The sequence below is a fragment of the Miniopterus natalensis genome, chromosome 2, assembly GCF_054644295.1.
Source record: "Miniopterus natalensis isolate mMinNat1 chromosome 2, mMinNat1.hap1, whole genome shotgun sequence".
Taxonomy (NCBI): domain Eukaryota; kingdom Metazoa; phylum Chordata; class Mammalia; order Chiroptera; family Miniopteridae; genus Miniopterus; species Miniopterus natalensis.
This window is the reverse complement of record NC_142082.1, coordinates 144702613-144846791: the sequence shown is the minus strand read 5'-3', so window position 1 is coordinate 144846791 and position 144179 is coordinate 144702613. Positions and strand designations below refer to the sequence as shown.

At 39.0% G+C, this 144179-nt stretch overlaps 1 protein-coding gene across 7 annotated transcripts; it reads right to left on the bottom strand.

The window, feature by feature from the left end:
• Positions 1-67702: 67702 nt before the first annotated feature.
• Positions 67703-134299, bottom strand: SLC38A4 (solute carrier family 38 member 4). Of its 7 annotated transcripts, none has more exons than XM_016201180.2 (17): positions 134206-134298; positions 106481-106537; positions 95773-96003; positions 91701-91791; positions 91072-91187; positions 88273-88346; positions 87732-87824; positions 83196-83277; positions 83023-83105; positions 82865-82923; positions 81698-81970; positions 81487-81566; positions 80107-80207; positions 78282-78406; positions 72771-72915; positions 71640-71737; positions 67703-69947 (listed from the first exon to the last, which is right to left on the bottom strand). In XM_016201180.2, exons 3-17 carry the CDS (start codon positions 95889-95891, stop codon positions 69846-69848), a joined length of 1641 nt encoding a protein of 546 aa, XP_016056666.2. In that variant the 5' UTR covers positions 95892-96003; positions 106481-106537; positions 134206-134298; the 3' UTR covers positions 67703-69845. The 7 variants fall into 7 exon arrangements, with proteins under 7 accessions (XP_016056666.2, XP_016056665.2, XP_016056667.2 ...); XM_016201179.2 differs by lacking the exon at positions 134206-134298 and adding an exon at positions 131973-132079; XM_016201181.2 differs by lacking the exon at positions 134206-134298 and adding an exon at positions 131973-132078 and having other exon boundaries at positions 95954-96003.
• Between the last annotated feature and the right edge of the window lie 9880 nt (positions 134300-144179).

Sequence of the window (144179 nt, the reverse complement as noted above, 5' to 3'; positions counted from 1 at the left end):
AGTTGAACCTGGTGAGACACATAACCAGAACAAATAAAGACCAGGGTAAAAGAGCACAGCACGCGCTGGTCCCTGTGGCTATGGAACCACAAACAAGGCAGTTGCAATGGGCTAAAGTCAGGGAAGGTCTCATGTAGAAAGTGAGAATTGAAGTGGGTGGTAGGGTTGACTTTTACCATCTGGATAAGGTGGGGTTATTTTTAAAAAAGTGTTAAGGTAAAGCCAAAGAAAGACATTTATTTGTGGGTTTATTTGTTTGTTTTTGAGAGAGCATCAGGGTAGAACTTTTAAAAATATCACAGAAATTATAGGATATGAATTATGATGCCTAAATAAAACAAACTTTTAAAATCTCTGCTGTAAGCACTTAGAGCTCTGTTCTGTTGATTGTCTTAACCATCTTTGGAAATTTAAGTCATATTCATAAGTTGAAAACATTAATGAAAATATCTTTATGGCATTTTAATATCATTTGGTGTTTTTTTAATATGTTTTTTAATTGATTTTTTTAGAGAGAGAGAGGAAGGGAGAGGGAGGGAGAGAAACATGGATGAGAGAGAAACATCCACTGGCTGCCTCCTGCATGCCCCCTACTGGGGATGTGCCCTGACTGGAAATTGAACCAGTGACCTCTTGATGCATGGAATGACACTCAACCAACTGAGCCACACCGGCCAGGGCCCTTTGGTGGTTTTTAGAGAGCATTTATGTGCATGAGAATAATCACTATGACAATAATGATACACAGGTAAGGCAGACTTATTTTTTTTTAATTTAAAGATGCACAGACTAAAACTCAGGATCATTAAATGGCTTGCCCACATTGAAAAGTAAATTGGTTTATTTAACAAAACTAAATTCAGGTATCTGGACTTCTAGTCTAAAATTTTATCTGCTAAGAAAATCCAAAAAAATTCATGTGTCAAAAAGCAACTTTGGAAAAAATTGTATATTGTGGTAATAGCCTCTATTTTTGTTTGATTGGATATGTTTCCATTTTTATCTCAAAGCTAATTTACCCCTGAGCATAAAGGAATTCTGCCAGTTCTGGATTGTCTAAAATGATGGTTATGAGGTAAATCCACTGGGTTACTGAGTGCTAACTGACTTGGGAGCTCCAGGCTGGAGAGATGTCAAAGAACTGGATCTTATGGGGAGTCTAGAGGCTCACTGAGCCTGACATTTCCTCCTGGAGTATGTTGATGTAGGTGGCGAAAGGTGTGTTTTTTTTAAGCCAGAAAAATTCCACATCTAGAATTCTCCTCAAGGGAGAACAACGACAATTCTGATCTGTCAAGAGGTAAAGAAAGTTATTTTCTGCTTGCTAGCCAAAGAAGAGAATTTGAAGAGGAATCTGAAACTTGGAATCTCCAATCCATAGGTAGTGCCAGAAATTGCTCCTCTAGTTTTTTTTTCTTGTCTTAAAAAATATCTTCCTTTCTTCACCCATTCCTTCCTGTCTCCCTTCTTCCTTTCCTCTCTCTCTTCATTCCCTTTTCCCTCCCTTTCTCTTTCAGTAATAAGATTATCCTCAGCTGGAAACTATATCCGGTTGTGAAAGTTTGCCAGTCCCGCTCTCATTTTACTTGCCTTCAGCAGCACTTAACACTGTGGGCCACCTGAAACACTCTTCTGGCTTCCACTCTCTCCTGGTTTCCAATGAATCTTCTCTTCCTTAATTCCCTTTTAGGCTCATGCTCCTCTACGTGGCTATTAAATGCTAGAATTCCTAAAGTCAGTCCTGGGCCTGTTTGTCGTTTGTCGTCTTCTTGCCCTATCATTTTTTTCTCAGTCAAACTCCATGACCAACCTTGAATTCCCCTCCGCGTAGCTGTGACTTGAAAATTTCTCTCTCTAGCCCAGGTCTTTCCTTTGAATGTCAAGGCATGTGACGTTCTTATATATCCCCTTTGGTAGTCTCAAAAACACCTTAAATTCAACATGTATATGACAAATTAAGACCAATGAATGCTGTTCCCCACCAATCCTGTCACCTGCTGTTCCCAAATCTCAGGGAACACAGTAGCATCTGCAGCTGCAGTGACTTGGGCACTATTCTCTCTCTCACACTCTGTATCCAGTCTGTCAGCAACTGTGATATTCCTCACATCCATCACTTCCCTCCATTTCCACTCCCACCACCGGTCCTCACTTAAGTTGCCTTTCGCCTGGATGATAGCAGAAGCCTCCTACCAGGTCTGCCTGCATCCTTTCGGCTTTCATAAATGATTAAAGGTAAACAGTGAAATTCAAATTGTGATGATGTTGACATAAAGAGCCTTCAATGTAGTCAAGTCCGAGCACCTAATAGGCACATAGTACAACTTGTTGGCTGTTGTATCCCCCTTATAATATGGGAAGCCTGCAGCCTTAGCTATGTAATAGGGCGAGACTGTCAGGCTCTCATCACCTCTAACTTCAGTCTCTATCTTCTCCTTCGTCAACTTCAAAACAAAGGCCAAGGAAATTACGTTTTTGCAACAATACCAGAAACAAAATACGCTGACAGCAGGTTGAAATAATCAGTGATATATAGTTTCACTCTTAGATCAAAAGATGGAGGGAGAAGTAGAAATGCAATAATAGTAGTTTTTATCTAAAGTTACATACAAATACAGATAAACACATATACAGTTATAGGTATACTTATGCACACCAAGGATACGCATACACACACACACACCCTGTACCAGTGCCTAATTCAGGCCTGGTATATAATAAATATTTCTTGAATGAATGAATGAAACAAAGCCAGATTATCATCAGGTTTGGATAAAATATCAGCTGCTTGTATCACTCATTTGTAGATCACTAGAAAATGACATTGAAACAAAAAAAATTTACTATAGTTAAGATGCATTCTTTAAAAAAACTTTTTTTTATTGTTGAGGATATTACTGACGTCCCTCATTTCCTCCTCTTTGCCCCCTTTGCCCCCTCCACCAGCTCCCGCCCCTCCTCAGGACTTCACTGCACTATTGTCTGTGTCCCTGGGCTATACATATATGCAGAGCTCTTTGAGTAATCTCTCCCCACCCGCTCCCCCACCCTCGCCTTCCCTCTGAGATCTGTTGGTCTGTTCCATGCTTCTATGTCTCTGGACCTATTTTGTTCATCAGTTTATTTTGTTCATTAGATTCCACATATAAGTGAGATCATGTGATATTTGTCTTTCTCTGACTGGCTTATTTTGCTTAGCATAATAATGCATTCTTAAAGAATTCTTTTCAAAATTATTCTAGGAAAACATTTATTGCCCCCAAATTCTTAGAGTCAAATAGGACTATACTTCTTCAATTCTGCTCCCTTACTCTTTTTCTCTTGAGCTTCATTTGCCATCCTCAGAGGTAAGTATCCTGCTTTCCTGCTTTATGGACTAGGAAACTGACACACATCCAAGTTGGGGAGTTGAGACTTGAATCTAAACTTTGTAAAACTAAATTAATAAAAAGGCAAGTAATTGCATAATAGGAAATTTCCTTTAAGTCTCATGTTCTATACTACTAGTATACCCCCAAACTCAATGATATTATTAAAAGTATACAGCCAAGGCTCAATATTTTAAGGAGTTCAAGTCTCCCTAAATTGATCCACAGATTCAGTGCATTCCTAATCAAAACCTCAGCAGCCTATTTTGGTAGAAATTGAGAACTGATTCTTAGATAGATACAAAAAATCATAAACTATTTAAGAAAAAACGATAAATTGCCTATCAAAATTAAAAACATTTGTTCTTCAAATGACACCTTTAGAGACATGAAAGGCAAACCGTAGAATGGGAGATAATTTTTATAGTGCATACATATTAGTTATGTATTGCTGCATAACAAATTACCCCAAGGTTAGCAACTTAGAACAACAAATATTTACTCTCTCCCCTTCTCCTGGGGCCAACAATCTGGGAGGTTGCAGTTAAGCTGTTGGCTGGGGTTGGAGTCATCTCAAGGCTCGACTGGGGGAAGATAAACTTCCAAGCCCACTTATGTGGCTGTTTTTCAGAAGATCCACCAGCAACCTCTTAGTTTCTAGTCACATGAGACTCTCCATAGGCTGCCTGTCTGTCCTCATGACATGGCAGCTGGCTTTTCCTAGAGTGAGTAGCTCGAGAGAGAGCTACTGAAAAAAACAGCTGCAGTCTTTTCATGATCAGCTTTCCTAAGTTATATACCATAACTGTTGTGTTCTAGTCACTACACACGAGTCCCTTAATCTAGCCCACACTCAAGAGGAATTGAACTAAGCTCTACCTCATGAGGGGAGGGGTATCCAAGAATTTGTGGACGTAACTTTAAAACCATACAACATATATCTTACAAAGGACTTGTGGATAGCACATACAGAGAGCATTTAAACGCTATAATAAGCAAACAACTCTATAAAAAATGAGTAAAAAATTTTTGAACATTTTACAAAAGAAGATATTATAATGTCTAATAAGCACATGAAAGGATGGTCAACATCATTGTTAATCAGAGGAATGCACATGACAACTATATATATCTACCTGAATGGCTAACATGGAAAAGACTGAACAGTTTGACTAAATGTGGGCATGAATGTGGAGCAACTAGAGCATAAGCTTGCTGATGGGAATGTGAAATAGCGCAACCACTTTGGAAGACTGTCAGTTCCTTAAAAAGTTTCATCGGCATCTAATGTACAGGGTGGGGCAAATAAGGTTTACCGTTGTATGTGAAACACAGAGTTTATTCTTGTATTATTTATTAATTATTATTTTTCATACAAACAATTTGTAAACCTTCTTTTGCCCATCCTGTCCTATTTTGCCTTCCCACTGTGAGGTATTTACCCAATAAAAATAAAAACAAATGACAGCATAAAGGTTTGTACACATATGTTCACAGTAACTTTATTTACAATAGATAAAAGAAGTGGAAATAACCCAAATGTCCATCAACAGGTAATAGAGAAACAAAAAGTGGTACATTCATACAATGGAGCACTACTCAGCAGTATAAAGGAATAAATGATTACTACACAAAACAACGTGGATGAATCTCAAAATAATTATGCTAAGGGAAAGCATTCTAACGCAAAAGAGTGCATCCTATGTGAATGCAATTATATAAAATTCCAGAAGATGGAATAGTGACCAATAGTAACCAATAGTGACCAAAGCAGATCAGTTTTTGCCTTGGGCTATGGGTACAGGAAAGAACAGAGTACAGAGGAACATGAGGAATCCTTTGGGGCAGGTGGAAATGTTCTGTATCTTCGTTTGGGGGGTGTTTCAAGGGGGTATACATCGGTCAACACTCATTGACTTGTATACCTTAAATGGATGAAGTTTTCTGAATTTAAGTGCCTATCAATGAAGTTGACTTAAAAATTTTGCATCTTTAAAAGTGTTAAATATCACTTTGTATAAGTACATTGCCCATTTCCATGACTTGTGGCTTGGCAAAGCATTTAAATTATCTGATTTCCAGCGTTCTTGTCTGAAATGTGTGTATCTGGCAGAGTTGTAAGCAAATGGGAGAAGGAGGGAGGTTTTGACATGTTGAGTTAGGTGATCTCTGAGACTCCTCTAGTTCTTACATAATCCTACTTGTCCCTTCGTGGGCGAGAGCCCTGGAATTCAACAGACCTGGATTCGATTCTGGCTCTGCTATTTCTAGCAGTGTGACCATGGGCCAGTTACTAAATTTCATTTTCCTGAGAGGTAAAATAAGGATAATATACCTACAATGAAATGAGTTGACATGTAAAACACAAAGCTGACATCCAACCCACGAAGGAGGCACAGAGAAGCTGTTCCATAAATATTCATTTTCTCCCTTCCCTTTCCAGAAAAGTCTTAACACTATCCATTTTGCAATTATGAGTCCTGAGAAAATTAAGACAATTTCCAAGAGCATTAAAATGCCAGCAAAATCTGTATTATCTGACTGTGTAGACAAAGTATAAATGGCAAACTGATTACTAAACATATGTCTAAAGGATTCCTCCTTTAAAATAAGGGTTAACTCTTTCCTTTATTTGTTTTAAATTAGTAATGTACTTCAGGTTCCAAAGAGACATAGTCACCTCTTCAAAATAGGAAAATGCACTCTAAATAATATATATATCACCATATTATTAACAAGCCTAATTTGGCAAATGGAATCAGTGGGCTAGTTGATGAGCACTGCCCTCACCCATAAAACTATACAAGGGAACCTTGTTGCTAGGCTCAAAATAAAACAGAAATTCAATAACAGTATTAGACTGTCTATTTTATCTCCATTGATGTTTTGAGGGTTGTTTCTTTGTTTTTGTTGTTTCTTTGTTTTTGTCAAATTTGTGAATATTTTCAATGCTTTTTTTGGTCTATAATCAATCTGATCTGTGTAATGTTCATATTGGAAAAGCAAGTATTAGACACAGAGTGAAAAATAGTTTAAAAAATAGAAAGTTATTATCTCTCTGCCTGATTTAAAAGAGGTGTTGAAAATGGAAGTAATTTGCTTGTAGGTACTTGAATTGTTTTCATTGTTTTTATTACAGTTTGCTGAATATTTCACTCAAGAATTTCAAATGTTAATTAGAAATGTTTTTTTTTCATGTCATCAACCAGAGCATGCAGCCAGAAGTTTGTTTTTGCTAGCTGGTGGAATAGCTTATTGTCGGATATATTAAGGCTCATTTAAACCAACTAAATGGGAGTAAATGTTCCTTAAAAACAAATCAAGCTTTCAACAAATTATTCAATTCAACAAGTAGATACTGAATGCCTACTTTGTGTGGTTTGCAGTTGACTGGATGTCTCCCTGTTTCTAAATGCTCCACAACTTCTATGTCATTTCCCTTTGTTCCACTTTCTTTTTTTATATTACATGCTCTCTTTTGGGGAGCAGGTTGGGACTTATATTGTCAATGTACACTCGCACCCGTGCCTGCTCTATACACAAGGGCATTCAGTGTGCAGTGGCAGCAAGCTGGAAGTCCAGCTCCCTTCCATGTAGAATATTCAGTGTATGTCATGTCTCATGTCTTCTATATGTTTTCTTCACATCTAGATGGGTGAGAGATGTTGGAAATGGATGCAGGTGGAGTTTAGGACCCTGACTAGGGCACAGAAACAGATCATGAACACATATCACCCAAGGCTTCAGGTGTTTAGAATTTTCTCTGCTGGTGAGCACAACCATAGTGGTGAGTGCCAACGAACCAGAGGCCCCTTGTAGGCCCCTTTCAGGGAGCTGCTTCTCAGACTTTATAACAGAAAAAATTCATTTTCACACTAAACCACCCTCTCCTTTCCAGTTTTTCTACTAGAGTGAATGGAAATTATATCCAGGCCCAATCATCTAAAACACTGAGAGAGAATTCAGTCCCTCAGCTCTGCAAAGATGTAAATATCCCCTGCTGAGGTTGAAAATGGAGCGACCAGGCTGTAAGTTTGAGCTCTGTGATGTTTGTCTCAGCCTCTAAGAAACATGCAATGACCCTTGTGTAAATAGAAAGCTGATTAGCTTATTTTGTCTGGGATGACTTACTCACAAGGTTGCCTAGAAATGAGGAAAGTAGACCAGATGACCCTTCAATTTCTCCCAGGAGCCATTTATTTATGAGTCCTTGGCAGGACATTACAGGTTCTCCCCAATTGTCTCCAAACTGTCTGCCCAAATTCATAAACCTGATTCCCTCATGTAACATTTTTATTTCTATTTGATATTTTAAGAATAGCCCATTCATCAAAACTTTTCTCCTCCATACAACTTATTTATTCAACAAGCATTTACTGAGTGCTTACTTTGTGCCAGGCCCTGGGCTAGGTGCTGGGAATCCAGTAGTAAACAAAACAAACAAAATTTCCTGCTTTGTGGAGTTATGTTCTAGTGGAAGAAACAAAGAGCAAGATAAAGAATTAAAATATAAAGTAGGTTAGATAGTGGTAAGTACTGAAGAGAAAAATCTAAAGCAGGGAAAGGTAATGAAACTTTAGAGGTGGCAGGGGTTGAGATTTTAGATAAGGTAGCCAGGGAGGGCCACACTGAGAAGGTGGGGTTTGGGTCAAGAGCTGACAACAGTGAGGGGTGAGCCACTTTCGTATCTAAGGGAAGCCTTTCAAATAGAGGGAACAGCATGTGCAAAGTGTCTGAGGTGGGAGCCCACAGCTTGCCTCTGTGCCTCTGCCCTCCATGTTTTCTTTTCCTGCCAGCCTTTCTCATTTCCGAAATGTACTTCCTTCAAGACTTCTCTCTCTGCTTCTTCCATAGAGTCTTCTCCATTCAGCATCTGATCTCTTCCTGCTCCGGATCCTTGAAGCAATTTTTGCTTTGTGCCAGTTCTGTAACATGTAGGATAGGCTGCCTTCTAAATTTAACTGCATGTCCATATGTATGTATATATGTATATGTATGTCTAACCAAGCAAAGTGTAAGCTCGTGAAGGGCTGGGGCCATTTGTCCTGAGAAGCACTACAGAGGGCAGGAGCTTAACACGTTTCTTGATTCCATTGCTGCTTTCAAACTATAGGATATGGAGTTTCACCTACATTTAGAATTATCATTGGGCTACAGTTTAATAATTAACCTCTTTTAGAGTTTGCATCAATGTGTTCAAAGGTCCTAGGTCATTTCATTGGGAATCTTTTCTCCATTATCATCTGGAAAACTTTAAATAATGATTGGAAGCTGAAATCTGGAGAATTTCACTCCAGAAACAGTCTTGAGCTGGCTATTACTTTTCAAACAGCCACATTTTCAAAGATTGAGGAAGCTTTTTAGTATGGAAGGTTTTTATGAAAGGAATGTGCCATTAGGGTTTGTTTTTCTAATGTAAGTGCCATTTTACTCGTCCCTAATGGCATACATGCCCATATATAGCTTAATGTATATTATTTGTGTGTTTACATTGTATGTTTTGACATTGTGATTATAATGACAAATTACTTTGGAATTTATAAATGTTAGTGGCATATTGGTACATAAAATCAGTGACAAGCAGGTTGAACTCAAGTAACCACCAAGAAAGCATTGTTAGAAGCAGCATTAAACTATGTAAGCCACTATAGTAAAACTTTAGAAATATTTTTTGGAAGTTTTATTCTTAACAAAAGAATAAAATGTAGGTTTATGAAAAAGTCTTTTTTTAGTTTTTAGACACAGGTGGTCGATGGTTGAAGCCTTAAGTCTGAGCTTTTCATGCCTTCAGATCAGTTTCAGATCTTTTCTTTCCCTTTAGCCATTGCTCCCACGTTTTCCTCCATGTGGCCTTTGAGAATGGTCATCCTCAACATGGCTCCTCTCATCCATGCATCTGTGAGCTAAAGCTCCACCAGGAGAATTCCTTTCAAGAGCCACGAGGAGAGTGGCCTGTTGGAATTTTCAAAAATTCGTGCCATAGTACCAAAAAATCTTTGGATAACAAACACATTTTTCACTAAACAATGCCCAGAACTGGATGTTCAGTTGAAGATATCTCCATGGCGTCATGTCAGGAAACGATGCATATCTGGTTCAGCCCTGTGATTGGTATTGCTACACTGTTTATGCATTGGATTCCTGGAGCATTATGTCACACCAACTATTATGACTTTATTGTTACTTCAGTTCCCTCTCTACTTATTTTTGAACTTTGTATCTCCCCTTTCCTGGAGTGAAGGGCTCTCCTGGCCCCTATTCTCTTCATCCATTTATTTAACTACAGTAATATTTATTTGCACTTGTGATGTGCACTGGGACTACAGCAAAGATGAAACAAGTTTCTTCTCTCAAAAATTCATAGGCTCTGTTGGTTAGAGCATCATCCTGTACACCAAAAGATTGTGGGTTTGAAACCTGGCCAGGGCACATACCTAGGTTGTGGGTTCAATCACCAGTTGGGGCACATACAGGAGGTAACCAACTGATGTCTCTCCTCCTTCCTCTCTCTCTGAAAATATCAATAAAAATATATCCTTGGGTGAGGATTTAAAAAAAAAAAAAAAAGATACCTTAAACTTATGTAGGAGGGACCCAAGGAAGACTTCCTTAAAGGAAGCAGTGGTTTAGCCAAAACTACAAGTAAGGTAGGACTTTTCCAAGTGAGATAAGGATTGGATGGTAGGGAATTCCAGTCAAGGAAGTACAGGCTTAATCACAGAACAGTGAGCTGTTTTGGGATGGCTGTGGCTCAGTGCACTAGGAAAGGACAGTAGAGGTTGAAGTAGGCTGAGTAAGTGAAAACTTCTTTGTGAATGGCATAGTATGCTTAGATTTCATCTTACAGGAAAGGGAAAATGAGAGAATTTTAAGGAGGATGCTGACAAAAAATATATTTGCATATGAAAGAGAATTATTTTAGGATGGATTATTAGGAAATGAGATTGGAGACCAGTTAATAGATGGTTACTACTAGTAAGTGGCTGAGCTGGATTCGAATACAGATGACCTGGCTCCAGAGTGAGTGCTCTTAACCACTACCCAGGCTGCCACTCTTGCAGAGTTCAGGAGTGGAGGTTCAGGAGGCCCTCTACTTGGGCTGAAAACCCTTCTCTGACCCTTAGGAATGGTGAGATTATTGGCAGATCACTTAATCTCTCTTTGCCTCAGTTTTCTCATTTGTAGAATGAGAAGATACAAATATAGTAATACCAACCTTATGACTTGTGTGTGTGGTTGAAGATTAAGAGGATACATATTTATAATTTCTAATAACAGGGCCAGATACATGGTAAGCACAACATAGATGTTGGCAATGATGATGAAGAAGCTGATGGTGATGGTGAAGATGCGGGCGAGTGTGTTTCACAGCAGTTCCCATCAGAGGCTGCTCAGCTGGAGTTGACACTTTGCATCATCACATCAATTTCCAGTACATAATGGATTTCTGGAAATTGTTGGAATTGATCTGTTACTCTGGATAGGAAAGCGGAGTCATTTCTCAAATTCTCCTGAGTATGACCTTGACAGTGTGTTGGCAGTGAGGTTTCCAGTGTGTTTCCAGAACACTAGGGATACCCATATCCAGAAGCCAGTTGAACTTTTCCAAAAGTCAATACAAATGGTCACCTGGTTATCCTCTGTTGTAAGGTTCTCAATTATCGGCGTGCATCAGAATCACCTAGAGAATTTGTTAAAACAGATTGCCAGGTCCCACTTCCAGAATTTGTGGTTCAATAGCTCTGAGGTGGGGTCCACGAGTTTGCTTTTCTGACAAGTTCAAGGGTGATGCTGCTGCTGCTGCTCCTGCTCCGGGGTCTAGACTTGAGAAACCACTGCCCTGTTAGGTGCTCTGCTGCCTTGCACTGGAGACAGTAAGGCAGACTCAGTCTTCCTGGTTTCCTGCCGCCTCCCAGGCCCTCCTGTTGGGCAACTCAGTTCCCTCACTGTGTCAGATGCTCTGGCTCTGCTGCTCCCAGGCTGTGTGCACTGCTTGGATCTTTTCTTCATCTGCATAACTGAGAGATGAGACCAAATCCCCAGACCTACAGAATCAGAATTCAGAATTTCTGTGGGTGGGGGCTGGGAACTTGCATTTCAACAAGTGCTCAGGGAATTCTGATCCTTATTAGAGTCTGAGAGTCACAGAACTAGATATTCCCAATGCCCCTCCCAGCTCTAACCCTGTGGGATTCCAGGCTCCCTCCATGGGCAGCACCCATGCAACTTCTGAGGCCAGGGACCAGCAAGGATGGCAATGGCTGAGAAACCAGCCACTTAGTAGCCATCTATCTTGCTTATGCTGTGTGCCAGGTGAGTTCTAGGCACTGGGACACAGTAGTAAAGACACATACGGCACTTTCAAGAAACTTACATTCAAGTGGGACAGAAATCAGAAAAGAAATAAGTAAACACCCAATAAAATGAGGATTTCAAGTAGTGCTCACCAGGAGGTAACCTGTGAGTCCTGCTCTGAAAATGGCTTCTCATTTTCGTACTCGGTGAGCCCGTGAAAGTGGTGTCATTTTCCTTGTTTTACAGACAAGGGACCTCAACTGAAACTCAGAGGTTACATGACGTATTGAGGGAATACATACACACTGCAACATATACAGTCCCCACAAACAGGGAACTGCAAAGCATGTGGTTAGGCGCATATAGCAGATTACCGAATAGTGTTTACAAAGTGATTTGACATATACATGGTGTCCTCCAAAAAGGTGAACGCTCTTCGAATGATTATAAAGTCAGTGTTTAGTAACATACAGTTCATTGTCAAAGCTTAAAAGAATCTACAGACATGAATAATTTATTTTGTCAATGCCTGTTTTCAAACTGATGGCCATTCTGGTCCAGGCACTGCTTATAACGTGAAGCAGTGGAATCACAAACAGCAAGAATCATTTCGTTCGGTATTTGTGTGCCTCAATGCATTGACGGTTGCAGTTTTGTACCATAAACTTTATCTTTTATGTATCCCCATAAAAAAAAAAAAAAAAAAGTCTAGTGGCACTTTAGGATACATTTTCTTTGTTCAAAGCTTAGTCTGGCTTCATCTATTATTTCAAATCAGTTAAACCTGAAAAGGAGTGAAAATTGGGTTATCAGCTGTTAAAGTGTGTATATATTTTTTTGGACACACACACACACACACACACAGACACACACTGAAAAGATCTGAATGGACATTCACCAAAAGTTCCATTAGGGTCCTGGCTGATGTGGCTCTGCTGGTTGGAGAGTCAGACTGTACAATGAAAGATTACAAGTTCGATTCTGGCCAAGGAACATACCTAGGTTGCAGGTTCCATCCCTGGTTGGGGTGCATATGGGAGGCAACAGATTCATGTTTCTCTCTCACATCAATATTTCTCTCTCTCTCTCTTTCTCTCTAAATATCAATGAACATGTCCTCAAGTTAGGCTCAAGAACTATTTTTTTGAAGTTCCACTGGGAATATCTCTGAAGAGGAGAGTGGGATTGGTGGAAATCAAGGAGGACTAACCCTTTCCCTTATATCATTCTGTATTGTTTGAGTTGCTTAAAATGAGCCTGTATTCCTGTATTACTTAAGAAAATCAATAAGAAATTTAGAAAACATTCTTCTTGTCAACATCCTTATACAGTCAGTGTTCTGAGGAGGGATTTGAATGTAAACCTTGTGTATACTTTTAACCACGCCACATGCCATTTCCAGGCAGACCATGGAGGCACCATCACACTCAGTCTTGGACAGAGGAAGTGTGGGAGGGACAGTCCAGCAGCAGAAGTGAGGACATCAGAAGCCCATGCACATGATTCTGCCATTCATTTCTCTATCACTCTCTCTGGAATCACTTGCTGGTGAAGTGCCCTATGGCTCTTTGGTTTTGAAGAAACAGGTAGCTTTTTCTGACATTTTTAATTTGTGATTCCCTACTTCACTAAAGGAGCACAAGCCAAAGTTTGTCAACATCACTAGTTAATCTGGGTAATAAATGTGAAACGAACTATTTGGCAACTCAACGATTGTGATAACTGAGAATGGCCTGGGAATGGCAGGTTTGTGTGTCAATCTGTAACTCGAATTTCTGGGATCTGGTTCCTGCCAGCTGGCATGCTTGCTGGCTGCACCTGTCTGCAATGCTGGACTACAGGATGAGTCCCTGGAATGAAGTCCTGATGAAAATGACTGGGCAATTCTTAGGATGAGATAGAAGGAGAAACTTAAGCCTCTGTGAACCCCCTCTGCACACTAAACACTTAATAGTTGAGGTGGGGCCAGTGGGATTTCAGAGGCATGTTACCTAACCACCCTCCAAGGGGACAGAATGTACGTGTCGGTGGCAGGAAAAGAAACTCATTCTGTTCTACCATAGTTAGTTGTTATTAATAATTTAAATGTTGCCTTATCACATTACATACTTCTGCTTACATCCAGTGACCTACTTAAGGAAATCCTAAGTGCTAGATTTGGACCGAATCATCTTTTCTTTAAAAACAAACAAACCCTCCCCCACACAGAAGCTCATACAATATACAGATGATATATTATAGAACTGTCCACTTGAAACCTATGTAATTTTATTAACCAATGTCACCCCAATGAATTAAGTAAAACTTTTTAAAAGAAATGAAAAACACACATATAAAAGCTCAAATTGAACCCCAACTCAAACACTTTTTTCACTAAGATCTATTAGGATATCTCTTTTTGAGGCTTTCAGGTATTTTAGAATACTAGACAGAAACGTTAATCTTAACATACCGGTGATTGGTGACAGACCAAGCATACTGTCTCCACTCAGTGCAGCAAATACCTACTGAGTTCCTGCTAGATTGGGGCACAGCCCTAGGTGCTATGGATGTTTTAAAAAAATGCTCTTGCCTTTTTACCATTTAATAGGGAAATTTAACAATTACACACTTGTAACGTAAATTGAATATTTAAAATACCATAAGCAGCACAAACTGCAATGGAGGGTGAGCAGAGGGAGATTTCCACGTGGCTGTGGGGTGTGGAGGGGTGTTACAAGGGGGAGGGGGAGGGTAGACTTTTGACAGGTGTGGCTGAGGGAAGGGACATCTGTGCTGGAGTCCGGGAAGTTGACGCTTTGACTCCCTGCAAAGCCGCTGCAGGGCAGCTGCGAGGAGGTTCTCACAGCCTCGCTCCCATCAGAGCGCCCTCGCCGACGCCCACACACGTCCTGTCTTAGGGGAAAGGGTCAGGCCCCGGGACTGTCTGTCCATGAAGTGCTGGAGAGGTCATCACAAAGGCCAAGCTTTAAGAGGGTTTCATTCCCTTCAGTCCCTTTTTCCCTCCTCAAACCATTCCAAAGCTGGAGTTTGGGGAGGAATGGACATGTCAATTGGTAGCTTATAGAAACCAGCTTTGGCTCGTTCAACCCACCGGTGCTGCACATCTGCTGGGGTTAAAATAAGCCTAGAGAAGCTGGGCTTCTGCCATCTCTTAAAGTGAGAGCCGGATGAGGTGCCAGGTGTGCCTGGGAAAGTTTGTACTGAGGGAGAGAAAGGCATTGGTCACTCATGTATAATAGTAGTGAAGGGAAGGGGAAGTCAGGGTCATCCAGGGTGGAACTGGAATGTCATTGAAATGTCATTGGCAGTTCTCCAGAGAGTGAGTAAGCATTCATAGGGGACAGCATGCAAAGTGAAGTTTAGGAGAAGGCTTGCCTCTCTGGTCTGTAAGGACACCACAGAAATAACTCAGGAAGTCCTGTTTCCCATAAGAATGCTCAACAAGATTGTTTCTGCCCGTTACCCAAGTTGGTGCTAGGCAGTTTGTGTGAGAAATGGTTCACAGGACAGGAGTCCATCCCCTACGAGCTTGCCCTTTCATCCGTCTCACCAAGAAGACACCACCAAACAGGACATTTCTGCCTTTGAGCGAATTCCCAGGGGAGCTAGGAGGTTAGATAGCACCAGGTTGTTGGCCACCATGTCAAGAAAGGTGGTTAAACTTTCACTCTGTGGTTGAGATGGGAGCAGGAGATAAGTTTGTATTCTGCAGAAAAGAACCCAGGGGCCATCTGGAAGGAGAGAAATTATGGGTCATACTTTATGACCTCAGGTCATGGATGTTTCTCATATTTATGGAATAAAGTATCTATATCTATATTGGCTTCTTTGTTTTTCAAAACAAACAAGGATTAAAAATGTATTATAATTAGTCTCATCTTAGCTATGAAAACGTACTGTAAGTGTCCTCCATGGACAGGGATGATTAAGAAACAAGGAGAGGTCCCAGAGACCAGTGTCTTCCATTAGCTCCTCCTGTATTTCACGTTAAAGCCTAACCATATTCTTTAAACTTTTATTTTATTTCTTTTCTTTTCCTGTGCAAATATCTATTGTTGGTCTTTTAAAAAAAATTACCTATATTGATTTATTTTTACTAATACTGTTAGTGACTTTAGAAATTATTTTGTATTATACTAAAATGCTGGGTTTTAAAAGTAAATTAAAAATTTTTTTAAATTGAAAATTAAGCTTTTCCTTCCAAAGATAGGTAATTTTATGCAAAGGTCCTTGACGAAAATATGTAACTCTCTCTGATATTTTTCAGTTACGATTTTGATTTCCACTCCACAGTGCACTAATTTAAAGGATCACAAACCAAAGTTAGTCAACATCACTAGTTAATCTGGATAATGGATGCAAGACTATTTTGACAACTGAGTGATTTAGATGACTGTGTAACTCCAAAAAGCATGTTGGTCAGTGGGCAGGAGAAAACCAATATGGCCAGTTTGGTGAAGTGAAAATGTTAAATTATTTTTTACCACTAAAGTTGTTCTTTCATTAACTAGCACTTGCCCTGACAGCAACCCTTTTTTTTTATATCTTCAAGATCATAATATCTGGGTTCTGCAGTTTCTTCCAGGGAAATAATCTAACTTCTCTTTCTTATGTCAAATAAGAATGTCATCAGTTACCTTTATTTACCAGAATTTAACAGGCATGTGAAATTTAACCCCATGAACTGCTCACACAACCTTGTGACATTTATTATCTTGCTCAAAGGTGAGTAGAAAAGCAGCTTTGCTGTTGTCCCCATGATTTTAGGGATTATCTCTAGTGGACAACTGGCTTAGGCCCTAATACTCTTTTAGGTGGTTGTGTTTGTCTAGACAGGACCAGGCAGAGATAGCATCATTCCCACTGTGCCGATTGGTCTTGGCCTTGGATGCTATCACAGACAGGGCTGGGACCTTTCACAGTAGATTACATCACTTTAACTATTGTTTTGAGATTTTATCTTTTCGTTTGAATAGCTTAGGTCCAGAGATAACATTTATAGACCTATGCTCCTTCTAAACAGATATTTCTGTCATTTGGACCTATTCTGATGTCTCTCCCATAGATAATGGATTTTACTGAGTCATCCTTGATCTGGTGTTTCCTGATCCTCAATGGGTTATTTGTGATAGAGCCGGGGCCACCAGTGAAATCTCTGATTCTTGGCTGCTGATTTTATCTTTGCAGAGAAAACCAGAATAGACAGGAATGGAGCTGTTTACAGAACCTCTTCAGCACCATGCTGGGAGCACAGGCTTAGACTGCATTAGGATGGTTAGTGTACAGGGCAAGGGGATTTTGTTGGATCCTGATTACATGGTTAGTTTCAATATGATTTGAGTAGGATAAAATCTCCAAAGTAACGTCTGTGGAAGTAAGTAGCTGGTGGGTAAAACAGTTTTGGTTGGTCCAACCAGATCTCTGAAAAAATTCCAGGGGTAGAGGCTAGGTTAGGGCATGCTACTTGTGTTCCTGATGAAAGGGTGCCAACTTTTCATTCTTGAGATTGTGTCCATTCCCCACTTTTTCTTTGGCAGCAGAGAATAACTCCCTTGGGTCAAGAGAGCCAGACCAGTTTGGAAGGTCAAAATTTAATATATTTGGAGCAAGAAGAGCCAATTTAGACAATTTAAGCAAAAGATTATTATCTTTGAGTATAGACTGTCTGTCCAAGAAGACTCAAATTCTGTGCATGGCTATGCTATTTTGTTTTGGCTGGCTGGCTTATAGGTTTTGTTTTCCCCCCTCCCTCCAAAGTACAAATATTGACACATGTGAATTCAATGAAATGATTAGGGAAAAGGGTTGAGTGGAATGATAGCAAGCAGATTCTGAGATTCTGTAAAGAACCTGGTGCTTTGGAAGAACCTGGGCATGATTTGATGTCTTTTGATGGGAGAGTGAAACATCCTGGGCGGCCAGTAGACTCTCTGCTTCTATTCTCTCTGCTACTCCTCTCCTCCAGGAGCTGAGGGCTCTGCCAATGCCACCTCAGCACAAAGTGTCACACATGTGCCCACATCCTGGCCAGCAGTGCGTTTCGCTTCTCACAAGGACTTCTCTTCTCTGTGATGCCTCCTCTCCCAAAGCTAGGAGGGACTAATGTGTATACTCCACCCCTCTGGACCCAGAAGACATGCCAGGATGTCCTCGCCCCCATTCAGCACAACTCATTTTTCAATAAAAACCAGAGCTTAAAAGAGGGGCAGCCCTCTGTGAACCAGCAGACTATACACTTGATATAGGAATTAAGAAACTTGCATTCTCTCTCTAAACCTGTTCTGGATTTTGGCTCTGCTTTCAGAGTGCTGATTAATTATTTGTTAAATTGTGTGGCTTATTATAAAGCTATCCTTTATTACTCCAACCCTCCAGCCTAACTAACTGAAGAACATTAGTTGTAGGTACTGAGGTTAGAGGAGGCAGTTGGAACCTACTTGGCCTGGGCTTCCTATTTCCCTGCGAAAAGACTTCCGTTAGTCACTTTTCCTGAGCTCTCCTCTTGATTATGTTGAGATGGGTGGGGAGCTGGTGAGCCAGGCGTGGATCTGTCCTCCACTCCCACCTCCCCCACTCATTCTGACCTGCTCCTCCAGGCACTAGAGTGCAAGCCTGTGATTTTCTTGGCACTGGCTGTGACTGGGAGGGTCAGTGTGACTAATTCTGGGGTTTGGCATGAGGAAGCCTATGGTTCCTACACACTGAGCCACCTCCTCTAGCCTGGTCTTTCTCAACCATGAAGCTGATATTTTTATCTATAGCTGCCTTACTCTTTTGCCTTACCTTTAATTTGGTTTAGAACCCAGGCGGGAGAAAGCGGAGGTATACTTTATTGGATCCCTACCACTGTGCTTGATAGGCAAAAACGATTAAAATATAGTCCTACTCTCAGGATACTCACAGAGCAGTGGGAGAGGTGGGATAATGGAAATAGAAGCAAAAAGTTGTGAACTAGTGTAACTGGGGGGAAGGTAGAGTAAAATTCAAGAGCTCCAGTTCTGGACTCATTCAACCTTGCCTGCATTCCCAGATGTGCCACTTACCAGATGAGTGACCCTGAGGGAGTCACTTTACTTCAATATCTCAGTTTTCCCATCTGGAAAATGGAAATAATAACAACTATCTTACAGGGTTGTGGTCAAGTTCCCATGAAATGGTACATGTAAATTAATTAGCACAGTGCCAAAAACATAGAAAATAACCATACTCTTGGGCCACAGTTATCATTAGAAGTATGATGTATATGCTGTGGAATTGCAGTAAGGCTCCTGACTCTTCATGTGAGGACTGTTATCCACAAAGAGGTAGAAAATGTGGAGTGATGATAGGCAAAGCAACCTCACACTGTACCTATATATTTTTGCATCACTTTCTAAGTTCTAATTTGCTTTCATTAGTAATAGTTTGTATTAACTGAGTGGTAGTTATTGTTCAGACTGGTGTCGGGCAACGGACAGAGAGAAGGGCAATCACTGAGGACGTATGACACAAATCTGTATTTGTTTACTAAAGCAACTACTTTCCAAGTGCCAGAGGAGAAGAGGTGAGAAGAGGAAAGAAGAGAACAGAAGGGAAAAGTATGATTCAGTTCCTTCCCCACAATAGGGCTGTGTAATATTTATACTAATATAATCAGAGTCATGAAATTAACTTATGGACTCACAGTATAATCATTCAAAACTGATATATGGAAGTCACATTTCAGATTGGGAAAGACAGTATACAAGTGGAAATGGGTATGCATAAGAGAGAAATAAAAACCGTCATTAAAAAAAAATCGGAAGGGTCTGGCCGGGCTCAGCGGTTCAGCGTTGACCTAGGATCCAGGGGATCAGGGTTCGATTCCCGTTCAGGGCACATGCCCACGTCGTGGGCTCGATCAATGACTCTCTCATCATTGATGTTTCTGTCTCTTTCTCCCGCTCCTTTCCTTTCTCTGAAATCAATAAAGATATATTAAAAAAAAAAAAATCAGAAGGGAATAGAGAACTCTACCACCATTTCCTTTATTTGTCCACTTCTAAGATATACATCAACTTACACTCTCATCATAGAATTATAAAGTTCACAGATATGCTTTTTCATGGTCCATGTCACCTCTAGGAGAGACTCAGTCTATGAGGTGACTTTTTTCATATTCAGGCCTTGCTCTTATTTCAATGTTCTGGTACATCCATGACTTGTGGGAAGAAGCAGACCCTGCTATTAATCCCTTTATTGATCTTGGCACCCAGTCATCTGCCCGGGACCCCACCCTCCCCTGGCTGCTCTATTCCAGCCTCCTTGCTCTTCAGCCACGACAAGCACACCGGTCCCTCCATGTGGGAGGTTCCCTCTGCCCAGAATGTTCACCCCCAGCCTTCCACACTTCTCACACCTTCACGTCCTTTAGGTCTGTGCCAGTGTCGCCTTACTGGAGAAGCTTTCCTTAGCCACTTTATCTAAAATGGGACTCTCTTCTCTCCCAGTGCACCCCTCCCTCTTTCTCTCGATGTACTATTCTCCAAAACAGTAATCACTGCCCGACACAGTACACACTCACACCTCTGCTTGCCTGTTGTCTCCCCTGTGTAAGGTTGGGGTCCCTAGAAGCAGAAGCCGAGAAGATTCAAATGCATTTTGAGGGGATGCTCTTCAGGGAAAACCTTTAAGGGAGGGAGCGAAGCAGAATATCATGGGGGGAGCAGGTAAAGATGTGGTTTCAGGGAAAAGCTAGCCTTGGGAAAGAATTCTCTGGTCCGTCGATTGCACCTGGAGACAAATCTGGCCCTTTGCACCCTATCCGTCGGTCATTGGCTGTAGACTGGGAAGAGGCATTGTGACTTCCTGACTGAGGCAGTGCCCCTCAGCCGAGGATGGTTCTCTTGGGAACAGCAGCAGCTGGGAACTGGGAGCCAGTACAACATAGAAACTGGGAGAGGATGCGCTGGTAGGATAAAGGGAATCTTAGACAGGCAGCTGAATGACATCTTGCACACTTCCATTACAATATAACCTCTGTGAGATCTGGGACTTGGTCTTTTCTGTTCCTTGCTGTATCGTTAGCACACAGAAGAGGGCCTGGTACATGGTAGGTTCTCAATAAATATTTATTGAATGAATAAATGAACTTATGGAACTGTCACAGGCTACTACGTCCAGGGACACATTAGTGAATGAGTTAATTTCCTGCCCTTATAGAGCTTATGGTCTAATCGGAATTCAGGTACAGGCAATTAAAACACAATTTGATAAGTGCTATCATAGGAAAGGCAGAAGGGGCCAAGAGCACTCAGTAGGGACCACTTAAAACCCAGAGTTTAGGAGGGAGGTATTATAAACCTTGTAGTATAGTCAAGGGCTGTGATTTCCAGGGTAATTATTCACAGTCAATGGAGTGCTCATTGATAAAGCTGGGGAAATACCTGCAAGATTGTAGCATTACATAGAAGATTCCAATCCAGTGGTGTTTCACCTTAACTTGTGTTTCAAATATAATGACTTGAAGGGAGAACCACCTGAGCCTGGACCTCTCCCTTCTCTCCCTGGGACTGTTTTCTCACTTACAAACTGAGAGGGTTGAACTGTGAGTTTCCTTTGGGAAATGACCTTCCTCAAGCCTGTTAAGGGTCATGGGCACTGGATTCTGTCCATTCTATGATAGGAAGCAGGCACTGCCGGGCAGTCTTTTAATGCCACCAACCAACAGTATGCCCTGGGATTAAGGGAGTCCCTTGGATATTTGGTAATTGCCTTTTTTCTCTCTCTAACGGCATGAGTGTGGTATTTAGGTTTAATGCTCATTAGGTAGACCGTTTTTTAAAGAGAGCTCATGTGCCCTGAAGAAGACAGCTATTGCAGTGATATGTTGGCCCCTGTTGGTACTCTGTAAACCCCGGTGATTGGCCTGATCTGCCTGATGTATTCTACACTGGATGAACACAAACTGCCTTCCCCAGTCTCCTTCCTATTTGTTTCTTTTGTTGTGTGTAAGGTTCCACATATTTGAGGGAATGGTGTGTGTGTGCACATGTCTATAGGTGTATGAGTTTTCTTGTAGTTGAGGAAAAGGTGGTAGAAGTTGGCTTTGGTATGGTCTTCAGTTATATGACTTTCAATGTTTGAGTCATGAGCCATAAGATGCTTTTATAATTTACCTTGGAAAATGGGAAAAAATAGGTTTTGGTGAAATATGAAAAGGCCACTGAAATGTCACAAAGTAGTTATGTAACTGTGGATTATATAATGCCTGAGGGTCGACACTGGAGAAGACAACAGTGTTCTTGGGCATTATCGTATTTGTTGCTAACTTTTGGCAGAGCTATGTTGAGTGTTGTTGGCCCTCCCCATGCTGCTCAGTGAATCTGAGCACAGGGTTTGGTCTCTGGCTTTGAATATCTCACCTCTAACCCATGCTGCCTGATTTTACACCCCCCAAATGGGCACCCCTGATTGGCTGTTCTCTTACCCACCCCTTAGAACAATAGCCTTAAGGCCAGAAGTGTTTAATGGGGCCCACCTGCTAATTAACTTTTCCGGCTTTGTGCTTGAATTTCTTCTAGATTTAGAGCTTTGATTGAAGGGATATATGTCAGAAAACTAGGTGGTTTCATTTACCAAATACTAATTTTTTGCAAGATGATAGTTCCCTGAATGCTAGTTGGTTAGTAGATATGTTTTACATAAGTTCATTGAATGTTAAAATATTTGTGAAAATAAAGGATAGGTGCATATTGCCATGGTTCATTAATTGAATGCCACCCTAAATTATGACAATATGGTGTAGTGTGGGAAGTCCTGGCCCAGGATGCAGGAGAGCTTGGTTATTGGTACTGTTTGATTGTGACCTTTCGCAAGTTGCTCGACCTCTCCTGGCCTCAGTTTCTCCATAGGAGTGGATAAACTTTAAGGATTCTTTTAACACTGTGGAGAGTAGTCCCAGGTCAGTGTAGCTGGAAAGTTTACAAAATCAGCAAGGAAGTGTGTTTTCTTCAAGTCTCTTAATCTCCTCAAACTTTGGGTCAGATTTGGACTTGTGAAGAATGAAACCAAGCAGCGAAGGCTCCAGCCTATCGGACATCCTAACTTAATTTTGATCAAATGTGTTTTTTTAATGAAATAGATGACTACAATAATAATATGCTTGAGTAAAGGGTGTTGGCTCCAGACAAAGGGATTGTTTTTATAGTAATATCTCTCCCTGTTCTTGTAAGGGAAAGCTGATCTTTTCATCAGAACTGGGATATATTCTCCTTTGGGAAAGACTATGTTGTAGAAGCCAACACATATATTGTCCCAGGGCTTAAAGGGAAATTTATACTGGAGACAATCAGAAATGTTTACATATTTCTTTTTTTTTATAAGAACACAGAGGGCTTCACCAACAAATTTGTAATGTTGTCATATTTGTATTGTTGTCTTTCAGGAGGAGAGAGGTATATGATACTGGATAGGGGCAGGAAGACTTTTCCAGGAAGTATTTGGGTGTTTTTTGGGTAAGGAAGAACCCACTATTGAGGCACAACTGTCATGAAATGTCATTTATATTATGACCCATATGTAGAAACTCTGTCCTGTTGCCCATAGGCAGGCCTGTTAAGTGATGGCCAGTTACACTTAATGTCTCATTATAGCCAGAGAACCCGTAGGGCCATTAGCTATTACTTACACTAAGCAGAATAAAATAAACAGGAAACTGGCAGATAGCGGTCAAATAGGATTGTCAATTTTTGCCTTTCAGAGTCATTGAAGGAAAGTCCTAGAGGGGCTCGCTGGTTAGAGCGTGTTGGTCGGTTGGGTTGTTCCACCAGTGCTAGATCAGCCTCTGTGCCCTTCCAATGTGCCACACACTCCACCACACTCCAGGTGGCAGGGGCAGCACTAGGCTGATCTACATACAGGTAGGGACACTCCCACCAATCAAATGGGCATTTCCAGATAAGGGCTTAAACTAGACACAAAGACATTACATTCAATTTCAGGTGTTACCAAGAAAGGAAGTAATAAATATGATAAAAATTACATTAACTTTAAATGTTGTAGTTAATTTCATGGCATAAGGTGAGCCTAACCTCCTGTCTAGCCCTTGTTTTGGACATGCTTACTGCAAGATGAGATGATATTGGCCACCGAGGGTTAAAGCACTACCAGCGAGGGAGCAATAGTCCTCTCACCTCCTATGGAGGAAAAGACTTAGTCATGGCTTTTTACTTCCCTCCCTGACTGTTTAGATATCACCGGAAATTTAACTTGGTGCGTCCTTTGTATCAGGTCACTGAATGAGGGTATTTCACTTTGAGGAAATCCTATACACTTAAAAAGGGAATTTAGCAATTAGGAGGGTAAAATTCACACCACTGGCAAAAGTTTCATTACTTCACAAAAGACTCTTTTAGTGAGCCAGCCCCAGGGTTTAAACAGAACATGCTAAGTGAGGAACATAAGCCTGTTTCCTGAGTAATGAGTTTAGGTAAATCGACACAAACAAGGCCAAATGTTCTTTATGCCCAGCAGGACCCAGGAGAAATCAGTTAATTTATAATTATAATGCCTTGGCATCAAACCTCCTACAATTTTGGATGCAAAATTGTATTTTAGTGCTCAGAAAAGGTTTTTTTTTTTCCTTGACCACCTCTAAACAAGAGGCTTTTATGGGTAACACCTTTTTTATTTATGAGAAAAACATTTGCAAATCTTTTATATTTTTGTTTAACTTTGTTTTCACCAGAAAATAAGGGGGCCGTGTATGGTGTATTCACGGAGACCAAATTGACTAATAGGGTTTAACTGTGGGTTGAGTGTTCTAAGTAAGTGTTTGGGAACTGAACTTACAAACAGAAGTCCAGTGTTCAGAGTCCCTGGAGGAATAACGACAGGTCCTGCTCACTGAACATTTTGTACTTCGGGCAAGCTGAATGTGGTAGGAGAGGGGAGCTCAGAGACCAAGTGTGCATACAAGTTAGACTGATGTTTTGACCAATCCGATTGTTAGGTATTTTTTTTAAACAATGATATGTACAAGTTGTTATTTGAACAACTGATGAAATCATATAATAAATATATTTGTGGATGAGTGATGTTTGCAGTTAAAGAGGAATCAAGGCTGTTTTTAAAACTGCCTTGCAGACTGCTTGACTCCTTCTGAATGCTGGTTGCAGGCTGCTCACACACAGCTCCCACCTAATTGAAGCTCTTTTTATCTCTGAGCTAGTGACCTCGGAGCATTTTTTTTAAAGTTATTGTTGTGTTAGCACCTCCTATTTTGAACAAATGGTCAAGTGAGAACAAAAGTAGAAATGTCTCTAGCTCAAAAGAGAGAAGACATAGCTTAGAAAACCTTAAAATCCTTAATTTTTTAAGTATAGGAAGCGTTTATTTTTACTTTTTACTTTTCTGTTACACATCTGTATCACCTCCCACCTGAAGCGATCAGGGAGGAGTTTAAACAAGACGATTTTTTATAATAGACGATTTTTTATAATAAACATTCTAGTTTCTGTGTACTGTGTGCTCAGGAAGCAGAGAGGGCACCACATGGCCCTGGTGTTTTGTCTTCTCTGCCCTGTTTGCCCCATTACTTCCTTTCTACGTCTTCATTTAGTCATTAGAATGTCAATATGTGATATTTAAGTGCGCTCATAATGTCCTTTCCTTTCAGTGGGATATTCCAGTAAATATACCGACCATATTGTTCACAGGAAATTACCCAACTGGTGGTGAGCACTTACTTGACTTCATACACATCTGTAACCAGGGGCATCTGCTTCTTGTCTCCAGCAGCCAGATCTACCTGTTCAACAGACCATCTCCATCTCTATTTCTATATTCATATTAAACAAGCAAAGGCAGCATTTCCCTTTCTAGGGGACATTAATTGAGTAATTGGTATGTCATGTTCATTCTTCCAAAAAATAGGTTATAAGTGTTGTTTAGAATAGGAAACTAGTAAAAACATTTCTTTTGGAAATAACTAACAGAATAATTTTTGAAGCAGTTACAGAGAGAAGATAAGCATAGTTGTAGAGAGTTTGCCTGGTATGATAGGGTAGGTTAGAGGGGGAAGCCTCTGGAAGAAATGTAGCCACTATAGAGAGATCCTACTTAAACAAGGGCTCTCAGGACTAATAGGTGAGGGAGGAGGGGGCGAAGGGAAGGAAGAAGGGAAGGAGAGAGAGAGAGAAAGAGAGAGAGAGAGAAAGAGACTGCACCTATCTCCAAAGAGGCAGATACCAGCTTGCCCTGGGAATCAGGGCAGTCTTGTTTACATAGAATAAACACAAATAACTTCTACATAAAGAAATTTTCTAAGGAAACTTTTTTCAGGTTAAATGTTTTAGTTGGGTAGTTTCTAAATAAAAGCACGAAGTGATCATAAACTCATCGGTTTATGCCTGTTGTCTGTCATAATTATTAACACTCCCATTAATTATAAAAAATGTCTGTTTGTGTAATAAATTATGTGGTCACACTAATGCTACCAGGATCAGCCTTTGGAAATGGAGCCTTTATTGAATTAAGTGTTAGATCATAGAATCCCATCTTTGTTGTTGAAGATTTTGCAATCTAAAACAGGAAATTCTAGAGATGGTATTTCAGTTAGAGGAAGAGTGAGTACTTCTGTCTGTTTCAAGGAGGTACACAGTGGGTGACCTCAAGTTCTCATTTCTGACTTCCTTTCCGGGTAACGCCTGGCCAGTATCTCTAAGAGATTTCATCTTCCGTTGTACAAGGGCCAGGAAAGAAACAGGGGATAAGCCTTTATATGACATATATGATATTTATATACATAAATATCTTTTATATGAACAATACAAATAAAACTTACTTTCACTTTCCTGCTAAATGTATACAACGAGGCTGCCAGAAGTTTCCATGTCAGGATATTATTGAAAACTCTTGAGAGAGATCTCTGATCATTGTGATTAAAACCTAGAATCCAGTATCATTAGAAAATTTAGGAGATTGTTATTTTCTGTGGCTGTTGCTAGGATTATGAGACACACTCATAAATACTGATGCTGGCACCCAACCACAGCACTAAAATAGAATTATTTCCTTGGACTGCTTCGTAATCCTCAGGAGACGTCTATTCTCTCAAAGGCTCCCTCACCGAAGAGAGCATTACGACAATTACAGTTCAACAGTCCATCCAGTAGGGAGAAGTCACTAGCTCAAATGCTGGTATCTTAGTCTCCTTCAGTCTAGCTCTAAGTTTCCTGCTAGCTCAGTGTCCTCTAGTGGTATCATTAATGAACAAGCCTGCACAGCAAGTCGACTGTGAGGTCCATGAAGAGTATGCTTTTTTCATTGGTGTTTATAATGAATACAAAATCTGAGGGCCTACAAAGTGTCAGGTAGGATGTCCTCTCAGTAACTCTCTGATAAGAGAACAGCAACTCTGTTATACAGATTTTTAAAAAAAATTATCTTTATTGTTGAAAGTATTACAGATGTCCCCCCTTTTTTCTCCTATTGACCCTCTCCCCTCAGCTCTCTCCCGCTCCCCAGGCTTTTACTGCAGTATTGTCTGTGTCCATGGGTTATGCATATATGCCTATAAGTTCTTTGGTTACTCTCTTTCCGCACCCCACCCCCAATATATGTCAATCTGTTGCATGTTTCAATGTCTCTGGGTCTATTTTGTCTGTTATATAGATTTAAGAAACTGAGGTTCAGAGAGCCCAGGTGGCATGCTGTAAAAGCAAGAGGCACAGTTTGAAACTAGAACTCCTGAGCATTTGTCCTGAAGTTTTGTTTTGTGTTTTAACTGTACACTACCATTTCACAATTCTAAGAAGACAGACATATTCTAGCTACAAATGACACACAGAGGCAGTCGGGTAAGGAGCCTTCAGAAGATTGGTGTATTCTTCTCACTTCAGTTGCCTCTGACCTTCCTGACTATGTGAGTGCTGGGAAGCCACAGGGTAAAGTGAAAAAGAACTGGCTTTGACCCAGATGCACCTGGGTTTAAATCCTAGCTCCACCATTCTACCATCGACTCACTAAATATTTGAGTGCCTAGTATATTCTAGGTCCTAGAGATACAGTTTTGTACAAAAGAAAAAATATTCCTGGTTAGGTAGTTTCTTCTTGCTGATTCTCAGTTTTGTCATCTCTAAAATAGTGGTGGGTGTACCCGTAAACATTTGTGGAAGGCAAATGTTTAAAGTTATTCAACATATTAGGGAAAGAAGGTAACATGGTAATTGAGTACAAAATGGTGACATTGGTGACTCAGTGCAAAGCAGGTTTTACAGGCCGAGGACGATCTAATTGGCCCACCATTTTTAGAACACTCTTTTGGGCTGTCTGCAGATTTAAGGGCATGCAGCATCACATACTTCAGTTAGCCAAGTCCTGAATTCTTTTTGTGATATTAAAGACTGAGTTGTCTCTTCCTTTACTTTATACAGACTGAACATGTGTGTCCCCCAAATGCATGTTGAAATTGGATCCCCTAGTGTTATGGTATTAGGAGGTGGGGCCTTTAGGAAGTAAATAGATTCCAAAGGTGAATGAGATTAATGCCCTTCTGAAAGGGACCCCAGAGAGCTCCCTTACCCTTCCCTTAATGTGAGGACACAATGGGAGGATGGCCACCTATGAGCCAGGAAGTAGATCCTCACCAGACACCAAATCTGCTAGTGCCTTCCTCTTGGACTTCCGTCTCCAGAACTGTGCAAAGTAAATTTCTGTTGTTTATAAGCAGCCCAATCTATGGTATTTTTGTTAATGCAGCCTGGAGAGGCTAAGATACACTCCAAACTCTGGAATCTCATCAGAGTCTCCAAAATAAAGATGGTTTGTGATTTGATATCTTGGCTATTGTAAATAATGCTGCAATGAACATAGAGGTGCATATGTCTTTTCAATATAATGCTTTGTATTTCTTTAGATAATACAAAGGCTCATATGGTAGTTCTGTTTTTAAGTTATTGAGGAACCTCCATACTGTTTTCCATATAATATTGTATGTCCAATATTATTGAAACTTTTTTTTAAACAATGGTTTGTAATTGTAGAATTGGGTGTCAAAGGGTTGCCACCAAGGCAGTGGAAAATTCTGCCTCTTTTCCAGAAAAGGGTTGGTATCTAGATATCTGATATCTTTTGATGGGTATATTTAAAAGACTAAATGGGAACAGATTTTTTTTCTATAAGCAACACTTTTAGTTCTAGTGATGATAATGTCATACTTACTTAGAATTTTTTGTCTCTCAGAAGCACATTATTCCTTAAAGAATCTTTTCTTTTCTTCTTCTAATATAATGATTGAGGACACTAGCTTAGGAAACTAAAGAATTCTAGAATGTTAGAGCATGAAGAGATAATAAGGATTTTCTAATCCAACCTCCTCATTTTACAGATTGGAACACAAGTGGGATTATGTGTCTTGTTCAAGGTCATTCTTCAATTCATTCAACAAATATTTATTGCATGTCTATCATGTGCTAAGTATTGTTCTTCAAGTTGGGGTGACAGCAGTGAGCAATGCAGACGTGGTCACTGCTTTCATGGATTTATTTTCTAAAGGAAAGGGGGATATCAAATAAAAAATATATATTAACGTGCATGTTCAGAAAACAATTAAGCAAGGTAAGGGATGAAGGGTAGTAAACGAGAGTGCTCTTTTATGTAGAATGTTCAGTGAAGGTGACTTGAGCAGAGTCCTGAGTGAGGTGAGAGAGTGAACCAAATGGATGGATATCCAGGAAAAGAGCATTCCAGGCAGAGAGAACAGCAAGTATGAAGGCCCTAAACTTACACTTCAAGTTCAAAGTGGCCAGAATGCATAGATGGGGGGAAGAGTGGCAGGGAATGTGGTCCAGGAGAAGCGAAAGCACCCTAGTCTGGCTTCACTGCAGGCTAGCTTTCAGTCCATGCCACGTGATGCAGTGATCAATTGAGAATTTCCATTATTAGAGTGATTTAATGGAGTTAAGATATCAAGTGTGCTCTCATATTCAGCTGCTTTTAAGTATTTGTTTTAAACTAAAGGAATCACAGAATTCAGGTTGGGAGTGACTTTATAGGTCATTTAGTCTAAACTCCCTTTGTCAGGTGCTCGGCAGGGCCTTGCTCAGTGGTTGAGCATCAACCTAGGATCCAGGAGATCACAGTTCGATTCCTGGTCAGGGCACATGCCCGGGTTGCGGGCTTGATCTCCACTCAGGGGTGTGCAGGAGGCAGCCAATCAATGATGACTCTCTCATCATTGATGTTTCTCTCTCTCTCTCTCTCCCTTCCTCTCTCTGAAATCAATAAAGATATACTTAAAAAACAAAAACCCCCCCAAAACTTTGTCAGGTGATATCCCTGTCTCCAAGCTCCCAACTGTTCTGGTCCTCCTCTAGTGATATGACACTCTTAGGGCAACATTGCCATCATTGGGCTATTTCGGATATTATGAAGCTCTTCCTTACACTGAGTCAATATCAGTCTCTCAGCCTTTGAAGCATGTAGCACAGAGCCTGCTATGTCTTGGGAGACAGTATTCATGTTCCCATTTGGACTTCTATACTAGATTTCTTGTTTACTTGATGTTTTCTCTCATATGATATAGTTTGAGGTCAGATTTCTTGCTTAATTTCTTCTGCACACATTTGAGTTGATCTTTCTCCCTTTTGACAAGGGACATCCAGGGCCTAAGACAGTTTGTTTGGTGGGATCAGACCACATGTCTCCAGTGAGCGTAAGGTCATGTTGCTGTTGACCCATGCTCATAATTATCAGGATATTTTGAATTCTAATTTCAAGACAAAAAACCTTACTTATAAGAAAATCACTTTGCTTCACAAATCTTTATTTTTATTTTTTTGCTTGATGTCATTTATTTTCTTTATATAAATGATGTTTTGGAGCACAGATGAAAATTTGTGTGTGCATTATTTTTAAAGTTGTGGGAAATGCTGGACCATCTTCACAGTGAGTAGACGACACACAGGAGTCTAGTAGATGCCTTCTGTCTCCTGGCAGACCAGGCTGCAGCAATTTGTCACCTTGATTTTGACTTGCAGCAAAATGTTGAGTGTAGAAAAACTTGGCATCTCAAAGGAGAGGGGAAGTTCTTAAAAGCCTTGCCAATGTCCCATCCCACAGTGAGTTTTTCTAATTTTTCAACTATTTGGGACAAGGGTGGAAATGAGGCTTTGCCAGTCTGCAACACAAAATGATGAAGTTTTCTAGTAGATTAATTGTGACTTTATAATGAGAGAGAAATCCTTAAAAGGTAGATAACAGGTAACACGCATTACCTATAGCTGAGGTTTAACCATTGACAAATGTAGCAATTACCAAGGCCACAGGGTAGGCTAATAGTCATGACCTTAGGTCCAATCGATTTTTCCAGAATGGGGACAGGCATTCATAACACCTTTATTTCTTGCTAGGAAAGGAAATCTATCACCAAACAAATCTTGTATAGGGTGACATTTTCTTTTCTGTATTATTTACTATTACCAGCAACATGTTAGATAAACAAGTCTAGAATGGAAGTGCCACAGAAGTTTACCATTTTGCTATCTAGATATCAGCTCAAATATTTTCTGAAAATATTACAAAATTGAAAATTTCTCAGGATAAAGAATACAAAGCAAATGTGGTAAGTGATAGCAGTACTTGAGTTAAGCTAAAGAGAGAAAAACTGGAGGTTGAAGGAACTAACAACTTCTAGTCAGTAACTTAGGTCTACAAAGCAAAATATTTTTGGCAAAAATCAAAATAAAAGCTCTCCTCAAGTTTATCCATTACATTTGTAATGGATTTTGAATGTTCCCCACGTGACTCTATTAAGAGCTACAAAGGAACATATCTTTCTATCACTTTATTTCTACATTATTACCATTGTTTTTATTATTATAGCTTTGTAGTATATATTTCAGTTAACTAATATATGACAATAGTAGTTCCTCCATTATTATTTCCTTATAAAGATCTAGTTATCTACTCTTTTTAAAAAATATATGTTTTATTGATTTTAGAGAGGAAAGGGGAGGGAGAGAGAGAGAGAGAAACATCAATGATGAGAGAGAATCATGATCAGCTGCCCCCTACTGGGGATCGAGCCCGAGACCTGGGCATGTGCCCTGACCAGGAATCTAACCATGATCTCCTGGTTCATGGGTGGATGCTCGACACTGAGCCACTCCAGCTGGGCTACTCTTGTTTTTTTTCCAGATGAAATTTATAATTACTTTTGCCAAATTTCTAAAACAAATCCTTTTTGGGAAATTGAATAGAATATCATTAAGCATATACATTTTAATAATTTTAATCTAAAAGAAATGACAACTCTACAATATAATATCTTCCCATCAAGTTAAATTGGATTTACTTACAATTATTTTTAGTTTATGTTCTTTGGTAAAAATTTCAAGTTTGCTTAAAAATTTTAACTTCTGTTAAGCTAATTGCTATGTAAGATCTTCAATTATGAAATCCATCTTTTCCATTATGCATTCTGAGTTTTATTGGTATATAAAAAAGCACTTTATTTCTTTAATAAGTGATCACCTTTGTAAATTCCTATATAATTCTCTGTTTTGTTTTGTCTAATCTAATGGTAATCATAATTTGGTCTCTCCTTCAATCATAGTTCACAATCTCTTATCTGAAATTCAGTTTGAAAATGGAAAGTTCATAAGTTTGGCACTAAAATCTGACTTGAATGGATGTGATGCTGTTTATATCGGTATGTTTTTACTTTGTGTTAATACTCATACGTTTTAATGTAGAAATATTGTTGGTTACAGAAATCTGCATCAGTTTCTGTTATTATATGATACATAGTAAATTAACATTTCTAAAATATGAAAACTTCTAAATTCTGGAGTACATTCAACTCGAGTCAAAAAAGGAATGTGGACTGTATTATATCTCCTTTTCTTTTCCTTTTTTAAAAAAAATTGAGTTGGCTAGAATTTTCAGAATTAAGTGATAACTTATATTTTATATATTTTTTAATTTAATGAAAATGTAATGATCTAGTGTCTTAGAATTGAGTATGACAATGGCTCAAGATAATGTCAAGATAGACATTCTTTATCATTATGGGAAAAAGTATCTTTATTAGTTTGCTAAAAGAGATGGATTTTTCCCCTTCAAATGTGTATTTTGCATTTATAGAGGTGATTATATTATTTTTCTCTTTTAACTTTGTGGTAGTTCACATCAATTCTTCACCCCTCACATGACTTTATAGTTCCTCCCACTAAAAGAAAACAGTATTAATTCCCCACCCCTTGACTTTGGCTTCAGTGATGTAACTTGTTTTGGTTAATGGAACGGGACAAAAATGACAGTGGGCCAGTCCTGAATGTGTGCCTTAAGAGGCATTAGATGCTCCCATTTGCTCTCTTGTACCCCTGCCACCATTGTGAGAAGAATATGCCTTTGTAGTCAGCTGGTCCAAAGAAGGTTGAGAGACATGTGACTATGAAGTAATAGGAGCTAATTCCAATAAGCCACCTAGGAAGATTAATCTTATTGATTTACTGATATATCATATAACCTAATCTTTTTAAAAAGTCTTTTGGAAATAAAGATACCATACACACAACAACTAGTCAAAGATGGGACATGTGGCGGTGATTTGAGAGGGGATAGAGGAGGCATATTTTTTAACGGCGCCCTGCTGGATGTGCTGGCCTAAGGAGCAATATGGTGTTTCCGTTTCAGAGTCTGCATGTCCTGCAGCCTTGTGCTTATACCCGGACTCATCTGAAGTAAAGGAGGCTGGCTTTGTGCTGCACTCGGTTAAGAAAATGCTGAAAGTGCCATAAAATTGGAGTTAGTTGGCTGATTAAGCTCCAAGTCAGTCCTTACCTGTATATTTAAGGGCTGTTGTTCAACTAATTTAGGTGACAGTTTGGTGACACCAAAGGAAGTCTTTGTTAAAAAGTTCTGAAGAGATTTCTTTCCAGGGACTCCATCAAGTCCAAAGGGAGAGGCAAGTTTCATGATATCGCCAAATGCATTTCTGGGACTTGTCTCCAAGCCCAGCCTCCAGAGGATGAATACCCATATACTATTGTGAAAAGGGGACAGAGTGAAGATTGAAAAGGCTATTTCTCTAAATTCTGAGACATTAGTGAACTGGCAGTTTGACCTGAATAGTTCTTTAACACAAGATGACCCCACAGGAGACAGAGAGATGATGGGCGTCCTTTCCAAGTGAGCACTCTGAAACATAGGTGTCCCTTCTCCGAGAGGAGAGAGCAGTTCCCACTGTGAAACTCATAGACAGATGCCTCATTTCAAATGGAGTCAGGAGGCGAGAACTCGCATGCATAAGTCACCCAGTCTGCACTACTGACCCCAAGAGGAAATCACTATACTGTGAACTTTCACTTTCCTCCAAAGGACTCTTCCTTTACCGTAGCTCCTCCCAAGTCCATAAGAGAGTGTTTCTTTTCTTTGTTTCTGGACTTGCATGTGGTTTGCCTTTGGACCCCAGGTCCTGAATTGCAGTTCTCTGCCTGCGGGGAAACAGAAGACCGGCAGGAGCAGTCAGGACTGGATTTGTTACTAAGCAGAGGTGAGCCCCCTACTGGAGGCGCCCAGAAATACTTGCGCAATGACAGGGATTTGGCAAGAGACGAAGTCCTGTATTAGCAGCTGAAGCAAAGAGTCTATAAAATATGAACTGAAACTACACCTTCACCACAGCTATACCTATAAACTGGGAAGACAGATTTCAGCTCGGTAGTACAGGAAAGTAATGCTGATACTTAGGATCAATAAAGGTGAATTAAAATCAGGAGCTGTTAATGTTCCTCTTGAGATCTTTGGCAAAAACTGCTTGAATCATACTTAGTTGAATTCAGAGGTTGCAATGCAGAATTATTTTCTCAGGGGATATTTTTTGACTGACTCTTGCTCGCAAGGTGCTACAGAAGATGCTAAGCAAATATGACTATCCCCACCCTTAAGGGCTTATAGTCTAATAGGGGACATAACACAGGGGCATTAAAAAATGCAGGAAAAAGTAAAGGTGGGAGTTAGAGAAATATACAGATACTTGGTTGATTCTCATAACAAGTACTTGCAGTTGGCCCAGATTGGTGGACCTGAGGTGAGCCATTCCCCTAGACTAACTTGAAATGAAAAAACAAAGCAGATATTCAGCTTTCATTCAACCCATCTTTAAACTTCTTTTCTCTTTGCTTGGATTTTATGCTTAACTGTCACTTTGCTTAATCACCGTACAAGTGGAAGCTTGCTGGGCTTACACTATCTATGCCTAACATTGACTCAGTTTTACACATACATTTCCACTGCTTAGGTATTTCTTTATGTTTGTGCCAACTCCATGATTTCATTGCATTTAAGCCCTTTTGATCAGATAAATTAAATTAATAGTCACTTTTATAATATATTTCATCTAATTTAGGAAGCCATTGATTATAAATGCACCATTATTTTATAGACCAATGAGGGAAAGAATGGCTAATTAAACTATACTACTGTGCTTTCTTATCATTTACAATTTTAAATTGATATTTATTAAAATAACCCTTTAAGCATTATTTACAGAGAGAATTTTATTATATATCCTTCTTGTGCTTATATAATAAGGAATATATAAGCAGTATAAATTGCTTAAGATATTCCTAAAACTTCATATTTTAGAATTCACCTCTTCTAAATCACTTTTTTAAAAATTTGAGGTTTTTTTTTTTTTTTTTTTTAAATGGTAGGGGTGAGAATCTATTTTTATTTTTTTCTTTGATGATCAGTTGTTCCGATAGCATTTAAAAATAATCCATACTTTCCCTATAGGTCTGCAATGAATGCGTCTGATTATGGGATCCCTATTCTTTTCCGTCGGTCTATTTTTCTATCCCCATGCTTAAATATTAAATCACATAATGACTAAGTCTTGTTATTTGCTAGAGCAAGTCCTCCAGCCTAGTTATTCTTTAGCCTGCCTTGGTTTTTCTTTCTCAGCCGTTTGCTTTTCCATGTATGTTTTAGAATAAACTCATCAAGGTCCTTGAAAAATCCTATTGATTTTGATTACAATCTTATTGAATATGTAGCTCAATTATTGGATCATTAACATGTTTACAATAGTGAGTCTTCCTATCCATGCATATGTGTTGCCTCTCGATTTACTTATATCTTCTTTAAGTTATTTTAATAAAGTTTTATACTTTTCTTCTTACCCATTCCCCCCACTCCTATCCCCTCTGGAAGCCATTCTTTTTTATTGCTGAGTAATATTCCATATTCTTTATCCATTCATCTACTAATGGACACCTAAGTTGTTTCATATACTGTCTATTTTATCTTTTAAAATAGACCATATATTTTATCTTATTTAGAGCACTTAAGCCTCATCTCACTCTCCGAGTATTCATTATTATTTTATTCATCCAATAAATATTTATGCTGAGCACCTACTATTAAACCAAGGGGCTAGCTCAATATTTTCACCTTCTTTAAAATATTTTAATGAGGCAAGATGGCTGTTTTTCTTGTTCCTCTTTGTCCTCTGAGTTCTCTTTCTAATCAGTGTTTAGTGACAAATGACCTTGAAATCTGGATGCTTTGAGTTCATGTACTATTTTTATCCCTGCTCACTTAGTTTCATCTCTCTTCGGCATTAATTATAAAACAATGAAAACTAGATCAATAAGTTTAGTCTCTAGGCAACAACAACAAGAAAAAAACACCAATCAATTTCCCCTGAGGCAGGGCCTTTTGTAAACCTGATCTTCAAAACCACTGGACTTCTTGAAAAAAAAATTGATAAATGTAACAAGTTTTAAAACATTTGTTTTGTTTGATACTGTTTTATACTGTAGTTATGAGATCTTAGGAGTATAAAGCCCTTAATAAACAAGTTGAATCATCAATGTCAAACATTTATTGAAGAGAAATAAACATTTTCATCTCTTTTGTGTCTGCAAAAAAGACGACTAAAAATGTAAATGTCATGAAAGACAGACATAGGCTCAGGGTTCATTCCACTTTTAAAAAGGCTAAGAAGATATGACAGCTAAACGTAGAGTGGATCCTGAAGTAGGTCTTGGGCCAGGGGGAAAAATCCTTTGAAGGGCATTATTGGGAATTTGAATAAAGACTAAATAGAAAATAGTATTGTATTATGATAAATTTCCTAATATTCTCAGAAAATATACTCTGAAGTGTTTAGGGGCAAAGAGAAACAGAGAATGACAAAACAAGACAGTTACACTTAAACGGCAAAATTGGGTGATGGGTGTCAAAGAGTTCTTTGTAATAGTTCTGTGAAATTTTCTGTAAATTTTTAAGTATTTTAAAATTAAGTAAAAACAAGCCAAGTTATAAAGATGCTACCAGAAAGAATTCCCTTGGTGGAAATCAGAATTCAACCGTTACATGAAATTTGTGTTTCATTTATCTATGCTTCTTATTGTGAATCAATATGTTATATTATCCTGGACTCAATGTAGCATAAAAACTTATTTGGCTCTTTTATAGCTAATGGTGATTGTAAGTTATAGAAGTTTGAATTTAATTGAAGTAACATGTAAAAGAGCCTTACAAGTCTTAGGATTGCAGGAAATCCTAGCAGCCCTTCTTCCTTTCCTCTCTTCATTTTGCAACAATTCTTAACTGGATGTTGGGCACATAAATATGATGCTCTCAGTTGTGATGTCTGGTGAGCGACGGCAGAGAGTTATGCATCATGCTTAAACCCAACTCAGAAGCACTTACATCAGTCTCTATGCTCATGAAAGTGTCTTGTATATGAATCTGAGTTGAGATGAGGAAAAGCTTGAGAACAGCTTCCTCACAATATTGATAAGCGTTTAGTCATATGCCATTTTATGGAATAATTTCTTATAAATTCCACATCTTAGAGCTAAGCGTGAAGGAAAGGAAATTGTTTTTGGTGATTTTTAGGTGTTTTTCTTTTATATTCTGTTATGATTTCCTTTATTTTATTTACATATTTTCAAACCATTTCTGTAATATGTTAAAAATGAACAAAAGCAGAATCAATGTTTTCTTTCAAGGAGAAAAATAGGTTACCTGAAAAAAAGTGGGTGATTGTTTTCTAAATAGAGGAACAAGAGATGTGACCTAACAACACATGGTTTAAGACACAGTCTAGGAGATTTAGTCAAGCTTTAAAATGCTGGGAGCCCGGCCGGGCGTGGCTCAGCGGTTGAGCGTTGACATAGGATCCAGGCGATCGGGGTTCGATTCCTGGTCAGGGCACATGCCCGGGTTTCGGGCTAGATCAATGACTCTCTCATCATTGATGTTTCTATCTCTCTCTCTCCCCTCTTGTCCTCTCTCTGAAATCAATAAAGATATATTTAACAACAACAACAAAAAATAAAAATAAAATGCTGGGAGCTTCAGGACATTTCAAAGGTACAGGGAGACAGTGGGAAGAATATTTGAGATTAGGATTTGTCTAGAGAATTTGGGCTTGTTTACTTCATTCAACAAGTGTGACCCAAACAGAATTCAACTTTCTTTTACTTCTCTATTCATTGTAAAGACAATGGTGACATATTCACTTTTCATTTGTGAAGGAACACTTTATGGATTTATTTAAAACTTTGTAAGGTCTATATAAATATTTCTTTAAATGTTATGATGTTATATTTTAGCCAAGAATATTGTTCATCCAATCTGTGTTAATGACAAACTTAAATCACATTCTATAGGCTTTATGCATTTAATAAGTCATTTGGGACAAATTAGAAATAACTCCAGGTCCCTTAAGGACAATATTTAAGAGAAGGAAAACGTAGTGCTCTTATTAGAAATGGCCACCTGCTGGATTTGTTGGTGGCCCATGTAGAGGTGAGCTCCTCCTTATTCAGCAGGTCTGAGAGGGTGGGGACACAGAGGAGACCCCATTAGCCTTATCTAACTACGGCATGGTCACCAGTTTTAAAATACTCCCCAGAAGATTCTCACTATCAGTTAAGTTTGGGTAACATGGGTGTACACTGTAGACCTTCATATCTTTTAAAATATTTTTGTTGCTATATTTATTGAAGACACTATGTTAAACCTGATATCTGGGGAAAATTTTATGAATTTAGTTCAATAAACATTAAATATCTATACTGCTAGGAAGTTTAATATAAGATGTCATGATATTCAATATAATGGTGTTCACTAAAAAAAAAACTAGTCTACATGGATTTAAATAGATTAACTTATTCAATCTATTGAATAATTTTTGACCACAGTACAATAAAATTAAAAATAACAGAAAGAAATTTAGGAAACTCACAAATATGTGTAAATTAAACAACATGTGGCTAAACAACTGAGTCAAAGAAGACATCACAGGAAAAATTAGAACACTTTGAGGTGAATGAAAATGAAAACACAACATGCCCAAACTTAGAGGATGCAGCCTAAGCAGTGAGTGGAGGGAACAGTATAACTGTAGATACCTATATTATATAAGAAGAAAGATAAACCAATATCTTAAACTACGATCTTAAGAGACTAGAGAGAGAAAACTAAACTGAAAATAAGCAGAATTAAGGAAATAATAAAGATTAGAGTAGAAATAAATGAAATTGAAAACAGACAAAATCAACAAAACTGAAAGTTAGTCCTTTGAAAAGATAAACAAAATTCACAAACCTTTGGCTAGACTTACCAAGATAAAAAGAAATATGACTCAAATTAATAAAATTAGTAGCAAAAAGAGGACATACTGACCTTATGTAAATCAAAACAATTATAGGGAAATAATTATATGCCTATGAGTTAGTTAACAGATGAAACTGACAAATTCCTAGAACATAAACAAGCACAAGAGAAATAGAAAATCTGACTAGACCTTATTAATTAAAGAGATTGAATTGGTAATCGAAAACCTTCCAAAAGAAATGTCTAGGCACAGCTGACTTATCAGTGAATTCTACCAAATGTTCAAAGAAAATTAAGAGCAAAGTTCCACAAACTTTTCGAAAAACTAGAAGAGGAGGAAAACTTTCCAACTCACTGTATGAAGCCAGTATTACCCTCATATCAAAACCCAAAAAGGTATCTCAATAAAAGAAAACAATAGATCAATATCTATTTTGAATATAGACATGAAAATTCTCAACAAAATACTAACAGACCAAACTTAACAATGTATAAAAAGGATTATACACAATGCCCAAGTGAAATGGATCCCGGTGATGGGGGATTGGTTCAGTATGTAAAAATCAGTAAATGTAATACACCATATTAATAGATACAAGGACAAAAACATAATCATCTTAATAAATTCAGGAAAAGCATTCAACAAAATCAAGTATTCGTTCATGATAAAAACAGTCAACAAACTAGGAATGGAAAGGAACTTTCTTAATGTGATAAAGAGCGTGTACAAAAACCCCACAGCTAATACAACACTTGAAGATGAAAGACTGAAAGCCTTTCCCCCAAGATCAAGAAATGACACAGTGTCTGTTCTTAACACTTCTGTTCAACATTGAACTGAAAGTTCTAGCCAGGGCATAAAAATTATAAAAGAAGACATAAAGCTATTTCTACTTACAGATGACATTATCTTGTACATAGAAAGTGCTAATAAACCCACAAAAAAACTATTAAAGCTAATAAGCAAGTTCAATAAGGCTGCAATCACTATACAAGAGCTAATTGTATTTTTATACAGTAACAATGATTAATCTGAAAATCAAATTGAGAAAATAATTCCACTTATAATAGCATCAAAAGAATAAAATATTTTGAATAAATTTAATAAAAAAGTGCAAGACTTCCACTGAAACTACAAAGCAGTGTTGAAAGCAACTAAAGAAGACCTAAATAAATGAAAAGACATTCCACTTTCATGGATTGAAATACTTAATATTATTAAGATGGCAATACTCCCAAACTGACTTACAGGTTCAGCATAATCTCTATCAAACTTTTTTTTTGAAATTGACACTGTTTGTAAAATTCATATGGAATTGCAAAGGATCAAGAGTAATCAAAACATTCTTTAAAAAAAAGAACAAAGTTTTGAAAGCTCACAATTTCAAACCTTATTGCAAGTCCAGTCAAGGCAGTGTGGTATTTGCATAAGGATAGACATATAGATCAATGGAATAGAATTGAGAGTCCATAAATAATAAACTTTAAATGAAAACTTGGAAGTAAATTTTCATGCTTTGATTAGGCAATGACTTCTTACAACAGCCAAAGCAGGAGCAATGAGAGAAAAATTGATAAATTGTACTTCATCAAAATGACAAACATTTGTGTTTCAAAGAATATCATCAACAAAGTAAAAACACAAGTCACAAAATGGGATAAATATTTCCAATATCTGATAAGGGAATTGTATCCAGAATATATAAAGAACTCTTACAATTTAACAATAAAAAGATGACCCAATTTTAAAACATAAGCAAAGGATTTGAATAGACATTTTCCCAAAGAAGATATGCAAATGGTAATAAGCACATAAAAAGATGTTCAACATCGTTAGTCATCAGGAAAATGCATATTGAAGTCCTTTGAGATACCAGTTTACACCCACTGGGGTGGCCATAATAAAATAATAAAGGAAAACGTAAAATGACAGGTGTTGATGAGGATATGGAGAAATTGGAACTCTCATGCTTTTCGGGTGGGATTACAAAATGATGCAGCTGCTTTGTTAAATAGTTGGACAGTTCCTCAGAATGGTAAACATTGAATTACCCTATATCCTTGGAATTCCAATCCCAGTTATATTCCCAAGAAAACTGAAAAGGTATGCTGATACAAAATGTGTACATGAATGTTCATATCAGCATTATTCATATTAGCTAAAAAGTGGAGACAACCTAAATGCCCATGAACTAATGGATGAATAAACAAAATGTGGTAAATCCATGTGATGGATTATTTGGCCATAAGTGGAGTGAAGTATTGACACATGCTGCAGCATAGATGAGCCTTCAAAACATTATGCTAAGTGAAGAAACCAGTCACAAACGTCCACATAACATATGATTTCATTTATATGGAATGTTCAAATTAGGTGAAATCATAGAGCAGAAAGTGGTTGGGGGGAAGGGGAAAGAGGAACATCTGCTGGGGAGTATGGGGTTTTTGAGGGGTGATGAGTATGTTCTGCAGTTAGATAGTGGTGCTTTCACCACTTTGCGAATATTCTCAAGACCACTGAATTGTACACGTTAAAAGAATGAATGTTATGGTATTTGAATTATATCTCAATTTTTTTTTTTTTAAAAAAGGTACTTAGATTTTTCTTTGTGTCCTGAGCACCTTGCCTAGGTTGGATACCCTCTGAGTGAATCATTTAACTTTTGCTCAGAGAAAAGAATTAGAATAACAGGATAAACGTTTCAAGAAGAAATATTTCATGTCAGTATCACTTAATCATTCAAAAAATACTTAGTGATGGATTCTCTTTTTCTACACACTAGGGATGTAGTTTGAGCAAGATAAAAATGCACCCCGCTTTTAAGTAGTATAGAGTCGAGTCAGAGAACTTTGTACAGTTATTTAGAGTTGTCCAATAATAATGTGACCTTCCTCCAGAGGTGTTAAAACGCTCTCCAATTGCTGAGGTGTTTAAGTGGAGGCTGGATGACCAGCTGTTGGGGTGTTGTAGGTGGAATTTGAGTCCTGGTTAATTGTCCAAAGCTCTAAGGCTCCATTAGAACTGAACTTCTGATCCTCTGGCAAACCTCATCAGTGTGCCAGTGTTTACTAGTTTGGTTTATAATATAAAGAAAGTTAAAAAGTACTTCTGGATTTTGGTCCTAAATTTCAAAATACTTATTGCATAATTGAAGGCATTGAAAAGAGAAAGCATATGGTCTCTGCTGCCATTATACCTAGCTACTCCTCATACATTCTCTGTTTGTTCCCAGCCTGCTTAATTTCTGTCTAGGTTTTATTGCTTTGTTTCTCTCTGTATGATTTGCTTGGTCTTTAAAGTTCTTTGCAGTAGCCTTTGCATGAGAGAAAGAGTGGTCAGGCTTCATGGATCCTTTCCTAAAGAAATGGGCCCCTTAAGATGTTACTTTTGAAGGGTTTTTGAGTCAGATAGACTTGAGTTTAAATCATGGCTCTTCATTATAACAAGTGGATGATCTTCCTCAAGTTATTTTATTTATCTGAGTCTTACTGTCTTAACCTGTAAAAACATTTGGCTGACAAGTTTGTTAAAAGCTTTAAAAGTTATTTATAATCTTGGTACACAAGAACAGCAGCTATTATCATCAAAATTATTTTGATAGCCTAAAGATGAATTAATTAATGATCTAAGAATGGTCTTTTATGTTTTACAAGATTTTTATTCAAAATGTGCCTCTAATTTTTAATATAAAGACCAAATTATTTTTCTTGGAGTAGAGAAGAAGCACTTAAGTACAGAGAAGCCATGGGGGATATTGGAAAGGATGTTGTATCTGGATTTGGAGATTTGAGTTCCATCTGTAACTCTAGCGTAAGTAATCATGTGATCTTAAATAAATATTTTATATTTTTGAACATCAATTCTCTCATCTCCATAATGTGGGGACCACCCTAGGTCAATATTTTCCGATAGGGTTCCTTGATTAAGTTAATTTGAGAAACTAAGTTGAACAAAATTAACCTTAAAAAAACCAAAACACTGCAATACTTCTCAGAGACTACTTATAATAATATATAGCCCTGGTTGGTTTTTCTCAGTGGTTAGATCATGGGCCCTCAGACTGAAGGGGTGTGGGCTTGTTCTTCAGCCTGGGGCGCCTGCAGGATGCGACCATTCGATGTGTCTCTCACATTAATGTTTCCTTCTCTGTCTCTCTCTCTCTCCCTTCCACTCTCTCTGAAAAGCAATGGAAAAAATATCCTCAGGTGAGGATTAAAATATAAAAATAAGTAAAAATAAAAATATAATAATATATATTGTTAATTCTCAAGTGGGAAATATAATAGGCAGTGTTACTTAAATTTATTGGGGCACTGAGCCACTTTAAAAAAAAAAGTCTTTATTGCTTTCAGAGAGAGGAAGGGAGAGGGAGAGAGAGAGAGAGAGAAAAAAACATCAATAATGAGAGAGTCATTGATCTGCCTCCTGCCTGCCCCCTATTGGGAATTGGACCACGGTCTCCTGGATCATAGGTTGATGCTCAACCGCCGAGCCACTCCGGCCAGGCTGAGCCACTTTTTTTAAAAAAAATATATCTTTATTGATTTCAGAGAGAGGAAGGGAGAGGGAGAGAGAGAGATAGAAACATCAATGATGAGAGAATCATTGATGGAGCCCGCAACCCGGGCATGTGCCCTGACCGGGAATCGAACCCCGATCTCCTGGATCCTAGGTCGATGCTCAACCGACGCTCAACGAGCCACACTTGGCCGGGCTGAACCACTTTTTATAGAGCACCTCACAAGTCCAGTGTGACACAGAACACGTGCTGCCCTACACAATATCTAAGGAAGGCCCTTCCAGTTCTAATGTTCTGAGATGAGCTGCCTCCTGCACCTTAGAGTGGTTCAAGCTCAAGGGTATAATAACCTCCCTGAGTTTCAGTTTTATGTCTATAAAATGGCGCCAATTGCTATTTGCTTAGCTCACAACTTGGTGGGAGGATTAAAGAATGTGTTTGAAAGTGCCTGTAGCTATAAGACACTCCACAAATGCAAGGAACTCTTCATATCATTATAATACTTTTTAAAACATGAATGTTTGCTGAGAATATTCAAGAAAATACAAACTACAGATATATGCACATGTTTATACCAAATTCAAAACAGAAAAGTGTGCAAATTCTCTTTCTCCCACACCCAGGGAATTTCCTGCTTATTGTTTGGGCTTGGGTTTAATTAATATGATGCATTTTAAAAGTATTTGTGATTTTTCATATGCTCAAAATGCCTACTGGTATAATTACTTAACAAGTAATTAAACTGTGAAGGCCCACTGGGCTCTGTAATTGCTGAGGGACAGAGAACACTCAGAGATTGTGTTTCTCATATCTGTTCTCATAGAATAGATTCAGTGCCTCTTGTATGTGGGGAATAGAATGGCTATGGGAGGTTGATGGGTAAAGATATAGATATGTGTTGAAATGGAAAGAATGTGTTTGGAGCCAGAAGAACTGAGTGTGGTTTTGATTATTCCATTCACTGGCTGAGTGATTCTGGGCAAGCCATACCCCTCTGGCAACGAGATCTTTCTACTATAAAAATTTTTTTAACTTTTTTTTTTTTTTTTAATAAAACATTGTATGGCTGTTGTGAAGAAACCTGAGAAAATCCTTTGTAATACCAATTTGCTATAGAAATACTATCTTTATGGCTTTGATTAGCTATTTGAAGTATATCAATTTTCAATGCAATGATGAGTAATATACATATGGAAAAGCCATTGTGTTAGAGTGGAAGCTGGCATGGTCAAATGGATATGGTTAATATGGTTTGTTAAGAACTAGTATGAGCAGCTGATTGTATAAGAGTCAAGAAAACGAAACAGATAAACAAGGCTCTAAAACACGTGAAAGCCTCAATGACGACTTGAGAGAATAGGTGACTCAGTTTGTACTTTACCATGGGCCTATGCATCTGGATCCCTGGGCAGAGTTCCTTGGGCAATTACAATATCACTAAAGTTATGCAATCATCTAGGGGAAAAACCCAAATATATTGATAGATTAGATGAATATACTAAAGGCTGATGTACTAGAATCCTTTCCATAATCTTAGGCTTTAAATGTGGAGGTGACACATATTCTTATATTTGAATTGAGTAAATTTGCCATGTATTTCTGAAATGAGGATGACTGCAATGCAGTGAAATCTCTAAAGTTTATTCATGGGAGAAAGATGTTCCAAATCCCTTTGGGAGATGGGTGTCTTGATGTTCAGGCCAAATTTACATTTTTGATTTCAGAATCATGTTTGTATATGCTTTCTTATTTTTGCAAATACTATATATATAGACACTTATAGGAATTCCACTTATTGTTTCTTACCCAAATGATATATTTTTGCTCATCCAATCTTCCTCTTTAAAGCAGCCATCTAATTCTTTAACTTTCTCTTTGATGAACTCTTTTCAGTTTATTTATAAATGCTTAATAATGCCTGGGCTGTTCACCTCTTCTTTGGGGAAATAGAAGAAAAAAAGGAAAGGCCATTGATTATTATTTTTGTCATGTTTTTAATTAAAATGACCACAAATTCTTCCCCTTGTAATATGTGACATTATAGGTCCTCCCTTTAAGGCACTAGTCTATACACTCACCCTTTGAGTATGGTTTATCCATGTGACTTTCCTTGGCTAATGGGATATTAGCAAACCTAATGCAAACAGAGGCTTGAAAAATACTTTCATACTGGGGATTGCCTTCTTGCTGGGCTTAGAACCTTGAGACAGACCACCAGGTGAACAACCAGAGCTAACCTGATAGAAGTTGGAAGAGAAATGGGGATATCTAGCCAATGGCCTGCCAACCATTAGATGTGAGTGAGGGCATCCAACATCATGCATTCACCGTTGAATGCACCAACTTACCACAGATGCATGACAAAGCCCAGGAAAGATTAGATGAACTTGCCCAGTACCAAACAACTGTCTAGTTGACTCACAGACCATAAGCTAAATAATGAGTAAATAAAATTCCCATACTGTATAGCTTTTCTATTGCTGTGTAATAAACCATCCTCAAATTTAACAGCTTAAAAGAACAAATATCTATTATCTCACAGTTTCTGTCGCCCAGGAGTCCCGGCACAGCTTAACTGGTGCCTCTGACTGGGCCCCTCACAAGACTTGGGTCAAGGTGTCAGCTGAGACTGCAGTCATTTCAAAACTTGACTAGAAAAGGATCTATTCACTCAAATGTCTGTTAACAAACCTCAGATCTTCACTGGTTGTTGGCATCAGATATCAGTTTCTTGTTGCAAGGGCCTCTCATCAGAGCTGCTCAAAACATGACAGCTTACTTCCTCCAGAGTGAGAGATCCAAATGAAAGCAAGTGAAGGAAGACCCCCAAGGCAGAAACCACAGTCTTTTTATAACCTAATATTGGAGTTAACATCTCATTACTTCTGCCACATTATGTTTGTTAACAGCAAGTCATTAAATCCAGCGCACATTCCAGATAGGGAATTAACAAGAGCATAATAGTAGGAGGCAGGGACCATTGGAAGTCATTTTAAGATTTCCTACTTCACATACTCTTATAAAAAGATAAATTTTTCTGTAGCCATGGAAAAGAATAGTCACCATACCATTTTTTAAAACCCATTTAATAGATCAACTACAATTTGCCTCATTAAACATGCTTTTGTAAGCCCAACCAATGGGTATTAACTTCTCACTTTTATAAATCAATGTTAGGAATGCATTCACTCAAATAAGCACACCTCTGAGTATGCTAACCAAGCAATAAAAGTCTCACCCAAGATACTATGATTCAGCAGATAATGTTAACTCACGTATGGCCCTGAAAATCCACCGAACTTTGAACTCCATGAATCCCCCAACCGCTCCATCAGATTAGCAGTCTGCTCTGCTTGGAGAGACTATGCCTGATTGGCATAGTTTTCCCTATTATGTCAACAATAAATTCAAGCTTTGTGTTTTGTTTGTTTGTTTGAGATATTGAGTGATGGGTTATCACCCTCTGACAATCTAATAGATGTCATTTCAAGCCACTAAGTTTGGGTAGTAAGTAGCTAGGCAGCAAAGGTTAACTCATTCATTCTGGCAAATAACAGACCCATCACAAGTTATTCTGTTTTTCATCCTCAAAAGAGTAGGACCCTGGCTCATTTGACATGGAAGTTGGAGAGTATAGATTGTCAGTTATTAAAGGAAATTATGGCTCATGAAAGCTGTTAAGAGTCAAAGGTATCATTGTCATGAATTCTGACTAATATATGATTCAATACATTTTATTTTGTCATTCCTATTAAAGTCTAGAATTTCAAATGTTTTAAATGTTTCTGGAGGAGTTTTCAACTTGGCTTTTAAATGCATTCAGGGGCTTGATCTTTTCTCTTACAATAATAAGGATGCTGGTGTTGATCTTGTGAGGGCACATACTCTCTCCTAAGTGCAAAATGATTTATGAAAAGCTGTTATCTAGAAGGCACATTGTAAAAGCTCTGATTTATTTTTATGGTGAAAGAAAGAGGAATTATTAGGAAATTCTTGGAAATGGGCTATAACTAGGTTTTTCCCCTCCCACATATACAGGCTCTCATGTGAAGTTCCCTTAGTACAACATTGGTCAAAACATGCTGCATGGTATCCTGAGTAAGTTTTCCTGAAGAACAGCACATTTTTTGAAATTCTGAGGTTTGTCACATGCTGGTCAACAACCAGATGATCAGCAAACCCTACAAAGGAGGAATATGGCATGACTATTTAACTTGAGTCTAAAGTATTTCAACTGTTTTCTGAGGGTGCGGTTTTGGTACCTTCTTTGTCTTGAATATCCAGAGCACAATGGGTGAGTTTATGTGAATGTCTGAATGCTGCTGAATGCAGGCTCTTCCTTCCTCAGCCTACCCTTTACTGCTGCTGGGGTGAGCACGCAGCTCAGACTCTAACTCCCTGATCAAAACCTGTGGTTTTCAGGGGTGAGGCTTGTGGAATCACCCAGGAGTTTTCTGTGGATTGTTAATAAGCTGGCTGGGACTGAAGGTCCCACTTTCCCAGTGGGAGGGGTTGTACATGAACCCAAATTGCCGGGATTGGTGGCCTCTTCCTCACAGCAGGAAGGGCTGCTAATTCCCATAGGCCCTCAAGGTCTCTGGGTCCTAGGCAGCTAGTGTTTGTCCGTATTACCCTAATCAGCAGGCATTTAAGTTCAGTTGGCTCAGCACCTGAGTGAAAAAGTGATCGTCTCCTCCACTAAAAAGCCCACTGTCCAGATTATACCATAAGGAAAGCAGGGGTCTTTAAACGCCCTCAGACTAATTGTTTCCCCAATAAATCTTGCACCTGCTGCCTATCCTGAAGTTGTAGAATTCACCTTCACCCACTTCATGGCAGAGTTACACACACACACAACACACACACTCACACACACACACACGGTTCCCCTCCTAATTTCTCCCCTTTGCTGTGGGATTAGGCCTAAGTTTTAGCATTGGATGTAAATTCTCTTCTTCAAGCCATGTGGATTTAATTTTTCACTTAATGGGTTTTCTGAAAGCAGAAGTATAAATTCCTACCTTATTCAAGAGGTGATGATACATGTTCTTAACCCAAAGGACGCAATGTTATCCCTAAGTGTGCCTGCCAGCTGAAGATAAGGTCTGGGGAAAGGAGGTCAGGGGCCTCCCAGGGCCTCTAGAACCACCCTCTTTGGGAGGCTCTTCCATCCATCAGCCTTTGGAGCACAGCCAAGCAGGGATCTGGGGCTGGGGCTTGTCTAGGCAGATTTTAATCTGTGAACCTAAGGGCTCTGGTAGTTTCTTTGTGAAGATGAGACTTTTAGTTCCCAAGAACCTGAGCTATTGTTACTCAAGTTGGTCTCTGGCCACTTAGTCATCCTTCTATCCACCGCTATACAATTGCTCCTCTAATCGCCAGCAAGCAGGAAGGGGTGATGTCTGCTCCTGGCCTGAGGTTTCAGGGTGGCAGCTGGCAGTCTCCCTACTTGGGCAGAGCTAGGGAACCTCATGGAGATGTAGGTCATCCAAAGTGTAGGAGGCCGAAGGAAATAGTTCACACGTTCTTTATTATTTGCTAAGGAAAGTCCATATTATCTAAATCAGGTAATGAGGCAGAGCCCTTCCTCAGATCAGAACCCTCATCTACGTTTGTGAAGGCAGATCGAGTTTCCTCTGAAGGGTAGGCATTTGAGCAAGCCTTCTGGCTATGACACTTCATGATGAATATGTCAGACAGAACTAAGTGTTTATTGGATTTTTGCTATGTGTAGGCATAGTTCTAATTGCTTTACAAATTTTGACCCCTATACTCCATAGAACAGAACTACTGTATGGCAAAGGCACTTATACTAACTCTGCTTTATAGATGAAGGAACAGAAGCACCAGGAGTTAGTATCCTGCTCTGGGGCACACCGTGAATAGATATGGCGGAACCATTTGACTCCAAAGCCAGGCCTAACCACTGTATCACCCTGCCTTCCTAGATCTTGCCACCCCTTCAGAGTGGCCCCAATTTACCTTTCCAAGTGTACCTCTTTACTTTCCTGTGGCAAAACTGGAGCACTCGCTTTTTTCTGGAAAAAAAAAAATCCATTCTCTGTGTCCCTTTATGATTTTTTCTCTGCCTAAAATGCCCATCTCTACGCTCCATTTCTGTCTATAAATCTCACACCTGTTTTTAGGGAGTGTTCATCTCAAGGGTACCATCAAAGCAAAAGCAATTAACATTTGCTATCTTCCTAAGATCTTTTGAGTGCTCAACTAAGGACACTAAAATAAAATCTTTTAATTAATCCTCAACCTAATGCTTTGGCATAGGATAAATAAGAGATGTCTCTGAGAGGAGTTCCATGCCCAGCTAGTAAAGGGCAGAGCTGCCTGAGCACAGCGGCACTGTGGGCACTAGTTGCATTCTCTCTTTCCCTTGTTGCTTTCACATAATGCTTGTGCATCTCTCAGGAAACTTGGCCATACCTTATGGTGTAGGTATTTGTGCAATACCCCTGCAATAAGACTTCCGATAGGACAAATTGTATCACATTCCTTTTCCTTCTTGGGTGCCCAGCCTAGTCCATTGTACCTAAGTCAATTAATAAATATTTGTGTAATTGAATGATACTGAATCGAGGATCAGGGAGGCAGCCTTCGTGGGGAGGACAGGCTCATGCTTGCCAACTCCAACACTTCTTCCAAGTTTCAAAATAATGAGCTGTCAGTTCCCTTGAGTTGCTAAGCCTTTTGGGAAGAAGAAGTGAGCTGAAACAAGCAAGTACGTGCCTCAATCCACCAGGAGAGGAAGCTCCTTCTTTCAGACATGACGAGTTTCCAAAATATGTGGTGTTAATTCCAATAGTGTGCATCTAGTACAACTTGCAACTATACAGGCGTGTGTGAACCAGCTCAGGAACAAAGAGACGCCCTCACGCAAATGTGCCAAAATACATTAAAACACCACAAAAGCAGTTTAACTTGAATATTACATGGCCCCTGTAAAAGAAAATAATTTGTTTGGTAAGTCTCTTTTATCACATGACATGTTTTCACTTAAATGTGTCTAATTAGCCTGTTTGTTGTGTGCCAGGTGTGTAAGTAATTAGATAAGGAGCCCAAGGCACCATGTCTATTCCACTGTTGCTGGATCCTGAGTTTCAGAAAATGGAAAAAAAAAAAGCCTAAGACCAAAAACTGAAAAAAATTCTTTCTTCTTCATTAATGCTGTAGCCTATATATTGCAGGGAGAATAAACTGATGCTGAACATTAGATCTAATTTCATTTAAATATTATGCATAAAAAGAACCCAGTCACCTTAGATGCTCAATTTTGCATTTTTTTCACACTCAGTTTCACATTTACTTGTACTTCTGCTTGATGAGATTAGATACTGATTTTCTACAAAAATTCAGGAATAATTGAAAGGGAACTGTACACCTATTTATCACATACATGTATGTATTTGGGACAATTTTAATTATAACGTAAGTGTGGGGTTTTTGCTTTGTTTTGTCTTTTTAATCCTCACCAAGGATACTTTTTCCATTGCTTTTCAGAGAGAGTGAAAGGGAGAGGGAGAGAGAGACAGACAGAAACATCAGTGTGAGAGAGACACATCGATTGGTTGCCTGCTGCATGCACCCCAACTGGGCTGGGGATGGAGCCTGCAACTGAGGTATGTGCCCTTAGCTGGAATCAAACCTGGGACCCTTCAGTCTGCAGGCCAACACTCTGAGCCCAAATGGCCAGGGTTGGATTTTTTATTTTATTTTAAAGGACCTTAAAGACAGTAAGAGAGTAGAGGTATATTGACAGAATAAACACTTCCAAGTCAGAGAGGATGTACTGGAACATACATTTGGGGCCCCCATCCTGGGAAGCCCATAACAGGAAAAGCCTCACCTGTAAAGATGTTGTTTAAGACTTGCAGGATGTGGAGACAAGGACTGTGAGTGGGAAACCCTGACTCCGGCTCACCTGGGCCCTTATAGCTCTTAGCTGCTTTGTTTTCCTGCACTTCAAGCACAGTTGGTTTAATAAGTTTGTTTGATAGTCTTTTCACCTACACATGCTTCCTTGTTTTCCTGACCTATGACCAGCCCATATGGATATTATGTGCAGAGCTCTCGGCCACCGAGATAGCAATTTACCTCTTAAGTCCCTTCAAAGGAGCATTTTACAACCTCTGCCTCTCAGCTTTTGAGTGTGAGGAAATGATCATTTTAAACAAGGGTTGCAATAGACCTCAAATTTGTCACCTTCTTTGTTAGATTTAACCATTTTAGGAGTAAACAGGATGGGAGCTCTCATCAAGAAAGGCCATTAACAGAGTTTAATTCAAGAACTAACAGATACTGATATTTGCAAACCATCCTTTACATGGAAGCACATAACTTTGTAATGTAAATTCTTCAGCAATGCTGATGAAAACCCATAAATGACTTATGGCTAAGCAAGGATCCAGCTGTTTCCTCCAACCTGACAGGGCTCTATCCAGCATAGTGAGTATGACTGATGGATGACTACCTTACAAGGTAGGATGACCATATATCCCCATTTTCTAGGACAGCCCTGGTTTAGGCATATTGTTCCTGCATCAGTCCAGTTAATAGCCCACTCACTCTCATGCATGTCCAGATTTGGATAACAAACTTAATGGACAACTTATTTATAAACAAACAAGAGATCAAGAAAAAGTTTCATCAGGATATGTAGCATCTGCTCTTGTTCTATAGGGTTTCTGGAGTTCTGATAAATCGTGATTTCTGCTAATGGAATTTGGAACTTAATGGAAACTTCAGGTACAATGGGGAGGGAATTCTTCCCATCAATCTGTACCCTCTGAGCACTGTACCCTCCCTCCAGCCTTCCCTTAAATCACCCTTTTACTTTGAATCTACCTTTGTCTTTGCAGCTTAGATGTGTCTCCTGAAGGCAGCATGTGGTTGGGTTTTGTTTTTTGATCCAGTCTGCTACTCTGTGCCTCTTTATTGGTGAATTCAGTCCATTTACATTTAGGGTAATTAGTGATGTATGAGGATTTCCTATAGACATTTTATCTTTTGTTTTCTGGGAGCTCTGTACCTTCATTGATTCTTTTCCTTTGTGTTTCCATCTGTTGTTTTTGTGTGATGGTATTCCATACTTCTTTCTTCTGTTTCCTCTTTTTTTAAGCTTCGTGTCTCAGTTTTGTTTGTGTGTGTGTGTGTGGGGGGGGGGGGGTGTTACCATTAGGTTTATAAAAAAGAAAGTTTCATATAAACAGTAGGTTTTTTAAAAATACATCTGATCTCCATCCTCCTTTGCAAATTCAGACCTTTACCCCTTCCCCTTTTATGCTTTTGTTATCACAAATTATCCCTGTTTATACTGTAAGTTTGTTGGTGATCTTACTCATAGTGTTGTAACCTTTTGTTCTTTGTTTCAGGTAGAATACCCCCCTTATTTCCTGCAATGGAGGTCTTCTGGTCATAAATTCCCTCAGCTTTTGTATGTCTGGAAAAACCTTTTTGCCTTTATATTTAAAGGATAACTTTGCTGGATATATTATCCTTGGCTGGTAATTTCTCTCTTTCAGTAATTTGAATATTTGGTTCCATTGTCTTCTGGCTTGTAGAGTTTCTGCTGAGGAGTCTGGCAATAACCTAATGGACTTTCCTTTATAACTTACTTTCTTCTTTTCCTTGGCTGCCTTGAGAATTCTTTTTTTTTTTTTTTGGTCATTAATTTTTGACCGTTTTAATATAATGTGCCTTGGAGAAGGTCTCTTTGGATTGAGGTAACTAGGTGTTCAGTTTGCTTCTTGGGTACGAGGATCTAGCTCTTTCCATAGATTTGGGAAGTTCTCATTCACTATTTGTTTGAATAGGTTCTCTGTTCCCCTTTTCCCCCTCTTCTTCTTCTGGTGTGCCTATTATTCTTATATTGCTTTAAGACTTTGCAGATAGTTCTCGTAGAGTTCTTTTTCTCTCTTTTATTATGTTCACGCCTCTCTTTTCCTCCCTCTGCATCATTTCTAGATTTCTATTTGATACTACTAATTCTTTCCTCCATCTGGCTGGTTCTATTTCCTATGCTTACTAGTTCATTCTTGTCTCTTTTGTTGAATTCTTCATCTTCAGAATTTCTGTTTTGTTCTTTTTTAAAGTTTCAGTTTCTTTGGTAAAGTACTCATTTTGTTCATTAGTTTGTTTTCTGAGTGCATTAAATCACCTGTCTATATTTTCTCACATCTCATTGAGTATTTTCAGAACTACAATCTTGAATCCTCTGTCATTTAGATCACATATTTCCATGTGTTCAAGTTTACTTTCTGGAGATTTTTCATTTTTTTTCCAAGCTGCCTCACTATCTAAATTTATTGTATTTAATGGGTTCCTTTTCTGTCTAGGCATCTATGTATGAGTAGCACAACTCTAGCAGATTGCTGCAAAAGGTCTTTCTATTCTTTTCCAATAGCTGGCACTGAGTCACAATTTTTTAGCTCTGTAAATCCCAAAGCTATTCCCCCACCCCCTGCCGTCAGTGTAGCAAGTGTTGCTTGGGGGTAGGGTTGTCTAGGGGAACCTGGATGCCTTCTTTGTTTTGTCCTCTTAGTAATGGCAACCTTGGACGCCTGCAGGGTCTCCTCCATGTGCCCAACCAGGGGTGAGTCACAGAGTGCACCCTTTGCTCAGGGGAAATAGTGATTCTATAGTAACAGTTCTTGAGTTTGCAGATAATGCTCTACAACCTGACACCACGGGTGACAGAAGGTGAGTTTGGGGAGTCTCTATAGTGGCAGGGCTTTGTGGCTTTCTTTCTTTCTCTGGAATGCCAACCACCTGACAACTGTGGCAGAACCCCTGTGCTGTGTCCTTGCCCAGGTTTCTCAGTTCAGCTGAATCTCGGACTGCTCACCCCTGCAGGAGTGCCCACCGAGTGTCTCTGCTCCTCCTGGCTGAAGGAAGCACCAGCCACAACCAGCTTCCTCCCCTCTCTGGGCTGAGCCCCGCCATGAGCTCCCAGCTATAGGGCTGTGTCCGTGGCTAGTTCGAGCCCTCCTCCCTTCTTGCCTCATCTGTTTGTTCCTGCTTGCTCACCTTTAGATGCTTCAATTCAGGGATCTCTCAGGTGTGTCTGTATGTTAAGCAGGTAATCCTTTGTTCAGTTATAGCTATTAAGATTGCTGAAATCTCACGGGAAGAGACCAAAGGGATTTCTCATACCACCATTCCCCTAACATAGTTTTTGGATTTTTTTAAATTGCATTTTCTATTTTAGGAATCTTGGCTCAACAATTGAAATATATATTACAGCTTCATGATAAAAATTATGTCTTAATTATATGCTTTACTGGTTACTTGCTCTATTTCTTCTACTTTTGTTCTATTTCTTGTATCCCAGATCATTCCATTTCTTGGCTTACATTTTTATTTTGATTAATATTTTCAGAAGGTTATGTGTGTGGCAAAATTTTTAAATTGCTTACATGTTTGAAATTATCTTCATTTTTCCTTCATAGTTGAATGGTAATTTGGCTAGGAAAAGTTTCCAAATGCTTTTAGTTCAGAATTTTGACTATTTTGCAATGGCTTTCTTGCTTCTCTGCTTTCCAATCAGAAGTCTAGTGCCAGATTCATTCTAACTCCTAATTTTTCTTTTCTTCCACCCTCTCTGAAAGCTTGTGTCATTTTCTCTTTATCCTTAGAAGTCATAAAAATCACCAAAATGCATTATTTCTTAATACTTGCATAAAGCATATTATGAGCCCGTTTTATCTGAACACATATTCCTTTCTTCAGCATATGGAAATTTCTTCCATTTTTTTCTTTGATTTTATTTTTCCTTCATGCTATTTGTTCTCTCATTTTATTGGGTAAATATTAGATCTCTGGCTATAGCTCCAAGTTTATTAACTTTTCTGTGATAGTTTTCAGCTTTCTTTTTTTTTTCTGTGTTCTTGGAAGAGTCCTTATCTTAAGCTTCCAGGTTGCTAAGTATGCCTCTAGTCGTCTCCATTCTTTTATTCAATCCTTCTACTGAATTTTCATTTTAGTGAACAGATTTTTAACTTTCAAGAACTATTGAGTGCTGTCATGCTTGAATTTTGTACTGTTTTCTTATCATTTAATAGATATGAATTCTCAGAAGAAATTTCTGTAAATAATGTTTTAGGATTTATTTAGTTTCTTGCATTAATTTTGCTTCCCTTGAAAATAATTCCTCTATTTATTCCATTCATTGGCTTTCTTTTTTCTCAAATATTGGGACCTGGCTCTATAGTGTGTGGATTTGTGTGATGGGTGGGTTTCTTTTGAAGGCCAGAGAAATTTATCGTCTGAATATGGGGTCCATATCCACAGTGAAGCCAGGAGTGACCTGGAATATTACCTTACTTCTATCTCTAGCCCTAGGGCTCATGCTGGCATTCCCTACAAGTAAACTCTATTATTTGGAGAAGTATTCTTAGGATTTTTGACTGGGGACAAATACTATAGACAACTGCCTGGAACGCAGATTCCCACAGTCTGTTAGGTTTTGCCAACATCCAAGTTCAGTCCATCTGCTCTGTATCATACAGAAATTCCTCGTGGACACAGACAACAGTGTAGTGATTGCTTTGGAGGGAAGCGGAAGAGGGTTTAAGGGAGAAAAATGGTGGTGGATGGAGCCTTGACTTGGAGTAGTGAACACACCATACAGTGTACAGCTGATGTGTTGTGGAATTGTGCACTTGAAACTTGTATAATTTTGTTAACCATTTTAACCCCAATAATTTCAATAAAAAGGGAAAAAAGAAATTCTTAACATTTTGATCTGCTAATGTCATCTCTTTGGTTGTCTGGTGCTTCTAAAGATTTGGGTTTGTTTTTTCTTTAATGACATTTAGGAGAAAGCAATAAATATCCCACCCCTTTTACCTGGAGAATATTATGTTAAGTGAAATAAGCCAGGCAGTGAAAAACAAACATCACATGATCTCGCCTATATGTGGAATCTAAAGAACTTAATAAACTGATGAACAGAATAGATTCAATGACATGGAAGCATAGATGAGACTGACGAATGTCAGAGGGATGGAGGAGGGCGGGTGGGTGGAGGGGGAGAGAGTAACCAAAGAATTTATGTGCATATATGCACAACCCAAGGACACTGACAATGGTGGGGAGAGGGACTAGGGAGGGGGATGGGACGGGGTGGAATGGGTCATTGGGGAGAAAAAGGCACATCTGTAATATTTTAAATGAAAAAGATAAAAATAAAAGCAATGAATAAATAAATAAAAAGGACACAGAACAATTTTAAATTTTTCTTATGATATAAAAATATAAACAAAGGTCTGGAAGGATACACAGAGAATGTGAAAGTAGAAGCTTCCAGGTCTCTTAAGTTCCCAGAACTGGCATTGGGTCATTTCAGCTACATTCTGTTGGTCAAAGAAAGTCTCAAGGCCAGCCCAGGTACAAGGGGATGTCACCTCTTAATGGGAGAAGTGGCAAGCACATGGGCAGTGGTGGTGATGGTGGAATTGATGACAACCATCTTTGGAGAAGATCTACTATATTTTCCTTTATCTATTTTAAGCAGTTAACATCTTCCAGCTCTTGGCTCCTTTACTCTCTGCTGTATCTCCATCAAAGCTAACTTTTAAGAAGATTTTATAGGATTCTTTTACTTTAATTGTGAACTTGAAACAAGATAAGTCATTCTAATGGAATATTTACATTTTATATCTCTATTTGTGACAAGAAATTATTTATCTCTCTTATGGCAAGTTCAGGCATTAACAAGAGGGGAAAGTGCTTTTCAGAGTTTTGCTTTTGAATCATACTTCATAGTTTTCTAAGTGCTTCACCTCCTGCACCTTCGTAAAAGCTGGCTGGGGGTAAAAAGATAATATCATCCTGGAGGGACTGAGTTCTCCATTCACGGATGCTGCCCAGAGTTTGGCTCTGATTTTCTTGTTGCCTGAAACAATTGTTCTGTAACCACTTTCCCATGGCTCTCTGGGCCATGGTTAGTTAGATATCAAATAGGAGGAGAGGGACAACAAGAAGTCATCAAGTCATCTACTCAGAAAATATTTGTTGAGGTCAATGTAGCTGGATACTATACAAGGTACTGGGTGCACCAGAAGTGGACAAGACAGGCAGGGTCTCCCCTCACAGAGCTTATATTCTCATGAGATATACAGACAAGGAAACAAGAGTATTAGGCATTCGTTACAAATAAAGGGAAATTGTAAGGTGCTATGAGAAGACCACAGAGGGATCTAAACAATGGTGTGCTGGTAAGTGTTTAACAACCGGCTCTACCAAAAAGACAAAACAAAATAAGTGCCCTCCCCCCACCGCATTTGTAGTGTTTGTCCATTTCCGTGGTCTAAAGACTCCAGCCAAATTCAAGCTACTAACATGATGTCACTGATGGAGTTATAAAGAGGTGCAGACCTTGAAAGCCAGTACAAGACAAATGCAGTACTCCACTGGATCTAAACAAGTTAGGGTGGGGGAGAGGGATGCCAGATGTCAGAAAGGCTTCCTGGAAGTAGAGCCATCTACGGTGAGAAGTGAAGGATGAGGGATAGTGAGCCAGATGAAGAGAGTGACAGAGACATGTTCCATATGGAGGGGGCAGCGTGTCAAGGCCTGAAAGGTGAGAGAGGGCACGGCACATTCAAATACAGAGGACCAGTGTGGATCAGAGGCATAGTACTGAGTGGTATGTATGTGTGGGTCAGGGAGGGAAGGGGCATGTGTGCATGTGTTGTGTGCAGTGTGGTATGTATATGTATGTATCTGTATGCATGTGTATGTGTGCATGTGTACATGTGGGTGCTGTGTGGCAAGTATATGTGTAAATGGTACAGGAAGGTAGGTGTGTGTGTGTGTGTGTGTGTGTGCATGTGTGTGTGCACGCCTTGGTTCTAGCCACCATAACAAAATACCACTGACTAGGTGGCTTACACAGTAGACATTTATTTCTCACAGTTCTGGAAGTTGGGAAGTCCAGGATCAATGTGCCTGCTAATTTGGTATCTGGTGAGGGCACTGTTCCTGGCTTGCAGAAGGCTGCCTTCTTGCTGGGCCCTCACGTGTGTGAGAGAGAAAGAGCCTTGTTCTCTAACTCCTCTTATAATATAAGGGCACTAATTTTGTTATGGTGTAATGAGGTCATTCTCATTATCTCACTTACCATAAGCCCTGACAGTTGTTTTTTGTTTGTTTGTTTGTTTGTTTGTTTGCTTTGTAATGCAAGTGGCTGACTTAAAACTGTGATTCCTGAGGCATCTATTACAAAGAGGTACCCACCTCTAAGACAGCTATCTCAAATAAACACAAGCCAGGCACACAAAAAGAGCCAGGCCACCTCCCTGTGCTGAGGATTTTTTGTTTTAGAGATCTTGGCCAAGTTCAATAACTTACCATGTAGAGTACTTGTTATTTTTCTCTTCTCACACTTTAAATTCTCACTCTTATGTTTTAAATTCACCAGTAGAGAGTGACCTCACAAAACCATAGTTCTCCACCCTTGACCCTAATAAAAGCAGAACCCTAGGCCCATGTTCTTTCTATCATCTATCTATCTATCTATCTATCTATCTATCTATCTATCTATCTATCTATCTATCTATCTATCTATCTATCATCTATCTATCTATCTATCTATCTATCTATCTATCTATCTATCATCTATCTATCTATCATCTATCATCTATCTATCTATCATCTATCTATCTATCTATCTATCTATCTATCTATCTATCTATCTATCTATCTATCTATCTATCATCTATCTATCTATCTATATCTATCTATCTATCATCTATCTATATCTATCTATCTATCTATCTATCATCTATCTATCTATCTATATCTATCTATCTATCATCTATCTATATCTATCTATCTATCTATCTATCTATCTATCTATCTATCTATCTATCATCTATCTATCATCTATATCTATCTATCTATCTATCTATCATCTATCATCTATCTATCTATCATCTATCATCTATCTATCTATCTATCTATCTATCTATCTATCTATCTATCTATCTATCTATCATCTATCTATCTATCTATCTATCTATCTATCTATCTATCTATCTATCATCTATTATCTATCTATCTATCTATCTATCTATCTATCTATCTATCTATCTATCTATCTATCTATCTATCATCTATCATCATCTATCTATCATCTATCTATCATCATCTATCATCTATCTATCATTTATCTATCTATCATCTATCTACATCATCTCTATCACTCTCCCTCCTCCCCACCACCTCACTGTGTGGCCCCAGGTGTGTTGTGTGATTTCCAGGTCCTGTGAATAATAAACCTTTATTTTTTTCAAAGTTCCCTAACGGTTATTGCTGAAGGGCACCTTGAAATCATAATAAGCATCACAAGGGCTGGTCTGGTCACTACTTTGGTTATTGATAGGCTGAGACCAATACAAAACACCTCATCTAAACCTAATTACCCCCCAGAGGTCTTACCTCCAAATGCCATCAAATTGGAAGTTAGCGTTTCCACATGTGAATTTGGCAGGGATGCATTCATTCCACCCCAGTGTGTGTGTGTGTGTGTGTTACTGATGAGAGAAGCATGGCACTGGGATGTGAAGAGTTGTATAAACCAGGAAGTTATATCCTGGACCCCAACTTTAACACATGATTCTGCCCAAACTGTGGGACAATCTGTCTTTCAGGGAGATTTTGATATCACAAGAACCCAGCAATTTTACAACTTTCATTTGGTAAATTTTCCTCTAGCTGAACGCTCCTTTATAGACTCAGAGGGTCCCTAGGGAGGATCCAGTTCAGTTCATTTGTGTTTTTTGTGGGTAGGGCTATGGTGCAGGGTCACCTGGCAGGGAGGGCTAACTATAGCTCAGGCCTTCAAATTCTCATTCTCAAATTTGCAACTCTCCCATCAGAGTTGGCATTGGAAGTAAAATAATTTAGTTAACTCATGTTAAATAAATAGCCAAAATCCTTACGTATAGCTCTACTAAACAGTACTTCATTTCATAACATTGTTAAATAGAATACGATCCATGGGATAAAACATCCTTCATAGGTAAATAATGATTTGGTGATGTTTTCTGTCCTGTCCATTCTTTCCTGCAAGGCAAGGTGAGGACTACTGTCATCTTAGAAGCTGTACCCTTTCAGCAACCTATCAGTGACTGCCCAAGATTTGTACTTTTAGAAAAAGAGATAAATGCAAAATGGCAACTATTTTGGCCCTCTTTAAATGGCTGAGTTAGCATAGGCTGAAATAAATGCTGATTATACATGTGGGGACAGAGGTTTGGGCTCAGACCAGGTTTAGACAACCTCTTGGTGAGGTTGGTGAGTTTCCAAAATTTTAAGTTAAAAAGCTGACAGTAATGGGAGAAATATGCTCATCACTTTATGGAGAATGGTCAAGTTTTCCTCTGAGATGATAACGCCAGGAACTTGACTATAAAGTAATCAATCTCAAGTGATTTGTTCACAAATAATACTGATAAAATGCTTCATGATCCTGAGCCAGGGAAGCTGAGTTAGGCTCAATAAAAAAGAATTGGGTTTCTGTTTTTTCCCCCTGCAGGACTGTTGGAAAAACTCCAGTTTGGTGACAAACTTATTGTCAAACTGAGGCAGGATAGTAAGAAGCTAGGGAAATTCCTTGACTGGTGGAATAAGGGAAACTGAGACAAAATAAACAAGGCCAAACAATTTGAGCAATTTACAGCCTTTTGACCACAGAAGGCTAATAAGTTTTGTTATTTGTTTATTTATTTATTTATTTATTTATTTATTTATTTATTTATTTATTTATTTATTAACAAAAAGCACATTTTATTGAATTTGAGATTTTTTATTGTAAGATGTACCATTATTTTATATACCACTAGAAGAGGAAAACTGCTGCCAATTAAAATGGGAAACAATGCTGTCCTTTCTCTTTTTACTTTTGTCAGTCTTGCTAGGGGTTTATCAATTTTATTGTTTTCCAAAGAAAGCTTTTGCTTCATTGATTTCCTCTGTTGTTTCCCTATGTTCTGTTTCATCAATACGTACTCTTATCTTTATTAATTTTTCTTCTGCCTGCTTTGGGTTTATCTTGTGCTTCCTTTTCTAGTTTCTTAATGTAGGAATTTAAATTAAGGATCTGAGACCTTTCCTCTTTTCTAATGTAAGCCTTTAGTGCTATAAAGTTTCCCTCTCAACACTGCATTAAATGCATCCTACCTATTCTGATAATGTTGTTTCTTTCATTTTCATTCAGGTCTATGTATTTACATTTTTCCTTTGATAGTTTTTTTAATTCTTTTTCATTTACCCATGGATTATATAGAAGTATGTTGTTTAAATTCCATGCCTTTCTGGTGTTGATTTCTAGTTGATTCCATTATAGTCAGAAAACATAGTCTGTATGATTTCAGTTCTCTTAAATTTGTTGAGGTTTGTTTTATGGCCCAGGGTATGGTCTATCTTGGTGAATGTTCCACAGGTGCTTGAAAAAACTGTGTGTTCTACTGGTGGTGGTAGAGTGTTCCGTATATGTCAACTAGAATCTGTTGATTATGTTATTCAGATATTCCATATCTTTGTTGATTTTCTGTCTAGTAGTTCTATCAGTTTCTGAGAGATTAGTGCATAAGTCTGCAACTATAATTGTGGATCATCTTTGCCCTTCAACTCTGTCAGTTTTTGCTTCATGTATTTGAGGCTGTGCTCTTTGGTGTGTGCACACTTAAGATTGATATGCATTCCTGCTGGATTGATTCTTTTGTTATGTATATAAGAGGGACACCTCTTTGTCTCTAATAATTTTTTCTCTGAAGTCTACTTTGTCAGATATTAATACAGACACTCCTGTTTTTCTATTATTATAATTTTTTGCATGTATAGCTTTTCCACCCTTTTTCTTTCATCTACCTATACCATTGAATTTGAAGTAAGTTTCTTATAATCAGCCTATAGTTACTCATTTTCCAATCTCTGTTTTTTGATTGATGTACTTACACATTTACATTAACGTAATTATTGATATGTTATTGTTTAAGTCTGCCATTCTATTATTTTTTTTCCTCTTTGTTTTTTCTAGTTCTCATTCCTCAGCTTCCAGTGGGTTACTTAAACATGTTGAGAAATTCGCCTTGGTTTACATATTGTGCTTTTGAGTGTATCTCTGTACATAGTTTTTGTAGTGGTTGCTGTGAGCATTATAGCATACATATGTGATTTAGTCTCTTGGTATCAACATTTTACCACCTTGAGCAAATTGTGAAAAACCTTACTTCTATTTAGGTCCCTTTTACCTTCCCACTTAAAAAAAAATCATTGCCTTGAGTATCAAATGGCATTCCTTTTTTTTTTTTTTCAATCAGGAAATGTGTGGATAAAACTCATGAAGAAAATGATAGTCTATTGTATGTACCCATATTTCTGGACTTTGTTTCTTCTTTCCAATATTTGTTCTTTTATCATTTACTTCCTGTTCAAAGATTGTTCTTTAGTCAATCTTTAGGGGTAGGTCTGCAACAATTCTTTTAGTTTTCCTTTTTCTAGAAATGTTATTTCCCCTTTATTCCTAAAGAATGGTTTTGCTGGATGTAAATTTTCAGTTGACAATTCTTTTCTCTTAGCACTTTAAAAATGTGCCACTTCTTTCTCATCTCCACATGTTTTGATACAAAATCCTCTGATATTCAAATTAGTGTCCCCCTATAAGTAATGAGTTGTTTCTCTTGTTTCTCTCAGGATGCTTTCAATATTTTTCCTTGTCTTTAGTGTTCAGAAGTTTGATTATTACTTGGTGTGGATTTCTATGGATTTATTTTATTTAGGATTCACTAAGTTCTTCAAATATGTAGGTTGGTGATTTTCACCAAGTTTGGAAAGTTTTCAGCCATTATTTCTTCAAATTGTCTTTTAGTTCTAATCTCTCTTTCTTTTCCTTCTGGAACTCTGACTTTTTTACTTTTTGTCCCACAGGTCTACAGCCCAGATCGATCGATCGATCGATCTATCTATCTATCTATCTATCTATCTATCTATCTATCTATCTATCTATCTATCTATCATCTATCTATCTATCATCTATCTATCTATCTATCTATCTATCTATCTATCTATCTATCTATCTATCTATCTATCATCTATCTATCTATCATCTATCTATCATCTATCTATCTATCTATCTATCTATCTATCTATCTATCATCTATCTATCTATCTATCATCTATCTATCTATCTATCTATCTATCTATCTATCTATCATCTATCTATCTATCTATCTATCTATCTATCTATCTATCATCTCTCTCTCTCTCTCTCTCTCTCTCTCTCTCTCTCTCTCTCTCTCTCTCTTTCTCTCTCTCTCTCTCTCTCTCTTCTTGCTTTTTCTTTTTTTCCCCTAGTATCTCTCCTCTTTGTTGTTCAGAATTGGTGAATTTTACTGATATTTATTCAAATTCACTGATTCTATCCTCTGTCATCTTCAGACTATTACTGAGGACATCCAATGGAGTTTTCTTTAAATTTCGGTTATTTTATTTTTCAGTTTGTAATTTCCAGTTGGTTTGTTTCTAAAACCTTAGGTATTTTGCTTACATGGTCTATTTTTTCATTTGTTTAAAGAGAATTTGTAATTGATCATTGAAGCATTTTTACAAGCTGCTTTAAAATCTTTATCATAATATTTGAATATCTGATTTGTTTCAGTGTTAGCATTAGTTGATTACCTTTTCTCATTCAAGTTGTAATTTTCTTGGTTCTTGGTATGATGGGTGATTTTCAGTTGTGTGCCAGACATTCTATTTAAATTTTTTACTGTAGCAAGCAGTCACTCTGTTTAGGTTTGGCACACAGGTCCTGGCTTACTTTGTGGCTGTAGTGCTAATCAGCTTAATGTTGAGAAAACTAGTATCACTCATTATTTTCCTATCTACAAGTATCTCATCCCTCCCCAGCTTTATTGGGGAATAATTGACCTACATCACTATATAAGTGCAAGGTGTATAGCATGATGAGTTGATTGACATATATTGTGAAATGATTACATTAGGTTCATCTAACATCCATCATCTAAAATAGATATAATAAAAAGAAAAGACTAACATCTACTTTTAATATTTTAGGTCTATTTCCTTTTTCCTTATTGGCAGAATTTGTTTCCTTCTCAGTTTCCATATGGTCTCCTCCATCCTTGAAGCAGTACTGGCAGGTTGAGTCCCTCTTATGCTTTGAATTGTTCTAAATTCAGCTGACGAAAAAGTCCTCAGATTTTAAAGGCCTGGATGATTAGATTATTCTGGATAATCTCCTTATTTTAAGATCTGTATTTCAATTATGTCTGTGAAGTCTCATTTGCTAGGTAAAGTAACATATTCTCAGGTTCTAGGGGTTCTGGTGTGAACATCTTTGCGGGGGGCCATTCTGCCTGTTACAGACATTTCTAGGGATCTCTGTAAATATCGCCAGAATGCTGTCTAAGCTGAGCCCAGATTTTGGCCACCAGCATTGAATGAGAGTGCTCAATCCCCCCACTCACTAGCATGGAATGTCATCTTTTCTTTATTTTCATAATATGACAGATAAAAACAACTGTCTTTGCATTTTTACTTGTATGTCTTTAACTCCTCGTGAGGTCAAATTATTTGAAAATACTCACTAGCCAACCATTTTTCTTCCATGATTTCATGTCCATTACCTATTCTTCTATTAGGTTCTTAATATTTCCCTATTATCTCTTCATACATTCGAGATAGGTTGGCCTTATTTTATAAGAGCCAGTTTAAAAATTATTTGTTCTTAAATGTACTAGATTAGTTTTTACTGCTGTGAGGCTGTGTGTGTTCATCACTCCTTTTGTGGTTTCTTCCATTGTGTTTTACTTTCACAGGCAGCTATCAAATAGTCCTTCGTGAAATGTCTAGTGGTTATGTTTTGGCTTTCATACTGAACTCTTTCATTTTGGTGTGCGATGGGAAGAAAGTCTCTAAACATTTCTCTTCCCAATCAGTTTCTTCAATACTGCCCATTGAATAATTAGTGCAAAAATTTTATTGGGAAAAGACAGTCACAAGGGTGCATGCTACAGAAGCAAAGGCTATACACCCTGCTTCTGCACATGACGCAAAATGCAGTCAAGAGAGAATGGCAGAGCTTCCAATCTGATAAATGAGAACCAAATGAAGTAACTTCTGTTTCATTTACATATGTTTGCAACAAAGGCTGAGAAAACTAATAAAGTTGATGACAAGTAGCCAGTGAGGGTTTTTGATATGCTGGACCTATCTATGTAGTACTGAGTCTCAAATAAGATTCAAAGTGATTTAGAAAAAGTTACTTTTAATGAAATGTCTATATAAAACAAGAGCTAAATTAGCATACATTAATAAAGGAAAAAAACCCCAAGAAAAAAAGACTCTTACCTTTCAAATTTGAAAATCTAAGCATTAATTACGACAATACCATTCCAATTAATCTTATCCTAGTAAGACAGGAATTACAGAACTTCAAGCTATAAACACCTGGCCCCAGAAAGATGTAATTAAGACACCTTTAGGAAAATGAATAGGCATACTGAGAAAATATATTTTCAGTCTAACAAAGGACATCTATCCAGAATACATAAAGAACTTGACAAATCAACAATAAAAAGAAAAGCAACCTAATTTTAAAAATAAACAAAATATTTGAACACTTTACAAAAGGAGATATGAACAGGTATGAAACACATGGAAGTTTCCAACACTAGTCATCAGGGAAATGCAAATGAAAATCACAACGAGATTCAAACTTTGAATGATTATAAAGTCAGTGTTTATTAACATACAATTCATTTTCAAAATTTAAAAGAATCTACAGAAATGAATAATCTTTTTTGTCAATGCCTGTTTTCAAACTGATGACCATTCTGGTCCAGGCACTGCTGATAAGATAACAGGAAGCAGTGGAATTACAAACATCAAGAATCATTTCGTTTGGTATTTGTGCACCTTCAGTTCATCAATTGCTTCCAGTTTTGTACTGTAAACTTTATCTTTATGTATCCCCATTAAAAAGTTTGGTGGGTAATTTTCTTTTCTCAAAGTTTAGTCTGGCTTCACCTATTATTTCAAATCAGTTAAACCTGATAAGGAGTGAAAATTGAGTTATCAGCTATTAAAGTGTATATATATATATTTTTTTGGACACCCTCTGTCCCTGAAAATTGTGTACACATTTTGAATAATTATAAGGGCAGTGTTCATACTTCAAACTGCATTTTCAAACTTCCAGTAGCATTTTAGGATGAACTTCCTTTGTCCAAAGCTTAGTCTGGCTGAAAAGAAAGAAATATCAATTGAGCTATCAGCTGTTAAAGTGTGCGTATGTGTTTTTGGGACACCCTGTGTTTCATACTTACTTGAAAGGCTATGAAGTACAAAATAGAATGTCAAATGTTGTCAGGGATGTGGAGCAACTGGAACTTGTATATATAACTGGGGAAAATGAAAATGGTAGAACCACTTTGGAGAACTATTTGGAAGTTTCTTAGAAAGTTAAGCAAACAGTTTACCATGACCCATCATTTCCACTAATGGTCCATTTCTACCCAATCCTCAATGCTCACATGTTGCTTTCATTTCTTCCAAATCTTCCATGTCTTTATTTTACTATTCTCATGTTTCTTCTCATCCCTCTTTTTCCATCTCAAATGATTTCTCCCTAATTCACCATAAAGAGACTCGTTTCTTCCACATTTATTCTAGGGGGTATATATGTGATTACATAAAATAAAGATGATTTAGGATTAGCTGTGTATTTTGCCTCAACAAGATGGTAACTATTTTTGACAGCTATAGGTGTTAGTTATATGTCAAGAGTAACAGTGAAAATAGGACAAAGAAAGACAATATTTAGATTAAAATTTTTTCTTGTACAAATAATTCAGTCTTCAAAAATAGAAAATCACATCACAGTCAGTTTGAAAAGTTCATTTATTATATACGAATATACACTTTCTGTAATAAAAAAAAAGCCTCCCAGTACATTGAACCATCTTATAAATGAAATAAGAAAATAAAATTTCATCTGTTTATAAACGGGGTTAAATTAACCAGTACTAGATACCATATATATGTCTGCCCTGCAGTCTATGTGAATTCATCCTTAAAATGGCCATGAGAAAGAAATGGTATTTCATTATTGGGCACTGTAGTATTGCTCTTGAATATTTATATAATTACACATGTTGATATTTTCAAGTTAGCCACTTCAAATGTAAAACATTCAAAATATATACAGATTTTACAGTTTTCCATTTTTTGGATTAATCATTGATATTTACATTTAAAAACATTCAGATTAAAAATTTTTTAACACTCAGAAAGTACCTTTTCCACTTGCTATCTCTTTACATGAATGAAAATACATCTTAAAGATGCTGTTTGGAAATTTTTTTCCAATAATAGTAACTTAATTATGATGGTTTCCAGTAATGTTCAATTTCCATAACAAGGTGCACCATTTTACAGTATTGTGCCTCTAGAAAATAATACATAAAACAAACACATATTTTCTTAAAGTACATTCCAGAAAAACAATTGAAATATGATTCAATATCATACTTATATGATACTTGTATTTCATACTTGACTTTACTAAAATATAAAATATAGAACAAATGTCCTTGCTACTGATTTGGGGGGGGGGGGGGGGAGTAGCAAACTCCAGAAATCCCAGGTGGTAAGTACTAATTTTTAAATTCATTTCATATATGTTGTAGAAGTAAGCAAGGATAATAGTTTGCTTCTCTTTGTAGTGTTAGCACTTTTATTTTTACGGAGAACCACTCAACATTGTATTAAATGGCAAATAAATGTCTGCAAACACCTGTGTAAGATAAAATGAACTAAATGCTATTTTAGGTATGCTAAATTTAATGAACGTTATTACTAATAATTATCTGCAAATAAGAACTTATTTTCTTGTAGGTGATTATGATATTATTGTAAACATTGAAGAACATTACTGAACTATATATAACTTAAGTTTCAAATTTAAAATATCCCCAAAAGACAGATACATACAAATGGATTTTTGAACCCATCTGCTTAATTCCCTGCCCCCACCCCAAATAATATAAATGTCTTCACTGTAATGAGAGAAAAACTACACATGTAAAAAATAAAAATCAGATGTACCATACATTAAAATTCTGATGACTACAGAATAAGTTTACATAAACATATAGCGATCACAGTTTCCTGCACTGAATGTTTATCAAATAAAAATGTATCAAACAATACTGGGTAGTGTACCTCCACATGAACCGTGCCCTTCTAAAAATTCTGAATGAGAATGGAAGACGAGAGGGAGAGCATTGTTCAGTGATAAACTATGATAAGAGGACTAGTAATAATAGGAAAAGGAAATGCTTCCAGAACAGGCAGTTTAGCTATAAGCATTATTTTTGTTGTTGCTCTATAATTTAAATAAAACCCCTCTCTTAGCATTTACAAAGAAATCTAAATGAAGAAGTCACTAATTCAACGTCACAAACAGGATGGGCAAAATATTCTTTTACTGTTGACGAGAAGATATTCTAGCCTGGTGTCTGATCATGAATGTACCTTATGGGGACGGTTCATAAGGTGTGCCTTTTGCCTCTGTTATTAAATAGACCCAGAGTATTTGGTGCAAGATTAGGGGAAGGCATTAAGTGGTGATAGCTTTGCCACCAGGGCATTTTGTTTGGTGTTCTGAGAATATAAGTATTTGGTACTATGGGAAAGGGGAAGGGATTATCTGGTGACCATTATACTCAGCTACCCTTATTCTGCTTGTACAGCAGCAAAAAATACATCATCTTATACTCCTCTGGCAAAATCTGGGTAGGAATGTGCACCACAGATTTTAAACACATAAACGGCCATTCTTGACAAAAATGATGATTTTTCTCTTCTGAAGGTGCCTGGTGATGTTACTAGTGAACGTCTTTGGAATCTTCTTGTTATTTCATATGAATAACATTCCAGTCACTGGGGGTAAAAGAACTCACATGTCCTTTGGAGCATAATTTGCAACCACTTCCAGTAGAAAAAGAAAGTATTTTTCTTTGGGTTAGTGATGCTTGGAATTTGGGGGATTGTAAATCCAGTCAGTTATAATGAGCGCCATGCTTCCACTCATGAAGATGATACCGACCACAAGGAAAATTAAAGCCTGCAATCAGAGAGAACTTGTTAGGGACACAGAAACCACACTTAGTTAGCAAAGCTTGTGCTAAGTAAGTAAGCATTAAATTGTTTACCTAAGCCAGCAATCTGATTTGCATATTGAATTATATTACTCTTATAACTCAGAAACCCATGCCTAGCAATTCAGTCAATTTAGAACCCTAGTTCGGGAAAGAGGGTGAATACATTGGAGAGAATTTAACCCAAATGTTCAAAATACAGTAATGGTTCATTGATTTGGTACATCAAAATGATGGAATACCTTGTGATTATTAAAAAATCAAGCAGCAGAAAACAATTTAATGGTCTAGGGAGAGCTCGAAATCTTTTAGGTGAAAAAAGGCAGGTCATAAGAGAGTAGTATGTGTGATGAAAATTTATAAAGCAAACAAATAAAAATAAAATCCTAATATATGTTGCATATTCCTTGGGGGAAAAAACCAAAGTGTGTGTGTGTGTGTGTGTGTGTGTGTGTGTGTGTATACAATGTTTTGGAGTACTAACACTAGAAACAGCCTTATATAGTACCACACAGATCAACCTCCTAATTCTATATATGAGAAAGCAGCTGCCACAATTTTTTTTCACTAGAAAGAATCTAGGATACAATTTTACTCATTTTTACATCTGATAAAACTGAAAATGGGTCACAAAAAAGACAAGTAACTTGCCAAGGTCACACTGCTATAAAAGTCCAAGCAACACAGACTACATAAAGGAGAAATTTGGGGGTGAGACGATGGGAGGAACTTTTGATACCAAACTGTTCTAAAAACGCCCGAACAACCCCAAGAGGTGAATGACTCCCAGGCAAAATTCAGGGTAATTCAGAAAGAGGCATTATTTTCAAGCCTTAATACAAGACTTTATTAAGCAGTCACTGATAATATTTAATTATTGCAAAAACAGTTATTTCTAGTATATTTTCTGTAGTTCTATTATGAAAAAGAAATGCATGCTTTCTCGTTGGATAAAACCATAGTTTATCTCTAAAGAGCTTAACTGGAAAATGAATGCTTCCGTTCCGGCTCTCAGTCCACACCAGAGGACAGCAAGGTGCGGAGGGGAAAACAAAAGCAGCATCTTTTCTTTTGGCCTTACAAACCTACCACCTGTGGCCACAATGCTGAAATTATTTCACAGCACTGCTAGGGAGTGGTGGAAAGGGGTGCACACGTGTGCCTGGGGGGAGGCTCGGTCAGCCTGACAGGTGGAAGGCGCAGGAAGGGCATCTGACCCGCCCTGCAGGAGGAATCGAGGCCCTCACTCCATCAGAGGACCCAGCTCCCCTCTGACCCCTCCTTCTTGTTCATTGATTCATTTTTTTTTTTTTTAAACCACATGCAGGTTTACTTCTTTTTTTTTTTTTTTTTTAATATGTCTTTATTGATTTCAGAGAGAAGAAGGGAGAGAGAGAGAGAGAGAGAGAGAGAGAGAAAGAGAGAGAAAGAGACAGAGAAACATCAATGATGAGAGAGTCATTGATCGGCTGCCTCCTGCACGCCCCCGACTGGGGATCGAGCTGCAACCCAGGCATGTGCCCTGACCGGGAATCGAACCAGGATCGTCTGTGTCCTAGGTCGACGCTCAACCGCTGAGCCACGCCCGGCTGGGCATGGTTTATTTCTAAGTAGTCAAAGAACAACTTACAATGGGGAAAATTGTGAGCCTTACTTACCCCAACTTTTTGGGGCGACCGAAGAGGTTCTTTCTTGACAAGTTTAAGGTAAAAGGATGCCGGGAGAATGAAAATCAGCATAGTGGCCGAAGAAGCCCCTGAGGAGAGAAAACCAGACAGGTCAATGTCTCACAGCGGGCCTGACTCCAGAAGGCAGCGATGAGGGGCGCCCGTGAAGGACACCAGATCGAAGGCGACCCTCAGCTTAGCATTAAACCACTATAGGATCTTCTGGGTCACTTAGTCAAGGAAGATATGCGTATAAAGAAATGAAAACATGCCTAACATCATAGCTGCGTACTAAGTATACATCTAAGTTTTAGAAGTTTTATACAGCATTGTATTTAAAACTGGAGTAATCCTTCAAATCAGCAGAATAAAATAATTAAATATATTAACAGGCCACACAGTAAAGGGAAATAATATACTTTACAAAATCAGTCTCCTCCTCCTCCCAAGATACCCTTGATGCTCAGCTAGTCACAGGCCTGAGAGAGCATCCCGGAGGGAAAGTCTTCCTTCCTTAGTTTTTGATCCTGGAGTTAAGATCTAAGTGTAAACCCTGAGTCCACCGCATGGTATGCAGCTCGACCTCCATGGGGCTTGCTCCGTTTCCTGGCCTGTCAGAAAAGGCAGCTGGACCAGATGACCTATCAGGTAGCTTTTGGCACTAACATTTTCTTATCATGTGCGTAACCTCCAGTGTCACCTGGGAGGGAAGGAAGGTGGCAGCCGGAGCCCCACTGGACTGACAGGAATCCTGTGAGCCTGAGCCAGATGGGGGCTCCTTGACCTCCAGGCAGAGGCTCCCTGTCTGCCATTTAAGGCGCTATCAGCTTGAGTCGACAAAATAAGGAGGTGAAGGGATTGAGAAGTACAAATTGGTGGTTACGAAATAGTCACAGGGCTGTCAAGTACAGCACAGGGAATATAGTCAGTGATACTGTGATAACTACGTATGGTTTCGGATGGGCACTGGAAGTTTCAGGGGGAACACTTCATAAATACACGGTTGTTCAACCACTGCGCTGTACACCAGAAACTAATACAAAATAATACAGGATGTAAACTGTAATTGAAAAAAAATCCTCAAAAAAGTAGATGGGGGAAAAAAGGCTTTCTGAAACTTACCTATGAATCCAAAGATGTATTTTATAGTTGGCACAAGGATGACCAAAACATTATTAAGTGCAATAAGCATGGCTGCAATCACTACGTGCCTTATCCAGCTGAAGGGTCTTCTGGGAAAGAGCAGCGTGATCACTGATGTACGAATCTGCAACAAGGAAGTTCAAAGGCAAGGTCACTGCTTTGTTTTTCACTTTATCTATTATTTCACATATTCTCATTGCTCTGGAGCATTTTCTTCATTTCTCCTTTTTCTCCCAGAAAAGATCTTGATGCTGATTTTTTAAAAAAATTTTTCATTGTGGTAAAATACCCATAACATAAAATTTACCATCTTAACCATTTTTACGTGTACATTTCAGCGGCACTGAGTACATGCATGTTGTTGTGCAACCTGGACGCCGAGTTTCGATGTGTTATTTTTTCTTGGTGATATATTTATTTTGTGCTCACTTTCTCAGCTTTCAGAATATTTTCTTAAAATAATCTCAATCAGAAAGAGATAAAATAACAGATAAGAGAGATAATTCAGAGACATGGAAAAACCCTTGTTGATTTTTAATTCTGTCTCATCAGACTGGATCAAGTATTAAGGGCGAGTTTGAATTGATTTGCATGGGTTGCCAATGGAATGTTTACAAACGTGTGTTTTTCTTAATTTTGCATTGAGCTGAACGTTTTTTTCCACCTGATATTTTATTTTAAAATGATACTCTTTGTGTTTACTCCTTTCTCTTTCTTCCCTTTTGTCCACCCCACTCCAGTTATAGATTATAAATCCATAAAAGACAAAGAACAGGACCTAATAATGTTAACATTCCTCAGGGCTTCTAGCTTAGAGTCTTGCACACAGCAGGCACTCAATAAATGTTGAATTAAAGTGAACAAAATTAATCTTTCCCCTCCCTTCAGGATCCTGACAGATCTCAGCCCTATTTTAGGGACTGAAATAAGTAGGTGAAGGGTGAAGAGTGGCTCCTGTTGCAGCAGCCTCTCAAGTTACTCTGATGTAACTGGATGAAAAGATCCTTGTGAGTAGAGGGAGGGAGTGCCCCTTATGTTTGAAGAGCTTAACAAAGTTGAAAATACTCTTATCTTCGGAATCTTTTAGAAGACGCTTTTGACTTAGTGGAATCAGTCTATTGGCTTTTCAATAAGTGAGCACTTCATTTAAGCTGGGACTTCACAGTTTTAGAAATGCTGGGATTAATTTTCACTTCAAAATTTTACTTCTGAAGTTCCTTAATGGCACAGAGATGGGAACTTACTTAAAAGAGAAAATGTAAAATATAGTATTTTGGAACACATGTATGAACGGCAAAAACTTCGAACTGAATTGCTTGCAGTTTCTAATGTGACATTCCTTTCATACCACTCCACCAAATTAAAGCCATCTGCTCAGGTTTAAAAGCAATTTCATTTCCAGAATGGCAAACCAGATAGTTCTGGAAATGGTTTAAGAGCGACTTTGGAATGGATTTTTAAAAATTGGATTAGCAAAAATTATGAAAGTCATTGTGGAAAGGACTGAAGAAAGCAAATGCCTTGATTTGGCTTTCCCCCACAGCTTATAAACTCTACATTATGTCCTGCAATTAGTTTTTATTTAATATTGTCCAAACTGGTCTAATTAGTAGGCTTAAATAAGCTTTCTATGGTACGTACATAGTGCCTAAGGATTTATTTGTCTGAAAGTGCTAAATTTATAGAATAAACAACTAGAATATAGGTTATTTTCAGGCCAATGTCACATCTATGTGCTTTTTAGTCCTTTGTTAAAATAATGCATTTAACTTAATAAGCTGAGTTGCAGGCAATCTTATATGTACAATATAAATGGTTTCTTAAGGTCAAATGGCTCCCAGAAAGATGAAGGTTTAGCCCAACGATGTAGGAGACAGAAAGTTTACAAGAATGATGTTTGGAGTAAATGGGGAAAGCTTGCTCCTCATAGTGAAGGAGGAGTGACAAATCCCCAACAGAACTGGAGAAACACAGAGTTGCCAATGTCTTCCTGAAGAGAGCCACAGGGCAAACGGGACAGCAGGCTGCAGGGCATGGGAGGGGGAGGTGGAAAGGAAGAGAAGGAAACCTGCTGGTCATTTCATGTAAAAATGCTGCCTTGAGACACAAGCCTGAGATCAGAAGATCCTCAGCAGTTCTGTTTACCTATGTCAGGAGAGAGGTCACCCTGGTTTATTACCCACAAAGCACTGCCTGCTGTTCCACTTATCTAAGAGCCCTTTTCTCTACAGACACAAACTGATAAGAACCTGGAAATGTGGGTCAGATGCTATGGGTGGAGGAAGTCCCCAACAACAGCCATAGCTTCTGACTCTGAATGATTCCAGAAAAGTTCCAGAGCTCTGGAGAAAACCTCTGTTATTTCCAGAGAAGGTGTTCTGAATGGGAACCTCTTAGAAGATGCTATGTTCTAATGTGGGGACCCAATGTGATAGTCAGAAATGCAGAGGGAAAGTAGAAAGCAGGAGCCTTGGGTCTGAATTCCCGGCCCCCCCCCCAAAAAAAAGTGGATTCTATTGCTTAGGAGAAAATCACAGTTTCACTTTGTAGGATTGCTTAGGACAATACCTATGAATCATAATTCTCTTCCAGTTTTTCATAGCAGCATCTGCCATATTTCTATGCCTATATCTACATACACTTAAAAACAGGAGATCTGAAGGCAACGTACATGAAAAGAATGACTTTACTATGGAAAAATGAAACAGAAGTAGCTAGAGAATCTGAGATGTGCTCTTTTTTGTAAGGTTTGACAGGTGGAATATAAGTCTCTGGTCTTGATAAACCCATTAGAATTATTTGTTTTTCAGGTTTTCATGGTGTTGTGTGAATTTTACTACGTAAAGGGAAACATAAGCTAATATGGCATTGTTAGTCCTTGGGGAGGAGGTGCAGTCCCATAATAGACCCCCTGCCCCATACCATCTCCCTCCTACTGCTAAGAAAGGACAGGAAATGTTGGACTATTGATGAAAAAGCTAGAGTCTTAATTCACTTCATTTATTCATTTGTCGAGCAAACACATCAAGCAGTCACTAGGTGCCTTTTACTAAGAAGGAAAAAACTAACTGAATTGGAGCAAAGAAAAATAATAAATGGATTAATCAAAGGAAAACCCATCCAATCATTCAACAGCAACAAAACCCTTCTCACGTCTTCTGAGGCGTCTAAGAAAGAGCCCAGTTATATGTAGAAAGGAAGAGTACGTAAAAAAGCCGAGACACCTAAAATTGACATATTTTGATCTAGATTAGGTTTTATTTGCTTGTTTGTTTTATTGTTTGTATGGGGATACAAGGTAAAGTAAACAAATTTCTTATTGGTCAAGAGTTTCTTAATACAAAGAAACCTGTCGGGAGAACCATGCTGTGACTCAGCATCTGACACACTGACAATCCTGGCTCTAAATTGTAAGAAATAAACAAAAACACCACTAACAGCTTCAGTCACTTTGGGGGAGAAGTGACCGAATGTAGTTGCCTTGTGGGGAAGAGGGGGCTGGACCCCCTTTTATGTCACCCATCGCATCCGTGGAGACCTGGGTCCACTGAGCCCAGATCCTCACCCAAACGAATTTGTGACAAATGTCAGCAAGGGGAATGGCCTATGCTTTTGCTAGAAAAGAATATGTACATCTCAGGAAAAGGCAGATTTCATTTAGAGACTGCTTTCTTAGCGAACGTTGCTGCGGTTACCCTCCGCCAGGCACTGTGCGCCTCCCTAACCTCCAGGGGCTTCCACCCGGGAGAAAGGCGGGCGAGTGAACAGGTCATCTCAGCGGGGCACTGTGAGCGCAGAGCAGTTCCATGCGCCGTGTGCTGAGGCCGTGTGAAAATGCATGACGAAGGCTAGAGTCCTTTTCCTGAAATTTGTTTCTAATGGTCAATTTTGGTTCTAATGGACATCTTGTGGGGGATGTTTCCAACCTGCTGCCGGTGCTAATGGCAGTAGTGCCTTATCTATCACATGGGGGAAGAATTTCCGTGGGGATATTGGGATTGTTAATGTTGAGGTGAACTGTCACCAGTAAATGAAAAGCTGACTTTTACTTTCCATTACCATGGTCCAGCCATCAGTGTCACCATGCTAAGGGTGCTGCATGCTGCATTAGTTCAACTGGTACTGAGTAGCTGTGTGACCACAGCCAGGTCTGTTAACCTCCTGAGACCGCGACTTGAAAGCACTATATTTAGGGTTTGTGAATAAAGCAATACAGAAGCACATACCAGATTTCTTTTACGAAATGCTTTGATTCAACAATGATGTACCTACTGTGTACCAAAATTTAGTTAGTGATATCTTTACCTACGAAAAGAAGGGCTCCTGATATTTTTTTCCCAGTGACGTAGTTTGCTTAGAAATTTTACCCTATGAGACACTTTCTGTCTACAGTTGTCTTCTCCCTTGTACCCATGATGAAGCTGATTTTAGGCTGAAGCTGTGTGTATGTCATTTGAAATACTTTCAGATATATGAGAGGCAAGACATTATTTAACAGTAAATATTAGCCAACTTAGTAATAAGGATCTGATTTCATGCACTCACGAGAAAGGAATGTGCCAAAAACTATTTCAGCACACACACTGCATTTAAAGTGACCACAGAGTCATTACATGAGCAGTCCTCATATGCTTGGCCCTGTATGGAACATTCTGTACAGGACAGTGCTGGTTACTGTGTCGCTTATTTTTCCCCCTAAAATGAATGAGTAACTTCAGTGTTTATGAAAGGAGAAGAGTTGGCAGGAGAGTGCAGACCTATGTTTATCCATAGGTGGTGGTTTTAACTCATGCAGCCCAGATCTCCACAACCAGCCCTGCTCTGTGATCCCAGAAAAACTGACACCAATGGCAAGTGCCAGGAAGGGGCGCTCCAGTGAGGACATGCGTCAGTGTGGGGAGCAGTAGGAGAGATATATGATGGATAATGTAACTTTTTCAAGAAATTTGGTTTTGGGATGTCATCTACGTCACATGAATCCCCTTTTCATTAGTCTTCAAGGAATTGGGTTAAATAAGGTGACTTTTGGATGTTACTGTGGCACAATAAACTGGGGGGAAATGAAATACCTTCAAAACTGTGGTGAAATGTAATATGACTTGAAAGTTATTGTGGTTTTGGCTTTCCAGTTTCAGAACTTATATGAACTCCTACTCGTTTCTACTAATCCACAAGATAGAAGCTCAAGATCTGTTTTTTGAATTTGAGTTTAAAAATAAATTTCAGCCTCAGTAAGGCTGGAAAATAAATAAAAATAAATTCCATGATTTTTTTCCTTACACGTTAAAAATACCTAACATCTAAAAATACTTGCTCTAGCTACATATTAGTCAATTTTAAGTGGCTCCAAAAATGCTGTATAAAAATAATAATGTCCTCAGGCACTGCAATCGCAAACTCACATTATAATTAAGTCCATGTCAAGTCAGAACATATGTACTAATCAATGGAATCAAGCAGGATTCTTTCATCAAAGCTCCATGTACTTACTGGGAACAGGACGATGGGCACAGTTAGTGTTACTGCCACAAGGACTGCCAGGCGTACCAAGAGGAGAGTGGTGTCAAATGTATACACTTTGATGTAAGCGTGAAGTAATTCATCTTCGACTTCTCCTACAAAGAAGAATAGAAAGAGTCCATTTGGGGCTGTTAAGTCGGCACTGGTTACCTATGGTAACCTTCTACAGAGGGAACATAGTACAGTAGAAAAAACCCATGTCTGGGAATCCAGACACTTCTGGTTTTACCATGTCTTTGGGCTTATTAGCTGTGTGACTGTTGAACAAAGGGGCCCTGAAGCTTATAAGTTGCAGAAGCTAATACAAAATTGCTGAGGGGCTTCTCTAGCTCATTTGCATGGTGATAAATCTATCTCTGCTCTACAGAAGCATTGCAAAACAGAAGATAGACTAAGGTGCTCTGGTTGAAGGGTATGAAAGACCCAAGCCCCACTAGTTGTCCCTCACATCCTGTCACACCTCCCCCTCCTCTCTGCCCCCACCTCCCCAGCCAGCCTGAGGTAACTTCTCCTAACCCAGTATGGACACCCCAGGACAAATGATCTCTAACACTTTTTCAAGATCAACAATTATGACTCCTTGACAACACTGATACATACATTTGGGCTTTTTCAAGTGTAAGTAACATGCAAGGATGAATTAAGATGAGTTATACAGGGCCTCCCAATGAATATTACTCTAAGAAGTAGATGTTGCCCTCCTGGAAAACACAGGCATTCAGATTTTCAGGTACAAATGAAGGAGATGTGATGGAATCAGATGTAGTCTGATTTTCCTACTACTCCCCTCAAAATCAGACAAAGGGGATAAAAGATACCTTCAGTGGTATTGACCTGACTTTCCCTAACTCGCAACCAGCAAGGAGTTAATGCCCAATATAAAGCGAATACTTGGTTAATAGCCAAATACTGGTCAAATAGCATAAAACTCAATCAAGTGGAGCTCCCCATCCCCCAGTCTTTCCCTCCAACTTGTCTTGCAATCAATTTAATTTATCGAGTCACTCAGAAAAATGCCAAAAGTTAAGTTTGTACACAAAATATATATTTATGTTGATCACATTGATTAGTGTGAACGAATGCTCACAGGTCAGTGTTGGACCCCCTGAAATTTGTCTGTAGGGCCATGCTTTGCAGAAGGCAACAGCAGTCCCACTCCTGCATCCTGTTAAGATGCCCTAGAGGAAATGCTTTAGGCATCCTTTAATGTGGCCATGTCATGTTTGTTTTGAGAGGGCATTCCCAGAGTGAAGGGAATTCTGGCATGTACTATTCTTTCTTTAGGGAACCATTCGCTATAATAGAATAGACTGGGAAAAGCAGGACATTTTGCCTAATGTTCCAAGCCCTCAGATTCGACTTAACTGGTAAATAAGAAGCAGGTTCCGAGTTAGCAGTGTTGTCCTTTTCCTGCCATTTGCTTGATAGTTAGTTATTCTACCAATAGAGCTTTACAACATGCAGTTGAATTCACTCTCTTTGCTTTTAGCCTGAGATGGACTAGGGAGTCAAGCCAGGAAATATTTTCTATCCCAGAAGGAAAATAATTAAATTTGAGGGATTTAAAAAAAAAAAAATATGTGTGACTACAAATTGTTGTAACCTGTTAGCCAAGCTGGTTCAGGTCCCATTTTCTTAGGTCAAACAGCATGGCTAAGATAGCATGTTAACTGAGTACCTGTATCTACAGTTCATGCTGCTGCAGAGGGTAATTAAAAGAATGATACCTACCCAGGTTAATGATCAGTTCAGCTAGGATTTGCGCAAAGAGAATGGCTTTGACAGAGTGACCTACCATAAAAGGTTAGGTAACCGAAGAGGGCAGCAAGCAGGTACATGATGAGCATCCCTGTGATGGAAATATTTGACACTGTCTGCATTTTCCTCCGGGACCGGCTGAAAAGAAAAAGAAAACTGAGTTTGTTTTTTAAATTTATGAACAGATCACTTTTTAAAATTAAAATAAGAAAATAGTGAAAGAATGTATGTCTGTGCTGTTCATTATAAAGCCTCTTTTCTCGTGCAAAAGCATAGCTTACTTAAATTTGTCTTAAAAGTCGTGAAGGATTTGTTTTCATTTTTCTAAAACATTACTCCTTCAGCCTTAGCAACAAGCACTTTCTTAAAGAAGACCAGTTTATTTTGTGTTGACAAGTAAGCTTGTCTACTGAGTATTTAAGAATGTAACTAACATGAAAGCCTTAATATTTCATAGTGAGGCAGGTTTAATGAGGACAACTACCTACCAGAATGAGCAAAGCCCTACTTCTTGGAGTTCTGATATTATTACCAGGATGCTTCATATTATTACCTGAACAGCTTCTAGAAACCATTCTAGACAGCACCCAGTGGCTTAAAGTCAATTTTCATGTAACTGCTACATGTGGTTTTCCAAGTAAATCAAAGACATCAAAATAATTAATTCCAAAAATTTGTTATAAGGTAAATCAGAATTTATGGGGGAAATTATTGCTATTTAGTAAAAATGAAGACTGAGATTGTTGATGTCTGGGTTAAAGAAGTTGAAAATTATTATATGACATTGTCTCTTAAGGGCAAAGAAGGAAGCCACTATAGTGGGCTCAGATCTAATTCATCCTCAAGTAGATGTCAACAATCTCAAAGGGCAAAGAGTATTAATGACTCTTAGAATATAAGCTGGAAGAAACAGGATTGTCTAGCCAGTGTCCCCATTATACAGATAAGACAATGCAGGTCAGATATTGGCACATCTCTGTGGTGAATGTCTTCTAGACAGGGGTTAGAGACTGACCACAGGTGACATCAGTGGCTTAGTAAAGTCACCCTAACCATAATTTTTGGTCTTTATAAGTGTGGTAGTTTCCAGTTCAGGTGACATCACTTCTTTCCACCCAAATTCAAATTTGAATTCTCCATGCTTTCCAAAATCCTTACAGCCCTTGGCTCCTTCTCCCCTTCCCTGAATCCCTGCCCTGGACCATTAGGATGGAGGAATAGGAGAGAAGGGAATAGATAAGGTAGTGCAGTGAGGAGTCTGATTCACATCTTTTTGGTTAAAGCACATTACTGGAGAGTGGTTACAGCATAAACGCTCTGAAGAGAAAGCTATAAACCATAGCTGAATAAAGCACCTTTGAACATCTGAGCCAATTTTCAAAGCAAATTAGAATTGCCAAAATGATGGCTGCCTTACTCTTTAAGTTCACTGTAGATGGGAAGGACCTCAGGGTGGCATACAAAAGCAAATGCTAGGATAGGAATTGCATAGGCCGTCTGAAAAACAAAGACAACACCGCATGTTTAGCATTCCAACACAGGTGGCCTTCCAGGCCATCTCAGCTTAGGAAATAAAAACTCCGAGGCCACATCGCTAGGCTCCTTAGAGGCCCAGGCCTCACACTTACCCGGGAGTTGAATACAAAGTATTTGGGTTGACACTTGTCACTGTGTACTTCATACTCTACTCCACTGCCATGAAGAGAGTGCTTGGCCTGGTTCTCATCTAGCCCTGCAGGATTCTGGTGGGTGTAATCCATCATGAAGTTCACACCACTGCTCTCAGAGTTGTTGGGTAACATTACCACGTGCATTGGAAGTGTACTGTTGAATGTCAGATTTCCAGCATTGTGATCCAGAATGGGCAGAGGGCAGGGTATTTGAAATTTCTTGTAAATCACCTAGACCCAGTCATTAAAAAAAAAAAAAAAGTTAGCCTTTGAGGAAAACAGTGAAATGAAAACCCATGTGTGTGCCTTATGGGATGAGGGGCCTCTGCTGAGGATTCCTTGAGGATTCCTTTCAGACTAATGGACAATGGAGACTCTCTCTAGCCTCTGTCCTAAGGAAAGAGCTGGAACTATGGCTGGCAGCCCCGTCCTTTAGAGTCAACAGGACAATATTTTGCATGAATCCATCCTAAGCTGCATTCATACTCTTTCATGAGAGAGATGATCATTTCCTTGCTCTGTTTCATATCTTTTTTCTTCAAATTAATAATAATATGGGTTATTAAAAACTCCTGTCTCCTCCTTTAGCTCTTTGGAGGAATGCTGCATAAAATTTGGCATCCATGATATTACAAAAAATTCCCTTTTCGTGGGTAGTGGGGGGAGGTGAGGAGAGGGGTTTCTTCCTTAGTCCCACTGTGGCCGCCCTCTCTTCATGGGTACAATGAGTAGCGGAAAATGGCTGATTTGTGCGGGGTGGCTAATTCTGTAGCCTACTCATTTCTCTTCTGGGACTCTTATCTTCTCCTTCCTGCACCTTTCTAAGTACTAGGTTATTGTCATGTTCCTGCTTGAAGTGTTCTTTTGGTCCAAATATATATTGTGTGCCTAAAACATACTATTAGCAATGGTCTTGACATTCTAACGCAGCTATTTTTAAATTCATGACTGTTCTTTTCTCATTCCAAATTAGAATACCAAAAAAAAAAAAATTGCTTGTGATGCAAGAACTATTTCATGCTAGCGAGGTGCTTGAACAACAACAACAAAAAGGAATAGTAATTTAGGCATTAACTGCATCTCATGCTCCCCAACCGACAAGAATCATATCAATAAGTCACTTACCACACTGACAAAAAACACCATGCAGGTGAGAGAAAATCCACTGGTATAGCCAAGGTAACCTAGGAGTTAGCAGAGAAATTCTGGAAGGTAAATATGGCATCTACAATCCTCTTACTATGACAATATAAGATGAAAATAAAAATTAAAAATGACTTTACCTAAATTTTTAAGAAGAGAAAGTGGTAGAATGATTCCAACAGACACAAGTATGACGAGGTAGTTGCCATCGAGGTACCATTCTCTAGAAGAGAAAGACCGACCAGAATATTGGGATTGGAAAAGACCAGCTGGAATGGGTCACTTGACAGTACAGAGAGAACATAACACATACCCAGTATTTTCTTCAAGTCCCATGAATGTTCTGATTACTTCAGGTAGCTCGTACTTAATGATAAAGAGGTAGCTTGACATTGCTAAAATGAAAAACATGGCAGCTTAGTAGGGTGCATAGCACTAAAGTCACGGGCAAGTCATGAGAAGTCCTTGCATCTGTGTATCCCAAATGCAAGGTAAGCATTTAATCCCCGTAAGGTGAGCATTTAATCCCTCAAACAGCAAGAAAGTTACCCACTGTGTGTTCTGTACTGCTTCCAAGTTCTTTCCAAAAATAGGCATTTGGCCTTGCGTATGGAACTTCGATAACAGTATCAGTGATGATTCTGTGATCAGTCCTGCTCTGAGGTTTTCAGGGAAGCTGCACTTTGAATGCTCCCCCTCATTAGTTATAAGGCTTCATGGACTGTGCTGAGTGTGCCTGTCTTAGTGTCTATAACTTGAGGGATCTGGCAACAGAAGGCATCGTCCAGAAGGGAGGGGCCAGAATTGCAGGGTGAAGCAGGGTAGACTGCGTGTCACTCCGGCTCTCCCCAGGTGGGTGCCAGTCTAATCCTCTGTAATCTCCCTGAGGGGCACACAGAGTCTCAGACCACAGATTGTCTAAACTGGAGTCATACTGGATTGATAAAAGAATACAGGAGAGGATAGCTTCTCCCCGCTTTGTCGATGAAGATTTTCCTCCACTACATCCTGCTCTTAAAAGAAGTATACAAAGTGGCAACATTTCTTGAGCATCTAGATAAGTGATAGATGTGTGATCATGTACTCTTCTGAAAACCTGATGAAATATGTAAACCCAATGCCTGGAGAGGGTATATTTATATGGATATATATATATGTGTGTGTGTGTGTGTGTGTATAGTATATAATTTTGCCTACAACTGTAGGGATTTATGCCACATATCTTTCTCAAGTCCACCCACTCAGTGAAGTATAATACTAATTTGTTATTTGACACACAGTCAAAAGACTCAATTAAAAATAAACTGACAAGTTTTGCATTGACAGCTTTAACTGTCTGCTCCATCCTTCTGCGGAATTTTTGCTAACAGATATTTTAAAGCAGATACTAAGTTGTAAATTGAACTATTAATATTAAATTAATGAATATTAACGATATTTCTTTAACCTCAAACAGAAGTAATAATGGTGATAATAATTCCCCAGGTTGTTTAGCTCTGCACATTATTCCATTTAACCAGCAAGAAGTATATTATTATCTTCATTCCATAGCTGAGGACATAAAGCTTTCATGGCATGTCCAAGGTCACATAGCTTGAAAATGACAGACCATATCCAAAATGAAGGTCCCTGATTTGGGGCCAGTGCTCCTCTTTATTGTAAAGTGAAATGATTCTTATAATACCTGATGTATCTTCTGCAAACATTATTTGGTTAATCTTTACAAAGACCTTGGCTAAAGCTAAATCTTACAAAGAGTAAACAGAGTAGATATTTCTGATTAACTGGCTCGGTGAGGTACCATTCAATTTGAGAGAGCTATTATTGCTGACTTTCAGTGACGTTACCACTGTTAATGTGTTTGGTCTTCAAAAATTCAGAATGAGCCAGACCTGTCTGGGTAATGTCAACATGATCCTGCCTGTGTTGAAACATCTATGGTAAATGTTAATTTTCAGGGGACTGAGAAAATGAAATGTTCTAAATGTGGAGTTGCTAAATACAGAAATACAAGTGATTTCCCTTAGAGCAAAATAACCACTCATCAAACAGAATAACCAAAGTGAGAGGGTTTTCAGGAACAATATGTAAAATTTTATCCTACTCCCTTAAAGCCACACTCCTTGTCATGTGTGTGGCTTGATCGAGAGACCACCTTATAGGTTATGCCATTATTTAGAAGCTTAATAGTAGCTATACTTTGAACAACAGAAGGTGCTAATGTCACTCAGCCTCTTGGAGTCAGGGCTAAATAGGTGTATGGTTATTTCAGTTGTCCAAATAAGTGAAATAGATCAACTGTGAGGTGATCCTATGAAACGCTTGATACTTTAAATCCTGATAAGGCTGAAAATTTGAACTAAATGTAGAGTAGTCTGTTTGGTGGAGGACGGGGGGCTTAAATGCTTATGACCCCAAACCAGTAAAATGAATGAAGCAATCCTGGCATTACTGCCAAATTCTGCCCAAGATTGTCTTAATATATAGAAATATGAGGAGAAACAAATATAAATACAAATATATATGCTTGGATTTTATCTGCTTAACAACTGTCTATTGTCAGGAGCAGGTATAGTTAGATAAAGGTCATTAAAAGAATTGCCGCATTCCAGAAATCCTAGATAACTCCACTGATTTTATTTGTCAAAAATGCTTACCTATTTGCAAGATCTCTGTGCAAGTTTATTTACTGCAACCTTGTCTGTAAGACTGAAAAACTGGAAACAAGCCAACTGTTCCTCAATAAAGGATTCAGTAAGCCAATTATGCTACATTTGCACAATGAGAGCACAAAAGCCATTAAAAAGAATAATATGTGAATACATTCAGGGCATATTGTTAAATAAAAAAAAGAAAACTGCAAATCAGTATTATAAGATCCAATTTTGACAGAAACAATATATTTGTTAAATTTGGTGTAGAGAAAAACCTGGAGTTATTTCTAAAGATAACTTACATAAAACATTTCTTTTTCATCTATATTTTTATGTAATGTTTCAGGTTTTCACAGTTAGCATTTATTTGTCTTATAATTATAAAAATGCTCATTTAAAAAAATAACCAGAAGGGCTTCAGAGATATGGATACTGAATCTGAGAACCAGGGAAGGAGGAAGCATGTATTGAATCCATATTAAGTGTCATATGTTGTCTTATTTCACCTTTACAATGACCTTGTGAGGATGGAATATTACTCTCATTTACAGAGATGGAAAATTAGACTCAGAGGAGCAACGTGATTTTCCCAAGGTCATAGATAGTGACAGAAAAAGACTCAAATTCAAGTGCTATTATCTATGCAAGGGTGTTAAAATATCTTTTAAAAATAGTAACAGACAAGATGCCTACAAAGAGCGTTAAGGGAGCCCAGAGGAACTAGGAAACACTAGTTCCTAAAAGCCGAGAGAAGCAGTGGATCGTGGGAGGAGAGAGAAAGAGAGAGAGGCAGTGAAGGAATCTGTGTAACTGTGTGTTTGTGTGTGTTAGGGTGGAGGACTCCAAGCACAGGGGAACTGAATATAGTTTCTTATGGTAGGACACAGGACACAGGGTATAGATAGATGATGATAGATGATAGATTAGATAGATAGATGATGATAGATAGGTAGATAGATAGATGATAGATAGATAGATAGATGATGATAGATAGGTAGATAGATAGATGATAGATAGATAGATAGATAGATAGATAGATAGATAGATGATAGATAGATAGATAGATAGATAGATAGATAGATAGATAGATAGATAGAGATAGATAGATGATAGATGATAGATAGATGATAGATAGATAGATATAGATAGATGATAGATGATAGATAGATGATAGATGATAGATAGATAGATAGATAGATAGATAGATAGATAGATAGATAGATAGATAGATAGATAGATATAGATAGATGATGATAGATAGATAGATAGATAGATAGATAGATAGATAGATAGATAGATAGATAGATAGATAGATAGAGACAGACTTGAGGATTGGTAGGAAAAATATCAGAAAGATAGGAGGAGGAAAGATGATGAAGACCCCTACGTGTCAGGCCAAAGAGTTTAAATTTTACCTTGAAAATAATGAGGAAAAATTTTATACACAGGAGAAGCAAGAATAGATTTTATTTGAGAAAGTTAATCTGAAGGATGAATTAGAGGAGGGAGCAGGGGAAACTCAAGTTCAGGCGATCCCTGTGGTGGTGAGAATGGAAGGAGAGGAAGGACGGAAGCGGTAAGAGACAGAATGAACAGGAGCTGGCTGGTATTTGATTGGACGATAAGGGTTAGGGAGAGGGAAAATGTAGGCTGGCGCCCAGATTTCAAGAAAGGTTTTACCCTATATTTTAATTCTAGAATTCAATTGGTAGGGTTTTATATAGTATTTCATTCTTCCATATTGCTATTTTTGTTGTTGTTAATCTGCATCTGAGGATTTTTTTTCATTAATTTTTAGAGAGAATGGAAGGGAGGGAGAAGGGGGGAGAGAGAGAGACAGAGAGAGAGAGAAACATCGATGTGAGAGAGACACATCGACTGGGTGCCTCCTGCATGCACAGGGGCTGGGGATGGAACCTGCAACCCAGTCACGTGCCCTTGATCAGGAATTGAACCTGAGACCCTTTGGTGTGTGGGCCGATGCTCTAACCACTGAACCAAATGGGCCAGAGCACATACTGCTATTTTTAATTAAAGAGAGACAGCAAGTCTATTTTAAAAACTTACATTTTTAATTTAAAATGTACAAAGCAGCTATTTTTTCAGTAAAGTGCTTATGTATTGCCGTAGTTTTCTTACATATTAAACATTCTTTAGAAAGTTTAAGTAGCCTATTGAAGGCTATACCCCCTTACCTCCAATGTTCTGCATTGTAATGGAAATAAAAGCTGCGATTTTCCCAGGCCATCCAAATGCCTTTTCCCCTAATTTTTCATAAATTAAAGACCCTACAATCAAAGATAAAATAACCTTGTTAAAAAAGATTGTTTTAATGACTAAATTATTTCTGTAATATAATTTTACACTGGAATCTCAAACGTATGAATAAGCACCATATATAAATTATAAACTCAAAAGACACTTCTCAAAAACCAGTGCAAGATATGATCAATTTTCCCCACACAAGAAGCAATGGCTTCATTCCTGTGAGCTCCACGAAGCAAGTCTAAACTCGTATTTACATTAATTATTTGGCTTCAACTTGAGCCAGTTGACTTTTACTTTTCTCAGATGCTCAAATAACTAAAAACATCGAGAGACCATGTCATTGGGGTCAGAAGAAAATGAAATGTGAAATTCACCAAAGTCATCCTATAGTTATGGAGCTATAGACTGAAATACCTTTTAAAGAGAATCAAAATAGGGCACTTTAGACATAACAGGTAGTGAGCATACCTCCTTCCTTTGAAGTCTTTAATAAGAGGTGAACTGAATAGAGTGATAATATTGCCACAGCAAGCAGCATGGTTCTGTGAGGGGAAGAGAGCAGAGAATAAGTTTCTATAATACAAAAGGCATAATAACAGATATTACAATAAATTATCACATTGGTCTTTTCAACCAATAACTTTCCAAAAGTAGGTGGATTTGGGGGAAGCTGAGAAATTCTTTTCAGAACCTACACGTACTCTTTAATGTCACAGGACTGGAATTTGCTATTATTTATGTACCAAAACCTACTACCTGAACTTCCTAACATATTTTTTTTAGTGTTACTTGGTAGTAAAATTTGGTTCATCATGTAGGTGCTAAATGTATAGAAAATTAGCAAATACCACATCTACTTACTCAGCACAAGGGTCTATGTACATCATATTTGCATGATAGTTGCACCAACATTTATAATTGAAGGGCTACTCAATAGTCTGACTAACCCTTAATCTAAAATATAAAAACAGAGAAGCCTAAGTGTGCAGAGTGGGCTCCATTACTATTGATCTGGCACATTAGGGGTCAAGTGGATGAACCAGAGGGCAAGCCATTGCCTGTGTGATAGAGAAACAGGAAAAGGTAGGTACAGGGTGCAGGGAAACTGCTTTTCAATATTCTGAAAAAAATCATTTCTGGTTCAGGACCCTCCCATATCTACATGCATGTATGATTTCTTTATGCAGTGTTTCTCCAAAAGCAAGACTGGAAAGCAAAAATAAGATAGAGGCATTTATATGATAATTTAAAGAGCAATACTGAACTTTACCTGACATTAAAAAAAAAAATTGTATTCTTTGTCTGTTTTTATATGAGGAGAGCACACTAAACATTTTCCCAAAAGTTGACCATAGTCTTTGTATACTCCCACTGAAGTCAGTGTTGCGACTGTATATTTGGACCATGAGTTACTAATTGTATAGCTTTGCTGTGCCAGAACTGACTAGTCAATGACTTGTTCTTAGTGTTCTGTATGACTTATGAACTTACCCGTTTTTAAAGAATTATGTAATTCGGGTTACATAATTTTGTTCCTTGGAAAAATACTGAATATTCCCACTATTCTAAACATAGGCTTGCTTTGGCAGAAAATGCTAGGAGTGAAACCAATGAAATCCTGTGTCACTTGCTGTGAATTGGAGAGAGCCAAATCCAGTCTGTGCTGCTTAGACACAAAAAACATACCCACAGTGTCTAGCAATTTAGTTTCTCTGGCTAAATTAATCTGCTACATGTTTGTAAGCCTGAGATGAAGCTCTTGTTTTAAAAATGGAATATTCTCCTCCCATGAGAATGATCTGTTGCTCTAACATTGGGGGAGGTGTTTATTTTTTCTGTTCATCCGTGACCTATGCTAACTTCCTAATTATTTTGATAGTTTGTGTAATTAACAAGAAGACATTATATATACAACTATATATGAATACATCTCTAGCCATTAAGATTCAGAGAATTTAAAAATGAGTTTATTTCAAACATGGCTTATAATAGTAAAGTTGATATAAAAACCCATTCAGCTAAAAAATATTGTAACAAAAACACTTCAATGAAAGCACTAACTCAATATAAATATTTATAGTCCTGCCTGATCCTTAGCCCTCAAATAGCTGTGTGATTATCTAATCATAAGTGATGTTCAGAACATAAATAGCATATATTTGTAATATAAATGTTGCATTCTTAGACAGTTGTTTAATGCCCTAGCATTGCATTAGAGATTGTGATCTGCATTCACACAGATGCCTGACTAACATTAGACTTTATTCCTGTGAAGAATTCCAGTGCTGCCAACTGTGTCTTGGAAAATACCAGGCAGTATGTAATGCACACAAACATCTGTGGCTGTCTGTCACAGACAATGCAGTATCCGTCCTCTGGGTCAGCTGTGTGGCATTACTGATCTTAGGTAGCATTTGACCATGTTTGATTAAAGTGGGTAGGTTTAGGAATAAACTTGGGCCACTCCACAAATACTCCCTATGCCAGGTCTTGGGGATACAGATATATGATGAGTGAAACAGACATGGGATCAACTCATTGGAGGTTATAGTGTAGCAAGGGAGATAGACATTAATCAAATAACTGCACTGAAATATTAAAACTGGTGAGTGTGTAACAAGGTGGTTTGTCCTAGTCATGGGGGTTGGGGAAGGCAGCATGGATGTGATGTTGAGCTGAGATATCAGGAGTTAACTACATGAAAATGAAAAGGAAAGAGCATTTTCAAGAGCATGTGCAAAGGCCTTGTGGTGAGAGGAAACACAGCAGCTTCACGGGACGGTGAGAAGGCCAGTGTGCCCAGTATATCTGGTGCCCAGGGGCATGAGGGATGAGGTGTGACAGAACCAGGGTATGCAGGGCCCTGGTTTAAAGTGGGTCTTTTTCCTAAGAGTGTTATAAAGTCAGATTTGCTTCTGAGAAAGATCTTTTGACTACTACACACCAAATTATTTTAAACATCCACTGAATAATGACTTACTTTTTTAAATGGTCCTATAGACTGGGGTGGGGGAGCTTCCCTGTCACTTTGGTTGGTTGAACACACAAAGTTTCTGCATTTGGTTAAGGACAGTTGGTTAAACGAGTATTATGATCTGACTGCTCTGATTATTCCTTAGGCTGCAGTTCTATCTAAAAGCAAGAGGAATATGCTAGTAATTTCTCAGATTATTTCTGTTGACAAAGATCAAACTTCAGATTGTTAATTAAAAGAATGCCAGGTACATGTGGGCTTCAAACCAAATGCAGACATGTCCATTCACTTACACAAACAGTATGATCCCTGTGTTGGCCATGGCGTAGGACAGGCCCAGGATTCCACTGCCCATGATGGCGTTACTCAGGTTAAATGAAGACATTCCAAACGAGGTGGTGCCAGGGTGCTTGGAGAACAAAGGACGCATTAGAAGCAAATATTTACCAGAGGATGAACCACTTTTGGGTTAGTCTTACTTTCACATTATCTTTACTGGAGGAGATGATAATCTAAGATTGAAGACTGAGATAAAATCACAGCGAATAAAAGCTTTTTATTGACTCCACTTCCATAAAAGCACGTAATTTTCAATGGAATGCAGTGCTTAGCTTTAGCAAAAGGCCTCAGTAAAAAGAAAAAATCCAGGTTGAGTAACATAAAGAAGGGAAAGCATGTATGATTGCAGATTACCTTTGGGTTAGAAAGATTTCTCCAAAAAACAAATAAATTTCATAAATGATTTATGCAGCCATATGGCGAACAGGAAAAACAAGTCCTTATTCCAGTAAGGGCCTGAATAAACAGAGAATGTGCTGATGGAGGCTTGGAAAATTTCAGTCACACTGTTTTCCCCCAGAGACCTGGGTAGATCAGACACCCTCAAGTCCTGTTTATTGCCTGAAAGCAGAGATTCACTTACATGTTCATCATCATAATCTGCCAGCTTCTTTTTCCCCAAAAATCCATTTGTCAGGAATTTCTGACTTTCATCGTCTTCATTAGCAAATTGACTGAACACGAATATAAAAGAGAAAATAAGGAAGTAAACACGTCTGAGTAAATGCTCTGAGTTATATCTGTGTTTCAGGCGATCTAAGTAACTGGGTAAGGGGGTAAAAAACAGGACGCCTGAAACTCTGCTGCCTCTTGTCCTCTGTATGAGTGTTCCTTCCAGACCAATGACTGGGCTCCAGTTAGGGGAGCGAGGGAGGAAGTTATGAAGGAAGAAAATATTGGTTTTAGTTGGAATTTTTAAAGCCACGTTTCTTCTCCCCACATTAACTATGCAAGAAAGAGAATAGTTAGAGCTGATTTTGTTCCCAAAGGAAGGGTAAAGAGTAGTAACTGAGATTTCTCAACCACTACCCCACCATAATCAGATGATTTTATTAATTCAACAAGTACTCATTAAGTGACAATGCACTGTGGTCTTCATCTCATTTGATGCTCAAGTATCCCTAAGAGGGCTTTTCACGCCCCTACTCTAAGGACGAGGTGACTGTGGCTCAAATAAGTGAAGTAGCACGTCTGCAAGCACCAGACCCCACGTACAGCATCTTCCACGTGCAGTCCCAGGCAGGGGCCTGTAGCTGACATGTTTCTCTTTTTTGGCTCCACCTGTTTAGTCATATAGCCCTTGTTGGAAAGTAGTTCAGTGGTAGCTCGGTGTTGTGTTTGGTTGTTTTTGTTGTGTGTTTGTGTATTTTAATTACTCTGAAAATAGGCTTGGGTGATAGACAATGGATGAAACTAAGAAAAACATTAAAAAAACCCAATGAATTAGTAGAAGGGTTGAGAGGGAAGCAGGACATTAAAATGTCACTCTTGATGGAACACTGTGATCGTGGTCTGCTGGGGCCCAGGCTGGACGCTGCACAGCCCCTAACAGTGCTGGTCGGCTCCTGCAGTCGCATGCCAGGGCCTTTGAGGTCTGAACCCAGTACCAGCCACATTTCCAGAAGGCTGACTGATGAGTCCAGCTGCTACCATTGCATTTGACACTGCAGAATATTGCACAGACTTTCTTTTGGTCAGATGAAATGCTCAACTGTGCATGCTGCTTCAAAGTGCTTCATAACGACATAGATCGCAACTTTTAGGGCATTTCTTACAAGACAAAGTAAGAAAAAGTAATTGGAGAATATTTTATTAAAATAACCCTTAGAAATAGGAAAGTGGAAAATAATTATTATGGGCGATCCATGCAAATTATATTTAATAATAGGAACTAATCCTGAAAATAATCTCATGAGGAAGAGGGAATAGCGAGGTTCCTTTTTGAGAACAGACGACGTTATCAGGTGTTGACAGAAGCAACAGACAAAATCCCAAAGTTTATGTGCTTTCTAGAACCTAAGGTGTGGTTTTCAGGACCCACCAGGGTCCATACAGGTCAGAAACATTTCCCGGGCTCTCCTCCTATTTCTCAGAGGAAGCATAGTGCCCTCAGATGCCGCCTTCTTCCATCCCTTCAAGCCCCCCTTTGTGCTGTATTTAGTCTGTAGTTAATATACTTGCTATGTGGAGACCAGTAACTAATATGTGTCATTGGAATCTGAGACAATGAGATGAAATGGAGCCTAAAGTGGGCCTAAGGAGAGGACAAAAGTGATTTAAACTCTGGAATATCTGACATTCTACTTTTTACCTTAATCAATAAAGAATCCTTTAGTCCATGAGTAGTTTTTAAAATTTAGAATGTGGAAGTAATTAGATTTTCTTTTCTGAGGCATTTGCATGCTCTTATTTTGGCACTGGATGAGTTGTGCTCATAAAACATGCCAAGACTGCACAAAATATACGAGAAATGTCCTCAGTGTCTTAAATGTTTTGATATTGAACCCAGTGTGTATTGAAAACACAAGTATAATGATTGCAAATAAATGCATTATGTAGAATTTCTCAAAAATTTACATGTAAGAGATCAATTCAAACCAAACAGAAACAAAGCCTGTTTCAAGGTGATTATAAGATTGGAAAATGATGGCCCATGTTTGAGTCAGAAGTGAAGGCACTGTGAGTGGTCCAGAACATGTTGTATGAAGTTAACAAAAGCATCCTTGCTCTTTACATTTTGGCTTTTAGAGGACCAAATGGAATGGCACCATAGGACTGCTCTTGGGATGGTGTCTCCTTGAGCTTGGCCACCTCTGCAGAGCTCCTATCTGTGTGCATTCTTCTCAGAAACAAAAGAGCCCTTGGATTTGGATCAATTTACCAAGGGTGATGAAGTGGAGGAGAAAGAACAAAAGTTTACTGAGTATAAGCTATATGCTAGGCACTCAGGAGAGTGGGTGCTGGTTTGCCATTCTGCGTTTTCCACTGGCGCCCAAAGAAGAGAAATACCTTCTCTAGCATTAGGGAACTACAATGCAGATTCCACAGCCCCATGTTTTACCCCATTGTTTTTCCTGCTCTGGAAGATGCCATGATTTACATCTCCAGAGCCTCTCTAGTACAACAACCCTAAACTTCACTGCCCTGACTCCTTAGAGGAAGAACAGTGCTTCCTCCCAATGGTCTTTCTTGGATGTTGTGAATACAATGAAATGTCCTTGTTTGAAGATAATATTCTCTACTTCAAAAATTCCCTTCTGGGTGTCTTAAGTCATGCATAATTTGTATTACGTAACATTTTTGATAAATTAATTTACTTATCAAATAACTATTGTGCACCTACTATGTACCAGGCAGTGTGATGTGTGCTGGGACCACAATGGCCATTAGCCCGCTGTCGTGGCACAGTCAGTATCTGGATAGGGAGAGAGTGCGCAAAGGGGGGGGTTGCCACTTCTGCCTGGGAGAGGCTTCATAGGAGACCTGCTGTTGAGGTGAGTGTTGAAGGGTGAGTGGAGTCAATAGAGAGAAAGGGGAAGGTGGGTAAGTGATGCTAAAAGAGGGAATTCCAGACAGATGGAGCAGAATGAGTGAAGGCACAAGGAGCTGTGAGTGGCTCAACAAGGCCATAGAAGAGGGTAACACAGGGAACAGGCAGGAGATAGGACAGGAGAGCTAGGTAAGGGGCAGATCAAGAAGGAGCTTACATGCCAAGCAATGTATTGTCTCATCTTTATATTACAGTTAATATAAAGACTTTACCCAGGGATGGAACATGAGTCAATTTGCGAATGTAAAATACTACTTTTGCAAGGAGGTGGACAGCTACTTGGAGAACAAAACGTACGACGGAGCCACATCGGGGCTGTTCTAACAGGCAAGAGAGGATGAGGGCCTAAGGTAGATGGCAATAGAATGGATATAGAGAAGAGAGTGGATTTGAAACACTAATGAGGCAGAACCAACTGGATGTGTTGTTTGAGGTAGGGAATGTGTGGTTTGACAACTGGGGTATTTTGGTTGAGTCGTTGAATAATAGTAGAGGCTTTCACCACCATGGGAATCACTGGAAGAGGAGCACGATTTGAAGAAAATTATAGGTGTTCCATATTAGACATTACAAATTTTACTTTATAAAGGAGGCAATTCAGACATGAGTCACCCAGTAGAGATGTGTCATAGACAGTGGATATAATGATTTGGAAGTAGGTGAAAGATAAGGCATATATTTATTATGTTTTCTATGATAGTGATGAATGAGCTTGCAGATATGGCACTTCTAGTGAGGAAAGAATCCCTACGGAACTCTGGAGATGGAGCAAATGCTAAAGGGTAGTCAAAGGAGGAGGAATCCAAGATAGAATGATCCGATAGGTAAGAGAAGTGATAGGCTAGTATCATTCAAGTTATTCTCTATTATTAATGGGGATAGAAACACTGTAACTTCAATTCTAAATTAGTCACATAAAGGATTGACATATAAAAATGGTATATTAATGTGTACTTCAGGATCAGGAAGTTGGTGTGTTAACATCAATACCATTGTTCTTTCTCAAATAGGTAATAAATCCAATTCTTCCTGACAAGCACCTTGTTTTCCATGTCCATAAACCTGTCTAATTTTCCATGAAGCCTGGTCATTTTTAACCTCATACCTGCTCATTGCTGCCTTTTCTAAATTTCCTATCCCGGTGTAGCTATCTTGAGCACTTTCTCCACTGCTGCTCTCATCATCGGGTCCCATGTTGACATTTGTCAGTTCCACAGGATCCATTTGAGCTGTCAGCGCTTTCTTGTCCACACACGAGCTCCTTCGGTGTAAACAATATACTGTACCTTCAGCTCAAGGCTCTTCCACTTTGTGTTGATGTTCAGTGCACTCTGTTCTGCAAACAGAACACAAATCAAATAATTATAATTTTCTTTAAATGAGATAAATGAATATGAATCACCTATTTTGTGTATGTTCTCTATAAAAACATGGAAAGGAAATAAACTCCTGAAAACTTCACATAAATATGCCCAGAAAGATTGAACTGAATTATAGGAAGAAAGGAAGTTATTAATAAATTGCCAAATCAGCACATGTTTATAGAGTGCCTATGTATGTGAATATGGCAGGTGCTTGCCAGTCACCATGGGAAGAAAAATAAATCTTAAGATGTAACAACAGTCTTCAAGAAGCTTTAGGCATTTGGGTGGTTTTTTAAAAAAATTTTATTGAATTTATTGGGGTGGCATTGGTTAATAAAATTATATAGGTTTCAAGTGTACAATTCTATAATATATCATCTGTATATTGCATTGTGTGTTCACCACCCAAAGTGAAGTCTCCTTTTGTCACCATTTAACCCCCCTTTCCTTGCTTCTACTTCCAAGAAGCTTTAGGTATTTGTAAGCGGACTGCATGACTTAAAAGAAAGGGAGACAAAAGTAAATTGTTGACAAAGGAAGATCTACCAACGCAGAATCTATTGGTGTCTCTGCTAGCAGTAACATCCCAAAATTACCACTTTAATTTGCTAACTGCACATGAAAGAATTAACACCACCAAAATGCTTGATAACATGCAACACAGGGTAGGATCAGGCTCAGGGAGCCATTTTCCAGCACTTGGATCATGAAGCCAAGGTTAAGAGTAGAAACAAAAGGAAGAACAGGCTTATCTTTGAATCAGCATCAGTCACCATCTTCATAAAGTTAAAATACGTTTTAACAACAAAGAGATTCAGCTTTTAGACTCCTATCTACCTTTAATTTACTAGATCTCAGCACAAGTTATTTAACTATTTGCCCCTTATTTTCCTCAATTTTAACTGAAAAGGTGAAAAGGGGTAGATTGGCATTGTGTAAAAAAAACAACACAAAAAATCAAAACAAAACAACCACCATACTGTTGTTGATACAATTTTTTTCTGAAATTTTTACTATTAGAATCATTCAATTCTTGTTGAACCATTATATTGGGGGGAAAATGATCACTCTTGGAAGGTGTGGTTATGGGATGTGTACTACCCATTTGGTAATGAAATCCTGAGCAGAGAAACTAACATAAAAATTGCTTCAGAACTCATTAAGTCCATAAGTCCCTGAACAAATATATATATAGAGAGAGATATATATAGATGTAGAGATATATATATATATATCTATACACACACACACACACATATATATATGTGTATATATATATATATATACACACGCATAGAAATGTTTACACAATCCAGTGCTGCTCCAGATATCTCTGGAAGGCAACTCACACTCCAAATGACAAAAGCTACAAAGCACGTATGGAAACTCACTGGGATGAGTGTCAGTAGACATGAGAAAGATTCACAGATAGTTACAGATAGCAAAGCAATTAAAAGAGGACTTTAAAATTAATATAATAAAAATAATAAAAAAATTAAAAATAAGAAATAGCATCTATAGAATAAGAACATTATAAAAAAAAAAGATGAGGCTGGTTTAAAAAGAGCTAAAAGAGAATTCTAAAAATAAAAAATATAGTCATTGACATAAAGAAAACGTAGCTAAAGGGAGAGTAATGAAACTGGAAGATAGATCTGTGGAAATCACTCAAATTATATCACAAGGAGATGAAGAAAAATATGAAGTTAAGAGACATGGAGGAAAACAAGAATAAGAAGTTTAAACATACTCTAATAGTTATTACAATATGAGAGAATTGTGAGACTAGGGATACACACAATAGAAAGACATAATGGCAGAGAATTGTCCGGAACTGAAAAAAAGTTGGAGTTTTCACACAGTACTTCAAGCAGGAGGAGTAAGAATGAATATATTCATTAATATGTGGTAGTGTAAGACATCAAATATAAAGAGAAAAATCTTAAAAGCCACCAGAGAGAATAGAAGTCAGACATGCATATGGTTAAAAGAAAAAATAGAATCTTGTGTTAAATGAGAACAAAGATTTCTCTCACCCCTCACACAGTTCAGCTTCACTTCTCAGCAGCAACCACTAATGACAGTTTCTGTTTTTAGTTCTTCATTTAAATTTAAATTTAAATCATTCACTAAAACCTCTCTGACTTTATCTACTCTGGACTGGTATCTATGAAAGATAAGGAAATGACATATTTCTCTCTATCCTTCCTTATCACATATTTCTAACCATTTCAGTTAATGAAATTCTTTTACAAAGTTGAGATTCATACTATTCTGTAAAACAATCTCTCATAATTTTCTATACATTGTTTCTAAACATTAAAAACCAGTAATCAGGATTTACAGCATTGTGATTGCGTAAATAGTACACCCCAAAGAACCAAGTGGTATATTTGACTATATAATAAATGAAATATAATCCTCTATTACTCAAATTTTGAAAGTGAATTTGCCATAATTTTTACTTTCTGAGTGGTTTCCTCCTTCACCCTCTGGGTCTCATTCAGCTGCCAATGTTTCTTGACTGCCATTCCATCTTCTTCAGTTGATTTTGCATTGTGGTGAAATATTACTGTAAATAATTTTTTTTTTATACAACGTGTCCATGTTTGTACATAAAATTTCTGACTTGTTTCGTGTTGGAAATTGTCTTTACTTTGCCCTCCAACTTGGTTGAATTCTAGATTCAAAATCATTTTCCTTCATGACACTGAAGACATTCATCTTGACTTCTAGCTTCCACTGATATGTCTTATTTCTTTGATTTTTCCATCTAACTGATTTTAGAATTTTTCTATTATTGGAAAATTTTCCAGTATGCAGCTAGATGTGAATAGTTGTAAAATTCACCTTATTCTATACGTGGAAAGCCCACTCCATTAAAAGATGTATATCTTTCTTTCAATCAGAATAATATTCTATTATTTTTAAACTGTTTCTTTCCCTGTATTTACTCCTTCTAAGACTTTTATTAGATAATGTTAGACCTCTTGATCTATATCGCTAAGTCTTTCTCTTTATTTTCTATCTCTTCGTCTTACTACTTAGTGTTCAGGAATATATCCATGATGTCATGTCCAAAATAATAAATTTGATCTGCTGCATGATATTGTGATATAGTAAGAAATATCTATTTGGTCTTCTTCCCAGATCCCCAGGCAGAGAGCCCCTAATGTAATACAATACTTTGATGTTTGTTTTTTGTCCCTAGTTCCTGAAATAATTCTGAAATAATAAAGGTGAAAAGAGTGTCTTTTGTAATTCATAAGCCCCTTCCAACCACACTTGACTTTAAGTTAATGAAATTACTTTGGAAAGCCCCTGACAATGGGTGCTGGTTGCCAGGGGAGTCAACCACGTGATTACAGCGTTGGAACTTTCAGCACCAGACCCCCAACCTCCTGGGTGTGGGAGGGGCTGGAGGTTGACTTAATCACTAATGGTCAATGATTCAGTCAATCGTGACTAAGTAATGAAGCCTCCATAGAAATCCTAACAGAATTGGTGAGCATGTGGAGTTGGGAGGATAGCACACCAGGAGAGGGCATGGAGGCTCTGTACCCCTTCCTCATGCCTTGCCCTATGCATCTCTGCCATCTGGCTGTTCCTGAGTTGTATCTTTTTTATAATAAACCAGTAATCAGTAGACTGTTTTCTGGAGTTCTGTGAGCAATTCTAGGGAATTACTGAATTTGATTCACAGCTGGTTTGTCAAAAGTACAGGATGTCTGGACTTGCAATTGCATCTGAAGTGGGGGCAGTCTTGTGGGACTGAGCCCTTCTCCTGGGGGATCTGACACTAACTCCTGGTAAGAGTGTCAGATTTGAATTGAATTGTAGGATACCCAGCTGGTGTTGGGAAATTGGTGAGTGTGGGAAAACACACATACACACAATTTGGTATTGGAAGGGAGTATTGAGAATAGATAAACATTGTTTACTTTTAAACTGTATCCATTTTATTTTTCAATCTGTCCACTAATTATTTTTCACAACCATGTTTTTAATTTCTAATAATTTGTTCCTAACCCCTTCTTCTTTTTCATATTACCTTTTTTGTCTGTTTTTACATGCAATATTTTCTCAACTCTTTCTCAGGATATTGATTGTAAGTTTTCAACAGTTCCTTTTATTCCTTAAATTACGTATTTTTTTCTGGAGTTAGTTATTCTGTTTGTTCATTTTTGGCTCTTCTCTTTCATGCTGCTGGTTTTCCTTAAATTCTTAGCAATCCTTGGTTTAGTCATATTTATGAATGAAGAGTATATTGGTTAACTTAGACAGCTAGTACTCAGGGTTTCTCTGAAATCTTGCAGGCCTGTCACTGATGGGTTGCTCCTTTGGAGGTCCTGTGTGTGCGGACCACCCTTAGAGGAGCCCACATCCAGACACAGCTGTCCCTCTGGGAGGGAGAGTTTCCTCTGGAAGCAAAATGCTGTGATGTATTTTCCTCTTGGTGGAGCTTCCACTTCTGCTTGTTACCCTTCTTTGTCAGCTGTGGAGGCCCTTATACCTATATTAGAACTCATTCTCAGATTTTCTTTACAGACTAAATCACAGCCTGATTCTATGGGCAAAAGTGGCAGCCTAAACTGACCAAGATTGTCAAACTGAGGTTGCTTGGTGAATATGTGGTCACTGGTTGCCTGTGATCCAATTCCCCGCTTTGTATATATTGGTTTAACTTGAACTGCTACCAGGCTCCTTCTGTTCCCTCCCTCTACATACCTTGGTTTACCCTGGTTGTTTTTCTCTTTCACAGATTTCCCAGCCCTATCTGCTTTCTGGCTTCTAGGAAGTCTTCAAAACTTCTACTTGTTAATAACACTGCTATTATTTTTCAGAGCTTTTTTTTTCTTTTAAAAAGTATCATTTTGTTTGAAGTTTAACTGCTTGAATTCCTCAAGGCTAGGTCCTAAGCCCCTCTTCTTCCAATTTACTCCCAAGACTTTATACACCAAGGACTCCTCAAGTTCATCTTTAGCCCAGGCCTCTACTCTGGTCTCCAGTTCCATGTGTCCAGTGTCCAAAATCTAACTTGTGCTAGTTTCCTCCTCTTCCAATGTTTCCTATCCAAAGAATGTTGTCATCCTTTCTCCAGCTACTTAAACCTGAAATATCAGTCTTCTATTATAATATTTTCTTTCTTCCCCCTGGCATCCAGTCCTTTACAAAGTCTGGTTGATTTTATAAGTAACTAAGGTATTTCTAAATTAGTCTACTTCCATTTCTTCCACCATCACTCTTGTCCAAGCAACCATCATTTCTTACATTGTCAACTGTAACAATCCTAATTGATGTCCTTGAATCTTCTCTTGCCCACCCATTCAGTTTTCACACAACAGCCAGAGTGATCTTTTAAAAATAAAACTTAGATCATTCATTCGCTTAAAGCCCTTTAATGTCTCCCGTTTCTTCAGGATAAAGTCTAAAATTCTCAAAATGCCCGCAAGGTTCTACTTCTCTGGTTTTATCTCCTTCCGCACCTTCTCCCACCTTGATGTTCTCGCTACCTAGCCTTCAGGAACTCACCTTGTTCTGTACACCTCAGGCTAGTTGCACATTCAGGTCATGGTACCTGGAATGTTCTATCCCTCCATCATTCCACGTTTTAGTCAACCCCTCTAGAGGGCTGGAGGATTATACATGTTGGCAGTCCTGGAAACTTCAGCTAAAGTCTCTTTCACTTTTTACTTATTCATAGGAACTGCACTTGATTTCATTCAGATTAAGCCATGCTAATTCCAGAATTATAAAAAAAAAAAAAAAAAGAAAGAATATCAAACACTCATGTGGCACTTACTATACACTAGACACTGTGATGAGGGTTTCATGTCTATCAACTCATTAATTCTCACAGCAGCCCTCTGATGTAGGTACTATTTTTGTCCTTGTTCCCATTTTACAGATGAGGTAATGGAGGCACAGAGAGCTTAAATAGCCTCCAGACTCTGCACCTCTGCACTGCTTGCTGTCTCTGCTACAGAAAACTCAAGCCTAGAGGGGGAACAGAAACTCTGGCTTTGGTGATAAATAAAAGTGGGTATAAATCCTGACCAAATTAACTAACTTCTTACTTATTTGTCTTCCTACCGGTAAAATGAAGTAAATATCATTTACCACAAAGAAGTACTGTGAAGGTGTAAATGATATTATGCGTGTCAAAGTTCGGCATGTAGTAGGCCCTTAAATTAAAACCTTAGGCAGTTATAAAGAGGACTTTACAGTTCTCAGGACTCTCACAAACATTGTAAAAAAGGTAGGTACCCCTTCACAAATAAGGAAATTGAGACCTAAACTTATGCTACTTTACCACATATAAAATACTCATTCCACTCTCTTTTGAGGTGATATAACATGACAATGTGCCCCATGTCGTGGTTTAAGACCTCGGCCCCTGATCCTAACTTTGGCCCCAGTCAAGAGACATCTTCTCACAAAAGTTGGAACACATTTTCAGAGCTCGTATCTTTAGCTCTGAAGATTCTATTACTGATTTATTTTAAGGGAACAACAGTCAGAAGCACAATTTTTTAAAAAAAACAGAACATTAGGAAAAATGGGTTATTCTGAACCATTTGCTCACAGGACGAAGTATGTACTTGGAAGCATTTACACTACATGATAACAGCTAAAATTTAATCTCATGACTAATCACGCCCTTCTCCTTCAGTGTAGAAGTATTTTACAGATGGCATTATTTACTCACTCAACCAATATTGAGAATGAAACATGAGCCAGAAACTGCGAAAGATAAAGCATGCATAAGACAGGAGCCTTGTACCTAATGAACTCTGTCTAGTAGAGAAAACAGATTTTTGAGCAAACTATTATAGTTTACACTCTTACTTTTTTCTCTGAATAAATATTTATCGAACTAAACAATAATTCACTGTACGAGTAGGCTAGAAAAGAATGATGCTGGCAAACACTGTGATTGAAAAATATCATAGAATAATAGAATAAAATAAAATATTATGTACGTATATTCCATGATATAATTTTCATGGGCATAGATTCTTCTGCGGCTCCCATCTCAGTACATGGAACCTCCAGTCGCCCATTGCTCATGAGAGGAATCTGGCTGTCAGTACTGACACCTCTCATTCTCTCTCCTGAATCCCCCAACCCAAACCCAATCTATCATCAAATCCCATCAATTCTTTCAATATTTATTTAAGATTCATTTACTTCTCTCTCCATGACCATTATTGTTATGCCAAATGACTACCTGCTAAAGGTCCTAAAATGATTCTCTCTTAACTTTAAAAAATATAGTCAAAATATATATATATAGTCAAATTTCCTAATATGCTGTAAGGCTCTACATACTTTAACCCAGACAAAGCTCTTTAGTCCCATTTTGAATCGCACCTCCTCTCACTCACTGGATACACTGGACTTTTTTCATCTCCCTATTGCCACCTCAGGACCTTTTAACATCTGTTCCCTTTGCCTTGGATGCTCTTCCCCACATTCCAAACCCAAGTTTCTCCCAAAGTTAACTAAAAGAACCTGAAAATCTTTAAATGCCACGTGGTCAGAGAGGCCCCACATGGAAACTAACTCCTCCATTACATGTTCTCATAGCATGTTCTCCTCTGCCTCACAGTACTTGTCACACTTTGCACTTACATTTTTAGTTGGGATTGTTTGATAAATAACTGTCTCTTCCACTAGGCAGAAAGCTTCATGAAGGTGGAAGCAATGCCCAGTTTGTAGACTCGACATATTCCCAACATCTAGCACAGTGCCTGGTGTTATATTCTACTAAGACCAATGCATCTTTATATGATTTCCTTTATAGGTACAAGTATGTATAGTTATTATTCCAAAGTGAAATGGAAAGCTTTCCTTTGGTTACCAGAAGAACTGCTTTGTTGCACAATGAATGTTCAAAATTATTCTAAAAGAAAAATTGGCTTTGATTTCACAGAACTTTGTGTAGTCTAGCCTTCTTTCTGATGAAGTTAAGTTGCTCTGTGATACAAAGATGTTTTGCAGAAACAGACTGGATATCCCAGTGCAGAACTGTTGCTTCAGTTCACTCATTCATGAAGATGCAAAATCAAAACTTGAAAGAAAATTATTTAGAATGTTATCAGCATTAGAAGACTTTATCTCATCACATTTATTAAGAGATGTCTAAATATCCTAACTAGCTGATTTATTATATCCAAATCTTTTATTTTAACACTATAATGTCCTGTTCTTTGAATAAGTACCTAAGAAGCTCAGGATAGAAGATTCTCAAAACAGCAAATTTCTCAAGTTTTTACTTACATTGTTCAAAGAAGAACAACAAATCCGGAAAGCAAAACTGTCCTTGAGTCAGAGGCAAAAGTTATGACCTTCCCTAGTTACTGCAAACATTTATTTTACCTGATAAGTGAAAGTGAGAAGGGAGCTAACATGGTCAGAGCATTTCCCACCATCCCTATCTGTTTTGTCTTTCATGCCAACCCAGCTCCAACAAATCTGCTCTAAAATCTTGATTAAGGCAGCAGATAGCCTCACATGCCATTTACCCTTTGGTTGAGCAAGCAAGATATAGCTGGTCATGCAACTTCTAAAATCCAACTAACTACCTTGGATCCAAGGAAGTGATTTAAATCCACATACAAAATGTATCTGAGATAAATGAACACAGCTTTGACAATGAAATCAATCTAATATCGTTTTTATATTAAATTATCTTAAATGGTTTCCCAAACAATGCCATTCTAGCCACACATTGATAGTCAGATGGCTTGTTAGCCTCTGACAGGATTTCTCACAGAAATTAACTTCCATAAAAACATTCACTGCAGTCAGTCTGAGGTACATTTTGGAAGAGAAGCTGCCAGTAACAGCAGAACTGTGTTTACTTGACCTACTCCCTATCTCTGGTGCTAAAGTATAGCATTTTCATTCCTTTCCTCTACTGAGACATAGCTTACAAATAATATCTAGGGAGAACTTGAAAAGTTAAAATAAATAGCCCCATAGTGAGGTCTTTCCCCTTTGCTAAGAATGTTATGTGCTTGCTAATATAAGAAGTAGAGCAACCATTTGATGAGGTATAAAGGACTATTCATAAAATCTGAATGTTATTTTGCTTACAAATTTTCTAGCTCTGCTCTTGGAACACATGGATTCTCTAGTCATCTTAAACATAAAGAAACATCTTAAATTCCTGCCTAATTTTAGCTCCAATTTCCCCAAACAGTAGTTTCCATAAATGTACAGGGATATACAGCATATATGATATTAACATAGTGAACTCTTTATGCTACACATGTTAACGCATGATATTTAATAACCTCTAATGAATTGTGGATGCAGTAAATGTGTACCTTCTATATAATTGATAGTGAACCACCCCTACAGGTAATTTTTCTTTCTGAAAATAAATTGAATAACATGGTTAAAGAAAACTCAAGATTTTAGCCCCAAAACTACATGTCTCAATACTTAAATGTTACTGATATACTTCTTAAAAGTATAAATATAAAGACTTTCAAGAAAATACCAAAACATTACCTAAATATAAATGTAAATGACTGGAAGAGGTTGGCCTGTAAAATAAATGGCCATCTTTTCTAGAACACACACCTAAATTTCTTTAGTTTGTCAAAAATAAAACTTTTTCAGCCAACTGTCCATGAACATGGTCAAAATATTTTTTCACTGTGCTGTAAAACATTGTTAGTTTTATCAGCTGGGCATTTAATTAAAACATCACCATATGTTCTACAAGATGCCTCAGTGCAAGGATGCCTAAGTCCACTGAGAACTCTCTCTCTGTCTAATTGATAAATTTGAATACAGCTCTATTTTTAGATCACTGATTTCAGTCCTTCAAAATCTGAAGCTGTGCTTATATTCTATTCAGTTTCTCAGTTTCTTCTAGTAAATTTGCTCTAAAAATACTCCATTAAAATGGTCACTGGAGAAGACACGGTGAACCACACTTTATTCTTCATTGACAGTGATGCATCCCAACCTTAGCCTTTCCCATCTGCTGCATGTGTTCCCTCTTTGATTACTCTTTTTGTTTTCAAGATAAAGGAAATCTTCAATGTTATAAATTGAGAATGTACTTCTAAAACTTTATATTTTTTCCTAAGACAAATTTTGTCAACCCTTCACTCTATTCAGTGATTAGCCAAGAGTTATAACTCACTAAACCCTTGTTACCTGCTGGCTTCACACTGTTTTCCTTTCCTATCATTCACTGTCCTGGTTTTTATGCTCAAACCTAAAATTATGTGCGAAAGAAAACTTCAGTCAGAATCTGGGTAAATAATTTCAATGTCTGACATTTAATCTTTTTTTTTATATTGAGAAAAATGTTACCCAAATAGTATTTTCAAACTTTTAAATTTGTAATAAATAAACAAAAACACCATAAAAAGAAGAAAGGAAGCATTATTTTAACTGCATATATTCATGTAAAAACCGCTTTACCTTAATTATTCATCCAGTCCTGGGCAATCTTTCCAAAATTGTTTGGAATGCAGAGCCCTGAAACAGAGTTGACTTATATGAACCTTTGGGCATCTAGACAATGATTTAAAGACCAGTGGGCGTAAAGGAGACAAACCAATCACCACCACCTCCTTGCCCCAACACCTCCCTCTGTCCAACTTGCGTCACTTCTTAAAAAAAAAGAAAAGCTAAATCAGTTTACTGTTTTTCACTTGGATTAAACATTGGTTACACCAATTTCTATTTGCTTTTAGAATTTTGGCTTTTATTCAACAAAATACTCATTTACTGAAAGTTCTACCTTGATCAGTGTCATTCTGTATCAAGATTCCATATTCTGGTTGACTGATAAATCTAGAAATGTTAATTTTTCAAAAGGCTTATGAACTGAAGTCAAAGTAAAACAACACACTAAATTATAGTTATGGAGTTAGGTTGTTAAATGAAATATTATAATCAGGATGCATGGAAAATATTAATTACAAAGCAGAAGAATCATTTTCTTTTGAATTGTTGACTTATTTAGAGAAAATGCTATAGAATAAGAGACACTTGCAGTTGGCACCAAGTTCTCAAGGTGCCGTGAGGTTGGGAAACATAAGCCCCATCGCTGATGCGACCATTCCAAATTAAGTGTGCTGAGTAAGCAAAACTCTCTCTCTCTATATATATATAAATACTTGGCTTTTCACATATCAGAGAAAGAATTAGAATGTGTTGGCAAATAATTTATTTTGTTATGAAAAAGTATCAAATAGGCTTATTCCGAAAGTGAAATGAGAAAAACATAAAAATCATCCGTGCCCTGACCAGTGTTGCTCAGTAGTTAGAGCACAGGCCTGCGCACCAACCAAGAGGTTGCAGGTTCAATCCCCGGTCAAGGACACATACCTGGGTTGCAGGTTCAATCCCTGGCCCTGGTCAGGGTGCTTGCAGGAGGCAACCAAAGTATCTGTCTCTCCCATCGATGTTTCTCTCTCTCTCTCCTCCCTCCCTTACACTCTCTCTAAAAAAAGGAATGGAAAAAATATCCTGGGGTGAGGATTAACAAAAACAAAAAAATCATTCAGAATTAAGGGGTTTTTGCCTTTTCAATATATCTTTATAGTGTATATTGAAAAATGTTCTATTTTTTCAATTTTTAAAATTGAAAATTTATAGACCAAAATTCAGTTTTTATAACCTGAGTGAATAATCTGATAAACTATCAGAAGAAATGCTAGATTACAACAGTTGTGTTAATTCCCTATTTCTAGAAAAAACAACTAAACATTGTCCTTAGAGTAAGAAATTCTTAAGTTAATGCAAGACATAAAACAGTAAACAAAATATCCAATTACCTATTTCTCTTTTCCTTATCAAATGTGCCCATTTGTTTTATTAACTTTAATATGGTATTTTTCTTTTATTTGTCTTTTAGTTAACTTGTTCTTTATTTTTCAGTTTTCATAATTTTTGAGTTATCCTGTAGCTTTGTCCTTTATCAGATGAAAATTATTATGATCTAGGGAAAAATAATAACAAATATACTATTTTAATTTCAGGGAAATTTGAAGAATTTTTTTTTCTAAATAATTTTTGTTATTTAATTGTGATCTTTCCAATTAAAAATTCCTTCTGTTTGCAAAGTTACCATATGAGCATAAGATTAAGCAAGCAAAACCCTGAAATAATTGTTAGAAAATTAAGTACTCGTATCCTAGTAAAATCCCACTTGATAGTGGGTCAACTGAAAAAGAATGAATGTACTATAAAATGTGAATTTCATAATATGATACCTTCATGTAAAATAGGAAGATAAGTGTATAAATACCTCAAGTTTTACCTCTTTAAAATTTTAAAGTTTGGATTCCTTATAATTCTGATCTTCAAGTGCACTAAATAATTACAGTAAACTTGCATGTTGGATGAAAATAAAAAGCACACAAAGAGACTTCTATGAAGGGTCTTATATTTCTTTTGAACCTACTCTAATTGCAAAATTCTTATCATAAAACTTTTCTAAAACTGACTCAAAAATCAAATATACGCATATGAAAACTAGCTTGACAAAAGTTAGCTGAATTAAAATAGCTTAGGCACTTGTTTGTTTAGACATGCCAAAATTAATGAAGAAATGCATGGTCTTGTCTTGATTTACAAAGCTCATAGTAACTTTCCTTTCATAAGAAAAACATAGACTTAAACATTATAGTTTAATGTTCTGAATATTTCTTAAAATCAAACCATAATGTAATTTCATATACATTTGGTAATATATGTATGTTCTTTTGATATTTAAAATGTGGCAAATGCAACATATTTAGTTAGGCTCTGATTGGCTTCAAGTGTCACTGTAGAAAGAGGTAATGGACCAGAATATGTATAGACTTTCCAAAATGAAAAATATGTGGGTATTGAGCAATGAAGGAAGTCTGAGCAATGGGATGACAAACACTTTAACTGACCCTTCACATGAGGGATTCATATAAGTGCCACCAAGAACAGGCATATGAGACTTGGTCTAGAGAGGGGCACAGCAGGGTTGCAGGGGGTAAGGCATATCCACAGAAAGGAATAGGTGGCTTTTCAGATTATAACATAACTAATGTTAGCTGAATTGCACAATACGTCCCAGGACTCCAAAAGAGTCCTCAGGGCCTGAGGTCATCCAAGAAGCCTGCAGGGAGCCCATGCACCTTGAGGAGGGCCTTAAAGTCCAGGTGAGATTCCAATAGGTAGAGAGGAAAGGGAGAGGCATCCTGGATGAAAATGCAGACATACTAAAAACATATTCTGGCAATCAAGAGAACTAGTCTGGCTGTAGTGCAGACTTTCTGGTCAGAACAGAATGGAATAGTCCAGACTGTAAAAGGTACTAAGTCTAGAAAACCCAGAGTTTTAGTGATGAGGGTCTCTTGAAAGCTTCTAAAGAAATCAGAAAATCAGAGGTGGAAGCCAGGACAAGGAGGAGGTTGACTGGTTGTTTAGCCTTGGTGATGTTTGCCTGTCTGAGAACGATGGCAGAAGAGGCAGATGGAAAGAATTTGAACTGGGGTCAATGGTAGTTTGACTCTTTCTTGTACTACTATTTCTGTTTATTATTTCACTAGCTAACAATACATGCTATAAAAGTTTATGTAATCAGTCAATGAGAAACAGAAACTTGCAATAAAACCTTCATTTTTATTGACATAGAGAAAGAGAATATACGGTGATGATTCATGCACTCAGCACCCCTTTCATCAGTCTGTGGCTGTCGTTTTCAAATAGTCCAGAGAAGTCCTAGAATGTACATTTCAATATATTATCTATTGAACGTACGAAATCGTTGGCTCAAAATAAATTAAGTGATTCAGATCATACTTATGCCAATATTTAAAAATCACTGATCATCTTGTTTCAAATTTCTACCTTCAACGATGTCCTCGAAGAAAAAATGCCAGCTGGATCAAATCAAAATGAGTCAACAATTTAAAAAAATCCCTTAGCCAGACCATCACGGCATTTTGCAATGACACAGGGAATGATAACCTCTTGTTCTAATCATGGGTGTACCCAAATTTCTAATTTTAGTCATAGGACAAAATAATACTTGGAAATAGAATCTAGTTATAGCCAAATTAGAAGAAAACGGGTAGAAATAGTGATAACTAATAAACCAAATTACTTAATTGTTAACAGTTTTATTTAATCTTTGTACCTGCATTCACTCGCTTTTTTGGCTCCCACTTCAAATTCCCTTTAGGTCACTTTTTTTTTTCTTGTTTCTGTTTCTTTTTAACTTTTCTCCACTGCACTGTTTCTATGGTGCCTTATTCTCTAAGAAGAGTTAGTTACCTTTTACCATTTTCAGTCTTCAGATTTGTAAACTCAAAATCTAGTGAGGTAGGTCAGCTCAAGGTTATATATGTCTTCATCCTACAGCCAATATTAGTGCTTCCAATTATAAAAAACACTTACATTAGTCCAACTCTTTTTTATAGTATGGTAGGTAAATGTCTATCTGGCCTACCAAGACATTCCTAAAAACAAAAGACACTAGCACAACTGCACTTAAGAACAGGATTTTGATGGCTTCTTTTTAACCTAGGATTTACCCTCTGGCTTTTGGGTTTCAGGTTTACAGTGGTGAAGAGAATTTGTGATCATTTTTCTTGTCATGCTTTGGAACTCTGAATCCTTTATTTTATCTCTTAATACGGATACATGCAGAAAGGACTAGGAGGAGAGGGAGGAGATGATCCACACAGAAACGTTAGAGAAATCTTCTGAAATCATTCAAATAGCAGAATCCCATGTTATTCTGAAAGTGAATTGAGTACTTACATGCTTGTGTTACTACATCATTTGCAGAGTAATGAAAGCTTAGCTATGCTAATGGGTATCTCTCTTCATGATTATGTAATTATTAACCTCAACTTACATAATAAAAAATCCAGACTGGCTAGTGTAGCTCAGTGGTTACAGCGTAAGCCCGTGTACCAAATGGTCTCGGGTTCAATTCCCTGTCAAGGGCACGTACCTGGGTTGCAGGTTCAATCCCCAGCCCTGGTCAGGGCTCGTGCGGGAGGCAACCAATCAATGTGTCTCTCTCACATCGATGTTTCTCTCTCCCTGTCTCTCCTCCTCCCTCCCTCCCACTCTCTCTAAAATCATTGGGGGGGGGGAAATCCAAAACAGGATTACTAAACTGTAGTACATTTTCAATGTTTCTATTTAACAAAACAACACCTTAGCACACATACACTGCAAATGACTTTATGAATAACCTCATTTGATGATACCTTCAAAAAGTCTAAATTTGGGACCCTCCTGAATATGAGGCTCCAAAGGGCTTCCCTACCCAGGCCCTGGGAGAGGCCCTGCTTTTCTGTTCTGAAAACTTCCCTAAGAGAAATGCGATGACCAGGTGTTTGAGGACATTGCTTTCAGTTGATGGCATCCCCTCTCTTTAGCCCAGCCTACACCACCTTTACAGTTATACAATGGTGCATTTGGGAAATGTTTGAATAGTCAATTGCCATGTTGCAAAATTAGCAAACAAATTTGGTGCAGGTTGACAAACTTACTGACTTTGCCACAGGCCTAAAGAGAAAATTTATTTTAGCCTCAGCTGACAAAACTAAACACAAGACAACTCATGTTGTTGATGATACTTTGTTCTCTGCCTTTCCCTTTTCAAGCATCTCAGCTCCTTCTGGTCAATTTCATTTTTTGACCCCACATTGAAAGGGTGCCAAGAAAAGAGTATCACAGGTTCATTCCCAGCTTCTGCCTCAGCAGCTAGATCATGGTGAAGAAGGGAAACAAGGTCTGCAAGGCTTACGGCCGAGTGCAACTGAAGTAATGTACTGATTCTAAATGTTAAATTAGAGCTTTTAGAAGCTTGCTTTAAACAATGATTCCTACCATTTAAAATGCCTGCTTGAGAAAATAGCACCACTAAGAGCTGTATAATTATAATGATAACTATAACAAAACTTTCTAAAAAACTAAATCACCTTGTTAATTTAAGTTCTTCATATAAAATGCAGTATTAATACAGGTTGAGTTGACTGCCTTTCTAATTCATAATAGCAATTGACGATTTTAAAAAATTACATTCTTTGGGGGCCACAGCACATTAATTTCCATTGCTGTCTTTCATATTGCCACCCATCCTTTTCCTTTAAAAACAAATTCCGTGCCAGAACAATGTCTGTGCACTTCGGTTTTGTAGTTTCATCAGTGATTGCACTTTGTAAACCTGTCATCTTGCTTGAATTTGGACTCTCAATGGTATCTTGAGCTGTGACCCAATAGGCTGAGTGGCTAGACTGGGATGAGACAGGGCACAAGAGAGGGAGAAGAGAGCTTAGCAGCATCTGTAATGGGGAGGGCTCTCCTAGAAGATGAAAACACAAACCTATGCTGGGAAAGAATCAGAGTCCTTAATAATGAGTAATATGCTAGGCGGGCCTTTTCAGTATCCTGTTCAGAATGTTGAAATAAGGAAATGCACGTCCACCATAAGCTGGTCTTCAAAGGAATTTGAGCAGAGCGAAATAAATAAAAGATAGTATATATATATTATACATTAACATTTATATATATATCTAACATATGTGTGTGTATGTGTGTGTGTATTAGACATTAACATTTCCTAATGGACCCTTTGGTGACTGCAGAGAAGGATTTCCTGAGTCAGGCCTCCTCAGTTAATGAGGAGGTAGGTTTCTGCCTGGAGTGCTCGCCTCTCCTGCTGGGCTGTGAGCAACTCCAGGGCTGGGCCATGGTATAGTCAGAGTCCTCACAGGGCACTTTGCTACAAGGGTCAATGGTGCTCAGCATGGCAAGATTAACTGAGCTTGTTGTTGTTTCTGGGTTGCAGCAGTTAGGAATTATAATTCCTAAAGGCCTGGGTATAAAGTTGGTAGCAACACTTTTTCTTTAAATATAGGAAAGATGACTCAGAAAAAGTAAATGTCTTGACCCCATTTGGGAGGACACAGCAGAGGGGGGCATTGGGGCAGATGGTATATTTAGTAGGTTTGGGATGGATTCGAGTATTTCAGACAGCCAATTTAGATTCGTGGTAAACAATCTCTGCTGTTTGTTTACCTTGATTAATATTAGGCTGTGCCAGGTTCATAGTAGGTAATGTATAAATGTTGAATAAATGAGTCTTTAGTAAAGGTGCTGATTCAATCTGTGCCTCCAAAACAATCCTTTAGAACTTATTTAAGGGTTTCAACAAGAACCATTCTAATAAGTATTCTAACTGACGGATCCTGCCTTATGTTAATACATTAGTCCCTTCTTATGCTCAGAGCCAGCTATGAGATGGTAAAGTGAATGTCCAGGCTATATGCAAAGGGCCATTAGTCCCTGGACAGAGAGCTGCCTTCCCAGAATACTAAGCAGTAATTACCAATCATGTGTTCAAAGGATATTCAAATAATAATAAAGGCATGGTGAAATTATAATTATAGTAAGGTTTTAAAAGCAAGATATAAAATCTAATAGTAATACAATCCCTGTGCTGTTTTTTTAATTATGCATATGATCTATAAAAACATTTGCAAAGGAAAAATGCTTGAAAGAACGCAGATCAATATATGGATAGTGGTTATTTCCAGATTGTGGAAATGTGGATAATTTTTTTTTCTCGCATCTATATTTGCCAACTAACTGTTAAAAAGTATGAATTACTTTCACTCTGAGAAAAACAATAAGTGTTATTTAAAAAAAACAAAAACAACAAAACCAAAGGGTTCTTCTCTTAGGTTTTGTAACAATTGTTAATCAATCCCAGACATGAGCCACTAGCTAAATCTCTATTTTTAGTGAGAATGTTTCGGATGCTTGGCCAGCAAAAAATCAACTCTCTTAAAACATCTTCAATTCTGAATGAGCACTTGTGAGTTATTTGGAGTCCAGATAAAATTATACATGTCCAGTTTGTTCTGGAAAGATAGATTGTTTCTCCCCCATCAGTAAGAGGTACTCTAATAGATCTCAAAATGTTGTTAAGAAAAATGGAGATTTTAAAATATACTTAAAGCCTCAATATTTCTTCACAATGCTGTGAGGTAGTCAATTTTTATTATAGCATAATAGAGAGTCATCCTCATTTATTCATTCAATAAATATTATTGAACACCTATGCGCCAAGCCTTATGGTATGGACTAAGGCGAGAGAGACAATAACAAAATAAGACACAGTCTCTGCTCTTAAGAAGCTCTAGTCTCTCAAGGGAACCCATTGCTTACATAGATCACAGTGCTGTAATGTGGTGGGTGAAATGCCTGTGGAATCTGAGGGGTAGGAAGTGTGGCACCCAACTCAGAGTGAAAGAGGCAGAGAGGACTACCGGGGAAGGTGACAGCTGGGCTCAGACTAAAAGAATAAACAGAGTTGGCCTGCAGCAAAGGCAGGGGAGGGGGGTGGGAGGAGCAGATCAAATGTTAGAGGGACAGCAGGAGCAAAGGCAAGGAAGAAGGAAGCAGCTCCTGGCCACCTGGTGTTCCTGGAATGCTGAGAAATGCAACCGGAGAGGTCACTGGTGGGATCACATGGTGTTTGGGTGCCATGTCTTGTCTTTGTTCTGTTTGGTTCAAATGAGTTCATAAAAAGACCAGCCTGGTGGTGCCACGTAGAGCTCAAAATTTCAGATATGTGAAGAAAATGTGCTTTGTTAGCAACTGTGACAATAAAGGACAATGCAAACAGTACAAACCACCAGGCTAGCAAGAGGCCATTCCTGCCTGCGTCGAGTCCTTGGAGAGAGTTTACGTGGGCCGGGATCTCTACTTTGTGCCTGGACCATTAGAATTATTATATTATAATGTAGCTATGGACAGAAAAGTTCAGGTTCATGAGGTATTTTGCTTCAAATAACGTAAAATATATGAAAAATGAGCTAATTACAAGACTTTCAAGAATTGAATGTTTACCTATAAAAATCTTGGCTCTTTGTCTAGTCCTTCCTAGATATTTGAAGAAGTTAGACTCTAAGGTTCAACATATTTAAACTTTTCTTAGTTATTTAAAAATACATCTAAGTAAAGATTGATGCCTAAGTAAATTATAAGTAGTTTACTGAGTAATATTAATGTTTTACTTTGCAAGCCTCTATATAGTCTCTAATTCTTTTTTATAATGTCTAGTGTAGTGTGATAAGTCACAATTAGAAAACTGGTATTTGCTTTATAATGATGTATGATTTTTACATGTGCTTAAGACAATCATACTGATGCACATAATTTTGCTTGTGCCCTCCTCTAGAGTTTAAAAGGCTGATGGCTTATCCTTTGAAGCTTGGTTAAGATTTTTAACAGTAGCTTTTTCAGAGGAAGACTGAGAGCTCACTTTTTCATCTTGAAAGTGTCTCTATTCATCCCTTCTAATCTACATCTTTTAACACCCAAAGGATCGAAATGGCCAAATGCAGTCTTCTTCCTTTGTTATGCTAACACTTAGCACTAGATTTGGATTCCACAGATTTGGGTTCAAGTTCTAACTCTATCACTCACTAGTTATGGAACTATCAATAATCTCAGTAAACTCTCTGGGCCTTCATTTTCTCATTTATGAAGAATATATAATTCCTGGGTTAAAACGAGAAGAAATGAAATTCACTCATTCATTTATTGAGGATGTACTATGTGCCAAAAATTCACTTATAAACACTATATAGTTCAAAATGGCAAAATAGTTATTTCCTTATTCATGTGGAGCTTTTTTTTTTTTAATCTAAACCTGAGGATATTTTTTCCATCGATTTGCAGAGAAAGTGGAAAGGAGAGAGAGAGAGAGAGAAACATTGATGTGAGAGAGACACATTAATTGGTTGCATCCCGCACATACCCCAACCAGGGGCTGGGGATCGAGCCTGCAACTGAAGTACATGGCCTTGACTGAATTTGAACCCCAAGACCCTTCAGTCTGCAGGCCAATACTCTAATAATTGAGCCAAACCGGCTAGGGCCATGTGGAGCTTCTTTTGCCACTGTTGGTGGTGGCTACATTTCATAATGGTCAAAGAAAGGGCAAAGTAGGTTGTCCAATAGAGACATGTTAGACATACAATTCTGATATGCTGTCATAAATTCTAAGTATTTCAATTTTACTAATTCTCTTCATCAATATTTTCACCAAAGTTAAAAGGTGAATAATGGACTGAAATGTCTTTACTCTTTTTTTTCTTTCCCTCTCCAGTTTCAATCAGTCAAGCAAGTAATCAGTGGGAGTAGTCACTGAACATCTATTATGTATCTGGAATGATGGTCACCAGTGTTTCCCTGTCTTCAAGCTTTCCTTCTTCTTGCAAATATCTGGCTCTGTTTTCTTCTGACTGGCCACTCTTTAGAATAACTGGGTGAGCTTTACAGTTGGTTTGACACACACAAGAGTTCAGTCGGTATCTACATATACATTACAATCCATATATGAAGAGAGAGATCTGCATACCTGTATTGATGTCTACATATATATCTATTAGGATTCATAGTGGGTTGTTTTTTTCCTATTCAGAGAAGCTTAGATTTTATCCTTTGGCTCATATGCTATGTCCCTATAAATGCAGTTTTGTTTTTTCACTATAATTCCAAATTATTTTTATCAAATATGGGGCTGCCCCATGAAATGGAGAGCACACTGGAGTTCAAATTCAAGGATACGGATATGATCCTCCTGCTGCTGCCAACTCTCTGAGAGACTTCAGACGATAGAGTTAACCCCTCCCTCCCCTGGGCTACACGCCTAGCTGTTGTGCTTACGTGCTGAAATAACATATTTGCCTACAGGTCTGCCCTCTAGACTTTGAGGTGCTCAGGATCAGACACTGGGCCTTATTCAGGATAGCACGAGGTCAACTAGCATAGGTTCTGTAGCTCAAGTGACTAGACTTAAATCTGATTCCCATCACTTATTAGCTGTCTGACTTTGGGCAAGCTGTTTGCCATCTCTGTGCCTCAGTTTCCTCATCTGTAGAAAGGTGATAATAACAATGCCCACTTCACGGTGCTATTATGAAGGTTAACTAAGTTAATATTTGTAGAGCATTTAGAAGAGTATCTGGCACATAGTAAGCATTATGTAAGTATTTGTTACATGAATATGTTTAAAGAATTGTCTCCAGCTTCAAAACCTACTTATGGTACCAATTTAGTAAGCCTTTGTTGAGTAAAGTCATGTAAATATTCTGGGAGTCAGTTTTCTCTTTAAAAGTGGGTCTAATAAAAACCATATACAAAGTTACTATGAGGGTTAAATGAGATGATGGATATTTAAGCATTATAAACAGAAAAGTTATTTTTATTACTGTTCATTCATAAGGGCAATATGACATTAACAAAATTGGACATAGAATTAAATTAGTTTGTTTTGGAAATGTATTATCACTGTTCATTAGACCGTTATTTCATTTGTTCAACTATTGATTAGTGCTGTAGAAAAGCTAGAAAAACGACAGATTTTGACCCTGACCCATGGAATCTCAGAAAACAACCACGTAATAAGATATGGTTTGCAATGTGTTTGTTCAACGTTAACCAAACTGTGAAGCTGAACAGCACCGTGGTGCATATTTACCCCTGAACCTGTCCTCAGAGGCAGTGTTTAAACACGCAAATGTACTGGTAGATTTGGGGGGGATTTGGCTGGGCTTTCTGTGGGTTATTTTTCTTTTCAGTCAGACTGACAAAACATGAAGACCCAAAGATGTACCAAGGCACATTTTCCAAATGCCAAAGTAAGTGACCTACATTTTGCCTACATTCTAAGATTTCAGACTGCCGGGCATTTTAGTGCTCAAATTGGACAGCCACATAATTTTGACCTAATCATAGCTGATTCAAATCATCATGAATTAGTGCATGGATAAGTTGGAAATATGAGCGGATGACTGGCTCTCTTTGAGGCAGCCTGTTGATCACATAGGGCTGTATATCTGATGGGTGCCTTCCATCTTTACATCTCTTAACTATAAGGAAGCCTTGCAAGCATGCATATATACTACTTCTCATTAATTTGAGGTTAACCTGGATAACATTGCTTAGAATTGGAGTTGATGTCTGGAAGTCTGCAGTGTAAAATCCTTTATTAGGTCCTGTACAATTCATTCTTTAAGATTTAGAAATGAGGAACCACATATGCAGGTGTTTTCAAATAGGAAGCTTTCTAGAAATTTAAAATAACATTAATTAAAAGCCTTTATTTTTCTTATAAAATATTCTTATGTTATTTGAGAAATATACTAGTTTATTTACCTATTAGGTGGTTTGGGTACAAATGGGAATAAATGTAATGCTGATGGAAATTGGTGATGTCCACTCCAGTATTTTGCATCCTTTCCATCTCTTCCCCTTTCAAATAGTTGGTCTTCTAGTTGCTGATATATGGAGTTGTTCTCACACAAGTGTAAATATACTGACATGAATAAGTGGCTGTTTTTCTCCTAAACAGAATAATATTGAAGTATATTTATTACATAGATATAGCTGTCTTTAAGCTCAGTACCTATCCAGAGTACTAAGATTCATGGTCTCAACAACCCAGTCTAATTTGTATAAGGCAAATTTAGTTTTTGAAAAAATAAGCAGCACTATTTGGTGATAGGATAATAATAACTAGTCTGCCCAGTTACTCAGTTGTCCAATGTATAGTCATCTAGACTGGTTTTCCTGGGGCAGTCATTAAGTAAACAGGATTTTTGTCACTCCCATACCCAGTTATGAAATGAATTAACAGGAGCAAGAACTGCTACGAGGTAGAGAAAATGAGCTTCAGTGAGCTGTTGGAAGACCCCCTAGGGTTTTGCTCCATGTTTTCCAGTCATAGTTTGGTCATAGGAAACATTATTTAAATATTTCCTAAATAGTCAGTATAACTTATTTTTATCACACTAATATAAGGATTTAGAAGTATGTGGCAAAAAGATGAAACATATTTTGAGATGTCATCTCAACAGAGAAATCTCCTTACGATTACCTCAATAAACTAAATCACCCAGCTATAGTGAAAAGCTTGAGGCTCTCTTTATGCTTTTCCCCCTAGCATAAAAATACTCATGTGCATTACAAATGTTTAGAAATACCCATGAGAAATACTTAGGTATATTTATTTACTAATTTATTTTCAATGTGCAGAAATAGATGAGGCCACATGACTTTGAGGCGCATGAGTTTTCACCTAAAATGTTTAAGAAATAACTTTCTTTCCAAGTTCTGCATTATGTAATTGCACTTAGGTATTCTATGTTGTGACTGCTGAGATCGTTTGAGAATAATTGATGCAAGACGTACATGGATAGTATGCCTGTATTGAGTAGATCTGGGTGGGGGGACAACTTTTCAAGAATTCTAAGTAATTAGAAGGTACCTATCTTACTCTCTATATGTAGCTTTATGAATCATATGGAAATGGCCTTCATTTTAGATCTTGAGTAGGCTGATAAATTAAGACCTATTTATTTTTATTCTATTACTCTTTTCTTCCTCCCTCCTTCCCTTCTTCCCTCCCTCCTACCTCCCTTCCTTCCTTTTTTCCTTACTTTTGCACAGAAGAGCATATTAAAGAAGGCAAGTGTATTCTTTATTTCCTTTCCTGCAGTCAAATAGTGCATGTAAAGAGCTTACTGGGATATAGTAAGAACTAAATAATATTAATTGTTGTTGTTGGTTGTATGTATATTTTTAAATCAGTGAACCACATAAAAAAGTCTAGGTACTTAATATTTTTATGAGAACCTACTTTTAAACAGTACATTATTTTTTATTCAGAAGAATAATCATATATTAACTAAACCCCAATTCAAAAATTTCATTCCGTATTCTCGGCTGAAAACCAGATGGCAAATTTAATTCCTAGGCGAACATTCCAGGAATGGTTCCAAAACTTCTGTTATTTGCACTCTGCACAGATCCCCAGGAGATACAGCTTCCTTTAGTGGCCCTTTAAAATGTGCATCCACATGGACATTAGCATTTGTTGCCTTGTGCTAACTTGTTATGAAGTTCACATTTCATGCATAGGGAACCCTGAAAATACACATATTTACAACAGAAATAATGACACAGCCTTGCTGCCTCCAGCACGACCTCAGTCTGAGGCAGCGTCTGTTTACTCTGGTCTAGTTTCAATAAAATACACACACTTGCCATAGCAACCACTGTAACATGAACATATATGTGTTTCTAAGATAAGGAGAACTTTTTAAAAAAGAAACATACAAGTACAGATTAGATATTCTGTAACATGGAAATGTGTACGGTAACATTTTCATAGGAAACCATAAGAATATTTCTAATTACTTACAATATTTCTAAGTACTTACTATTATTTACAAAAGGAATCAAAGGTTTAGTGCATTTGGATGCATAACAGTGACTCTGACGAAGACTATAAAACCATAGCGAAGTAAGAATTTGGGTTAATGATGGTCATTTTATAAAAATGATATGTAAATATAATGCCTTATTTTTATTTTGCTTAAAATTTTCTGAATAATGTTTGTAAAAAGTGAACCTTGAGGAACCTGAAACAAAATCACTCTTGAGACACCTATTTCTAAAGAACAAAGATGAAACATCTCTTCTCTTTTTATTGTGAGAAAATGATTTGTGCTCTCTTGTCAGGTGGGCAGGTGACTGACTAGGTCCTCTTTCAGTCACAATATTTGGTATATTTGGTGGCTTAAATCCCATGGAATTTGAAGTCCACCACACTTGACTGTTTCCTTACTTTATTCAAAAAGTTGCTGCTTTCATTTATTTTTCTCACTTAGTTTTGGTGGAGAATAAAGGAGTAAAGAAAGTACTCATGGGTTTTTAAATTGTTTTTCTAAATTTTCTGCAAAATTTAAAATATTTACAAATTTAGAAACTCAGAAATATACACATATATAATATTAGTTTTAATAAAAAACTGCAAAGGCTTTTTATTTCAATTCTGATCAAAAATTTTAAAAAGTGTGCAGGAAATAACAGCTCAGAATAACCTCCCTCTGGCTCAGAGGATCAATTCCAGCAAAGTCCATGACAAGAGAATTCCAGGCTAAGTAACTTAACAGCTTATGGGGAGGATTTGGTCAGACGGTTGGGGCCACGCTCCTGTGAATCCGTAAAATACTTTCACTTTCATAGAAGTAAAAATATCATCAATGATATTGCTACATATTTTAACTTGTTAGTAAGAAATGTAATTAAATTTCAACTTTTCACCTTTTGTTTACTAAAATGTTTCTAAAGTCTTAAATTTTGTTGTTGCACAGCTAACTGCAGTTAAAAATCAATTACTATTGAATCAATTACTTAACTATAATGCTAATGAAGTAATAGAAAATTATTAATAAAGCTAAAGGCCCTTAAAAAGTGTTTTCTAGTATATATGGCTAGTGTAAGCATAAGTCATTAAATTCTCCTATCTTTTCAATAGTTGTACAGAATAAAGAGAACTCAGACTAAAGTTAAAAGCTGGTAGGCTTTTGGAAAGATTTGCTATTGATTTTTACCTTGGAAAATAGGACCTGCATGCTCTTCAGGCATAGTAGGAGGGAACGCTTGTAGGTTGACCTTCATTAGCCATCCTAGCATCTTTTCTTAAGAGATAATCAAGTGCTTTGGGTCATTCCTCTTCTAGGAGTCTTCTGCCAGCTTTTGGTAGACTATTGGGGCACATCAATGAGTTTTGCCACAGTGGAGCCTTAAAGGCAGCTTGGATAGATCTCAAAACCTATGTAGCACCTCTGCATGATGCATATTTTCAATCATTCTAAACCATTTCCCCAAATATAAAATATTTAATAAAAATAATGAGAATGATATAAAATAATGAAAATAATATTTAATATAAAATATTATTTATATACTGAATGTTTTTACTTTAAAACTGACTTGTTTTTAGGCAAACCAGACTTGCAGAAAGAGAAAAGCAAGTGCTTTTTGTTCCTTAGACATTTTTTCTTTTTTATTGAATTTATCGGGGTGACACTGGTTAATAAAATCATATAGGTTTTAGGTGTACAGTTTATAATGTTCACCACCTTAGACATGATTTTTTGATGATCCTTGGCAAAAATGTTACAATACAGACCCCTACAATGAAATGTTTCATTACATAGCTTAGGTAGAATAGTAAATTTCTTTTTTTTTTCTTATTATGGAAAATTTCAAATTTATACAAATGTAGATGAAATAATATAGTGAAACCTCACATACACATTATCTAGTTTCAAAATTATTAACCATGGCCAATCTTAATACATCTAAACTAGCACTCCTCTCACCCATTATTTTAAAGCAAATTCCAAATATATAATTTCCTAATAAATGTATCTGTATACCAGGAACAGAAAAGTACTTTTTAAAAAGTAGTCATGAGGCACAATTGTTAAAATCAAAACAACCCCTGCTGTTTACTGGTGATGTCTCGCAATCTTAGAGAAAGTTGAGTAAGTGCCAGGTAAGGAGACCAGTACACGTTTTGAAACCTGATTGAAGGGCACTCCAGGTCAGTTAGGTTCTATCAGGAAGAAGGGTTAGGTAAATCATGGGAGATTTACTTAGGAGGAGGGATATTTGGACAAAACTGGGGAAAATGTAGTCTGGAAGATCCTCAAGGAAACAGGCAAAGGAATGACAACAAGGTGCAATTTTTCTTTAAAAGAGAAGCAGTTTTATGAGATTGAAAAAACAGAATACTGAAGTTTGAGAATGACATTTTAAAAGAGTGTAAATTGACAAAATTCAAAATATGGGAAATTCTATAGGACACATGACTTGGTTTTATCATCAAATAAATCATAAGAGAAAAAAAAAAAAAAAGAGAGAGATGAGGGGTGGTTGAACCTGTAGATTAAGACAGACTTAAGAGACATATCAACCAATGAGTGTGTGAACCCTGTTTGGACTCTGATTCAAACAAACCAAGGGTAAAACAAAAAAGAGACAATCAGAAATATTTGAGCACTGCCTAGAAATCTGATAACATTAAGAAAATGTTGGTTTATTTAAGGTGTTATAATATTTTAGTTTTTCTTAAAGACTTATTTGCCTTTTTGAGATATATACAAATCATGTATAGATCAGGTTATATGGTGACTTGGATTTGCTTTGAAATAATCTAGTAATGATTGTGGTAGGGGTAGCAGGGAAGAGAGATGTGGGTATAGATGAAATACTACAGACAAGTATTGATAATTGTGGAAGCTGGGTGAAGATGGAGTTTCATCATACTATTATGTACTTTGGAATATGTTAGAAATTTTTCAAATTAAAAAAGTTTAAGCTTCCTAGTTTAGAACTACCATATATTTATTTCTTGATATTCCTCCCAAAAGTTTGAAAGCAGAAGGAAGATCCTATAAATTCCTTCAGCCAACCAGAAATTTCTGTTAACTAGCACTTTTGAGTTTTGCCATTATAGTTGAAGTCAACACTGGTGGGCCTAAGGTACTCTGAAACATCGTAAAATTAAATTATGGTCAATAAAATGTTAATTTTAAAAAAGGTTCTTGCTGTACTCTAATTATCTGAAAACTGATGATCCATAGCAGTCAGTTTTCTGCCAGAATACTGCATTTCCTAATGATGTAACAAAGAGTTTTCCTATATCCTTAGCTAGACAGGTGAGACTATTGAGCAGAATTTCCCTCCTCTGTGCATATGAAACGTATACATATCCTTGTGCATGTGTGCACCTCACCTAATTTTTGAGGCCGTCTTCAAAAAATGTTAAACACGTGCATACATAAAGCTCCAATCACTTAATAAAGAGTAATTGTTTTAAGGGGTGGCCCCAGGAGAGCATCTGCACGGGACTGCATGCCTCATCCTAAACCCAGTCTACCTTGCTATTTATTTAAATTATTGCCATTCTATTTGTAATTGCATGCTGTGGTCTAGACGATCACTTTTAGATCTGTAATTCAAAACACAAAAGGAGTTTGTTTAGACATCAGTGTAACCAAAAAATGTGCTAATGGTTATGCCCTTGATTTGATTGAAGCCATGCTGCAGTGAAACATCAACCAATTTGTAGGGAAATATCAGAAAACCTAATGATTTAGTATTTGTAGATCAAACAAACAGCTAATTGGCTGAAATTTTCACTTTTCTAAGCCTACAGGTTGTGTTTGTAAATACGCCAAGGACAGATGACTCATCATGAGGCTATTTTAATTACTCTTTGAAGCCAATACCGAGCATTTGCTCCCTTCTTTATAGAAATTCATTCATCATTTGATTACCTCTTACTAAAATAAAATCTCCGCCAAGCCACATGTATTTCTATTCTGTCTAAGGAGGAAACAATCATTCTGTTTTGGTCTGTTTGTGTCCAGTCTCAGTGGGTGGGCAACTGGAGACCCTCTCATCCGGGTAGATAGGCACAGAGGCACCCTGCCCTTTCTTATGACAGCAATTAGGGTTGAGAGACACAGAGAAGCCTAAACAATCAAGTTTTATGGGCTGTGTCCTCCACTCAGACCATAATTCTGTTCATTTTGTAAAACCCAAAATCTTATTTTTTAAAGACCTCATTGGTAATAATCATATTCATGATAGCCCAGCACTGTGCCAGGCACTTCACATGTATGAAATCGGTAATTCCCTCAGCTGTCAGGGAGGTATTATTATTATTTTCCCCATTTTACAAGTGAGGCAACTAACGCTCAAGAAAACTGAGCAACTGACCCGAAGACCAAAGCCGGTGAGCGGATGGCTGAGCCAGGACTCACAGCCCATGTCTGACTGCAGAGCCCGGCCCCGGTGACAGTCCATTGCCATTGGGAACCCTGTTCTGTGTCGGACGTTTTCCCGACAGGATCATCATCTTCCAGACACGTGGCAGTGAACTGGAGAGCTCAGCCTGAGAGCCTGGGGCCACCATACCGGGCTTTAGGGAGGAAAAATGGTGTGACGTCAGAGAGGGGAGAGGGCTCCAGGAAGAAGTGGGATCAGAAGTTTGGTGACAAAACAGCTAGAGTCTGCTTTAGCTCAAGTGGTGTGTTTGTGGAGAGTGGCTGAGGTTGACCTTGACGGCAGGTGTGGGAGTTTAAACTTTATAAAATTCTGGTATAAAAAATAATGGAAAGCATTGCACTTGGTTTCATTCTTCCAAGTGTGGACGCTGCTATAAAATGACACAATTGTTTGAAAGTAAAGCTAGTACTGGATTTTTGTGTACATTGATACAGTACACGGGGCATTTCTACTTTAGTTTTCTTTCAGAAAAACTCTATTTCTTCTCTTTAAAGAAAAAGTTCAAAAAGCAAACAAACCTGCCCATCACCCCTTAAAAAAACAATGCCTTCGAGGCTGGGAGCCATAGCCTATGTGTTTACATTTCCTGTCACACCCCCCTATTGACTGTCACCATTAGTCAAATAAGTAAACAGCATAACATCAGAGAGGTCCACAAAATTTACTGGGCCTTTTGTTCAGTCTCCAGATTTACAGCGAACTGTCCGGTCCCTCAAGATTACTGGGCTGAGTCATCTGCCCCACCACCTGCTGTGGGACCTCCCAGCCCACACACAAGACGGAAGACCCATAACAGCCTGCAAAGTGACGTGAGGTGTCTAATGTTTACACAGAATAAATCATAAAGACAGCACATGCGATTTTATCTCATTTCAAAAGATGCAGAGAAGCAAATCCACCTGGAAAAGGGGTTAGGAATTATTGGGCTCTGTCAGTTCTTTGCGTGTTCAGGCTTTGGGCCCTTATCCCCCCTCCCCTCCACCCTCTGGTAAGGTTTGGAACAAGGAATATTTTCAGATAACAGAAAGCACTAACATGAAGACTTAGGGTGGTGCCTTCAGTTAGACTTGGGTCTGTTCGGGGCTCCAGACCGATAGCCTGTGCTATTTCGTGAATTGACAATATGTCTCTGAGAGCCCAAAATCTGAAATTCTAAAAACTCAAAGGGGTGTTTCCACTTGCTGATCACAGGGATGTTTTGTTATCTCCTCCTCTTGGGGGGCGAGGTCGGGGGTAGAGCTCGGGGGGTGCTGGCCGAGGGAGGGCTTGCACCTAACTGCCCCAGGTACTGTGCGGAAGGGATGCACTTCTCTGAGCCACTTACAGCCACCAGTGTCCAGGGCCCACAAGCGTGTGAGAATTCAGGTGAAGAAGAACATTCTCATTTTAAAACCCCACTTATGCCACCTCTGGGAGAGGCTTCTCCCACCAGCAGCTGGGTTGAAAGGACAGAGCAGTTTGACACTGACAGTCTCTGGGCCCTCGATAGTTGCCCTGGAACTCAAGATGCTGCTTTGACTCTCTGTGACCTGTATGAAACTGAACAGCCACCTGCTGTCATTTCTAGCTATGCCTCTGTTCCTGACTTACATCTGTGTGACTGAACATAGACTGGTGGGGAATTTCCTGTAGCAGAGGCATTGCTTTTATTAGTTTCAAGAAATCTGAGTTGTCTTAACTAAAGGTAAAATCACAGAATAGGTTATCATATTTTAAAGGTGCTAGATGTTATACCTTATTGTCTAAATACATAGTTATCTCTGCCCTATTCTGTTTCTTCTTTCCAATCCTCCAGTGGCCTCTGTTTTAAATGAAGATATAGTTTATACATCCTTTTGCCCTAGCACACACTAATTATCATTTTGAAGAGCAAAGCTTACTCAAAGTTTGTTCACACTTTTTACCTCACCAAGTGGCCTCAGCACTTCTTTAGTTCAACCAAAGTTCTAAGTAAGTATATCAATTGAAAAAAAATATACAGTTCAATATAGTCAGGCAACTAGAATACTACTTGGCAATAAAAAGGACCCAACTATTGCTAAAACTTGAAGGGATCTCAATAGCGTTATACTTAATGGGAAAAAAAATATCAAAAAGATCACATACTGTATGATACCATATATGTAACATTCTCAAAATGATATAAAATACAGAGATGGAAGATATCTGGTTGCCAGGGACAGGGAGAAGGAGGCGGTTGTGACTAAATCTCTGTATGTGACAGAATGACATAGAAACTATACGTATATATTGTGCCAAAGTCAATTTCCTGGTGTTATCGTAAGAAAACTATGGCCAAGCAATCACTAGAAGAAACTGGGCGAAAGGCATCTGGAGCCTCTCTGAGTTGCCTTTGTAACTTCCCATGAATCTGTAATTACTTCAAAATTATAATTACTTCAAAATAAAAAGGTTAAAGATAGATGCCAACCAACAGTACGGACTCCTCTGCACGCAGGTGTGACTACAGCAAGCAGCACAGGCCCAAACCGGGCCGGATAGACTGTCGACTGTGCTGTTGCCAAAGGATCGCTTCCCAAGACAGAAAGGAGCGAAACAGCGCTGCAGTGTGTCCTCGGGACTGGAGCCGCCGCTGACGCAGTGCTCTGAACCCTGCGATTGCTTTTCAGGCATTCACGGCGCCCGGGCTTGAAACACGAGCCCTGAGCGCTAGCTCCCCGGGCCAGTCAAGGTCAGCTTGGTCACAGTTTACACCGTGCACATCCACGTTCCTCCTATATGGCAAAGCTCCAGGAAATAAGACCAGAGCCTGGGTGGCACCGGGAAACGTTTCTTACCACAGAAAGGGCCCACGGTCTCCCTCTGCCCTCCCTCGGCCCTCCCTCTGCCCTCCTCTTCGACCCTCCCCTCGGCTCAGGCCCACCTCATTCATCGCCTGGTCTCTAGCAAAGTCAAGCAAAAGCAGACAAACCTGAGAGCAGCTGTGCCCCCAACAGCTTTGGCCTCCCGCAGTCCTCCCTGCGAGCTGCGACCCAGCTCATGCTCCGGGCACCAGGGCACACCCCCGGTGGCCGCACAGGACGCGCGGGTCACCCGAGAGCCAGGCGCCACTAGCCACCAGCCGAGGCGGAGATGCTGCTGGGCGGGAGGACCAACACTGCAAACAGAACAGCAGCCTGACCAGCTGTCAGCCCAAGTGGCCTCTTGGTCAGTTACATCTTTTTTTCTTTTTCTTTAACATTTTTATAGTACCGTGAGTGTACCTGATGTTATAAAATTATGCCAAAACAAAGAGCAAAGTCCTTGTCCTGAAGAGTATGCAACATAAAAGGTGCCAATGACGCAAGGCAAAATGACAGGACAAACACAGGGTATAAGTGTGAAAGGTAAGATAGAATCAATAAGACTTAAATGGACCTGAAAATGGAAAAGTCAGAGCCCCAACGCCTCATAGCAGAAAATAGAAATAAATATTTGCCGTAATAGCAATAATAAAAGTAACATGATTTGAGTATTTATTATGTGCCTTGCAGTATCATTGAACCAATTCTGTAAGGTAGGCACTATTATGATATGTAATTGGAAAACCAGGGTTTAAAAAAACTGTGTAACAGAACACCTCTAGTGTTCACAAAATGCCAAATATGAATCTTTACAGGTTAACTCATTTCACCCTCATAAAATCCTTCCTGAGATAGGAACTATTTTCCTCATTTTACAGACGAAGAGAATGCAGCAGTCAGGTTAAGTGATGTGCTTAAGGTCACTCAGAGAGAATGTGGGAGAGCCGAAATTTGATCACAGGAAGTCCAAGTGATAGAGCCGAGATCAGAATCCAGGAAGCCCAGCTCTATGATGACACTAGATTCACAGTCACACACCCTGACACCCAAGACTATATGCGTAATCTTGTGCGACAAGGCACACTGAATAAATAATTTAATTTAAAAACATTTATATTGACTATCAACAATGCACAAATTCACTTTGCAAAGGCCTTAAACACTGCAATGAAAAAGTGTTTGGCTGGAGAATAAATACTGTTAGGAAAATAAATGAAGCAAGTTTTCCTTCCTTCCTTCATTCAACGAACATGCACGAGTGTGTGTTTATGCCAGGCACCATGTGAAGCACCAGGGCGACAGCTGTGACCAAAAGAGACAAAAATAAGAGAAAACAGGAAACTGGAAATGATGTTCATTTTAATGATGGATGCACATTAGATTTATCAGGAAAAATAGGGGGCAAGTAGCCAACAGGAAATAAGGGAACATTTCAATCTTATTATATAGGAAATGATGTTATTCTGGGCTGGACTGCTCTGCATATGTATCATACAGCCCTTTTCTCATTTCCTCTCTTCTGTTTCCTTCATTTTAGTTACGACGGTTAGAGGAAAACACATCAAAGAACATTTAGCATGGACATATGTTAACATTTCAAATAATGCTGTGGGTGGCAGAAGTAATAACGCGAAGAGTAACAGCTATCACATACTGAGTGCTTACTATGTATCAGACATTAGTCCAAGCGTTTTACACATGTCAACTCATTTAATCCTTATAACAGTCTCTTGAGGTGGATGCCATTAGGATCCTGACTTTATAGATGAAGAGAATGATGCTCAGACAGATTAAGAAACTTGGCTGTAATTGCAAGGATATAATAGAGTGGAGGGTTTAACCTATTAACTGAAGTTAGGCTTGGGGTTATCGGTAGATTTCATTTACCCTTTGAATTCCCTTCCTAATAACAATATGACTAACAGTATTTTGCAAGTGTGAAAAGGGTGACAAGGCACGCAGACCTCCGAACCTAGAATGAAAAATTGGTATAAAAGATTCCTAAAGAAAAAAGAGATATTGGGAGTTAAGTTTTTTCAAAGTCTATTATCAAAAGCCAGAATCTTAACTGGCATAAACATCTGTCTGTTATTCCTTACTTTTATTCCATTCCCCATCTCACTTTATTATTTTTTAAATACATTTTTACTTCCTGACTCCTCTATAACACACTGAAATAAAAAATAAAGCCACTAAAAACTAAAATAAGGAGAGAAATCCTTCCATCCCCCCTCCAGCACCCCCCCCCCCCAAGGAAAACACAGAAGAGCGTTTGTTTGGAAGTTTTCTTCATAATTGTGTGGATTGTATCTGTGCTAACATAGAGCATCCCCTCGAGAACCAGAAAAATAGTATGGTTTTTCCATACAGGGGACAGCAAAGTCTAGTCTTTCCATTTGAGTATAGGTTTTAAAGCACAAACATTATAAGGAGTCTAAATAACTACAGTTCTCTATTATAGGGCCATAATAAAATGATAAAATAATAAAATGTATTGCTAATTCCTGTACAGCAGGTACTCAAATAATGTCCTTTTGTTCAACGTCATTTTGGAAGAGCTTAACTTTTGTTTATACAATTAGCCTGTGGTAAAACTGGTTTTGTTATATGTCCTTTGGTTTAAAATTGCAGCACCTGTGGAAAACGTTAAGCGGGGACATGCTTAATGTTTTGTTAAGTTAATGATGTACTTGGCCATTTTGTTCCCCGTAGGACAGTTCACTTCAGAAGTCCCAGGGAGGGACAGAGAAAAGGGACGCTTGCAGAGAGAGTGCGCAGGAGACCACGCCTCCCTCCCAGGCCCTCCCTGGCAGCCTCCAGGTCCAGTACTGAACCCCTGGAGATGCAGAGGGGGCCCCCCTTCTCCTTTCTCGTTTCAGACTGGCCTTTCTGTGGAGAATCGTCTCCCACTTCCTTTGCCCCGCTAACATTTATTTCTGCTTCAACACCCAGCTGAGGCGCCCCCAGTCTTGACCTGTTCTCAGGGCCCTTCTCTCAGGCGGGCTCGGCGGCAGAGAGCCCGAGTCCGATTCTTCCCTGGCCCTTGGGGGGCCGCTGGGGCACCTGTCTATTGATTCTCTCCCCACTAGACTGATTCATCTCTTTGACAAGCATTTCTTGAGCACCTAGTATTTGCCCAGGACTGTGGTAGGTGTTAGGGAGAAAAAGATAAAAGAAACTCCCTAATACAACTTCTGGGAGATAATGATACCCAGTGAGCATTTGTGGAATGAACACATGGAACTGGGTCATCAAAAATAGTGGAAGGAAATCAGAGGAGCATTAGCCGTCACAGGAAAGTGATTTGGTTTTTCCATTCTCCCACCGCTCACATCCTACTCTGCTGTGCAGCATTTAGCCTCTTCTTTCCTTACGTTTTTTTTGTTGTTGTTGTTCTCCCGATAGTCTTTTTATTGGAATCAGGAACTTTGACAGCTAGCACTGTCACTTACTAGCTGTGTGGCCCTTGGCTCTTTCCTTAATTTCTCTGAGCTTCACTTTCCTCCACCTTAAAATGGAGATAACCAACACCTTCAGCATGGAGTATTGTGTGAAGAGCAGATGTGGTTCACACATGTAAAGGGCTTAGCGCAAAGTCTGACTTGGAGAACCCTCCTTTCCTTTCTTCCGTCTCTCCCCTGTGCCCACCTCTTACCCGTCCTACAGGACGCCATGGCATGCGAGGTGATTTCAGGTGACACATGGAAGCACATTTTTAAAAAAAACTATTATTTTGACGTATATTGAAAATATGTAAATAGTCACTAAACCCCATTAAATCTTTATTTTTAGAAATCATTGCATTGGTGTGTAAAAAGTAAAAAAATATATATATAGGGGTTTGGGTTTTTAAAAATAAGTAGAAAATATCAGTAAGTCAGTAGGAAGGCTGGGGGAAAAAAGGAATAGATGCCGGAACAACACTGATGAAAAGGAACAAAGGCAATGATGTAAGAGAAGAAAAACATGTAACGCAGAGTCCACAAGCTGCTATGTTTATTATGCTTGCTTTCAGCATTTGCGAAACTGACAGGTAACCACAGTTGTACTATGCATTTCTCAAATATCACCTGTTTAAAAAATCCAGACCTGGGGCTGCAGAGATTTAGTCTTTAGCTGCATGATTATGTCATTGGCTTTCCTAGGCTAGGATTAGTCTGTAATAGACCAAGAAGTCAGCTTTGGGTCCCTAAGAAGTCACCTGTCCAGTTCTGCCCATGATAAAGCACGAAGTGAAAGAGAATTGTTCATTCCCATTTAAGAATAACTAATTCCAAACAGAACTGCCAACGATGTGCTATGTTCCCCACACTGTGTATCTCCATTTCCTGTTCTTTAAAATAGGTCTAATAATGGAGTCTATAAGGTTGTTTTGAGAGTAATGTTAGCATAAAAGAAGTACTTAGTGCCCAGCTGGCGTGGCTCAGTGGTTGAGCACTGACCTGTGAACCAGGAGGTCAGGGTTCGACTCCCAGTCAGGGCACAAGCCCAGGTTGCGGGCTCGATCCCCAGTCGGGGGTGTGCAGGAGGCAGCAGGTCAATGACTCTCATCATTGATGCTTCTGTCTCCCTCTCCCTTCCTTTCTCTGAAATCAATAAAAACATTTTTTAAAAAAAGCATTTAGTAACATACAAGGAATATTATGTATACATGAGCCACTCTGTCACCAGTCGTGGAGCCCAGCCTCCCTGGATACTGGGCAGGCTGACTCTGGCAGAGGAGCTCCCTTCCTATCCCTGCGGCCTGGAAACTTCTTTATCCCCTGATGCTTTTTGATGTTTATGATAGAATCAGCTTAATGAAAGCTCCCTGTCTCTGAACTCACATCGTATTCGGTAATTTGGATGTTTTCTTCAGTGTCTCTGTCCTTATAAACTTCTACCAAGAACATAGATTTTTCTGTGTTCTTGGTAGAATTCTAACATAGCGTCATTTGTTAGAATTTGAAAGGCTCTATCTCACACACACACACTCCATATGAGAGAGTCCATCAATCGCATTGACTTTTTAGAGACTTGTTTGCCGTGGGGGGGGGGGGGGGCATGTCCTAATTTCCCCACTCCAACCCCAGCCCCCTCCAAAAAAAAGTTAAGGTCTACCAGAGCTTACAATCCTATCTACGGGGCCCTGAAAACTGCCGTCTAGGTGTCGGATGCTCTCTTTACAACTTGAGAGATTTTAGCCATGAGGAGTGTCTGGGCCGCGCGGGAGCAACTGAAGATGCCTATTGGGGCCCGGGGCTCCCCCCGGGGCTCCCCCCCCCCCGTGGTGGGGATGAGCAGCAGCACCTCTCCCGGCGTCACTGAGTGCGGGTCCCAGCGCCTTGGGGTGCTGGTCCGTCAGCTCACAGCCCGGGGCCGCAGCTGGCACCTCGCCTCTGTCCTCGGGACGTACGATGTCCCCGGGACAGGTAGGGATGCCCCCCGTGCCCCGAGGGACAGACAGCGCGCGCCCGCGACAGCCTCCGGCGGTCCCCCAGGTCAGCCCGCCTCCCCCTTACCCAGCCAGCGGCTCCCGTGGGCTCGGGGCGGTCCAGGTGCGCGCATTAGGGACACTCTCCCCGCTGAACCCCGATGAGGAACAAGGGGCCTCGTGCCCCCCCCACGCCTCCATCCGCAGCGCGGGCCCACGCGGGGCACAGCGCCCACCTGTACCGGGACCGGCGCAAAGCCCCCCCGCGCCGTGCCCTCCTCTCTCTAGTCTCCCGAGTCGGAGATGCTCCCAACTCGCTCTCCCCGGAGGCTCCCCAAGTCCGCGCCTCCTCTCCTCGCTTCCTTCCTTCTCTTTTCCCCGTTTTCCTCCCGCTCCCATCCTCTTGGGATTTGCTCTCTTACACTCTCGCCTTCTCCCGCCCCCACCTCCCCTCTCGGTTCCACAAACCGCATCCCCTCCGCGCCCGCGTTTCTGCCCCGCACGACGGCTACCCCGCCCCGCCGCCAAGCCGACCGCAGGCGCCGCCTCCCTCGGAGCCAAGGACCCGACCCGGCACTGCCCTGGCCTCCCTCCTCCCTAGAAGGAGGCTCCCCGGGGCTCCAGGTGCCCGAACACCCTCCCCCGCCCGGGGAACCCCGCTGGCCTCCGGGGGGGCCCAGCTGCCCGGGACCACGGGGCTATTTTAAGTCCTGCACCCAGTGCCCCCATCCTGAGGACGCGGGCACCGGTCCGGCGACTCGGGTAACACCTGGCCAGCTCCGCCCTGAGCTGATGCGGAGCCAGGTCCGCAGCGGGTCGGTTCCCTCCGCGACGCGGGCGCGCGGCCACGGCCCCCAACTCAAAACCCCGGCGCCGAGGGAATCCCGGGGCCCGGGCTCCCCTCGCCCGGCCACCCCCTTCCCGCCCCCGGGAGCAGGCTGCCCTGGCAGGGCCACCCCTCCTTGCCGGGGAGTCCCTCGCGCCCTCCCAGCCAGACTCCTTTCCCTCCCTGCGCCCTGGTTACTTAATTTCTACCCAGTCCCGTCATTAGCCTGCAGGGGCCCACCCAGAGTGTGGTCCTTTGGAAAATAATAATAATAATTCGGGACCATCAGCAAGTTAGGAAGAGCCGCACGCCTAACCTGAGCCCCAGGCGGCTGCGAGCCGGGCTGCGCGCGGGTTTCCACGAGCGCGCCCCGCCTGGGGTCCCGCCGCCAGCTCGCACACTGACACGTCTCAGAAACCCCAGGACTCGCACTCACCCGCCTCTTTCTCTGCCCGCTCCGGCCTGGGATCGGGGCAAGTGCGGGGAAAGGGTGGACCGAGAGGCCCTCCTCCCTTTCCCCTCCGCTTTTCTAAGAGTGGAAATTTCCATCGCGTGCTAGGGGGCGGCCTCCCCGGCGGCGTGTTTCCCGGGGACCCTCCTCCCGCGCAGCCGCCAATCGCCGGGCGGCAACCGGAGGCGACAGCATCCTCCAGGTGCGCCCCCTCCCCGCCCCGCCCCGGGCGCGCCCTCCCGGGCCCTCTGAAGCGGACGAGGTCTTTGCGTGACTCGGTTTGTTTGTTTGTTTGCTTGTTTGTCGATTAAGTTTCTGCATTAGTCACGGTTCCCTTCATCGGATCTGTTCGTCTTCACTTTGAAGTCTGTAAAAGAGTCTTGCCGGTAGGTGACTAAATTTCCTCCGGGTTTGGAGATGTCACACCTGAACTTAGCATAAAGGAAAAAAAGAAATAAATAAAATGGGGAAGGGGTACAAGTGAAAAACGTGCCATTCAAGAGAAAAGGGAGGGATTATTCGCTGACACTTAACCGTGGGTAGAGGGCTTTTGTAAGGATACTTTTTTGCGCGGGGAATCCAGTGTAAGCATAATCCTCAGTGTATATGAGGAAGAAATTAGTATATAATAAATGACATTTCTACTTCAATTCTGTTCATTAAAGGCACGACCTACCATTAAAAAAACCCACACAACTGTTTATCTTAAAATCATTTTCTGATGTTAACCAAAATTCTTCCAAAGAAAGCCCGTGTAACAAGTATGCTCACAACCAATCCCCCATTTATTCAGTACCCATTTGTAACTCTTTAGCGGGGGAAACATTCTCCTTTGGAGACCTGATCCCACACTTCAGCAAACTCACCAGGCAACACAAATTACTTTTTGAATTCTCAAATGTCCAATTTAACTTCATTCAGAGGGGTCTCACTGTTTGTTCAAAAAACGGATGCCTAGAGCTCTCTCATTTTACACTTCCCATTAACTAAAAGTCTGGCAGCACCTTAGCATTTTAAGAAACAGGATATTAACAACCAAAATGCATCTAGATAATGCATAATAGTAAGGAACATTAAAATCACGACTAACACACACACATACACACACACGTTGTACTGAAACCGTTCGACAAATGCAAGTTCAATAGAAGGTTGATGTAATAAATATTTTCACTGGAGTTACCATTTGGAACCTAAAACAAATAAATTAATGATTAAATGGAGTATATAAGAAATATTTGTTTTATGAAAGCTGATTATTCCCCATCTGACCAGACATGGCACACCTCTTTAGTTTGTCACAATGTTTCCATTTTGTAAAATTAGAATATATCAGAATAATTTTGAAAGCCCTTTAAACTTGTTGAAATTAGAATGTCTTTACACTATCACTTCTCTATTTGATCCTTAAGAAATACTAACATATTTTTAAAAATTACCTTTATTGTTGAAAGTATTACAGATGTTCCCCCTTTCCCCCCCATTAATCCCCTCCACCCGGAGAACCCCCCCCCCCAGGCTTTCTCCACACTATTGTCTGTGTCCCTGGGTTATGCATATAAGCATATAAGTTCTTTGATTAGTCTCTCCCCACCCGCTCCCCCAGCCCTGCCTTCCCTCTGAGGTCCCTCAGTCTGTTCCATGCTTCTATGTCTCTGGTTCTATTTTGTTCATCAGTTTATTTTGTTTATTAGAGTCCACATATGAGTGAGATCATGTGATACTTGTCTTTCTCTGACTGGCTTACTTCACTCGGCATAATACTTTCTAGGTCCATCCATGCTGTCCCAAAGGGTAAGATATCCTTCTTTTTTAAAAATAAAGCTACTAAAATGTCAAAATTAGTAGGCTGGGGAGAGGATTAGTGAGAGATCAAGACAGATTTGTATTTCTCTCTGTCTAACCTGAGGTTTAGTAAAAGTAAAACCAAGATTTCTAAAAGCACTTCCAGAAAACAGCACAACTGAAGATGGACCCGTGCAATTCTAAGACAGATACTAGTTTACCATGCAACTTCCCAGCTTTTTAAAGCGCTGCTTACTTAATCAGTTCTTGGCATCTCTATCTGAGCTAGTACAGAAAAGATTTTAAAAACAGGGGTTCATGCCTAATTTCCCAGAGAACTATGGGTTTCTCATCTATATATGCTGTTAATATTAATTATTAACAGGTTGTGAGGTGAGGTGACATGAGTTGCATTCATCCATAAACCAAGGAGTGCTGAGCAAAGTTCAAATTTGTCATCTTTTGTAGCTACATCATTAGTTTTAGAAGAGCTCAGAGCAATGTCTGGGTGGTATGAGACAACAGATAGTCTGTTATCTTCTGTGCTACAATAAAAAACTTGAGCCATCAATGACTATGCTGAATCTACCCACCAACCCTCCAGGGTTTGTTTTAAACTGGCATTTGAAAGAATGCAAAGCAGCCCCAAGCAGCAACATGATTATCCAGGCAGGACTGCAGTGTGAAACACATTTTGATTTATCAGCAGATCATTCTCTGGCTCTGGATCAAATCGCTTGAGTTCGAATCTCACAGCCACCACCTTGGCCAAGTTGCGTAAGTTCTAAGTGACTCGGTTTCTTAATACATTCTTTTCCTGACTTACTCCCGAGAGTACTACAAACTCACAGAGCGCTGGAGGAACACAAACTGTTTGCAATCGAGAAAAAAAGCTTACAGAGGAGTTAGAATTCATTAGCATTTTGACAGAGCTGAATTGATTGAGGGTCTCCACTCTAAAATTATATTAACACACTGGTCCTAGGATTGGTTATTGTTTTGTTGTGGATGCTTTGGTTTTTTAAAAAAGTTTATATTAAAAATATTCCCAAAATATGTTGTTTTGAACTAAAGCTAATACTTGAAAACAGAGCCTTACGCTCCAAAAAGTTTGGAAAACATTGTAATAAAAGTTACTGTGGGGTCCCTCAGAGGTTTCAGTCAGTCTCTCTGAGTTGAGTTGGAGTGTGCAGTATTTCTCTATGATCACGAGCCCTTTTTGGAGGAATATCTCTAAGGTCTAATGATCTACCTAATAGCCATTACTAATTTTAATATAAACAAATACTGTAGAAAGGAAGTAGGATGCAATTATTATTCAAACACCATACATATGATGTTCCTTGGTTTATGGATTATCATTGCAAAATTTGATAGCAGTGATTTTAGTAAGCTTTTGTATGATATTTTGTCTTTGATATGAGAGATTTAACAAGGATTATTTTTCCAATTAATAATTATTATAATTAGTAAAATGGCTTTCGGTTACAAAGCGCCTTAACATATAGCATGCTACTTGATACTAAAATAAGCCAACCATGTAGGTATTATTTTCCTTATTCAATGGGAGAAGAAAATGAGGTTCACAGAAGTTAAGTAACTTCTCCGAAGACACAGAGCCAATAAATGACGGACTGGAGCATGAACCAGGTTTCCTGGCTTCCAATTCAATGTCTCCACTTCCATAGCTCACCTCTCTTCCCTTCTGGGCATTTTCTTTACTAAGACTGATTACTTTTTTCTGCCTACAATGTAGCCAACTCTAAATGGTATGTTTAGCTATAAAATTATGATTTTTCAAATAACTACTATAAAAGTAATTGTCTCCTTATAATCACACAAGCCTCTTTAAACTCCTGATGTCAGTGTAATGATTTTCTCTTGTAGGAGTTTGAATTTGATTTGTGTGAGAAACTGAGTAACCCCATGACTTACGGTTATGGTTGAGTTTCTTTAGTGCAGGTTCTCTAAATGGGCTACTGTTTCTTTCTGGCACCAGGAAAAAAATATTTGAATAGATCACTCACCATCACAGTTTTACACATGATGTAACAGGTAGATACCAGATCGCAAAGCAAAAATAGATTTAAGATCTTATAAGACCCAACTGTAGTGTCCAAGACTGGGATGTCAGGGCCCAGACTCTGAGGCCCCATCCAGGAGGTGACAAGGGAGCGCAGAGCCACGCTTCACCTGCACCTGCGCCTGCACCTGCACCTGCGCCTGCACCTGCACCTGCACCTGCGCCTGCACCTGCACCTGCACCTGCACCTGCACCTGCACCTGCGCCTGCGCCTGCACGTGCACCTGCACCTGCGCCTGCACCTGCACCAGCTTGGAGAGGAGACCGTGCTTCCCCCGCAGCCCGAGCAACACCCAGCCCCGGGAGGGCGGCTTTTGTTTCTCTGGTCTGGAAATGGCACCCCACGCAGCCGGCCGACCAGCCACGTTCGCCTTTCTTCGCCGTCTTGACGCTCATGGCACCAGTCAACTGCACCCCTGTACAGCCCATATTTTAAACCACCCACCAGCGCCAGGTCCCCAAGGCCACGGTCTCCGTGCCTTAGTGCTTTCGAACACGCTGTCCCCACCTCCTGGGAGCCCTTGCTGCGGGCTCTGCCCGTCCACTTTACCTGTTACTCATCTTTCAAGCCCCAGCTCACATGTCACTGCTTAAGTGAGTGAAACCTCCCCCAACTCCTCCAGCTATTTTTTTTCCTTGGTAGGCTGGGGACATGGAGCGGTGACGTTTGAAGGAGGGGAAAGGAGTTCTAAATTCCGTTGGACGGAGTTCAGTACTTACGACGACCCCAGCATCTGGCTGTTCCAAAGCTGCGGGACTGTTTCATTCTTTCTCGCTGTGTAATAGGTGGTTTGCATGGTTCCTCTTGAGACTGTAAGTTCTGTAGATGCCTTTCAGAATGTATTTTCTGAATAAATAAATGAATGAAGGGGGTCTTAATATATGGTGATGGGAGAAGATAGGACTTTGGGTGGTGGGCACACAGCAATATACAGATCTTGTAACATAGAAACCCGCACCTGAAACCTCTATGTTCAAGTTAACAATTGTCACCCCAATAAACTTAATAAAACAAATAAAATGAATGAATGAATGGGTAAATCAGTGAATGTTTCTCTGCTTTTCAAAAAGTTGAAAAGCTGAGTAATAATTTCTTAAACATACGGATGGAATTTAACGAAACACAAACTTTTCAGATTGAAATACTGCTGTGGAGAAGGTTCGGGAACTGACTCCTTTAAGGTCACAGCTTGGTGCAGGGGGCCGGATCTTACTTCCGTCCGGTGGGTGCCCTTCCTAACCCATGTGGGACATTGGAGAAGCTGCGTCTTCTTGGGCCCGTCTGTGCCACTCCACGCAGCTGCCACTGACCGAGGGGAATTCCACCTTCTTTTCTTTCCCTTACCCTCACCCGAGGATATTTCCCCCCCATTGCTTTTCCAGAGAGTGGAAGAAGGAAAGAGATGGACACACAGAGAGAAATACAGATGGGAGGGAGACGTCGACTGGTTGCCTGCCGCACTTGCCCTGACTGGGACCCGGGATCAAGCCTGTGACTGAGGTACCTGTGCCCTTGGCCGGGATCAAGCCCCGGGACCCTTCCGTGGGAGGGCTGATGCTCTCACCGGGGCCAAGCCGGGCGGGAACTCCGCCTGCTGCTCCTCCTCGGAGGCGGGGCTCTTTCAGCCCCCTCCCTGCCGGGCTCTCAGCGAAGGGGGAGGCCCAGACCCTTCTCTTTCATGCCCTCTCGCCTGGTCAGCCCTCAAAGCCCACAAACGCAGGACTGCGTAGGTATGCCAGATTCTGAAGGGCGCGTCTCAGAAGGGCTTTCCAAAGCGGACGAGTTACAGTGACATTCTGACTAATTCAACTGCACAAAGGAAGGCTCTGGCACCTTGAGAACGCTACTCCGTTTGACACCTCTCTCCCCTTCGGGCTCGGCATGCCCACAGGGAGCCCCCTATTCAAACCTGGTGACTCATCTCCCTCAGAAAACCCGGTTCTGTCCACAATTCTGCATCCTCTGATTTAACAGGCATTTTTGGGGGTACCTCCTAAGTCCTAGGTGCTAGGGACAAAACCGTGAGTGAGCAAAACAGACACAATCCCTATCCTTGTGGAGTTTACAATTTGATAGGAGAAAATATCTTAATCAAAGTGTGACTCTAATAAATATAAAATGACAAAGACTGCAGTAAAGGAAGGATGCACTGGGTCTAGGCAAAGACCCCCCTGGGGAAATGACTCTTGAAGAGGAGCGGGAGGAAAGTTTTGTTTCTTCAGGCAGCAGCGACGTTAGCATACTTATGCGCCTATGGAAAGCCCGCCTATGGAAAGCCCGGGCCTGCGGTTGAGGCAGGACATCGCTGCTGCTCTCGAGATGGAAGAGCGGGTGGACCCCCCTCAGGCAGCAGACCGCCTGAGGTAGCAAGCCCTCTCCCCCGCTCAGAGTTTCCTACTCATTCCCTCCAGGTGGGATAAGTCCCGGAACCTGATTCTAGCTCTGTCTCCCACCAGTGAGAGCCATAGGCTGGCTGGTCTGGTTTACTGGGTCCCCTGCCAATCAACAGGCATGCAGAGATGGGTTTTACTCCCTGGAGGTAACCAGTGATTCCTCCTTTGCCTGATCCTTTAGGAATAACAGAGGATCCCATCCCACACCCAATACAGTGCTTTTGACTCTTTTTGTCCTGCTCCTGCCTTAGGCCAGCCGCATGGCACTAAACATCTAGTACACTCTTTGTCAAAGTTTGCTCCCTTTGCTCTTTGGAAGGAGTGATCTAGCTTGATGGAATCTTTTTGTTGGTGGTGTTAAGCCTCACCTAAGGATACTGATTTTTAGAGAGCGTGGAATGGAGGGAGGGGAGAGAGAGAGAAACATCGACGTGAGAGAGACATCCGTTAGTCGCCTCCTGCACGCACCCTGACCTGGGCCTGGGATCGAACCTGCAACCCAGGCACATGTCCTTGACCAGGAATTGAACCGGCAACCCTTCTGTCCTCAGTCTGATGCTCTAACCACTAAGAAACACTGTCCAGGGCTTGATGGAATCTTTTTGATACTGAACCTTCTGCTGATGAGTGAGATCAGGGAGGGAGGAATCTGTTAGTTCAACTTGCCACAAAAAGTTCAGGGGGGAAAAAGGGTTTGGTTCTTATGACAAGCAGACTGTAAACTGGAGACAGCATCTGAGTGAGTCGGGAAGGAGCGAGCCTCACACGCGGGGGCATTGAGAACCATCATTTTGAGGAAGGTGTGGTACATGAACCACAGAGAGGTTCCTTTAAACCTGAACCAAACAAACAAAACATTGGGAAAGTCGATTGGAAACTGAGATTTACAGCCAGTCCCTGCATTTCTTCTTAAACTTGCATTGACATGTTGTAGCATGTAGTATGTTAGGAAAGAGATGTCAAAATATTCTGCAATATTTAATATGTAAAGGACAAAGTCACACTTTGATCCCAGGTTCTGGGTTTTGTGTTTTTTAATGTAACCAGTTTTCATGCTAGCAGCTTAATTTATAGCGTAAAGGGGAAATCCCGCCTAAACTTGGTCATCCTATTCAAAAGCATGTAGCAGGGCACGGGTTTGTCAAGGTGATCAGGACATTTGGTCTCCAAGTATCAATTCCAAATATCCTTATCAAGTTGAGTCTTCTGTGCACAGACCCAGTATTTTGCTTGCTCTCACTTTAGGATCACCCCACTTCACAGGGCCCCTCCTTCCACCTAAGCACACCCTTCTTTAAGTTGGCCTTAGTCTGGTAGGGCTGCCGTAGCAAACTAACACAAACCTGGTGGCTTAAAACAATAGAAATGTATTCTATCACAGTTTTAGAGGCTAGAAGTCTGAAATCATGGTGTTGGTGGGTTCTTCCTGGAGGCACAGAATCCAGCCCAGGCTTCTCTCCTGGCCTCCAGGGCTGTTGGCCACCCCTGCGTTCCTTGGCTCCTTGGTCTCTCTGGTCTCTGCCTCTGTCTTCACCTCCGTGTCTCCCCCTTTTCTGTCTCTTACAAAGCACACTGGTCTGTATTTAAGGTGCACCATAGCTTGGGGTAATCTCATCTTGAGGTATTTACCTTAATTATATCTACAAAGGCTCATTCCAAAGGGGCTCACATCCTGAGGTTTCAGGTGGACATGAATTTCTGCAGGACACTATTCAACCCACTGTGAGAGGTGAATGAATACTTTCATTTTGGTCTATACTTTTTTCCCCTCTGCAACTTACTACACAAAATTATGTGGGTTAATCAGACTTCACTGAAGTTTGGTGAAAATACAAAGAAACTAGAGCATATAAGGGAGAAACAACTATATGCTAAGCATAATTTTCTTGCACCAAATAAAAGAGCCTTGAGAAATTAAGCCTTTTGTAGCCATTGCCCCATGAGTAACAGAACCTCTACTTTAAGCCCATGAGCCCTGTGGGAGGATAGCCCTCTTCACAACTTCACAGAGGCGCTGTCCCTTCCACCCACCAGGAACCCCTTTGCTGCCCAGTCGTCATTAGCCATTTCCCCAACGCTGGTAATTCACCACCACAGTAACATGGCAGGGGTGCCTCCAAAAGGATGGGCCAAGGTGGGCTTTGGGAACCGCCAGCACAGGAGAAAAATCTGGGCTAAGTGTAGCACTCCACACCCGGTTCCTTTCGAAATACACCTCCATTGTGAGTTACAGCTCTGCCCCGTTCTTCAACTGTCTCCATATCTCCATATAAGGATAGTTTCTCAAAGCAATGGAGTTTGTTTTTTTTTTACTACTCTAAGAAAATGGGTCCATTACTGAACCCCATATCCCTTAATATAAGGGCTAGAGTCAGTTGCTAGATAAAGCACCCTTCTGAAATCATTCCTGCCCGGCCGGGCGTGGCTCAGCGGTTGAGCGTCGACCTAGGATCCAGGCGATCGGGGTTCGATTCCTGGTCAGGGCACATGCCCGGGTTGCGGGCTCGATCAATGACTCTCTCATCATTGATGTTTCTATCTCTCTCTCCCTCTCCTTTCCTCTCTCTGAAATCAATAAAGATATATAAAAAGTAAATAAATAAATAATAAAATCATTCCTTACTCTCTCTTTAGGGAAGTGGGTAGGAAGGGACGACCGTGGTTGTCATAGTAGGAAGGAGACCGTGGTTTCAGAACTCTTTTATACTAACTACAAAGCCATTTCTGATTAGAGATCGCTGTAGATCACTACTCTTGTTTCATACATAGTTTGCTTCCAATTTTTAAATAATAGCTCTGTTTATGTTGCCTCACAAGAGAAATGTCCATTCATTAAACCAGACTAATGACTTTCATGTGCGGCCAAGGCAAAGGACATTGGCCAACTTTTTGCTTATTTTCCTGAAATATAAATAGAGCCAAGATTTTATTTGTTATTGTCTCCATAATATTGGAAATTCCTACAAAATATCAGCAGAATCTTTCAGGGTACATCTTATTGGGTTGAGCCTAAAACCTTTCCTACTGAGACCAAGGGGCTCCTTGGCAATAGCTCTGATCTTTCACTGCTGCTGGGATTTCATGTTCTGACATAACTTTTTATTGGCTTAGGCTTTATTTCCTGGAATATTTCACTGTTGCTATTGTTGTTTCATTATGAAATATTTCATTCATACAAAAAACACAGCGACATATCACAAACACTGGTGTATCCACCCCTGCACTTAAAGAAATGCCAATTTTTTGTATGCTTTGGAATTTTTAAAAAATAAGTAAAATGTTACAAATTTATTTGGGGCCAAATAGATGCAGGGTTTTTTTTTAACCTTCTTATGGATGTTAATATTTTTAAATTTGGTTAAGAGAAATTTTATTTTAAAAAGTGCATACATTTTTTCAGAAAATGTTTCCTTTTAAATGACTGTAAAGTTAGTCCTCTGCATCTCTGTGCCGGGGCCCTCTCCCTGCGTCTCCGCGGCATCTCCACTCCTGGTCTCCTGCTGCATTCCTGCGACCTGTCACTTTGCCTCTTATTTTCTTTAGCCTGCACTCACCCTTAACATCTGATTACTCACTCAGCTTCCCTGGCACCCGGCTGCTGCTCTCCTTGGCCATGCCCCTGCCCTCACCCTCAGCTGCTGCAACTCTTGGCCACTCTAAGAACAACCCCCCCCCCCCGACTTGTCCGCATGGAGAA

What these genes read in the sequence shown, in the direction of transcription:
- SLC38A4 (XM_016201178.2), bottom strand. Translation starts at nt 95,891, where the DNA reads ATGGATCCTGTGGAACTGACAAATGTCAACATGGGACCCGATGATGAG. An exon ending in GAAAAGGCAGCAATGAGCAG is followed by an intron (nt 91,792 to 95,772) that starts GTATGAGGTTAA and finishes ATTCGTGTTCAG; the next exon opens with TCAATTTGCTAATGAAGACG. An exon ending in ACTTTGTATTCAACTCCCGG is followed by an intron (nt 81,567 to 81,697) that starts GTAAGTGTGAGG and finishes TTTGTTTTTCAG; the next exon opens with ACGGCCTATGCAATTCCTAT.